At 42.7% G+C, this 126,228-nt stretch overlaps 2 protein-coding genes and 1 long non-coding RNA gene across 4 annotated transcripts in view; 1 reads left to right on the forward strand and 2 right to left on the reverse strand.

The window, feature by feature from the left end:
• Positions 1-54,721: 54,721 nt before the first annotated feature.
• Positions 54,722-106,535, reverse strand: ZDHHC21 (zinc finger DHHC-type palmitoyltransferase 21). 2 transcript variants are annotated; one of them, XM_035141168.2, is made up of 9 exons: positions 106,463-106,535; positions 99,645-99,745; positions 98,780-98,984; positions 96,921-97,019; positions 92,221-92,332; positions 88,393-88,531; positions 79,555-79,671; positions 62,711-62,754; positions 54,722-62,053 (listed from the first exon to the last, which is right to left on the reverse strand). In XM_035141168.2, exons 3-9 carry the CDS (start codon positions 98,931-98,933, stop codon positions 61,921-61,923), a joined length of 798 nt encoding a protein of 265 aa, XP_034997059.2. In that variant the 5' UTR covers positions 98,934-98,984; positions 99,645-99,745; positions 106,463-106,535; the 3' UTR covers positions 54,722-61,920. The 2 variants fall into 2 exon arrangements, with proteins under 2 accessions (XP_034997059.2, XP_060125237.1); XM_060269254.1 differs by lacking the exons at positions 99,645-99,745; positions 106,463-106,535 and adding an exon at positions 97,980-98,108 and having other exon boundaries at positions 98,780-98,916.
• A 9,981-nt stretch (positions 106,536-116,516) lies between these two features.
• Positions 116,517-126,228, reverse strand: part of CER1 (cerberus 1, DAN family BMP antagonist) — a 14,332-nt gene continuing 4,620 nt past the window's right edge. The window contains exon 2 of the mRNA XM_035097150.2: positions 116,517-116,817. Coding sequence (XP_034953041.2) covers positions 116,524-116,817 — 294 coding nt within the window. The 3' untranslated portion in view covers positions 116,517-116,523. The remainder of the gene's footprint in view (positions 116,818-126,228) is intronic.
• LOC132591232 (uncharacterized) lies at positions 117,881-118,417 on the forward strand. The gene is made up of 2 exons (XR_009556845.1): positions 117,881-118,088; positions 118,273-118,417. It is a non-coding gene; the product is annotated as an uncharacterized LOC132591232 (long non-coding RNA).

Below are 126,228 nucleotides of genomic sequence, written 5' to 3' on the forward strand. Positions count from 1 at the left end.
AGTCTGGAGAAGAGCCCGCCCGTCGGTTGGAGCGCCATGATGGGCTCTTCTGCTGTGGGCGGCTCTGCACCGCAGGTTCAGGGGCAACCGAGCCAGCGAGATGCCAGCCAGCTCCACCCTCCTGCGTGCCTGGGACTGGACAACCTGGGGGGGGGACCGGTGCCGGGCGGATCTTTGCACCCCGCCGCCACATATGGTTAAGACAGCCCTGCACTACACTGACAATGGTTTTCCATTCTTGATTCAGTTTTGAGACAATAACCCTTGATTATCCATGTATGCTTACCATAGGAACCAAATTTTAGGGCCTGAGGTCCCTTTGGCTCCCCCAATAAAATATTTGAGAGGGCCACCCCCAAGGTGATCGGCATTGCCATTCAAGTACCCCGTTTTCCCCGGGAAACCCCCGTATTTTCTTACCGTTTCCCGCAGGTGTCCCGAATGGCAAAATACCCCATATTCCCCCGGATTACAGAGCTCCTGCCAGCGGCCATGTTCTTCTGGTGCCGCGCCGGCACCAGAAGTTGCTTCTACGCACTTCTGGACATGCATAGAAGTGACCTCCGATGCTGCTGTGCCCATTTCCAAAATGTCTGCAACGCCAGAAGTCACTTCTACATACTTCCGGACATGCGTAGAAGCGACTTTTGGCGCTGCGGACATTTTGGAAATGGGCACAGCGGCACTGGAAGTTGCTTCTATGCATGTCCGGAAGTGCATAGAAGTGACTTCTGGTGCCGCTTTGGGCACCGGAAATCGGGCAGCCCGGCACCAGAAGTCATTTCTACGCATGTCCGGAAGTGCGTAGAAGCGACTTCTGGTGCCGCGGCACTTCTGATCCCGGATTTTTCAATCCAGAACTTGGCACCTATGCCTGAGATACCACTGTAAATAGTGAGAAAAGAATAAGTGTAAATCTACCAGGATGTTCACAATGGTATTGTTACAGATTTGGGGAGGGCATCTCTCAGCCTAACTTGCCTCACAAGGTTGTTGTGAGAATAATATGGATCTGGGAAGAGCCTTGTATGCCACATTGAGTTCCTTGGAGGAGAGCTGGGTACAAAAAAGCATACATAAACCAAGAAATGTTAAATAACGGTGCTTGGTGTAATCATATCCTGAACCTGAACAGGAGTCAGCAAACTTTTTCCACTGTCCTTCAGACTATATTTTGAAAAAAATAAACATAAAAATGAACAAATTCCTATGCCCCACAAATAACTCAGAGATGTATTTTAAATAAAAACACACATTCTACTCATGTAAAAACATGCTGATTCTCGGACCGTCCATGGGCCGGATTTAGAAAGTGATTGTGCCGGATCCAGCCCCTGGGCCTTAGTTTGCCTACCGATGGTGTAGGGGCTGCACATTTCCAAGAACTGAACAAAAGAAAAGATCCAAAGGGCATATCTATTATACGTCAGGAAAAGTGAAAGCAAAGTAGAAACAAAGCAGTATCAGTCTAAAACTATTATTATTCCTATTTCACACATGGAGGTCGAATCCGAGTCCTATGACTAGTTTAGAATAATCACATCCTCACTAATGTCTGGTTACATTTTTTTTTAGTTCACCTCCCAAATCCCAAACTATATATTAGAGGAGGAGGAGGAGGAGGAGGAGGAGGAGGAGGAGGAGGAGGAGGAGGAGGAGGAGGAGGAGAAGAAGAAGAAGAAGAAGAAGAAGAAGAAGAAGAAGAAGAAGAAGAAGAAGAAGAAGAAGAAGAAGAAGAAGAAGAAGAAAAGTAGTAGGAGGAGTATGGATTTGATATCCTGCTTTATCACTTCCCTTAAGGAGTCTCAAAGCGGCTAACATTCTCCTTTCCCTTCCTCCCCCACAACAAACACTCTGTGAGGTGAGGCTGAGGGACTTCAGAGAAGTGTGACTAGCCCAAGGTCACCCAGCAGCTGCATGTGGAGGAGCGGGGAAGTGAACCCAGTTCACCAGATTATGAGTCTACCGTTCTTAACCACCACACCACGTTGGCTCCACAAGTCCATGTCCCCTCCCATCTCCCTTGTAATGTGTAGCTGGAAGACTGCATTGTCTTCTGGTCCATTTTTAAAGCTGGATTTTAAAGCTTACCAGTGAAGCCCTGCACCATTTGAGATCCGACGCCCAATTGCACATCAACCGGCCTGAGCCTATCAGGGACTCTTCCCACCATCCTGAGGTGAGGCAGGTGAAAGGTCTTCTTAGTGATGGCACCCCCTGCCTAAGGTGTCTCCCCTGGTGCCTACTCTGCTATTTATTTTAGCACCAGGGAAATGGTTTTTTTTTTTTCCCCTGGGCTTCCTTCTGTGTTTTAACAAGTTTGGGGTGTTGCTTTCATTTAGTTATTAGAATTGCTCTCATTTTGCTTCACTGTGCTGATTTTACTATTTGCATTTTGTTTCAAACCACATATAAATGTACCAGATAACTAACTAAATCATAGCATAATGTGACGCCCTTGTATTAGTGATTCCCTCTGTCCTGCTTGGCTTCATGGGCTGCAAATCTGCATGGGGGAAATGCTACTGTGATGATGTCACGCGTCACATGGTTTTCCACACCTCTCCTTCAGAAGCACACGTTGGAGAATCCCATGCGCATAGAGTTTGGCTGCATTACATTCAATTACGTGCATAATTTCTTCGAATGTGGTCAACTCTGAACGAACCTTTATGTTGGTTTTTAATATTGTATGACGAGCAAACCTCACTTAACTAACCAGTACTAGATACAACGGATTTATCTTCCACTGCATGATGATGTCCCTTTAATAACTTGCAGCAACATAAGTGCTTACCTCCTAATAGGTTTTCAGCTTAAGATCTAATCGCTCTTGAATTAAGATGCTTGAATGAAGCCAACTCATTTGGAACTAAGCATGTTAATGTCAGAGACATATGGTATCGAGACTGAATTACAAAGGATCTCTTCTGAGCCACCTATTATTGAAGCAGGACTTAAGACCCAGCATTATTATTAGTTTAGTCATTTATTCGCTAGCAAATAATTGAGAGTAAGACCTCCTTAAGAAAGTGGAAATAGTCTAATAATTGCAAGCTGGGATACTAATGTACTTCCCCATTCGTTCATTCAGTTTCACCCTCAATGTAATTTATGCCTCAAATTCATCTGTAAATACCTCTTTTTTTTAAAGCAGGAATGCTTTTTTAAAAATAGTTCAGAATTAGTTATCCAAAGCCCAATGTTAACAGAAACCACCAGGTTAATGTTCCTTAACTTATGTGAACAGCTTTGGGGAAAAAAAGAAAACATTGACTAAGGCAACATTTCTGGTGCTCTCAATGGCCTTCAGCTAATCAGCGACATAAAACACTCAGACAGAATCAGTAACAAAATCAGTGACTTCAACTGACAGCAGTTGTAGCCAGTGAGCCGTTCTCCTTCCAGACAGAAGTCAGCCTTAGCCAGCATACTGGTACCCAGGTCCTAAGCGCATTAATTACATGTAATGTGTTTAGATGTTAATGTTGTAAGGACAACAAGTGTGTGTTTAACAAAACCTAACTAGCAGAAAGCAAAACAGGGATTCAGAGGGCTTGGCTGAAATTAATCTTGGAAGTTTGTAAAATACAAAAAAACAGTTTTAAGCCAGGATCCTGCTAATTCCATTTCCCCCAAAATATGGATTCAAGAAAAGAGAAGCATGTATGAATTTAAGTCTGCTATCAAACTATTACTCATTGTATATTAATAAGCTAGGATTCTAAAATATTTTTCCCCCAAACTGTATGCAATTGTGTCCCTCAGCTGATGACTGTTCATTCCAACAGTCCTCTGAGTAAAAAGGGAGGTACAATTTTTTTTGCTGAATCTCCCCTTCCCTCTGCACAGCGGCGGAGCAAGCCAATCAGGCGCCTGGGGCGGCGTGAGTGCCCTGCGCCCAGGGGCGGGGCCATCAGCCCATGGGGTGGGGCCAGCCACATCTGGGGCGTGGCTAGCCGGGGCCTCTGAGGAGTCTGTCTGCCTCCTCCCACTCAGCCACCCTACAGCCGAGGGGGAGGTGGCTGGTGGACCATTTTGGGCAGTGCGGAGCCTGCAGGGGTGCTGAAGTCCCTGCGGTGAATGCCGCCTGGCATTTTGTCACCCCCCTCAGTGGTGACACCCGGGGTGGCCCACCACACCCCCATTCCCCCGCCTCTGCCTCTGCTGCTCCCTGTGCCTCTCCAAATCTACTGCAGAGGTTTGAGGAACACTTTGAAGCAGCATGAGACGTAGCACAGGGGACTGCAGGAAAAATGAGGAAACCGCAGAAAGAGAGCGGTAGACTCATAATCTGGGGAACCGGGTTCGTGTCTCCGCTCCTCCACATGCAGCTGCTGGGTGACCTTGGGCTAGTCACACTTCTCTGAAGTCTCCCAGCCTCACTCACCTCACAGAGTGTCTGTTGTGGGGGAGGAAGGGAAAGGAGAATGTTAGCCGCTTTGAGACTCCTTAGGGTAGTGATAAAGCAGGATATCAAATCCAAACTCCTCCTCCTCCTCCTCCTCTTCCTCCTCCTCCTCCTCCTTCTTCTTCTTCCACTCATGGAACCCTCCACTGGATCCAAGAGACAAAAAAAGTTCTTCTACATTTTTAAAAACAAGCATTGAAGAACATCAAATTACAACTTACAGCACAATTTGAACTGTTGTATTCTGTTTCATCAAGGCAATGTGGTTCAGTAGTTTCAAAAAGGGAAAGAAAGAAAAATGTCAAGTATATCCACCTGTGAAATCCATCCACAACTTACTTTTCTAGACCAGACAATGAACAACTTTTGCATTCTCTGGGACTGCTCTGTTTTCCCAGAGAGTGATCTGGAGCCCAACAATATTTGGCTGCACAGTGAGGATGACAACATCTGCAAAGGCTTCACAGATACAGTATTCTCATGTTCAAGTCTTTTATGAGGGTTTGTTGTTGTTGTTTCGGCTCGGCTCAACCATGCATCATCTGGCTTTACAAGCTCCAACCGTGTTTCATACTTATCAATAGCTATGATTTGGGGTTTTTCATTTTTATATGGTTTTATACGCAAATAACGGTAATTGTTTTCATAGTGTTTTATTTGCGCACCGTTTAAAATGTCCGGAAGAAGAGTGCATAAATGTTTTGAAATAAATAAAAATATAATTGCGCAGAGGTACCGCAGACAAAATCCACGTGGGAGACATACCATTATTCTAGGGCCACGAAGGGTGAAATCACTTCTGGCCCATGGCCTGCCAGCCATCCTCTTCACTGCTCAGAATGTAGATTAAGAGGCCACAAAACAAGGTCTTGTCCATTTATATAGACAATATTAAAAGCACCACCCAAAACATCGTAAAATAGCGAGCGAGCCCTCAAATTCTTCATAGTATATGAATAACCATTTTGTGACAATTGGGTTGATCCTAAGAAAGATCCAACTGCGGACTCCCCCCCCCCCCAATGGACCAACACAGCATCCTACACTTTCTGTTTCAGAATGAAAACATTACAGAGGACAGTAAAAAGGTAATGCTTCTGGTTAGCAAAGTTAATTCTCTGTCATGAAGGCCTCGGCTGTAAACATGCACTATTCAGTCCACTTGAATTTAGTTGGTGTTCCTTCCAGGCAGTGTTAGAAACTGAGATATGAAAGCTAGGAGCTAAATGGCACCTTAAACCTAGGTTACAGAATGCCTAGGTGTGCTTTTTAATAACAAAAATGATAATATATTATTTTAATTTTTCACATGGTCTAGTTCTTCCCCTGCCCACCTCCCTGATATTCTTAAGGGGGTCTCTTCTCCAGTCTTCAGAGAGTGGCTGGAAGTTGGGAGGCAGAAAAAGGTCCTCCTTTCCTTCCACTCTGCAGTTTTAATTTGAAATCTTAGGTGCAGTGTTGCACCCAGAGCTCAGAACCTGCTCGTCTTAATGAAATTCCCTGTCACAAAATGAGCCTAGAACAATGGGAGTTTCAAACACTACTTCCAAGTAAAAATGTTTAGGGTTAAATTGGAATGAGGCGACCTCCTCACACCCAGTTACTGACAAGATTGCTGGGCAATAAACTGCATACAAAATGAGTCAGAAATAAATTATTTGCATGAATACGTTTAGGTTTAAAATATTATACCGTTCTTAAAATTACCATGTTGTTCTGTTATGTTGATTAAATACCACTATTTATCAAAAGAAGGATGAATTTTAAAGCCTTTCAGAAGTGCATAATTTGCAAAAAAATATACTACAAATTATGAGCATTGCTTTCTTCAATAATCTTTCTTCAATAATCTGAAAAATGATCTCAAATTCACTTCAATTACTGTATTCTGGTGCATTTTTTAAAATTACTGTATTCTGGTGCATTTTTTTAAATTTTCCGCCTGCATTTCTCTTCTGCAGTGGTAAAAAACCACCACTTGAGGGCACCTAAGCTTCTTTTGTCTTCTGCTTCTCACACAAAACAGGAAACGAAATGCGTGAGATAAGATGAAGTTGCTTTCCTGTTAGCAAGGGGAAACAGGCACTTGAAACTCCACGGAAGAAGAAGAAGAAAAAGAGACTAGAAGGGGTGATTTGGAACCAGTGGGGAAATGATTCTTACAATAACCCTTCCCACATAAAATCACAAGAAAGTATTGCTTGCAGGCTTCCCCATAGGCATCTAGTTGGCCACTGTGATGCTGGACTCGAGGGGCTTTTGGTCTGATCCAAGAGGATTGCTCTTAGAATCAGTATAAATAGTGCACAGGATATAGCTCAGGAAAAAAGGAATGGATTAAAAAAAACATTACTATTATTAGGCACTATTATAAGCATTTTCCTTACAAAAACTAGTAAAAGAATTATTGGATTTCAGAATAGTCTATAGATTTTGCAAGCAGTTCAATAATTTCACCCATACACATTTGTTTATCATTTTGAATCTTGAGTCATTTCATTCTTCACTTAAAAACAAGCTCATTCAATGCTCAGATCAGGTATAACTATATTAATTAAAACACCTTTAAAACATTCAGAGTGTCATGGCAAGGCTTCTGTCAGTGGAACAGGGAGAGCATCATTTATTTATTTTTAAATGATTCTCCCTCCACCCTCCAAGGCCTCCCCCATGCCCCCAATTGGACTGACTCCCAGATAAATGCATCTGACCTTGCACTTTCCATCAAGGCACACTGGCCTGGATGGGGAGGGGTGTGAAAGAGAGAGGGAGAGAGGGAGAGAGAGAGAGAGAGAGAGAGAGAGAGAGAGAGAGAGAGAGAGAGAGAGAGAGAGAGACGGTTGGAGAGCAGCATGTTGTTGTTTAGTTGTTTAGTTGTGTCCGACTTCATGACCCCATGGACCAGAGCATGTCAGGCACTGCCTCCTGCAGTTTGGTCAAATTCATGTTAGTATCTTCGAAAACACTGTCCAACCATCTCGTCCTCTGTCATCCCCTTCTCCTTGTGCCCTCAATCTTTCCCATCATCAGGGTTTTTTCCAGGAAGTCTTCTCTTCTCATGAGGTGGCCAAGGTATTGGAGCCTCAGCTTCAGGATCCGTCCTTCCAGTGAGCAGTCAGGGCTGATTTCCTTCAGAATGGATAGGTTTGATCTTCTTGCAGTCCATGGGACTCTCAAGAGTCTCCTCCAGCACCATAATTCAAAAGCATCAATTCTTCGGCAATCAGCCTTCTTTATGGTCCAGCTCTCACTTCCATACATCACTACTGGGAAAACCATAGCTTTAACTATACGGACCTTTGTTGGCAAGGTGATGTCTCTGCTTTTTAATATGCTGTCTAGGTTTGTCATTGCTTTTCTCCCAAGAGAGCAGCATAGTTAAACCAACTCTCTGCCTGCAGATGCTCCAGTTTGTTGGTTAGGGATCCTAATAGCAGCAACAACAAAAAGTGGGGGGAAGATGCATGATTTTGCTCCAGTCCATTCCAGTCCAGAATTGGATCTGGATTACCTGGAATACACATCTGCATGCACCGATGCCAATGAAATATGCATTGGGACGAATGTGAAAATACAGATTCCACTGAAGCCAATGCAGTCAAGATAAACCACAAGGACTCAGAGATGTTCCTTTTGCACCACAACACAATTTGGAAGCATGGGAGGGGGCTACACCTGTTTTGTCTGAATGGTGACAACAGAGAGCCTTCATTATTATCAAGTCCAAAGACAACAGGAGCAAGGCATTTTAAGGCAGTGGTTTATGACCTGAAAATAAAAGATAGCTTTACATAATTTCAACCTCGCTGCCCTCTGTACTTTTTTTGTTACATATCCTGTCACACAAGGTCTCAAAACAAGTTGGATAAATGTGGAATGAAAGCTTTCAATTAACTATTTGCTCCAAGCTGTTTCATAATAATATCTGTTCGTGGTATGAAATAAAGCTGCCTGAAGTCTTTTAATCAAACGTGGTAAAGTAATTTAATCCAGACAGTTGCGCATGCGAAGATATTTGCTTGTTAACCTTTCACTGAGTAAACAAAGCTTTAACAGCTAGAGTGACGGGGATCAGACATCTCCATTTCATGGCATGACATATTCTCCAAAGAGTCTGCCACGCAAGCCGGATAAACAACATCCATTTGCTCAAATGCTTTAACCTATTTATCAATGTACACATGCTCTACAAGCTATATGGACTTCTTTTATTTCATATGAAGTTATTTGTGGCCACGGGTGACAGATACTGTACATTTGCAAAGCTTCAATTTATTCAAAAAATGCAAACTCATCATCATGTTTGAATTTTTATTTCCTTAACACAGTTTTCTAAGAAGGTGAAGATTGCACAGCCGTAGCTGAATCAGACATTCAGAACATAGTCCAAAATACAGGTAGTCTCAATTATCTGACCTTTGGGTCATAAAACTTCTTTTTCAGGCTCGAGTAGGTTTTCCTAGCGCTAAGACTTTAAAGATGCAGGCCTTTATATCTACTCAGCACTAAAAGAAAGGATAAATATGTGAAGCAGTGTAATTTTTTCTTTACAGACCAAGGGATAACACCCTAATAGTGAAAGACATTAATAATAAAACCGAGTTTTACTATTTTATTGTATGATTTTATATTGTTGTAAACCACTATGATATGCTTTTATGATACAGCAGTATATGTTGGTGCTTTTTGATTAGCTCTTAGATGATATTCCAGATTGTCAATATGGCAAAACCTTAATTAAGAAAAAACAAAAATGTCTCAAAGAAATGAGCAAGGTCTGCAAGATATAACGATATTAGATCAGAAGTGGCCTGAGGCTAAGGACAAAATTATGTCCCATCATTCCATAGACTAAAAGTTAAGTTTTAAATTCAACTCCAGATACAGTCATACCTCAGTTTAAGTATGCCTCGGTTTGAATATTTTCAGTTTAAGTACTCCGCGGACCTGTCTGGAACGGATTAATCCACTTTCCATTACTTTCAATGGGAAAGTTCGCTTCAGGCTAAGTACGCTTCAGGTTAAGTACGGACTTCTGAAACCAATTGTGTTTGTACACCAAGGTACCACTGTACATAATGCTTTTTAATGGCCTTTGGAAAAGTCTGGCTGTGTGCTAGATTCACGTTTTTAAAAATATATAGCTACATGAGCCTTCTTCCCCTGGGGGTTTCCCTGGGGGTTCCCTGCCTGGTGGCTTCCATCCCTCCTCTGTATCCAGTCAGTCCATGCCACACAGGCAGATGAGCAAGCGAAGGTGGCGCTGCAGCTTGCACACAACTCTGCCCCCTTGACCACACTGCCCCTGTCTCCTTCCAAGCCAACTTGGAAAGGGAAAAGGAAGAGGCTGATCGGCACAGTGCCCATTCACCATCCTTCCTCCCCAACTCTCCCATGGTGGTAAATGGTGACACAGAGATTGGGCAACTGGCCTGGAGGCCTGAAGAGTTGGGTCTCAAGCCAAGCAGGGATCTACCTGGAATGCTGGCAACCATAGCCGAATATTTGTTTAAAAGCCACTTCCATGTACAGTACTTACTTGCTTCTGGCTTTTAGCTATAGGTTAGAGAATCTACAGAGACCATGCAAAATTTCATTCACTTGAAATATTCCTCCATGCCATGAAATCTATGTTATTCTATTTTTTTTAATCAATTCTCTTTGGCGATCACTCGTAGCCAAGTAAGATTGTCATCCATAAATACGGTTTTAACAATGGGTCCGTAAGTGACTGTGGAGGCCAATTATGGATCCACACGTCCTTCTACAGTGGGGACATTGGTTTCCATGTGGGAGTTGATCACGGTGTGGATTTGCCAAGCATGCCTTCCTCTTAGCACGTTTCTCCCTTGCACCCTGAGATCGAGTTTCTTCAAAGCCCACGACACCTTTGGTAAAGGCTGTTCTCCAACTGAAGCGCTCACAGGCCAGTGTTTCCCAGTTGTCAGTGTTTATACTACATTTTTTAAGATTTGCCTTGATACAGTATTTAAACCTCTTTTGTTGACCACCAGCGTTACGCTTTCCATTTTTAAGTTCGGAATAGAGTAGTTGCTTTGGAAGATGATCATCAGGCATCCGCACAACATGACCAGTCCAACGAAGTTGATGTTGAAGAATCATTGCTTCAACAATAGCATAACATGCATTGCAAAAATGGTCTGTTATGATTTTAGCCCTTCCCTTTTCCAACCCAGCCATTTCTCAAACAACTGCAAGTCCCCATCAAATGGTCTTCTACACCCTCAGTACGCCAACCCCATGCTGCCCGAACAAAGGAAAAAAGTGGAGTTGAAAAGAAATGGAAAGAGAAAGAGAGAATTGTGGCAGGGGTTGGGATTTCTGCAATTCGTCATCAGCTGGGACAGTTTTTTGTTGAAAGACATAGTTCTGGCACCTGATGACAAATGAGACTCACAGGGTAGAAAGCTAGGAAGCCAATGGGAGGTGGAGGCTGAGCCATTTGCAAGCAGAGCCACCTAATTCTAGCTTTGCCTCCATTACCCTCCCTGCTGAGATGTATCAGAGCAACACTGAGACGAAGGAGGAAGAAGCTAATAAGCTATCCTCTGGACGAAATGTACTCAAGGGGTCAAGGTTTGAGCTGGCTGAGGGCAGAATGAGGTTGGTAGGCACTACCCCATATGTCCCGGTGGATGAGTCTCCACTGGGGGGGGGGGAGAACCTGAAATAAATATTGGGGGGATGAGACAAGTAAACCCCACCGCACATAATCATTCACATGATATGGTATACTCACACCATTTGAATGGCAATGCCCATCAACTAGGGGCAGGGCTGCCGTAGGTCTGGAATTTCCTGGACATATCCAAGACCCGTCTCCCAAAATACCAAATTTTTCTGCGTATAACACCCCCCTATTTGGGGGGACTCAAATTTATGAAAATGGGGGAAGATGACTCCCGTGTATAAGACTACCCCCATTTTTAAACATTATTTTGGAGTAAAAAAAAATCTAGTCTTATACATGGAACAGTACATGCAGAATTTTCAGAAATCGGGTAAAATGTCCTGGTAAGCCCATATCGGAAGTGTTGATATTTTAGTGCATCTCCCCCCGCCGCCCCCCAAAATAGCGCTCTCTCTCTCTCTCTCTCTCTCTCTCTCTCTTGCAAGAAAAAAAGCTCAACAAGAACAAAACAAAGCAACTTTTGTCTCCAGATTTTCACTTTCCGAAATATAGCAACCCTAATGGGAGGGGGGGAGGATAAAGTATTTTATTGGGGGCACCGAAGGGACCTCAGCCCCTAGAAGTTAGCTCTGATGGCCTCTACCATCTTCAATTACTGTTTGGGCCAAAGCTTTCCCCAGCTCCCCCCCCCCCCGTGCTGTTGGGACAGGCAGGCCCCCTACCAAATTCAAGTCTGGCACTGTAGATAACTGCCAACTGCTCCCTCACTGTCAAGATCAGAAAAAAATATATTTTCATCTTGGCTCCAGCTAGAAATAAAGAAGCCCCTCACCACTGGAAAAGTTATGTGCAAAGCTATGTGGGAGCATCCAGTGGTCTTTGCCGCTGCTACACTTTTGGGAAAGAGCACTGAATTTCCTCAGAAAAGACACCATAGCCACACAGGGATTCCCTCATACAGAAGTAAGGGGAGCGAGGGAAAAAATATTTTTTAAATGCATCCCTAAAACAAAAAATGTTTGGACAGTGTTCGTGAAGCTACCAACATGAGTTTGACCAAACTGCGGGAAGCAGTGGAAGACAGGAGTGCCTGGCGTGCTATGGTCCATGGGGTCACAAAGAGTCGGACACGACTAAACGACTAAACAACAACAACAAAACATAAAACAGTGTCAAACACTGATTTCCAGAAGAACAGCCCTTACTTCAACAAGTTTAACGCGTCAGGGCCATCTATCCATAAACATTAGGCTTATCTCTTTGCCTTCTATATAGAGGAGCCACAAGGCCCGTCCACACCAGCGTTTCAGAAGGGGAAATGTGGTTCGTGCACACAATGGCTACACACTTGCGCTGTTGTTCTGTGAACAAAGGATCAGATAATTACATCCTGTCTAGCATGTTGATAAGAAAGCACTAGTGCAAATAATGATGAGAAACCCTCCTGATTTTATCACAGAATAGCTTGCTCATAAAATCAACCGATACCTGAACTCAGGGCATGCGATACAGCAGCAACAGTGAATAATACCTTTGTTTCTCACTGTTGAACCTTTTGTGCTATATGCATGAATAGCATTTTCTCTAGGGAGGTGGTGGTAGTGGTGGTTGCAGGCTCTGAAATTCCTTCCAACCCTCCCCAACTTAACAATGATAGGTTTCCTTGATTTTTTTACACAGGGCGATGAGTTGTAAGTTTGTCAAACTGAAGCAACCTTTCTCTGCTTAACATCCTCGGTGAAGTTCATTAATAACTTATAAAGTGCTAAAAAAAAATTTTTTTTTAAAGAGACGTAGAGAGATTAAAAGAAAAGCTGATCTTCACCCTCAGGCTCACAATCTGACGGACATGATACAAAAGGGAACGGGGGAGGGAACAGGAATGCAAGCAAATTCAGGTACCGATCTTCCCGGTTATATAATCTCAGCAGTTATCCCCTGAAGTGGACAGGTGTACTTAAGCACATGTGCAAACACAACTCAGTAGCTTGTAGCACACTCTGGCCAATGGTGGAAAGCATGTTCTTCCAGTTCTGCAGGCCATGTTCTTCCTGGCACAGAAGCTCCTTCTACAACCAGTATGTGTGGCCAGGCTGATCTTCCCCTTGCCATGATCTTCCCTGGAATCAGGAAGCACCATTTTCCTGGAATCAGGAAGCACTGGCACTGTGAGAGCCAGTGTGGTGTAGTGGTTAAGAGCGGTAGACTCATAATCTTGTGAACCAGGTTCGCGTCTCCGCTCCTCCACATGCAGCTGCTGGGTGACCTTGGGCTAGTCCAGGCATCCCCAAACTTCGGCCCTCCAGATGTTTTGGACTACAATTCCCATCTTCCCCGACCACTGGTCCTGTTAGCTAGGGATCATGGGAGTTGTAGGCCAAAACATCTGGAGGGCCGCAGTTTGGGGATGACTGGGCTAGTCACACTTCTCTGAAGTCTCTCAGCCCCACTCACCTCACAGACAGAGTGTTTGTTGTGGGAGAGGAAGGGAAAGGAGAATGTTAGCTGCTTTGAGACTCCTTAGGGTAGTGATAAAACGGGATATCAAATCCAAACTCTTCTTCTTCTTCCCCTGGCCACGGGCAGAGGCCAGAGTAAAGTGGTACCTTTGTTCTCGAGCTTAATCTATTCCGGGAATCCTTTCAACTCCCAAAACAGTTTGAAAACCAAGGCGTGGCTTCTGATTGGCTGCAGGAGCTTCCTGCACTCAATCGGAAACCGCGGAAGCCGCGTCGGATGTTCGGCTTCCGAAAAACGTTCGCAAACTGTAACACTCACTTCTGGGTTTGTGCTGTTCCGGAGCCAATTTGTTCAGGAACCAAGCCATTTGGAAACCAAGGTACCACTGTATGCTACCCTTCACTTCAGCAATCCCGGGGCGATCTTCATTTAAGCTTACTTTTGCTGAAGTATGGAGATCCCTGGGGCAGTATGGGCCACAAAAGAGAATGGCTCACCTATGCCTATGTGGAGTGGTGAAAAGTAAGGCACTAGGCCAGGTTGGTCCAACTTTTCATACCAAGAGGGGCACAATAGTACTTTGACACAGAACCCTCAGCTTTGTCAAGTGGAGGGTGGGGAGCAGGTAAAGTTAACCATGCTAGAATCAAACTTAAATGGATGCTCCTTGATAAGTTTTTCCCTTATGATCAGGCATCCCCAAACTGTGGCCCTCCAGATGTTTTGGCCTACAACTCCTATGATCCCTAGCTAAAAGGACCAGTGGTCGGGGAAGATGGGAATTGTAGTCCAAAACATCTGTAGGGCCAAAGTTTGGGGATGCCTGCCTTATGATGAACAAACAGGGAGCCAACACTTGCATTAGGACTCAAATATATACTAGAGCATCTGAACAACACTTTCATGTTAAGAAGCCTTGCAATGCTTGAATGTTTCAGAGGTTTGTTTATAAAGTCAAGATTCACACATAATTTTCTTAGCTAGTTATCCAACATCATTGTCTGAGATATGAAGCCCTATCTGAAACACCAAGGAATTCTGTGTTTGTCTACAAGCTATAATTATTGAGGTAATTCACAGGTCACTGTGCTTCTCTATGAAACCATGAATATCATTCCCGTTGGTTAAGAATCTTGCTATTGTATAAAGAGGTCAAAAGTCAAGATCTCATTGCATGGCTAGGTGCCATTGACTCTTTCAACTCTTACTCACCTTTTGATCATGCATTCACAAACCTGAGGTCTGAACACACTCTTTATCTACGAAATCTGGATACTGCAGAAATCTGAAGAGGAACTTTGAGCCTCCTGCTGTTGTGTGTTCAGACCCAGAGGCCTCCCCCCTAAATAAATTCACACTTGACTCAAATTTTGGTTTGGTTTTTGGCAGAATTTAGGCCACAACTTTATTGATTACATCAGGTGAGTAGTTGCATAGGCTCTGGTTCGACTAGCTCCCTGCACCTTTGCAGGTAGTGCTGACCCAGGGCACCTGGATAGGCGGAAAGCTGGGAACAGGCTATGTCCACCACCCAGATGTCCCCCTGGACTCAGGCACGGGCACAACCCCCTCACAGGGTTAACCAAACCATTTCATCCCTGGATTCCTTTAACGGAATACCCTTCACATAGGGATGTCGAGAGCGTTCTCCCATCCCTATCACCTGAACCAGAGCCTATCCGCAACCTTACAAGTGGTGTGGCGATTTGCTACGCGGCAGGCAAAACCCAAATGGCAACAGCCAATCAGCCAAGTGGGGAAAATTCCTGCTGTGCCCCTGTCCCAACGACAGACAACACACAATGGCATAGCAAAGTCAAGCGCAACAAAGGCCTAAAAGTAGGGAGAGGTGGGTGGGTGTTCTGAGTGCATACACCGAAAGAGGAAGCTCTGGGTCACACGCATGGGTATATATAGGTCCCTTGATCCGTTTGGACTGCGCCCCATTGGTCAGATTGAACCCAACATCAAGGGACCAACCAATTGGGTGTTGTGGCTGACCAATCTTACTCACCCTCAACACAGGAGGTTGGTCTCCAGGTCTCACCGCAACACGTGCACTCTTTGAGGGAGGATCCAATTAATTGCAAGACTTAGGCTGCAGTCTAATACACTCTTACCCATGGAAGTCAATGGGGCTTAGTTCTGAGTAGACACCCCACCACCCAAGCATTGCAATCCTGTGTATGTTTATTAAGAAACAAGTCTCAGTATGGTTAATGTGTTTAGGATTGTGCAGCTTCACACACTTTAAAAGTGCAGAGTTTGAGTATTAGAAATACATTAGGTATTAGAAAGAAGCCTGCATTCAATAGGAAAACTGAGCTTGCTTACACTGTTAAGCAGAAATATATGCCAATACAAGTCTGAAGGTCTCAGAATGATACAAAATTAAGCTGGAGATCGTACTTTGCTATATTATACAGCTGGCAACAGGACTGACCCTGGTTTTTGACACTTGAGAAGTATACTTTTAGGACACATCCATAGCTGCCAAGTTTTCCCTTTTCTCGTGAGGAAGCCTATTCAGCATAAGGGAAAATCCCTTAAAAAAAGGGATAACTTGGCAGCTATGGACACATCTATGACTGTAGGTTTTTAAAAACTGTTTTTAATGTTGTGTTTTAATTGTTTTAATTTGCCCTGGAACTTGGTGTGAAGGAAGGGGGGAAATAATAATAATAATAATAATAATAATAATAATAATAATAATAATAGTGTTTGCTTTAGTGAATAAGAAGAGAAGGCAAGTGAACCTACAATAACAGATTTTATCAGATGAATTTCAGGAAAGAGGGGGCAAAAACCAGGGGTCTTAACGCTAGCAAGAAAGGTGACAAACAAAAAACTGGGTCATCATTGTGAAGCCACAGGTTAAACTGGAAAGTAAGATTTAGAATGTAAGAATTATCATTGCGGATCAGACCAGTGATAGGATCAGGATAATGTCTTGAATAGAACTTTATCCTGTCTCTGACACTTCCTGGTACTTTGCGGTCATAATTCCACTGCATAATCACACACCTAAGCTGTACAACATTATAACAAAGGGAACAGTGAGCCCTGAAAGCTGAAGGACTCATGGTTTTGGGGAAATGATTAATGTCGGGTGAAGCATTTATAGCATACCCTCCAACATTTTGGCAATGAAAATAAGGACGTCCTATACCACACTAATAATAATAATAATAATAATAATAATAATAATAATAATAATATTTATACCCTGCCCATCTGACTGGGTTGTCCCAGGCACTCTGGGCAGCTTCCAACATATATAAAAACATAATAAAGCATTAAAGATTTTTAAAAGTCCCTATACAGGGCTGCATTCAGGTGTCTTCTAAAGGTAGTATACTTAGCTATCTCCTTGGCTCCGGGGGGTGGGTTGTCACATAACTCCATACCCTCCATCATTTATCCGATGAAACTAGGGACATCCTCAGGATCAAATTAGAATCTAGAACAGCTTCTGTAAATCCGGGACTGTCCCTGGAAAATAGGGACACTTGGAGGGTCTATGAAAGTCCCATCGTTAAGCATGTGTCAATACTGTTACATACCACCCCAAACTGCATGAGTGGTGCAAGATTCCAGGGGTTCAAGGCGCTTCCATTGGGCTTCCATTGGGAAGATTGAGGCACAGCAAAGTCCTGGCGGGCCTTGTGAGACCTCCAATGTGACTTCTGGAGGCCAGCATTTGACTGGAAGTTGATCCCAAGGCTTCACAGAGCTTCATATGTTGTCTGGAAGGTTGTGTCAGGGCTCCAACATAATTTCCAGTAGAAACTGCATTGTGGGTGCTAAGCACAAAAATAATTTTTGTGGGTGCCCTGGCACCCAGGACTCCCTAGAGATGGTGCCTATTATACTCTCACTGGTATCAGTGAAATTTAAAAGTGCTTAACTTAGGTAGAGTCTCGCCTCATGTCCCTCAAAATCTAACACTCAAATTTACGGGAAATTGTTATGCTTTGCATCATAACACACACTGATTTTATACGCGGAGCTCGTGGCAGGTACATGCTGGGAAGCAGTGATTGGCTGTGGCTTCCCAATCAATCTGTCATGGATGCTTGAGTTGAGATTCCTGCATTGCAGGGGGTTGGACTAGATGACCCTCAGGTTCCCTTCCAACCCTACAATTCTTTTTTTTAAAAAATTAAAACACATTTATTCAAAAGTTACAATACAGTTTTGTCCACTGCCTTAATATCCAACCCTACAATTTTATGTACTTGCAGTAAAAAAATCCACGTGTAAGATAATCACGATCACAAAACAAGAAATAATTATGAACAGTGACGGGCCATGCCTTGGTGCCAGTAAAAGCCAGACATGTGAACTGAGCTTTAGGAAGATGGGAACTGTAGTCCAAAACATCTGAAGGGCCGAAGTTTGGGGATGCCTGCTGTAAGCCATAGAAGAATCCTTGAATACAGCACAGCCCATGATGTGTCTGGAGTGAAATAAACCACGAGCTTGAATTCAGACCGCATGGCAGCAGCAAGACCAAAGGACAGGCAAAGCACCATTATTATTTTCTCTCTGAGGATAACTCTCCTATTTTGTACTAAGTCATGATTTGGCTTAATGTTACGTGTGAATTGGGTCTAAGAGTAGGCAGTGACTCTCTCTCTCTCTCTCTCTCTCTCTCTCTCTCTCTCTCTCTCTCTCTCTCTCTCTCTCTCTCTCTCTCTCCCCCCCCCCCCCGGTAGCGTTGACAGGTTAGTTAATCACAGCAAAATCAAGAAATAGGCTTACGGCACATTAAAAGACTAACAAATGGCATAACGCCAAACTAACAGCATAATGAATTTAGATAGCTATGCCACAACATAGGCTTTTGCCTAAAACAGGGAATAAGTGAGGACAAAATAAAAATTACTGATATTTTAATGCAAAATAATGACTTTGAGAAAATTATACATACTGTTCGTCATTAGTTCTTATCCTGATCCCTTAGAAATAATCAAATGATTGAGAGCTTCGCTGTAGGTTAAACCACAGAGCCTAGGGCTTGCCGATCAGAAGGTCAGCAGTTCGAATCCCCACGACGGGGTGAGCTCCGGTTGCTTGGTCCCAGCTCCTGCCCACCTAGCAGTTCGAAAGCCCATCAAAGTGCAAGTAGATAAATAGGTACTGCTCCGGCGGGAAGGTAAATGGCGCTTCCGTGTGCTGCTCTGGTTTGCCAGAAGCGGCTTAGTCATGCTGGCCACATGACCTGGAAGCTGTATCAATAGAGCGAGATGAGCGCCGCAACCCCAGAGTCGGTCAGGACTGGACCTATTTGTGAGGGGTCCCTTTACCTACACCTTTATCCTCTTCAAAGGTGCAGAGAAGTAAACAGGCCTTATAACCTCTATCTTGAATTTGGGATATGACTGAGTTAGTAGTCAATATCTTGGAGAATTGATAAAGAAAACTACACAAATTAAGCCCATGAGTGAATTTTATACGTATTCTTAATCCAAGCCTATTCAAGTGAAAGACTCCTTGCCAAACTTCTTGCTCAAAATCTAGAAAAAGTATTGGACGAGATATCAATTTGTTTCCATGGCTGAACAAGCTTCAAATTTTAGAAATAGTTCTGGACTATGTTTTAAATACAGCAACAGGACAGTGTACTATAACATTACATTTCAGAATTCTTCTTCTTCTTCTTTGGCGATCACTCGTAGCCGAGTAAGATTGGTTTTAACAATGGGTCCATAAGTGACTGTGGAGGCCAATTCTGGATGCACCTGTCCTTCCACAGTGGGGACATTGGTTTCCAGGCGAGTATCACGGTGTGGATGTGCCAAGCATGCCTTCCTCCAGGGCAGACTCGAGCAGGTCGGCCACCCTGGCGCTGAGGGGTGGAGATCGCTCCGGCGCCCCCGCCCTCACAGGGCGCAGCATGGTTTCCACACGGCTTTGCCGCGTGGCGCCCCGCCTACCGGCCCGGCGCCCTGACACACCGCACCACCGGGGGTCTACCTAGAGCCGGCCCTGCCTTCCTCTTAGCACGTTTCTCCCTTGCGTCCTGAGATCGAGTTTCTTCAAAGCCCATGACACCTTTGGTAAAGGCTGTTCTCCAACTGGAGTGCTCGCAGGCCAGTGTTTCCCAGTTGTCAGTGTTTATACTACATTTTTTAGATCTGCCTTGAGACAGTCTTTAAATCTCTTTTGTTGACCACCAGCATTACAGAATATAATGCAGTCACTAGGTCAACGGCAAGTAAGTTAAAAAGAAAAGAAACAACTGCTTCATGAACTTTGAACAATTACTGCTTGTCCTATCTGGAGTAAATAAGACTCTAGCCAAACTCAGTCTTAAGTATCCAGTAAACAAGAAGGGTTGTCCAAAGGCTTCAAAGGAACACAGAAGATTTAACCTTCTGTCAAAATCTGTCTTCATTTGGTACTGCTGTAGGGGCCCACACATTTTAAAGATGAAATTAATTCTTAGTATTTTAGAAGTATGAAGAGGCATTTCAGAGTATTGGGGAAATGTTCCAGAGTAAAACAAGCTGTTCCATTACATTAATACTACTGACCTGTGCATGAGTTGCAATTGGAGAGGAAGTACCATTGTCTCTGCAAGTTATCCCTCCGCTCGCCTGATGCTAGTTCATGTTTCATATTAATTAGAGAAGTAACTTCTCTGGGCCCATTTTAAAAAGTGCTTTCTCTGCAGAAAGATCAGTATTTGAGGAAGAAAAGTTTCTGCATAGTATGATGTAACATGCCATTGGGATTTTTGAATTACTGCCAGCTGAGAATGTCTAAAATAGCTGTCATATTGAATATTATGATATTGATCTCTGTGAAGGGCCCAGCGATTTCTTTTCTTTCATGTATGTACATTTCTAGAAATCCAACATATGTGCTGTGCTTATATTCGCCAACATTCCTAAAGTATTACTGTACTTGTTTAACAGAGATGACAATTCATCTCCCTATACCAGGGGTAGGGAACTGGATCTGGCCCACACTCTGCAAGCCATGACAGGCAGGTGGGCCAACCTGGCTACCTGTCAATCATCTGGTACCATATGGCATCAAGTGCCTCAAATGTCAAAGGACAAACCAGGAATATGCTCTAGGTGTGCTCCTGCTTTTTCTCATCTACTCTGACTTGAATTTGAACTAGGGCTACAGAGATTCATGCTACAAAGAATTATAGAATTGTATAGCTGGAAGGGACCCTGGGGCTCATCGAGCAACTCTCTGCAGCGCAGGAAATCAAATATAGCATCCATGACAGATGGCCGTTCAACCTCTGCTTTAAAACCTCCAAGGAAGGAGAGTCCACAAACTCCCGAGGGCATCCCTCCCCAGCCTCCCACTATATATAAGGGTCTGGTGACTTCTGTTTCAGTGTATCTAAAGAAGTGTGCATGCACACGAAATCTCATACCAATAACAATCTTAGTTGGTCCCTAAGGTGCTACTGGAAGGATTTTTTATTTTTATTTTGTTCCACTGTCAAACAGCTCTCACTGTCAGAAAGTTCTTTCTGATGTTTAGTCGGAATCTCCTTCCTTGTAACTTGAAGCCATTGGTTCTTAAAATAGAGGAGAAGAGCAGAGCCAGTCTTACAGCTGGGGTGTCATTCTGCGACTTGCCACAAAGGGCTCATCCATGCTTCTGCTTGACCCATGTTTTCTAGGCATGGGCTTGAATGGTTTTTCCCCTTGCCCAGTTTCTTTCCAAGGAAAAACCCGCTCTCTAGTGATGGATCAGAAGAAATGGCAATCCAGGGGAAGCAGGGCCGGATTTAGGTCTGATGAGGCCCTAAGCTACTGAAGGTAATGGGGCCCTTTATATGTCCTGCTGTCCTTTCTCAACAACCAATTGTCACTGTTTTTTGGTGTTGAATATATGCTATATGGTAACTTATGGACCTAATGGACCATTTGCACATTTTGCCATGCAACCAGTCCATGCAGAATGTAGGCACCCTATATCTAGAAATGAGCAAACCAGCGATATTTTAGGGAGCAGGCTAGCAGGCAGGGCCCATTACTTACACCACAGGAGTTTACACAACACAAAACACTGTTGTTGTTTGCAGGTTTTATTTTATTTGTTTTTTATCTTATATTTTGGAAATGTACATCCATTTTTTTTCTTTAATTTTTTTGGGGCCCCCAAGAGAGTGGGGCCCTAAGCTATAGCTTATTTAGCTTATATGTAAATCCGGCACTAGGGGGAAGCCAGAATTGCTGTTTGCTCTGATTGAGCGCTAAGGAGTGGTTTTCCTCGGGGTGGGGGGGTGGGGGGAGCAGTGAAACAAGAGGAAACATGGATAAGCCTTCCAGGAAACTCTCTACCTGTATCATTTGTTATGTGAGTGTCATGAGAATTTGCTCCGCACTCCCCCTTTTCCAGTCCTTTCAGATTCAGATTGTATGCTTAATAAAATAAGTGCAGGCCATATCCTTATTTTATTCAGCTCTTTGGATCGTTTTCCTCATCTCTCCTTTCCCATGTCCTCTTGCCTCTGACCCGAGTTTTTGTTTGTTTCAGGACTAGTTTTTACTCTTTAGCAGAAAGAAAAGCCAGTGCTTTTCTAAATAAGAAAATGTTTTCTGTTTTAAACTACATTTCGTATGTTCGCAAAAAACCTCGGAACCTCTGGTGGGGTAAGGAAGGTTCAATGAGTGACCCCCTCCCCAGTTAAAACTGTAACCCTACCACCAACTGACCTGTGGAAGCTGTTTCTTGGTTCTGCCAGATCTCTCAGGGACTTTTGATACCATCAACCGTGGTATCCTTCTGAACCATCTAGAGGAGTTGGGGGCATTGTTACGCAGTGGTTCCGCTCCTTCCTCCCGGGCTGTGTCCAGAAACTGGTGATGGTGTCCAGACCCCTGGCTGCTCACTTGTGGGGTGCCTCAGGGCTCTGTCCTCTCCCCCATCCTTTCAAACATCTATATGAAGCCACTGGGAGAGAACATCAGGGCGCTTGGGCTGGGTGTTCATCAGTATGCAGATGATACACAGCTCTACCTCTCTTTCAAATCAGAACCAGTGAAGGCAATGAAGGTCCTGTGTGTCTGGAAGTAGTTGGAGGATGGATAGCAGTTAATGGATTGAGGTCAAATCCTCACAAGACAGAAGCACTTTTTCTGGGAAAGGTGGGCAGGTGTGGGTGACTCCCCGGTCCTGAATGGGGTAACTATACCACAAAGGAACAGCTGTACAGCCTTGGGGTCATTTGGGACTCACTGCTGTCCATTGAGGCGCAACCTAATTCTGTGTCAGGGCAGCTGTTTACCAGCTTCATCTGGTACACCGGCTGAGACCCTGCCTGCCTGCACACTGTCTCTCCAGCAGGTTACCTCCTGCTTGGACTAATGCAATGCAAAGTGGGGCTACCTTTAAAGGCTACTCGGAAACTACAACTAATCCAGAATGCAGCAGCAAAACTGTGAGCGGCCGCTGGAACCATGTAACATCAGTTCTGAAAGACCTACATTGGCTCCCAGTACGTTTCCGAGCACAATTCAAAGTGTTGGTGCTGACCTTTAAAGCCCTAAACAACCTTGGCCCTGTATACATGAAGAAGCCTCTCCATCCCCATTGTCCAGCCTGGACACTGAGGTCCAGCTCTGATTCCCTCACTGCAAGAAGTGAAGTTACAGGGAACCAGACAGAGAGCATTCTGGGTTGTTCAGCAAGGCACCTGTGAAAACTACAAAGGCTTTGCAATAGAAGTCCATGGCTCTTTGACACTGGAAGTACTTGATGAATTTTTTGTGCTAGTCTGTTCCTCTGACCTACTTAATCCACTCCTTCCCCTGGGTTGGTACGTGGTTTTGAGACCACTCTGCCAGCCAATGCATACAAGAACTCCAGTTCATGCAGTTTGCTCTGGATTTTTTCCCCCCCGCAACAAGGTCTGGTGCATTGTAATAAGAAGCAGAAAGTATTTCTCACCAGAAACAATTACACACTCTTCAAGCAGATGGTGCTAGATGAGATATTGCCAAGGAAAATTTGGCCTCTTCCTCTAGGAACATCTTCTTTCAACTGGGTGTCTCGACTGGGTCACAATTGCTAGCACATTGCTACCACCTTCTGATAACTCTGCTATAAGAGTTCTATGTCTCTTATAAAAAATATATGCATATTTTTCCAAGATTTTGGCTACTTATACTGAAAAATCTGATATTGCCTCCACTGCCAAGAACAGAGGGTCATCAGTGTTAAGCTATGTATCGTTCCTTGTTTCACTTTAGTTGTTCCAGGCAACAGTTAACCATGAGAAGACTGAATCAGACATTTGGGACTACAGTTAAGCACTAGTTTGCTAATGGATGCTAAATGTGTGAACTGCCAGAATGGGAAAAATATTACATCTGAGATTATATGAAACTTCAGCCAATGGTATATTTGATCTGATAGCTATTTCAACTCACGCAAGCCATTACTTTACCCCTCAAGTGTTTGCTATGTTGGCGCAAACATTAGGGGACCAGCAAATGAGTTTGCGTTAGCTAACATGTAGTGTAATTTTGCCTTTTATGCTGTTTTTTATATTGTTAATTTTACAAGCTTAATGATTTATAATGTTTTCATTCAGTTTTTATGAGGGATGAGTTTTACCTAGTAAACACCTTGGGGGGGGGGGGAGATTGATTCAAGTTAACTTTGTGGCTATTTCCTTTAGCATAGAAAATTGTATGTTAAGAAAAATGTAAACTTAAGAAAACCTTTACATTGTCTAAACTCCTTAGTGTATTAGTCACCCTATCTTTTACACATTTTAAGCTCTTTGTCATTATAGGAGAAATCATCTGCTGCACACTTGCTTTAAGCAAAAGCAGTTCGTAATCTTTGCCCTTAATCTCTCTTTCAGTTTCCTTCCAATTAGAAACAATCTTTCCCCAATACTTTAATTAATACTTAAACATTAAAATATTAGGCATTATGGAATAAATCATCTGTTGGATGCTTGCATCCAGAAAAACTGGGCTCATAAGCTCTTGTCCTTAATCTTTCTTTCAATTTTCTTCCATTAAAAAAAAATCTTGTCTCAATACTCTAATTAATGCAAATGATATTCGTGATTAGTTAGTATTATGCTAATCTGGGCCCAGAATTTACCTAAATCTGCATGGTGTTGTCTGAGTACCAGATTGCTTTGGGTTTCTTAGTAAAATTACATTAGCCTGCCAGCTGTACAAAACAACATGATAGAGTAGAAATCCAAGCAAATAATCAAGATTACATTAGTTTTGTTTCTTAATGAACAACTGTTTGCATTAGGGATTACATACAAATTATGGTTTTCCTCTCTGTGCCGAGGCAGCCAGGCATCTGTTAATAGGCTTCTTTTTTTCCCTTGACTTCTCTAAATAGATTGAAGAGTGCTAAGGCAGCGAGAGAAGAGTCTAATATTTCATGTAATTGAATTTGTTCCATTACAAAGCAATCATCACTCTGAGGGCCACTGCTAAATCTTGAATTTCTCCCTTCAACTGCTCTGTGAAACACAGAGAATATAGTAGTGAATATTTTAGGGAAGGAACCAATCACTCTTCTCCTCTTATTACACAGGAACAGATTACATACCTACCTGTTGGCCGTTACACCTGTGCACTTGCGAATTCCTGCCATTTGTCAGAGAAGGAATGTCGCTAATAAACATTATACATGGGGATGTCTAACTGACACCTAAAAGCCCTTTTAGGAAGGAGCTTGCGGTACGGCTGCACTGGATAAAATGCAAACACTCCCTCCGTTCTACATAAATTATGTACATATGCAGAACCCTTGGTCATCTCAGTAAGTATTGAATAAACAGTAAACACTTTTTAGAATTTAACACAAATTCTTCTAAACACATATGTGGCCTTTTTCTTTCTTTTTTTGTGCACTATCCATTTACTGTTCAACAGCCTGATTCAATCCTGCCCTGGTTTCATATTGAACACCAGTAACATGCCTGTTGTTATTTTCTGCTTGATTTAATTATTTTTCCTGTGTACAGGTCTACTCATTCTTCCATGCGCTAATCTCATCTGGAGAACTCACACTGTGAGAGCTCATTACTGCTGGTAAAATGTAGGACGCTGATAGGGAAAGAAAGCCCCCCCCCCTCACCAGTATTTTTGTCATTGTACATCTAGACACTCTGTTTGTGAGCCATAAGTAAAAAAAGTTAAATGCGAATCAATCCGCAGACTACAGAATAGTTAAAGGCTGATAAATCTCACAGCACATGTTGAACAAGGGCAGCAAAACGAAGAAGCGAAACTTTAGAACACTTATTTAAAAAAAGTGGCAGCTCCTATTCAGAAATGTATCACATTTTTCTTTTTTAAAAGTGTCCAATGTTTGAGGTGCTGCAAAGGAACAGAAGTCCCACCTGTTGAGGAATTTAATAAACCACGGGGCAGATTTTAGCACAGGGAAGCAAACTAGAGATCAAGCTAAATAGTTTGTGACTTTTCAAAAGGCAACTTCAGCGATAGCAACCTCAGGAATATAACAAATCAGTCTGATTTAATTTGAGGACTTAGTAGGCTATCAGAAATCATAATTTATATATTCTGCTTCTTGTAATTTTAATTTTTTTGTGACCAGGCATTCTCTGCTTTCTCGCAATTCAAGCTATCTTCTACTTTTCACATGTTGGTTCTCTTTTAGTAACATTCTAATAGCATGTTATGCCTCCTCCCCCCCCCCAGATACTGTTAGTTACACTTCCAGTTTTGTGCCATAGCATCAAATGAGGACCATAACATGCTCCCATGCTGATATGCCTTAAAGTTAGTGAAAATATTCATATGGAATTCAGCAGCATTAGGCATCAAACTCAACCACCCCAAATGCAACATTCTGAAAGCTTTATTACTCTGAAAAGAATGCTAAAAATAAAATTAAAAATGTCAAATTCTTCCCTTCATTTATGGAATTTTGATATCTGCTAAAAATTCCTCTGTGAACCTGCTCATTAAAAAGCGATTGCATAAAACACTTTTCACTAGTTCTAAGTGTGTTGTGTGAGGTGCCTAACTTGACCAGATCTCTCAGAAGCTGCAAAGCGCTTCTGATAAGACGTTTCAACTATGCTCAGTTGAATGTTATCTGTTAACTCTGCTCTAAGCCTTTCCCCTTTGCTATCGTTATTGTTTTTATTTAAACCACTCCATGAACCAAGAACTTGTATGTTGACCACTAATAATGAACCATATGTTGTAGATTATTACTGCAAATTTATTGTGCTATTTTTGTGACGTACAAATAACATGAGAAGACCTGCTCTATTTATTTGTATAATTTTATTACCATTATGATCCCTATTTTTTTTATAAAAAAAACCAATATGCAAAGCATGAAACAACAGATGAAAAGAATGAAAAATCAAAGAGAGTATCTTTTCTGTTAAGGCAAGCACATTAAAAAGAATTCCTGCCCTACTCATTGTATGTAGCATATAAGACTGTACAAACCTAAAAGTCTTGCTAGCCTAGCTTACTTATGAAAGCACAGTAATAATAATATATTACTGTACTGTACTGCTTTGTTCATATGCCAGTCAGCAAAAGGCCTATCTCACATCTGTATTTTGGACTCCAAAGATCAATGGAATAAATGAATTCCAATTTGGCTTTTAGTCACTAAAAACTAACACATGCCATCATTATTCACATATGCACCCTTTAACATGTATAATTCACTTCACTGGATAAAGTTAATATGTAAACCTGTGGCTTTTAAAAACATGCTTTATATACCCAAAGATCATTACACTGTGCTTTTCTTTGATTTAAGCCACCACTGCAACAATAAATAATTCCACCATGGCTGTTAGCAATGTGTCCCAAAAGAGCTAGATGTAAATTTTCTAATGGCTAATTTCTGAACTACTTATTATACTATGTAAGCTAGATGGTAAAGCCTTAGCCCGATAGTTTCTTCTTCCATGGTATAGTTATGGGACTTGAAATGTGAGAGTCTTCATTCCGCTGTGCTACATTCCCTAAGATTTCCTGCAAATGAAACACCATGAAGGGGAGCGACAGCCATGTTCACACAAGAAAAAAATGTTGGTAGCCTGATCAGAGGACCAAAGAGGACCTCCCTGAAAGTTTCAGGAGTACAGTAGAATTGGTGTGGTGGGGGGGGGGGAGAGACCCAAGAACTTTCATTACTGGCCCTGGAAATCAATGCTAGCTGAGAAGGGAAAAAAAAGTATGGAGAAAGTAACATAAAAGGCCCAGAGCATTTAACCCAGCCGTAACTGAAATTGATATAGAACATTAAAACAAGACTGAAGCCATGGCTGCCAAGTACCCCGTATTTCCCGGGAAACCCCCTGTTTTTCCTTACCATTTCCTGGAGGTCTCCCGTTTCAGCTCCTCTCCCGTTAATCTCCCTTATTTTGGTTCCTGTCAGCGGCCATTTTTCTGGTGCTGCTTTGCCCATCTATGGGCACCAGAAAATGGCCAGCGCCGGAAGTCGCATCTACGCATGTCCGGAAGTGTGTAGATGCAACTTCCGGTGTCGCTTTGCTCATCAATGGGCACCTAAAATGGCCGGCGCCGACACCGGAAGTTGCGCCTATGCACTTCCGGACATGCGTAGATGCGACTTCCGGTGCCAGCGCCGGCCATTTTCGCAACTTCCAGTGTCGCACGGCTGCCGATCCCGGATTTCTCCGTGATATGACTGAAGCAGAAGTTTCCATGGATCAGTGTATGTCAATACACTATTTCAACAAAGGGTGGGGCTATGGGCTATGCACCTAGAAATATGATTTCAGATCCTGGGATACATGCAGTCAGAATCATAAAAACAGATGCCAGTTCCACAGTTCTACAATCCCACTCACAGCGGCCTTTCTCCATGCACCATGTGAATCGGTACTACTTCTGCCAAGCCCAAATGGCTTTCACACACCCCACTTAAATAGCAAGTCCCTCATGCCATATTGCAAGCTCCTTTTGAAAACCCCTCGCATTTCAAAAGACATTTGCTGTGCAGCATAGAGAGTAGATGCTACATAAACAGAAGTTCAATTAAGTTTCCATGGGCATGTGAAAGTAGCTACGCCATTATTTCGATCCTGGTCCATATCTTGAAAATTTGCCTACTTTGATGTTGGGAAATTGCAAAAACAAGGCCAGACTAGTTATTAAATCCTTGCACACAGATCTTGCGTCATCTTCAAACTGTACCTATCTGAGGAAGGTCTTCATAGACGTTGACTATGTTTATGTATCAGCAGAGATTAGTTGCAGTCAAATTAAATCAACCCCCCCCCCGACTGTTTAGAAATTTTAAAACACAAAACAAGCAAAGTGACTCCCTGTCGTTGGTTGAATGCTAAAGAAGGTTGAGCAGCATGGAGAGAGGTGAAGGCAGACTAGGCTTAGACACAAAGGCACCATTGATCAGAGAATTTCATACATTGGTAACTTCAGGCATACCTGGCCAGGTCATGAAGCTGTACTAAATGTAAGAGAATAAGGGAGAGAGAGAGGGGGGGAGAGAGAGAGAGAAATACAATCTGGTTGTTTACCTAGCAAGAGTCCACCAAAATGAATGAGAAAAACATAGCTTTCGTCCTGTTATTGTGGCTGTCTCTGTTCTGTTGGACTACGAATCTCAACATCCCTGAGTGTTGGCAATGTTGGAAGGGGCTGATGGAAGTTGGAGTCCACCAATATCAGGGGTGGGGGTTAGCTTCCAAATTGCTCCATTATTGCACTTCAGCCAAACGTAGTGAAAAAATTAAGGCAGTTCTGCGATGTCAGGTTCAATTGTCCTTAATACGTGTTTATTGATCATATTACATCATTACATCCTCAAACTCTGTAGATTGGTGTTGTGATTGCTGAGGCTTCTGGCCGTGTCAAGAAATAATGTGGTTTCCACAAAAATGGGGGATGAGCCCCAATTTTCCCCCAGCTGCACCCCCCCCATTCAGATGTGGCTCCAGGGGGGTATCTGCCCAAAGCTTCAAGAGCAAATTTTCAGGCATCATTGAGCTATCAAAAGAAAGGGGAGCAAAAATGTTCCAGTGTGGTAGCCCTTTGGATTGCGGTCATTCTGGAGAAGGGAAAACTTTAAGAAACAGATCCTATTAAAATTAATGCAATCAAGACTTTGCCTAGTGTCTGAAAGCAAAAAAAGGACAGGGAAGGCAATTTCTCTGCACTGCACTTCAGCCCTTTGATAACAATAGGATGTTAAAAACACACAAGAGCACACTGGACTGTTGCCAGACTATGTAATACAGTCATACCTCTTGTTGCATTTGCTTCACGTTGCGGCTTTTCGGGTTGTGAATGTGGCAAACTCGGAAGTGTATACTTCCAGGTTTCGGTGCGCGGGCATGCGCAGAAATGTTCTGCATGCTTCGCGCATGCGCAGAAGCGTTCTGCGCATTTTGCACATGCGCATAAGTGCTCTATTGTACTCCGCGCTTGCGCAGAAGCGCCACTCTAGTTGTGGGCTTTTTGGGATACGAACGGCACCTCGAAACGGCTCGTGTCCGCAACTAGAGGTATCACTGTACAACTGAAGTGAATGGCAAGATACCATTGTCTAAAAAAATGCCACCAAGGTAAACTTACTTCCAAACGTTTTTTGGCACAGACAGGTTGCAACTCCTAACTTTACTGGCTTAAGTGACAATGCATTATTTCTCTGTCACTTTTTTCCTAGCATAACCTCTGGGTATGCAAGCTGTACAGGATGCATCTGCAGCCAAACCCTATGCTCTTTTGAAGGAGAAGTGGCATGGTTCAGGATCAGGCCCATCGGCCCAAATCTGTGCCGGTACATCCTTCCATCCCTACACTGGGATATGTTCAGCATATCCATCAACGCCATTGAATCAGCACACTGGGAAATTGCCATTATTATTATTATTATTATTATTATTATTATTATTATTATTATTTCTTGCATTTGTTAGTTGCTTTTCTTACCAAGTAACTCAACGTGACTTACAACCCCTTCCATGGCAAAATGACACAACATCTTCTGAGGCTATGGCCACCATTACACTTGCTCCACACTCAAGGGGCTCCAGAATATTGCTCCAGAGCCTTTGTCATATGTAAAGGTGTAACAGGATCTAACAGTTTAAAGGTAAGGAGGGCAAGGTGTGAACTTGGAGCAGGATCCTGTTTTAGCTGCTATGGTACAAGCTTTGGTTGCAATTAAAGCAGGAGAGGGTATCGGGTTGCCCAAGGAAACATTCTAAAGGAGCTGTTAGGATATTTCCAAATGCAGAGCTCAATTGTACATTAAATTATGATTTGATTGTTTGCATAAGTCATATTACTGAATGGAGGACTCCTTCAGTGCTGTGAACAAACGCAATGCTGTATTATTAACTGCGAACTATATGTGAAGTTTTTATCTGGGAAATCAACTCAAAAGGTGTGAAATCAAGACCATAGTGATTGAATGACTGAAACAGTGTGAATAGTCCTTCATTTGTATATATAATGCTAGTTAAAGAAAAATATGGCAATAATGACATTATTTTAAAAATCTGCACCAACTTTCTTCTGGGTTTTCAAGACTTTTAAGTAAGTATCTCACATTCAGAAGGTGTTATGAGATGGGCATTATATGGCATTATACCGATAGGTTTTCACCATAGCACTTGCCATTCGTTTTTCATTTTTCATCAGCATATTGAAAACATATTGATTGTGTTAAACTTTCACTTAGCATGTATTATGCAAAATTAAGAACTATATTCAGACTTTTAAAAGACAGTGTGTGTAAACTTGAAACAGACAGTATTGTCCAATAGATACTATATGCTAACTGAAGAGATTAGTAAACTGGAAAAAGTCTAATTTTTACATTTGTAGCAAGCAGTATCATCAATGTTGGTAGAATAAGGGCAGACTGAAACAAACCCAATTATGAAGTTAACCTTTTTCTCCTTCCGAGCACTATCAAACATGATCAAGCACAAAAACGCTTTTAACTGTGGCAGGATTGTTCCCATACATTTTAAAAACCATAACGGACACGGAAGCCGCCATGTCCATGTTTTTATGTTGGAATTGGACAAATGTAGCAACATAAAGTTTCTACATTCCATTTCCTTAACGAAGCAAGAAATGCAAAGGAGACATAGGACTGCAATTCCTGAATTGCCTTAAAAATAAGAAGTAGCTCTGCATCAGAAAGTATGGAAGTTGATTTATCATATTCCACCTGACTATGAGAACCAATTATAAAGTCTAAAGAACATCTGTGAATGCCACAGGTACATACAGACATATACTTTCCTATGTAAGGAGACCCCCCCTTTGGTTGATGTTGTATTACGGCCTAACACAGGTTTACTTGGAGGTAAGTTGCACTGAGTTCAAAGTACTTCCTCTCTTGTTGGTGTGTACAGGATTGCTGCCCTAATCTGATTACAAAGCAACCAAGGACAGTTGTTAATGAAGAAGAATCATAAACCTCAATAAACAAAAACATTCACTGCATCTGAAATGCCAAATCTAATTCATTTACTTAACCGTGCGTTATAACAGGAACAAGTGTTCTGATCAAGACAGATACACAAAAGTAGAAATAGTTCTATTATACAGAAAAAAACGCCTCTTTTGAAAATCATATGATATGTTGGGGATGCTAACAAGCAGCTTTCAAATACTGCTGTAGTTTAGCCCTTCTAACCTGCCCTGAGTGCTCCCTGGAAGGACAGATCGTGAAGCTGAGGCTCCAATACTTTGGCCACCTCATGAGAAGAGAAGAATCCTTGGAAAAGACCCTGATGTTGGGAAAGATTGAGGGCACTAGGAGAAGGGGACGACAGAGGACGAGATGGTTGGACAGTATTCTCGAAGCTACCAACATGAGTTTGACCAAACTGCGGGAGGCAGTGGAAGACAGGAGTGCCTGGCGTGCTATGGTCCATGGGGTCACGAAGAGTCGGACACGACTAAACGACTAAACAACAACAACCTCTACATTTACAGAAGATCCTCCTTGACAGTATCTTCAACATTATATATCCATTTGCTTTTAAATCAATTACGTCGCAAGTCTACTGAAAACAAATGTTTCGTTAGCACAGTAACGGCTGGACTTGTGGTGCTCTGAAAATAAAGCAAGCAAACAGTTGAAATCTGCGGAGATGTACTGCAAGACAAGAGTGACCTGCTTGCTGGAACTCCTGGAAAGTGTTATTAGTATTTCCATGAAAGCAAAAATCAAAGTTAATCTGGGCAAAATATTTAGGCACTCTCCTTTATTTCATTAAGTCGAATGTAGCATATGACAAGTTTCATTAACACAAACAGCCCACAGCACAGCGTTTGATTACATTATGTTTTTGATAACTAAAGCCTGAAAGACCAAAATGGGCACAATTTCTTTCAAAGCATTTGCTTACTAAATGAAAAAAAAATGAAAACTAGGCAGTACAGCATCTCAGAGATAACTGACCATACTTTACTACAGCTTCAGAACCTTCGCTTTGATTATAACCTAGTTTTTAATATTAATACGGCATACTTTTTACACATGCCAAATTGCAAATATTGAGCTTGAAACCCCAAATGTGCCTAAGCTTCCCTCCTTATATAAACTAGATTACCATAAGTACAAAAAAATTCTGTTCATAATAAACGCCATTCAAATATTTTCTTCAATTTAAGGCCAAACTGAATAAAAACATCACAGTAGATCAATGCAGATCATAAATATAATATTTTCGCAACAGGATTAGAAATCTACCTGATCATTAAGTAGTGCCCAGGGTTTAATAAATTATTTCCTTCAATATCTACTTAAACATACAGGCACTTTTAAAGATTATTTAAAGTTCCTTTTCTTTGTGCTCACTTTTTTAGACGTTTCCATGAGTCTTATAATTTGCATTATTCAAAAACGAACAATATTTTAATAGAAGAAAACATACATATGAAAACATCCATATTTTTCTAAACGCTCCATCTTAGAAATGTTAACAAGGAGGGGAAAAAACAATTGTAAACACTGTAATGATGTTGTAAACATTGTAAACGTTATATTTAAAGGAATAACAATTCTTATCTACCTTATCTACTCGGAAATAAAGCCCAGCTAAATATGTATAGGAAGGGAGCCTGAAATGATCAGAGCGTGGCTAAAAATTTAAGCATACAAAATATCAAGAGATATGCAAACAAGTATGTGGCTGTGATACGCTTTATCATCAGAGTCCATATACACTGATGGAGTCTTCAAAAATGTGAGTAACTTCTGAAAAGACATTTAAATCATGGTGCCACTGAATTCAATGGGATTACATCAGTGTAAACAAATAGCAAATCTCCTTCTGGAAGCCTGTTTGAAACACATTAACTTGGAAGTGAATGTTTCCAATCGAACATATAAATTTGCCTACAATCACAGCTTTAAACCGAACCCTAATAATATAAGTCAAAAACATTTCAATGAGACTTCCTTCCAAGCAGCCAACACAGAATTGTTCATTTCCCACAAGATAATAATCTAAGCCACACAGGAAAACACTACGTTTCAAGCGTTCTCTGAAAATACAGTGCCGTTTATTTATATCCCTGATAAGTCATTGCATAAACATTACATACCTAAACTTTTCAACGTGAGCAATTGCTACTTACGGAAGACGGTGCATTTACAAAAGTTTCATCACTGATTCAGTGGTTAACACATAAACCTTATACATGAAGAGAAGCAACTCATTTAAAGTTTATTACTTAAATGTACATATCTGATAAGAAGAGAAGCATACTTGAGCCTACAATACCACTTTTTTTACAACATCCTTGCATAACAAACTAAAGGAAGCACAGTTATATTAATTATCTGTATTTTAAAGATTATACTAATAAAATACTCATGAGTGAAAGTATTGATTTTCTTTTAACAATGCCAGCTTACTGGAAAGCTGTCCTTAAAGAAACCTTTCTTAAAACATAGGCATATTACTTTTTCAATAAAATCTGTGAACATGCAGTAATTTAATTAAACCTGTCACAACATACATTTTATAATGCCATGCTCTGCACACTGTTGCGCTACTTTAATGGCTCATTTAAATAACGAGCGAACACACACACCGTGCACCAAATTCTGATTAAAGCGTTCAACAGCAATCTGTTATCACCAAGTACTAATGCCAAATTAAAAAGCATAGACTCACAAAACCACTTTTTAATCACAGACTCCCTTTCTTTTGTGTAACCAAATTAACGTGATCACTCAGCGTACAAGGGCTCAACAAGTCGAAATAGTTCCCTCTGTGAAAAATTCACAGCAAAAAAACCACACAAAACAAAACCACAACAACGGCAGCAAAGATCCTTGAGATGAAAATAGTCCCTGAGTATGTAACCTCCTCAGAAGGCACATAGCAAGAACCACCTTTTTGGGAGAGGAAAAATAAATAAAACAAGCATAAAGTCCTTGGAAAGTGGTTTGGTGCAGGGAAGCACTAGGAATCAGGGAGCTGCCTTCTGTCCAGACTTTGGGACGTGCTGTCCATTGGCGCTCCTCATACCCACCGGCCATGAATAAAGTGTCTATTGTCTCTGCACTGTACTAATTGTGAAAAAACAGCCCATGCAGTAAGCATAATAATTATCCAGACAAACAAGCAAAGGCAATCAAGGAAGGAATGAAAGGAGTAAAAAAAAATACATGAACAGACAAAGCAACCCAGGAATGAAATTAATATTCATAATGAAAGGTTTCGCCAGCAGAAGGTCTTCATTCATAGCATGGCTATTTCATACAAGGGGCTATTGTCTAGACAACAAAATGAGCATATGAATAAAAATTTCATGAAAACGCTGGTGAAGAGAAAAGCTTTTCTTTCCCAAAGCGCTCCGTTGCTGGTCCCCAGTATTTTGTTCAGAGAAACTTTCAAACGGCTCCCCTCAGTAACATTTTAAAAGTTGCCTCTCTCTGGTTTCTCCCCTATCTTTTTGTTGTTTCCTTCCTTCGATTGCAGCTGTACAAATATGATTTTTTAAAAAAAGCCATGCTCGCCCAAACAAAGAAGAATTGGACTTAATATGCATAGCTTCATTAACTAAATTTAATTATGCCAAGCAGCATATTAATCAGTAGTTGCTCTAGTTACTGTATTCATTGAAAGGGAGGAGGAAATTAAGGGAAGTGTGTGGGGGGGACAATTGCATACTGATTAGGAAGCAGCTCGCAACGTGATACAATGCACTTTCCAAAGAATTATTCAGAAAGAAACAGAATAAATAGGCAGATTGCTCTGTTTTAGGACCAACTCAAGAACAATTAGTCAAGAACATGTCATTGCTTCTAGGTCTACATTCTCACACCCAGCCAGCCTAGGCACAAAGTAAAACTGACATTTTGTGGGGATTTTGTTGTTGTTGTTTAGTTTCTTTAAAGAAAAGAAGCGGGTGTTAAACCCTTCCTACTGCCCTCGCTGAATTTCTGCCTGTGACCCCAACTACAAAAGAAGAGAAACCTTATCTAACATGCTAGGATGCTTCAGGGCTCCGCAGAGGCTCTGCAACTTGCAGTTGGAAGTTTCTGCGCCTGGATGTGAACTTTATAAACACGTGCATTGCAACAATGAAGGAGGAGTTCAAAAAGAGAAAGGAGGAAGAAGGAAAAATCTCTCGGGAAGGGGAAAAAATTGTTATCACGCCAACTTACCATCCACCAAGTCCTGGCTGACATGTCATAACATAGCTGCCATTTTATGGAGCTGTCCGACGCCTTGCCTGCCATTACGCTGTCAGCAACCTTCATCTGATGCAACTCAATGGAAGATAAGATACCTAATCAAGAAAACATCAGCAGTGGCTTGCAGGGCTACATGTAGGCCAATCCTTATCACACTGCATCATGGGAAAAGCTCCTTTATTCGCAAGAACTCCAACCTCACAGATATAAAGACAAGGATCAGGTTTTGTTGCTTGCGTGTTAGGGTGTGTGTGTGTGTGTGTGTGTGTCTGAAGGGATCGGTGAAACAAGCGAACATTCCTCGTGTATCATGTGTACAAGACTTAAGTATTTTTCAAGTGGGCGTCTAAATGCTTTGCTGGGCAATGTAGGCTAAAGTTTATTTGCATTCTTTTTCTGTGGTATATTGTTTGACATGCTCCATGGTTAGCTTTGAGACCAAAAGAAATTGAGGGGGGGGGGGGGAGAGAGCTATAACTGCTGAGAATTAATATCTCCCCAACAAAGACATAATGGTTTCATTTACACAATCAGAGCACAGTTCAAATGTGTATGTAAACCCTCTCTCTCTCTCTCTCTCTCTCTCTCTCTCTCTCTCACACACACACACACACACGCACACGGGGCCGGGGGGGGGGACACACACACACAGGTAGCTGCAGATGAAGTTGCCAAAGGCTACAAACCCTATTAACATGCTAGACATATGGAAACAGTTTTAACTCTTTGCAATCCCCATTTAAACAAGAAACCAGCAGGCTGGAATGAAATAAATCTCCATAAAGATAGGAGGTGGGGTCAACACTTCAAGTTAGGGAAGGGGCAGGCCATTGGCAGGCTGTGAAGAGTTCTTGCACATCCCCTTCGCAAGAGCTCCTGAACTGCTCATAACGAAGCTGCATTGTCTTTATTCCAAACAGGTCCTGTCCGATGAAAGATACGCCCAGGAAAAGGTTTGTTTGCTTTGTTTGGCCCTTTAGACATTTATATCATCTCCCAGCCCCGGGCAATTTCCAGGGCTTAATCTGAGCTCAGAAGCGCTTCCCTGTTTTCAATAGCAGCAAATGAAGTCAAGCACAGGGCTTCTGAACATGTGTTGATTACCACTGATTAACCCATAATCCCATGATATTAGAAGGCACAAAATGTCATTTCCAAGACAGACATGAGCATCAGCACTCTTTCTATAAAAAAAAACCAAAACCCCACTTACTTTTCATCATCTGCACATCGCTCTTTGCATTCATGGAAAAAGTTATCTTTATTTCTGTTGAAGAGCGCGTGCCACTTTTCTTCCAATTGTAAACTACAAAGATATTAATAGTAATTTAAACTGTAAACTTTCAACAAAGGCAATCCGCTGATCCACATTTCGTGTGACAGGGCTTCACTGCCTTGCCTATTCCCATAACTAACTGAAACAGGACAGAGTAAGAAAAATATGCAAATATATACAAATTTACTGGCCCAGAATATTGGTATATATTTTTGCAGCCTTGATTTATTTTTGCAGCCTTGATTTATATCTTCTTTCCATTAAAGAATTTGTTCGTTGCATTACAGGAAACAGCACATTGTGCTGGAAACATCCAGGAGAAAGAAAGGTTCAATGAAATGAGAGAGAGAGACTCCAAAAGTGAATTCTTGGAGGAAAAGACGAAAGATAGAATAAATATTTGTGTTGTACTGTACTTCAGACTTACTGGTCACAAGAAAAATATGAAGAGTTTTATGCCACAGATCATGTTTGTTTCAGCATGGGCCATATAAAATCCAAAGATCCCAAATCTCTTAATGCCATGTTGAAAGCTATGTTAACAAACAAACAAACAAACAAACAAACAAACAAACAAACCCTCTTTCCTAGATTAAGTGTTGGAAATTCACATGTACGATATTTTATATTAAAGAATCTCAGGAATGTAGAGTATCATTTTATGTGTGAAGTATATCACTGTAAACTATTGTTGCAATTTGCACAAACTTTTGACACTACTGATGCCTGCATGGATACTTTTTGCAAGCTGCTGTTTGTTACAATCCATTTAAGGATTTTAGCATGTCAGGTTGACAAATAATTTTTTTATATTATTTTCTGGCCTTCAAGGAGAATGGGTTTTTTCAATTTCCCTCTTTAAAATTAATATCGTATTTGTAGTGCCATCCTTTTGACATTTTGAGCTACTATTCCATTTAAAGGTCCCAACTGGTGCTTTTAAATAATAATAATAATAATAATAATAATAATAATAATAATAATAATAATAATGCAACAGTTATACTTGATCACGGGTTTTGTCATCTTTAAAATATGTCATTTCTTAAATTCTTGTAAATCCACTCTTACACTGCATCAGGACTTAATCGGTGTAAACATTTTAGCATTATTCAGGGTAGGGAGGAAATGTTTATTAAAAGGAGTACACATTTCAGGGAATGTCCCAATAGAAATTCCTAATATGCAAAATTAGCAATAAAGATGATAAATGCCACAAGATACAGAAGTCTGACTGACTTTGTTTTAAATCTGTTGAAAACATCATTTCTAAACAGATGCCACTCATTTTGCCTATTTTAGAACACACTGACAAAATCCAATATGTTAACCTGAATGTTATCTGAAGCAACCTGACAGTTTACCTGAAGTCACAAGAGGAAGCACTGAATAAAGAAAAATGAAATTCCCCTTGACAGCTATTTGCCAGGAAACAGCTGACTATCAATTGGTAAAGATCACAGCGAGTCTCTCCCTATCAAGAATTCCCCATGCAAGTAATGTGGTAGTAAAAGTAATCTGGTGGCTAAAAAGCAATACTTGATTCCTGCCTTTATTATGCCGGACAATATTTCTTTAACCCAGGCTTCCTCAAACTCGGCCCTCCAGATGTTTTTGGCCTGCAACTCCCATGATCCCTAGCTAGCAGGACCAGTGGTCAGGGAGGATGGGAATTGTAGTCTCAAAACATCTGGAGGGCCGAGGTTGAGGAAGCCTGCTTTAACCAGTGAAGAACTATAGTGGGGAGTTCTCCAAATTGGTCCGTCTAATAGGAACAAAGGTGCAGCCAAAGCTGAACTAATAAGCAGGCCTCTCCACTCACCTGATTCTCACATCATGGAAACCTTAGTTGCACAATTTTCAGAAAAGAGGTTTTCAAAAGCTGGTAAGTCTCACTTGTGGGGTTTTTGTGTGTGTGTAAATCAAAGCAATTGAGTAGAGGCGGCTAGATCAGTGGTCCTCAACCTTGGGCCTCCAGATGTTTTTGGCCTACAACTCCCATGATCCCTAGCTAGCAGGACCAGTGGTCAGGGATGATGGGAATTGTAGTCTCAAAACATCTGGAGGCCCAAGGTTGAGGACCACTGGGCTAGATGACCAAGGTTTTTAATCGGCGCTCTCGCAATGCTATCCAAAAAGCATATGCATCCTATACAGTGGTAAACATACACAAATAACCTAGTTACGAACACAATTGTCAATTATATAAACAGGTGTAACCGGCTGATGTAACAAGTCATTCAAGAATTTATAAAGACAATGTGAAATAACATAAATAGCACAACCATGTCCTATACAGTGGTACCTTGGTTTAAGAACAGCTCAGTTTATGAACAACTTGGATTAAGAACGCCGCAAACCCAAAAATAAGTGTTTTGGTTTGGTTTGTGAACTTTGCCTTGGAAGCTGAACATGTTCCGCTTCCTGTTGAGTGTGTTCCATTTGTAAATTGAGTCCCCCGCTGCTATGGGAAAGCACGCCTTGGTTTAAGAACGCTTTGGTTTAAGAATGGACAGTTTAAGTTCGTAAACCAAGGTACCACTGTACTTTGTTGTAAGTTGCCACTGTTCGATCTTCCAACTCTACTTTTCCATGAGTCTCAAACCAGCATTCTGTGCAAGAATATTCAAAAATATTGCTAACTTGGCTTTCTTGGCCAGCTGGTGAGCGACTAGGGATTTAACAAATATAATTTCAGGTGGAATCCTATGCAGACCTGAAGTTTTCTGGAAAAAAGCCCCACCAGACACAGTAGGGCAAACATCCAAAATAAACCTGCATAGGATTGCACTTGGACAATATTTTCATGAGAGCAAGGAATCTCTTCCCAGCCTTTGGAAGGTGAGAGCCTCCAGCAAGACCCATTTTTCACTTTGAATTTAGAGAATGAGAGACAGTTGGGCGCTTTAAAGCTGGAATTTATCCGAACTGGAATGTCTTGCATTGCCACTGATGCTCCAAATAGTTACGTTGAGGTTGGAGGCAAAACCAGCAATTTGCTGTCTTTTAGTTGCCCATTTTCTCCCAATTGGCTACCAATGGACTCTGCAAAAGGCCTTTAAAAATAATATTTATAAATTAGTAAATGTTTGTATTTGCTGTTACAAAGATACCTTTGAGTCTTCAGTGCTCTGACATCCAACATCCAAAGAAAACAAAACTCAAGGAAGCAAGGAGTGTGTCACAATATAATTGAAACCAACTTACATTTTCTTTCCTACATTTTCAGTTCCCCTTTGAAGCAGAGAGTGAAGATAATAAGTTTTCTAGCGTACTAAGCTTAAAGACTGAAGTTGCAAGGTCCAAACATTTTCCTTGGGAAGTTTGCTCTTTTTTGAAAGTAATTAAAGAACAAGTAACTTGCTTCATCGTAAGGCGAAGGAGCAAACTACCTTCCTGGTAAATTGCTGCTTGTATCCTCTCCCGCTTTCCCCTTCCTCTGGACCCCTTGGGAATCTCAACAAACCTGCTGCACCTGGAACTAGGTAGGGAAAGTACAACTGAATAGGACCCAGCTGTGGTCAGCCTGAGGAAGCACCATCCACCTTGGGCCTGGACAGAAAAAGCAAGTCTAGAGTGAGAGACAAGGGTGATGTTCACTGTTCCCAGGAACTCTTCTCATTGTGAAACTTTTGCGGGTGAGCTGAATTTGGACCCTGGGTGAGAAGAAGGGTGTGTCAGAAGGAAAATGAACTGATGTATATATCATACATATCATATCACACACACACACACACACACACGAGTAACTTTGTATTAATGGTACATTTTTATATGTAATTGTCCAATTTTGTAATCTTTTGTTTGTTGACTTTTGCTGTTTTGGTTTTTTGTACCCTACTTTGAAATATTTTTAATATATTAAGCGGTATAGAAATCAAACCAATCAATTGCTTTGAAGCTCTAAAGTACTGAAGCTAATTTTCTAATTAATGAAGATAGAATGTGGCAGCTAGACTGGTGACTGGGAGTGGCCACTGAGACCATATAACACCGGTCCTGAAAGGCCTACATTGGCTCCCAGTACGTTTCTGAACACAATTCAGTGTTGGTGCTGACCTTGAAAGTCCTAAACAGCCTCGGCCTAGTATACCTGAAGGAGCGACTTCACCCCCATCGTCCAGCCGGACACTGAGGTCCAGCTCCGAGGGCCTTCTGGCGGTTCCCTCACTGCGAGAAGTGAGGTTACAGGGAACCAGGCAGAGGGCCTTCTCGGTAGTGGCATCCGCCCTGTGGAATGCCCTCCCCTCAGATGTCAAGGAAAGAAACAACTATCTGACTTTTAGAAGACATCTGAAGGCAGCCCTGTTTAGGGAAGTTTTTAATGTTTGATGTTTTATCGCTATTATTATTATTACGCTAGGAGTTGCCCAGAGTGGCTGGGGAAACCAAGCCAGATGGGTGGGGTATACATAATAAATTTTTATTATTATTAGTCATCTTGCAGCAATATTCTAATAGATAACTTGTCCCCTATTTACCAGAAATTTATATTAATCTGGTGGATGAGGATGACACACACAATTACATATGGATTTTCCAAGTGGAATGCTGATTCAGTTGTTTTATAGAGAGTATTGTCAAACTAACACACCCAATTTCTGATTCTGTTTGTGCATATAACTAAAGCCAGACATATGCTAAAAATTGTGGGGCTTATTCTCTACATGGACACTCTGGCCCATAATGGAAATAGTCTTAAATAATAATAATAATTTAATAAAAAATAAATAAAGCTTGGTCATAATGGCAGCATGTAAACACACTGAGGTGCAATTCTAAGCATGTTTACTTAAGGAGTAAGTCCCACTGCAGACAACAAGCACAGGATTACAGCAGCCAAAATACTACATGTTATATTAAAGCTGATCCACTGCAGGTTCAAGACATATAGGATCATAGTTCTTCAGAGCTCTCTCAAGCTCTACAAGTTCTAAGCAAAAGAATATGTCTTACCAACATATCCAGCATCCTACATCTGCAGAAGCATTGTTTCCAAATATATGCAAAATCAAAAATGGACCTGGTAGAACTAAAACATTCACACTGATAATTAAATTCTTCTGAATACACACAACATTCCAAATCATGTGGCTCCTCCCACCTGCTGAGATTCAATTAGTTACTTTGTGGTTCAGCAAACCAGAGTTTGCCATTGCAGCCCAACTGGCAAACTGTGGTTTGCACAATCAGGACTGGCAACCAAGGTTTGAAGCCACTTGCTTTCAGGGACTGGGCAAACATTCCAGGGAGGAGGAAGAGGAAGTCATATGCTTATGAAAAGTCACATTTTGAGGTTGGTTTTTTTAAAAGGATTTCCATTTATTTCAGAAAATATTTCAGGTTGTATTCATTTCTGCTCACACAGAATTTCACTCATGCAATCTCCTTCCTCTCCTTTTCCTGTGTGCCCTCAGAATACACAGGGCAGAGGAGAAAGTTCTATGTCACAATCCATATTATACATATTATACATATGATATGTAGTAAAATCATCCTTCCGGCTTCACAACTCAACTGCAAGAAATATCATCACACTGAAACCTACCACTTGCAGTGGTTATATGATGTTCAAAAAATATTTCTTTTAATTGATTAGCACAATTACTTAACAGTTATTACAGTTCTATGGGTGGCAGTGAGGCATCAACAAAATTGGCCCATTACTCTTCCGGAGAAACTTACCAAGCATGTATGGCCTTTAAATAGACAACTAGAACGTAATGATTTTATTGATATTTGGTGTGCACTGATCGTTTATGAGAATAAGAATAAGCCTAGTTTACAACCGCTGGCAATCTCTGGCAAAATGTTATGCATTAACCTTTGCATTTTAGATTAGGGAGTGGGATGTTTGTACTGTATTACAGTGGTACCTTGGGTTAAGAACTTAATTTGTTCTGGAGGTCCGTTCTTACCCTGAAACTGTTCTTAACCTGAGGTACCACTTTAGCTAATGGGGCCTCCCACTGCTGCCGTGCTGCCGGAGCATGATTTCTGTTCTCATCCTGAAGCAAAGTTCTTAACCTGAAGTACTATTTCTGGGTTAGCGGAGTCTGTAACCTGAAGCGTCTGTAACCCGAGGTACCACTGTACAGTCATACCTCGGTTTACGTATGCTTAATGTTTGAGTACTTTCAGTTTAAGTACTCTGTGGACCTGGAAGTGTTTACTTTTGGGTTCCACCGCGCGTGCATGCGCAGAAGCGATCCGCATGCTTTGCGCATGCGCAGAAGCGCTCTATTGGCTCTTCGTGCACGTACGTTATCGCCACTCAGATTAAGTACTTTTTGGGGTGCAAATGGCACCCCAGAACCAATTAAGTACTTAACCCGAGGTACCACTGTACAGTACATTGATTATTGCCTTCATTTTATGGATCAATGGTCTCGTTAGACAGTAAAATTCGTGTTAAATTGCTGTTTTAGGGGGTGTTTCTCATCGTCTGGAACGGATTAATCCACTTTCCATTACTTTCAATGGGAAAGTTCGCTTCAGGTTAAGTACACTTCAGGTTAAGTACAGACTTCCGGAACCAATTCAGTACTTAACCTGAAGTACCACTGTACTTTTGTTTTTCAATGATTGGTATTGATTGGCTTGTTTTTTTGTTTGCTTTTTTACAGTCTGATTTCATTGCCTTTTTGCTGCCAAGGACTAATGTTTATTGCTGAGCACGATTCGCCCCTCCCCATCCTATACGGACTCATTTCCCACTGAACATAGTAAGGAAGTGTGGAGGGAACCTAATCAATGGTGCTTTGTTGTACTTTTTGTTTTTAGTGTTCTGAATACAAGATGACAATTATGTAGTTTTTTTCAAAGTTACCGTCAAGTAATACAGAAAGGCCTTTTCTCTAGCCCAGCAAAAGTTCAGCATTCTAACGATCTTCCTCCGCCAACACAGCAGCATAGGCCATCATAACACGGAGAGGAAATGCCAGACCAACCTACTTACTGAAATGTCATTTCTGTAAATACATTGGATATGGAAATTAATGTATTATTTCTAGTAGGATTTGCAAGTAGCCTTGACCACGGAGCTCATACAAAACCCCCCGACATGGTCAACTGTCTTGTCAAATAACAACCATGCATTAAAAATATTTATTTAGTTGAACATAACAAAGGCAGAAATTTACGCTAATTAAAAATCCTCCCAACTGTCATAAAACAATAAAATAATGACCACCTCAGGTCTTTGACAAAACCAGTTGTCAGTCATGCCAACATCAATAAGACTTTGATCTTGGCGAAGAAGAATGCCCAAGGGCAAGATGTTTGGAGGGTGGTTGCATTACAGTTACTAAATTAGGCTGCCATAAAAACCCAGAATACTGTACAGGTTTTTTTTGGAGAGCAAGCCTGTGTTCTTTAGTTCCAATAGGAGGTATTTCAGAGGATTTAGGGAAAGCTGAATAAAGGAAAGAGGAAATTATTCATAATGCGGAAAAGATGGGGAAAAGATGTTACAAGTTTTATGTTCAGATTAAAAAACACAATCAAACTCAGAACATGACTTCCCAAGACACACACACACACACAAACATTTGAATAAAAGTTCTGTATCTAAAGGAAATATTTACTTGTGATGCAAGTTTCATTGTTCAAGACTCAATGATAATAATAAGAATGGTAAATGAATTGTAGGGTACATTTCTCACCAACTTTTATCCTGGATTTTTTTTTTTTTAAATGTACCGTTTTGTTGTGAGCATAAAACCAAAACAAGCAGTCCTCTTAAATATCTTTTAAATACACCCTTAAAACATTACTTTAAAATTATTTCTGATTCTATGTTTCCCACCAGCCTGGCTATGAGTGGGTGAGGAATTATGAAAAGTAGAGGGCGACTATTAAGGTTGGAAACAAAAAGCTGATTATGTCAGGTGCTTTGGCTGAAGTCAGGGGCAGACTTTGGTAATATGGTGCACTGTCGAGCTAGCAACTTGGAACTTGGCATAAACTACCTGATGAGGTCCACGACTTGTGTCAAATTTCAAGCTGAGCCAAATCCAACTGCAGCAAGTGAAAAAAGTGATGGGAATTGATGCTGACATTTTTTAACAGGCATAGCATAGATTTCTTTCCAAGTTTGGTGAAAACTACTGATTTCCTTTACTTGGGCTTGTCAAGGAAGGCTATTTATTCTCCAGTGCTCTGCTGACGTTCTGAGCAGTGGTTTCGAAACTTACTGAGGTTTTCCTGCCCTGTGGCAGCAGCTACTGGCATAATAAGGCAGTGCGACTTTTGACTGGTGCTCATTAAGACTGATGGGGCCTGGCAGGAGGTGCTGCCAGAGTCAATGAGAGGCAAAGCCACCCCCTAACTGGTTGTTAAGTACGAAGGCAGACTCAGGTTGGTAGGGCAGTGCGGCATTCTCCCGAACGGAACAGCAGTCACAACTTCAGAAGGGAACGTTTTGCCATTCCTGGTGTGGGGAGGGGGATAGACTGATCCTGAAAGCGTTTGGAGGCCGGTGATCCTGTGAGGGTTGGTGTATATGTGTATGTGAACACACATATGTTTGGGTGTTGCTTCTAGGAGAGGAAATTGGAAATTGGAAAGGCAAGCGGCTCACAGCTGCCACACTTATTGCAGAATAAGAATGGCAGCAATCCCTGCAGGGCTATCTTAAGCATATGCGGCACCAGGGTGCAAAGATCTGCCTGGCATCCCCTTCCTCAAGTTGCCCAGTCCCAGGCGCGCAGGAGGGTGGAGCCCATACCTGCCAAGTCCTGGACAGAAAAATCTGGGCTTGGCAGCCCGCGACACCGGAAGTTGCATAGACGCAACTTCCGGTGGCGCTTTGCCCTTCTATGGGCACCAGAAAATGGCGGCGCCAGTGCCGGAAGTCGCTTCTATGCATGACCGGAAATGCGTAAAAGCGGCTTCTGATGCCAGCGCTGCCATTTTCTGGTGCCCATAGAAGGGCAAAGCGCCACCAGAAAAATGGCCGCCGGCAGAAGCAGATTTAAGGGAGAATAACAGGATAATAACCTATACGGGAGACCGCTGGGAAACGGTAGGAAAAAAGGGGGTTTCCCAGCAAAAGCGGGATACTTGGCAGCTATGGTGGAGCCACCTGGCTCCCTTGGTGTCATGCTGGCTCGGTCGCCCCTGAACTTGCGGCGCAGAGCCGTCCAGAGCAGAAGAGCCCACTGTGGCGCTCCAACCACCAGATGGGCTCTTCCCCAGACTCAACTCTCGGGCCCTGGAAGGCCCTGGAGCCTATGGGTAAGATGGCCCTGAATCCCTGGGTTGTCCAGGTAGGAAAGGCAAAGACTCCTGCCTTAAACCTTGAGAGCCACACTTGAGTGAATATCAGAATATCAGAAGAGGTTTTTACTTGGTCACAAAAGTGTATTAATGATGGTGCCTGCTGGACCTCACTAGGGAGCAGGGCTTGGCCCCCACCAATGGTGCAGGCCTAGGAGGGTGCAAAATTTCCCCCTCTCCGCTCTGGCTTGAAGTGGGTAGGAGCCCGTCCACCCTAGGCTCCTCCTCCGCTGCTCTGGACGCAAGGGCAAGGCTTGCAGGCTCCCTTTGGGTGCCTCAGCAGAGGAATCTGGTTGCTGGCATGGGCAATCACAGAGGAATCTGGTTGCTGGCATGGGCAATCACAGCAGTCCTGCGGGGTCACCTCCAGTTGGATGGTGGTGCGAGAGTTGCAAGAGGAGAAAGAAGGGGAGGAGGAGGCAGAAGGGGAAGCAGCAACTGGAGGGAAGAAAGCAGGTGGATGGGCGGTAGCAGAAAGGTGGAGCAGAGCAAAGGAAGCAGAACTTTTTGAGTTTTTGCTCCATGGTCTCTCCTGGCTTTGGAGGCAGCAATTTATCTCATTGCTAAGGGTGCAAGGAGGCCTAGGTACGCCTCTGCCGCAGAGAGCATTCCACAAATGGGGAGCCACAACTGAAAAGGCCCTCTTCTTTGTCACCACCCTCCAAAACTCCTTTGGGGTGGATGGGTAGGACCTAGCCGAGGGCTGCAGGTGAAGATCTAAAGGACTAGGTGGATTCCCAATTGCAGCTGCATTCCTAAAGATATAAGGGTTCTTTTTAGATCAAAACCAGCCAATGGAAAGGAGCTCAGAGATCCACGGGCATGGGGAGCCAGTGCAGCTGTGTCAAGACATGAAGCAATATTCTGACTTGAGGCATGTTCCTATCACTAAGCAATGATTAGTATGGGAAGCCAAGGTTATCAGTGTGCTACAGGAAGTACACTTTCAGTCTCAAAACCCCCCGAAGCATTTCAACTATTTCTTTTCCAGCGACTTTTGTATTATTCATTTCTCAAAAAGCTTGCTTGTTAAGCTATGGAATACAGTATGTTGAACAGGGTGATGACTTTTTCATTTCCCCCCCTCAATTTTTTTCCCTGTAGCACAAATGGATGAACTTTTGCCTATTAATGACTAAAATGAGGTATAAAAAGGTAAAGGGACCCCTGACCATTAGGTCTAGTCATGACCGACTCTGGGGTTGCGCGCTCATCTCGCATTATTGGCCGAGGGAGCCGGCGTACAGCTTCCAAGTCATGTGGCCAGCATGACAAAGCCGCTTCTGGCAAACCAGAGCAGCACATGGAAACGCCGTTTACCTTCCCGCCATAGCGGTTCCTATTTATCTACTTGCATTTTGACGTGCTTTCGAACTGCTGGGTTGGGAGGAGCTGGGACCAAGCAACGGGAGCTCACCCCGGCACAGGGATTCGAACCGCCGACCTTCTGATCGGCAAGCCCTAGGCTCTGTGGTTTATTGAAATATTTAAAAAGGTCACACACAAACCGTTTTTAATTTTTTAGTATGCCGTTTTACCATTTCATAAAATTGTATTAACAATTCTATATTTGTTGTTGTTGTTGTTTAGTCGTTTAGTCATGTCCGACTCTTCGTGACCCCATGGATCATAGCACGCCAGGCACTCCTGTCTTGCACTGCCTCCTGCAGTTTGGTCAATTCTATATATATTTCATATCAGATCTGGACACAACACCACATTCCACAATGGGGAGTGTTCTTAGCAACATAGGGTATACAAATGTCACACCTGTGCAAGGTAAAAGCCCCTTTTTGGGACCTCAAAACTCAGCCAGCAGACCCTGCTGGGCATGCTGGGAAAAGAACCTACAGGAGAGGTAGCAAAACATCGTCCTCTAGCGGCGTCTATACTGTTACTGCAGCTAAAAAAAGCTTCCTTGTGTGTTTGATGACCCTATATAATGTGGTGGTATATATGTGACTCTAAAGGTTGGGTTCAATTTTATATCTGCTTACAGTGACTTCAAAAATGGTCAAAAAACCTGATAAATAAATTTTTTTAAATCATTTTGTGCGTGAGATTTTTTTAGCAAATCTCTTTGAAAGTAAGATTTTATCTAATCTTTAATGGAAGCTCATCAAATTGTGATACAGGGAAATGAGGTTGTAAAAAAGTCATCACCCTATGACACACACACAGGCAACATTTCCTGGTGTGATGAATATTGGGCAGACACCTGTGCCTGGTGCTTTCAGGTTATATGCACACAGTTCTCTACGATATCCCTGGGTACTCCACATCAAATGTAAACCTTAATCTCCCTGAGGTCCTCCTTTCCAACAGGTTGCCTTTCCTTTAATGAAATGCAAATACCTGTCAGCCAGCAAACCTTCCCACTCCCTGTACTTATGAATTGTTCTTTATTTTCTCTTGTACAAAGGCTTTCCCCTCTACTCCTTTTACTGAAGCTTTAGTATTAGAGCTGCTGATGGGGTGAATTGCATAAGGCTTCCATTGTTTTCATGTTTGCAGGAGCACAATGCCCCTTCTTTAGATAAAAAAATCTTGCCTTTCTCCTCATCAAAGCAACATTTATATCCCCCCCACCCGGTCACTTCCCCCCTCCTTTCCTTTGCAATCAATATAGCCATCAGTCAGAATATACTATGCACACATGTTTACTTCTGAATATCATGTCTTTTTTATTTTTTAAAAAAGCTTAGGATCTAGTGACAGAGCTACTGTGCTAAGCATGTATGTCTTTTCTTTTAAAAAACAACCACCACCTTATATTCATGGCTTCTAAGGGTTCTAAAAATAGTTTACATTGCTTATGTGTGTGAATATATTAGGACAGAATAACAGAGCAGGACAGTGGGGGAAAGGCTATGGTTTGAATTAAGTTAGACGCGTTTTGAGAGAGTAAATTGCCATGGATTTTGCAGTGTCATGCATTCCTCAGTAAAGGAAATCAGCCCTAAAACATTTAAGCTAGAGATTCTCTTCAAACATTTACATGGCATCTAAGGGTAATGTACAAACGTCGAACATTGACTGAAAAATCTTAATGGCAATGGATTGCATTATAATAGGTAAGCAGGAAGGAAACAGAGTATGTCGGCATATACCAGGCATCCCCAAACTGCGGCCCTCCAGATGTTTTGGCCTACAACTCCCATAATCCCTAGCTAACAGGACCAGTGGTCAGGGAAGATGGGAATTGTAGTCCAAAACATCTGGAGGGCCGAAGTTTGGGGATGCCTGGCATATACCATGCACTCCAGTAGCAATGCTAGAGATTGGGTTTGGCCCCAAGGCAGTGCTTTACTTTTCATCATACAAATGAATGGCAACCGTTCACCTGCTACATCATGACATGCCCAGGGATAGTATTGAGTGGAGAAGAACTTGATCCCTACCAGCTACTGAGTCCAGCCAAAATCAAGGCTGCTCTTATCTACAGCTGAAACTCGGAAAATTAGAATATCATCGAAAAGTGCATTTATTTCAGCAATGCAACTTAAAAGGTGAAACCAATATATGAGATAGATGCATGACATGCAAAGCAAGATATGTCAAGCCTTTGTTTGTTGCAATTGTAATTATTTGTCGTTAGGCGGGTCAATTATAAATGGAATGTAATTAATGAAATGTAATAGCGGTGTTTATTTTTGTATTATTGTAACTATTTGTTTCATTACTGTGGAATTTCCAAAAGAAAGCATTTGTAAAAATTAAAAGAAAAAGAAAAAATAGTAAGTTGCATTACTGAAATAAATGCACTTTTCGATGATATTCTAATTTTCCGAGTTTCACCTGTATGTTTTTGGTTCTGCTGCTGCAATAGAATGTCACAGAGATTATCCCGATATAGTTGGGGCTGGGGCTTAATTGGAGCCTGCACTTCATAAGCACACCAGTGACTAATGGGTTAAGTTAGCAGAAATGAGGGTGAACTATATTAATGTGTCTATAAAGTTTAGTATGACTGACAAGTTTGGTTATCATGTTTCATGCTAGGCATAGGTTTGAGAAGGGGAGCTTTGCCAAAAGTTTATTACAAAGGGGCACATGCTATATTCAATTCTGGGTACCACAATTTAGGAAGGATGTTGACAAGCTGGAACGTGTGTAGAGGAGGGCAACCCAGATGATCAAGGGTCTGGAAACCAAGTCATATGAGGAGCAGTTGAAGGAGCTGTGCTTAGCCTGAAGAAGAGGAGACTGAGAAGAGATATGATAGCCATCTTCCAACATCTCAAGGGCTGTCCCATGGATAGAACAAGCTTGTTTTCTCCTGCTCTGGAGGGTAGGACTCGAACCAGTGGCTTCAAATTACAAGAAAGGAGATTCTGACCCAACACCAGGAAGAACTTTCTGACAGCAAGAGGTGTTTGACAGTGGAACGGTCTCCCTCGGGCGGTTGTGGACTCTTCTTCCTTGGACATTTTAAAGCAGAGGTTGGATGGCCATCCGCCATGGATGCTTTAGCTGAGATTCCTGCATTGCAGGGGGTTGGACTAGATGACTCTTGGGGTCCTTTCCAACTCTACAATTCTACGATTCCATGATATCCCAAAAGCCAATAGAATGTGTGTGAGGGTATTGAATGGTGGTAAAAAAAAAACAGAGGGTGTGCATATGTGTGAAAGAGAGATGGAAGGCCTGTGGGCACATGTGTGTGTGGTCCTCAATTTATTACCCCACCACACACGTCCTCGGAGCAAGAAAAGTTACCCACCCTGCAAACTCACAGATCGATAATCCAAGTAGAGTGAAGAATGCTGGAATGATCAGTAGTGTTAAGCTATGCAGTGGCTCCCTTTAAAGGGAGTTGGCCTGATGAAATTTGCTGGAGGGGGTCTTGGAAATTACAGAATATTTTCTACATCGCAGTGTCATCCTATTATGCACATTAACCTAGAAGTTAAGTTTCGCTATGTTTGACGGGGTGCACAGGAGTTTTGCCTTGGATCTATAACTGTGTCATGCATCACACAGTCTTTGTTTTGCCACCTCAGACCATACACAGGGAAGGGCAAATATATGAATCCTCCCTCTTCCTTTCTTTTAAAAGAAAAATGTGAACATAGAAAACTAGCAGACCACTATTTTCTTTGCATTTAAACTTTGGAGAAGCAAAGCTGAAGTGATACCGGTAATATCTGGCAAGAGCTACAACAATGTGATTCTCCTGCTATGTAGCTTCTCTGTGATATTATAACATTTTGTCTTCTTCTTCTTCTTCTTCTTCTTCTTCTTCTTCTTCTTCTTCTTCTTCTTCTTCTTCTTCTTCTTCTTCTTCTTCTTCTTCTTCTTCTTCTTCTTCTTCAAAAGCCAGCTGTTCCATATCTTATGAGGCAAGTCCTGGACAGCAATAAATGGTTGGATATTCTACAGGGGTGACATTCTGTTCACCCTAGCACATCACTGTTAGTATCAAAACAACTATCCCACATCAAGGGGCAAGTTGTTATTTCTTTTTCTTGGAGAGCTCATTTTCCTGCAGCGGCTGCACATTTACCGGTTGTATACAGTATGTTCTGGTCAAATCACTGAAGCTACACAAACCACCATTGTTCTCCATGCTCAGGGAACTGCACACACAGTTCGGTAAAGACAGTGTTTCTTTAACTTTAAGGGGGGGGATTGTGAAATTGTGAAGTAGGAAGGTACATGTCAGGCTCACAATGGGAACTAGTACCAGGGTCACAAAACGCTGCACAATTGCTGGCCACTGGGGTACAAATGTATACAAGGAGATCTGCATTTGTGACTTTGGGGTTGAGACCATGACTGATCACAAACCAAAGCTTTAGCAAAGGGGATGCTTTGAGGGGGAAAAACGGCTAAACAAAGATGAGTTTTCAGAGAACTCACTGTCTTTTATATGTTGAAGTCTTTCCGTTTAAAAATTTGCTTAGCTGTGTTTTATTCCAAACGAACACATCCTCCATCCGTCCTCAAGTCTGTTTACTCAGCTGGATGTCCAGAGGGTCCAATTTTCCTTCCAATTGCCCTTGCACGCTAATATAATTGCTGCTCATATGGGTAATTGGTCAGCCTTACAGCAGCGGTAGCGTGCATTTGTTCATCTGTATTACCTGGCAGCTTCTCAAAATGAATTCCCAACCTCCACATACTGTTGGAATACATGAAAAAAAAAGAGCACACTCACAAACGATTGTCATCGAAGCCATGTAGTAGACAGACAAGTGGGAATAGGGAACATATTCCTAGCAAAGTATACTTTGGATTCCAAAATACCAAAAGCAAATATGTGCACTCTATAGTCCAGCTCTATAGCTTGTTCGCATGAAAGAGGTTTCCTAAACAGAATCCCCATAACTTCTGTACATCATCACATATTTCACTTATGCCATGGGAACTGCTGTGTACATTGTCATTGTGATGGCAGAGTACATTGGAATAAAAAGGTAAAGGGACCCCTGACCATTAGGTCCAGTCGTGACCGACTCTGGGGTTGTGGCGCTCATCTCGCATTATTGGCCGAGGGAGCCGGCATACAGCTTCCAGGTCATGTGGCCAGCATGACAAAGCTGCTTTTGGCGAACCAGAGCAGCACACGGAAACGTCGTTTACCTTCCGTTTACTGTAGCGGTACCTATTTGTCTACTTGCACTTTGATGTGCTTTCGAACTGCTAGGTTGGCAGGAGCTGGGACCGAGCAACGGGAGCTCACCCCGTCGCAGGGATTCGAACCGCCGACCTTCTGATCAGCAAGCCCTAGGCTCTGTGGTTTAACCACAGCAATATAGGAACATAAAAAGTGCCTTGCTAAAGCGATCTAATCTAGTCTTTAGTCCCCAGCAGTAGCCAGCCCTATGTGCTTTGGAAGCAATTTTTATGTACAACACCCCTCTTTTACTCTGGTTCTGACAAAGAAACACTTGAGTACTACATTGTGTTTATTTCACCATTATATTTTGCAAATGAAACCACAAATATGTTATTTTGTGTATATAAGAATGAAACAAAATTATAGCAAATCATTAGCAATGTGTGCATTGTAGATGTGACTCTTCAAGGAATCTGGGATGCTTGCTTAACTGGTCTTTCTTCAAGGGATTCATAAATCTGAACATATCAAAGTACTGCAAAAAAAGCTCAATAGTGTCGTTTTTCCACAAGCAGCATACCGATTTTAAAACAGAAATTTTAACATACCGTTGTTTAGATTTATTAAAAAAATAAGATTTTCCAAAATACAGTACATAAGACCTCTTAAATAAAAGTAAATAATAGTAATTGCTAACATAGTCTGTAAGGAAAAACAAGGATGTTGCATGAAGGAAAACAAATACAAAAATGTTGTTTATAAAGAAGACACATACATTACTTTGAGATATCACTATACAGTAATAGCACAATATGATTCTCCAGTAATCTTTTATTAGTCAAATTCAAGTACTAGACATCTCCACAAGGCCAAATGTAAAGAATTTTAGAGCGTTGTTTTGTAGCAGTCTTGGTACAACAGATAAAACAACAACCAAGATGACACTCAGATAAGCTCTAAAATGCTGAATTCCTTGTTACAAAACATTATATGCGCCACGACAGAATATACTTTATTATGGCACTTTGGTTGAAAGTTGGTCAGAAGAGATATACCATATGACTTTTAGTATAACAGAATACTGAAGAAGTGTGCATGCACACGAAAGCTCATACCAAAATAAAAACTTAGTTGGTCTTTAAGGTGCTACTGAAGGAATTTTTTTATTTTACTTCGATCCAGACCAACACGGCTACCTACCTGTAACCAGTATAACAGAATGAAAAGCTGCTTCAAGTATATTCAGAAAGTACTAAGTTTGTGTTCCCCTTTTACCCCCCCCCCAAAAAAAACAAGCAAGCAGCTATCACAATAGGTTATCTGATTTACTATAGCAAAACATCCCATTTTGCATTAGAATTGTAGCATATATTTTTGTATATTATAGAATAAACATAAAGCATTTGATTAGCTTTGGGCCGTGTTAGGAATTTGCACTGTCAATACCATTATCAATGGGACCATCAAATGCAGTTTGCATTATTTTGGGCATGCCTTTTCCACAATCAAGTCTTCTCTGCCATTTCAACTTATCTTGCCATTAACCTGTTTGCTGAGATACTGTGTGATGATTAAACAAAAAAATGGACACAGCACTCTTATTGGGTAAATTATTTTCCAATCTTTAACTTGTATTGTGCGAGGTAGAGAGGTATATATACCGCATATGAAAAATGAATCACACTTGCTGGGGGCCCAACCCCCAAATGGGCTGGTCTCAGGTTTGTGATAGGCCTGGATCAAAGTGCCCTCTGGTGAGTCTTCTCGCCCATCAGTGGGTCCTAATAGGCTGATCTAGCCATGGGGAGGGTGAAAGAGGAGAGCGCAAAATATGGCCTGAAGCTCAACATCAAAAAAACTAAGATCATGGGCACTGGTCCCATCATTTCCTGGAAAATAGAAGGGGAAGAAATGGAGGCAGTGAGAGATTTTACTTTCCTGGGCTCCTTGATCACTGCAGATGGTGACAGCAGTCACGAAATTAAAAGACGCCTGCTTCTTGGGAGAAAAGCAATGACAAACCTAGACAACATCTTAAAAAGCAGAGACATCACCTTGCCAACAAAGGTCCGTATAGTTAAAGTTATGGTTTTCCCAGTAGTGATGTATGGAAGTGAGAGCTGGACCATAAAGAAGGCTGCTCGCCGAAGAATTGATGCTTTTGAATTATGGTGCTGGAGGAGACTCTTGAGAGTCCCATGGACTGCAAGAAGATTAAACCTATCCATTCTGAAGGAAATCAGCCCTGAGTGCTCACTGGAAGGACAGATCGTGAAGCTGAGGCTCCAATACTTTGGCCACCTCATGAGAAGAGAAGACTCCCTGGAAAAGACCCTGATGTTGGGAAAGATGGAGGGCACAAGGAGAAGGGGACGACAGAGGACAAGATGGCTGGACAGTGTTCTTGAAGCTACAAACATGAGTCTGACCAAACTGGTGGAGGCAGTGGAAGACAGGAGTGCCTGGCGTGCTATGGTCCATGGGGTCACGAAGAGTCGGACATGACTAAACGACTAAACACAAGCCACGGGGAGTGGCGATGGTAGGAAAGGCATTCTAAGCAGTGCCGAGTGATTGGCTCGAGCTACCCTTTCCATTTTTCACAATGCCCTGAAGCACTGGGATGGAGTCCCCGGGAGATGGTGTCAGGTGTGGGAATTGCTGGGTCCCTTAAACAGTTGCTCAGGGATGGTGTGTGCCAATGCTGACATCAACAGGGTTTACTTCCACCTAAACCTGCATAGCATTAGGCTAAGTGCCCCATAAGTTCTTGACCCATGTTTGAAATGGAATTACCTTTCAAATCCAGGGGTCTACAGTAGCTCCCAATAACACCAAGCTCTTGCTGTCTAACAACCCAACCCAACCCAAGCTGCACAGTATTTTAAAAAGGGGCCGTAGGGAGAAGATTCATTTTGTCCAAGAAACAGAACGTCCCCCTAGTCTATGGAGTCTACGCAAAGCTGCACCAGGCCTATCTCCTGAGCAAGAGAATTTACAGGGAGTTCTGGGCTCTGCCTGCCTTTCCTAGTCACTGCATTATGAATCTGCAGTGGGGCTAGTAGGGCCTGAGTGCTTGGATTATCTGAAGAAGGTTTCTGAAAAATAAGCTCTGAAACCTAACTTGCATGTTATAGAACTGTAAATATATTTATCCTCATACACTAGCATGACAAGTCCAGTTCTAAGGCTGTGCTTGCTGCAGTATAAAGCTCCCAAGTTGATGAAAACAAATGGAGGAAGTGCCATTGTGAATTCTTCACTTTACATACCATTCACATCCCTTTAATGAAATGGATGTACAGTATATGGCAGGGGTGGCCAACTCTGAAGAGACTGCGATCTACTCACAGAGTTAAAAACTGGCAGTGATCTACCCCCTTTTGGGGGGCTCAGGTCAAAGTTGTTAAGCTTTTTTTAGGGAGGAAGAAAGCCCCATTTTTAGGGGTTCAGGTCAAAGTTGTTGAGCTTTCCTGAGGCAGGAGAAAATCCCTGTTTTTTTGGGGGGGGGTGAAGGGCTAAAATGTTGAGCATTTTTTAGTGGAGCCAAAGTTGTTGAGGTTCTTTGGGGGGGGGGAAGCCAGTGTTCTACCAGTGATCTACCACAGACATCCAGTGATCTACCGGTAGATCATGATCTACCTGTTGGACGTGCCTGGTATATGGGAACATGGCCATGCAGCTAGACTTACACCAGAGCACCGTTAGCTCTTATAGCATACATCTCTCAGCACTAACATTAAATCTTTTTCAAGACTGGGGTGCTATTTCTAGTTGCAAATATGTCCCATGGCACCGACTATACATATAAGAAATAATAGAAGGGTGGTTTTCATTCTACTGACACAGAAAGTTAAGAAAGCCAGAGCCATTTTTTGTATGAATTTTAAACTGTCCTCCATTTTGTGATTATGGTAATAACACTTTTAATTTTATAGCTTAGATTAGGAGAAGGGAGGGGGGGGAATATTATCATTCAGTCAATGCACATGATAGGGCATTTCCAGATCAGATCTCTTAAAAATTCAGGGAGGCTCCTCTCGTAATTTATCACACTGATACGGTGAGGTAAACACGGAGTACAATAGGATTGTCCCGCCATGATAAATGTGTGCAGAAAGCATGTTGTGCAGGGTGCATGTGTACCAAATCACACGTGTAGGAGCCGCTATATGCATCCCTGATTCAACAGGCATGTGCAGTACACATTTGAACCCTACTCCAAAGCGTTGCCTAACTTGCAGGCTGCCCAGAGGGGGAACAGAGGCTCCTGCAGATCTCTAGGCTTGACTGTGAGCTGTGGCCCAGATGGGAAGACTGCCGTGCCCAGTCTCCATCGGCAGGTGAGGTTTGTAGATTTTGTTCTCTTACTTGGTCCTAATGAATACGGTATGCTGATCAGGAAACTCACCAATCATTGCAGTCGAACATTGTCATTACATCCACCCTGTGAGGCTTCCCATCCACCTTTATTCAGCTGACAGTAACTGTGAACCAGCCCCCACCCCCACCCCGAGTCTCCTCACTCATTGATTAAGCTAGGGAATAGCTCACTCAGTAAAGCCTGAGAATCTTACTCTCAGGGTTGTGGGTTCAAGCCCCTTACTGGGCAAAAGATTCCTGCATTGCAGGGGGTTGATCTAGATGACCCTTGTGCCCCCTTCCAACTCTACAATTCTGTGATTCGATGGCATCCTAGGATCACCCTCTGCAAGCAAAAGTGTGCTTCAGTCAGGGAACAAGGAGTTAAAATTACAGGACACATCACCACAAAATCAAGTTGGTAACTACCTTAATGATATTGGAATGGAATGATAAATTAAAGGTGTTAAAATATATTTTTTCTAATCAAATAAATAAATTCCGCCTAAAGTCTGGTTCTTATATTACATACATTTACACGTCCATTAATTATTTTAGGTGCCAGATCGCAGGCATTTCCCACCCCCCACCCCAACTGCCTCGTTTGCAATTACTAATGCTTAGCATCGCATGAACATGATGCCCTTTTCAACTACTTCAATTCAGACATCCAAAAATTAAGAGATTATAAACAAACGGCACAGATGCAAAATAAGAGTAGAAAGCTAAGCAGCTGCCCTTGCCACATTAAAACACATTTATTTCCAACTAATCTCTCAATTTATTATCCTAATGTTATGTTTCAGATCCACCAGGAAAAACATTTTCTAGGATTTAAATCTGGGGTTTAGTGGTTTTGAGGAGACTCCACAGAACTATCTATCATTATGAAATGGGAGGTAATATTACAGAGCAGATATCCAGTCCAGTTCCTTTAAACTGATAATTTCATAGCATTTTACGAGAGAGAGAGAGAGAGAGAGAGAGAGAGAGAGAGAGAGAGAGAGAGAGAGAGAGAGAGAGAGCTTACAACATTTCATTGAACTTTTACCATTTCAATGGTCTGTTTGGATTTCATAGCAGTATATACAGAGCTGGCAGGAGTTAACCACCTGAGAATTGACAAAGGCTCAATCCCTAACACGTCAGATGATGTTGCAGGGACAGATATTGACTACTCCAGGCAGGTTTATAACTAGATATGTCAGCGAAAAACTGCAAATATAGTGCCAGAATAAGCTCTTTGTTTTTTCCTTTCATTTTCTGGATACACAGGGACTGTTTTCCCAAGTCAAGTGATAGAAGACATTTATTGCACCATCCTGCATCAGAATCTAAGCATATTTTCTGGCAAAAAATCTCAATACTCAAGTATGAAAAAGTGACACATAAAAATACCCTGAATCTTGTTTTCTGAAGTTAGAACATTATTTTTATTCGAGGGTGGAATACCATTGTCATTACATAATTCAACCAAGAGAGGGCACTTTGAGAACAAGAGAAATAAGGATATCTCAACCTCGAATAGTATGTATGGAAACTTTTAGAATGACTAGGACTGTTTTTCTGATGCATTCAAAATTATCTTAGATTTAGACTTTGCACAAAAGACATGCATTCATAACAGTTGTTCACCCCACCTTAGGCAGTGGAACGCAACAGGCATTTAACAGACGTCATTACTGCTTCTGTCCCAAATCTGATTTTCAAAATAAATAATAGCAATAACATAACTGCATAGAGCAACTGTTCCAATTGATTTTAAAAGGTGCTAAAATGGAGTTACGGAAGCCACTGCACAAACAATATTAGGAAAAAGGAAATTAAGAACTGTGCTCCTTAAAAGGAAAATGTATACCCTGCTTCTGTCAAAAATCTGAATGGCTTTTGTGACTTTTGGAAGACTGGTAGCTCATCTCTTTTCTTAATCAATTTGCATGGAACATTTATATTAAGTTACTTATTTGAACTTTCCTAAAAGCCTAACAGCAGGCTTTCTCGAAATGAAAAGACCTGAGGGGCATTTCAAAACATGAAATAATTGCTGTCATTTTTATGGCGATGCATGCAGAATTACCAGAATATCCCATTCTTAGAAGAGCGTGGAAGCTGGGGGACAGGGGCTGAGGAAAGGACTGGCCATTTCTTCGTTTGCACAATGTAATCAAGTCTATAATAAAGTTACATCTCTGTGAGATACAGTTCAGGATGCCTAGTTCTGTTTTTGTAGGACAGATCCCCTCTCCGACATGGGCACTGTCTCTGTGGGTCACTTTAACCACATGCAGTATTTGCCTGCCCAGTACCACGAAGGCTGAAGATTGCTAGGGTGCAAAATCTGCTTGTACAGGTGAGCACAGGTGAGCACAGGTGACGGCGTGGAGCACAGATCGTGCTCCCATGGGCAAAGCGCTTATGCTGAAATCTGGGCACGCGGCAACTTTGGAAGAACCAGAAGAGGTTTGCTTCCTTTGCCAATGCCACCTGTCTGTTGTGCAATCAGCAGCACAAAGGCTCAAAAGCGGGCTGTGGAGGGAGAGCTGCACACACCAGTTACGACACAACGTTTGAACTGGTTGAAAACAGCACTGGAAAGGAAATAGATACGATAAGGCCAGGTTGGAGGAAAAGCACCAGGACAGCAATGCTTCTTTACCAGCAGTAAAACTGGGGTTAAGCCAGGGTTCTTGCAGCAAACTGTGATGCTATCCTTGATTTAGTGCACTACACAACATTTCTCTGGATCAGCCTTCTGAATAGGAAGCATCCTTTTAAGGGGGAGCTATCTTGCTAATTTTTATTTTTATTTTAAAGAATTCACCCATACTGCTGATTAGTACTAGACATCAATCTGAGATCAACACCAACATAGATCTTTGACTCGGATTACCGTTTGATCAGGTCTAATATTGCCGTATAGGTATGCCCGCTTCATCTCCTTTTCAATAACCAACTGCAATTTAATAAATTGCTACGATCTCATACGCACTCAACTACTGTTTATCTTTTAACATCCATATTTGCTATATAGAAATACTATTTTAAAAATATCTCCCACATATATTACCCAGCCTATGCACACCTGCGATTTAAATTCTATATATTTCTAGCAGTGACTATACAAAACAAGTATTATTTTAGTGACAACACAGTATTTTATAAGTTTATATTAGCTATATTTTATATACCAATCAGTAAAACCTATAGGGATGATCCAGCCAAAATTAAGCAGTGCAGTCTTTCTGCAAGTCTGCTTAGAAGTAAGTCCCATTGAGTTCAATGGGACTCCCCCCCCCGGTAAATGTGTTGAGGATTGCAGCCAAAACCACAGAAACACATGTCACAATAAATTCATTAGTCATTAAGGTGCTAAAAGACCTTTGGATATTTTTTTTCTGCAACAGACTAGCACAGCTACTGTCCTGGAAACTGATGGGCAGTTGGCTCACATGCCCTCTCCCATTAGATGCATAACTTTGACTCGATCGTGCCTAATTTTTAAAAATACACATCTACCACAAAGGGCTAATTATTGCATTTACAAAAAACAGGAAAAGAATCTTTTTCTTCCTTTTAGACTTAACAGTGGGCTGAATTCTTCTGTTTTGCTTTTACACAGGAACAATAAACACTTTTTAAATATATAAAACTGAGGACATAAGACACAAAATTGCCCTTGCTTAAAAAAAACCAAAAACCCAGTGTTAAAACGCCACCCTTTTCATCAGAGATGAACTGTTCAACTGATATCATGCATCATAAATAAAAGACAACTTTGTGGATTTTTGCCAGGTAAGCAGGAAAAGGGTCTCGCCACATAATCTAGTACGGTAAGTATTATTGATTTTTAAAAAATAAATGAAAAAATTCAAGGCAGACAAGACACTTTTGAAACCTATTCATCTATGTAAAACATATCATACTGTCCAATATAAAAACAATTTTGGTCATAACTTTGTACATCAGCTGTGGTTGATATTAACCTCAAATATTAAAGCAATTCCTCTAAAAAGCTAATTTGAAAGTAAGTACACTTTAAAAGTAAACAGAGAAATGTGCATTTAATCCCAATACGGAATCAAGATCATTATTATTAAAATAAAGCCTGGGGCACATTGTGACGTCTAAGATTGGTGGGTAGATTTTAATTGGCTTGAGGACTGTCATGGTTCTATTATCACAAAACCTGCAACACACTTCCAGCATGGAGGACCCATCTGTGCCCACCATCCATCTGTTTAGACGTGATTGGCAAAGTGGTGGGGAACTCTCAGTGGTCGCCTTTGCCTGAAAGGAATAAACCACAGGATCTTCCAGCGAGTGCCAAAAACTTCTGAGAAGGTCTGCTGCCATGGCTTTCGCGGTCTCGATCTACAGACGACAGCATTATTAGTGAAAGACAGCATTCCCATGGTGCACTTCAGTCAACGAGAACAATGCAGGTTGGCTGGGGAGCCATTACTTGACTCTGATGAATTGCAACCCAGCCACCACAAGAGCAGCTTTCCTTTCACTGCAGCATGCAGATGAGATTTAACTATGAGAAGCACGCACTGCATTTGTATCAACCAAAGGCAGCCTTAAAGCTACGCCGGCCCTCGTGATCCACGCAGTGTTTGCCAACAAAACAGAAACTTTCTCTAGAGCCTCTGCTTTGAAAAGGGAGTTTTGACAGCTTTAGATAGGAAAGAATAGTCTGAAACTGTTTTCCGCTAAAGGGTCATACGAATCACTCCCAAAACAAGGCATGCAAGGCTTTCATTGGTGCCTTTAGAGTTTCCTAAATAGTCAACCTTTAACTGTATAGCCGCCCCCTAATAATAATAATAATAATAATAATAATAATAATAATTTATTATTTATACCCCGCCCATCTGGCTGGGTTTCCCCAGCCACTCTGGGCGGCTTCCAACAGAAGAATAAAATAATTGATTAAAGATTAAAAGCCTCCCTAAACAGGGCTGCCTTCAGATGTCTTCTAAAAATCTAAAAATTAAGCCTTTAGAGCATCAAAACAGAGGTACTTACATGTCTTCACAACAGTTTGCCAGTTTTTCTATGCTTGTAGTGTCCTGTTATAGAGAAGACATTCTTAAGTATTCCCTCGCACAATGAAGATTGCAAAAATAATTATTCCTGCAAATGCATATATGAAAGAACATACATACAATGTTCTAATTGCAATAGATATACTTAACACGTCTTATAGAATGAATATGGGTATTATTTATTTCTGTAGCCAAAGCCAGTGCAAAAAAACATGAAATGAATGTCACGTGAGTTCACCTCAGCAATATCTCTCTCAAAATTACAAATACCTAAATACAGACAGGTGTTTACCCTCACTAGATTCAATGTGCAGTTAAAATAATTATTAAAACCAGGCATTCCTTCAGAGAAAAGCTTGCTCCCCTGAAGAATGTAACTTAGCATCCCCCATAGAACAGATATATGAATAGCACCATTTAAAACAAGTGGTAAGACAAGTTTCACATAGCAAAGGTCACAATCTTAAAGTGGTTTTGAATGTCAACCACCCAGTAGAAATCAGCATTTATTGCTTGCCTGCTCATCAGGTGGGTAAAGATTAAACACCTTATAAACATAAGCAAAAACTTCCGCCTGCATTTGTGCTTCCCCGGTCTATTTTTAAGGCTGTCTAGGATTACGGCCCAAGTGAATTTTATCACTTATTTGGTAAAGTGGTGTGAAGAAGTTTAGAAATGTACATGAGAACAGAGGTGTTGCATAAGTTAAATTGAAATCTACCTGTAGATCTCTGGATGATTTGTAGTAAAGCAGCAAGGATTTCTGACTCCCAATTGAGCATTTTTCTTTTTAATCAACAAAAGTAACAAAATAACTTCCCCACCATGGAGCGGATGTTTTTTTGCAGATTGCCAGGTCAGTTCAGCTCTGGTACTGGAAACAAATTCCCAAGCTCAAGAAGTCTTCAAATACACCTTGTTCTCCCATCCTATGTATTGTTTGCACCTGGCTCTCACTGGTAGATCTTGGGGTTTTAGTAAAAAAAAAAAAAGATTATCTCTGACAGGCCCAAAGTCTGCCCACCCCTGCATTAGAGAGCTAACTGGTGTGCAATTGTTCACATGCTCTTTCTATCTGATATTCTACTGTGAAGGTTTTGGTCTTCAATGAGCCCCAAGGAGAGAACAGGGTAGATATCCAAATGGATAAATAAAACAATACATGATAATATAATTTCAATAATATAACTGCAATAATCCTATTGTGTTCCTGCTGTAAATAAATAGGTATGCGTACAAAAGAGAAGAAGAAGAAAAAGCTTGACCACATTGCTAGGGTGGGGAGAATTAAACCAAATTGCAATAAAACATGCTCATATTTTCAAAGCCAAACTGATATGCTGCTCTATTTTGCTAATTCAGAACTTCTTCTATTTTAAAATACCTCCCTATTCCGGTAATATCTTCTTCTTTTGGCGGAATCCGAACTGGACTATCAATAGCCTATTTAATATTCAAAAGGGCTGCTCGGCAACCTCAGCTGAACACTGTGAATAGAGGAATGGAGAAAAGAAACTACTGCCCTTTGAAAGTTAAATATGGAGACAGCTGAACACATGAAAGCAAGTTTGTCTCTCGCCCACCTGCAAAGTTCTCCTACCAAGCAGATGGGTGAAATCTACTTTCAATGCGGAGCGAACTACTTTACTTTATGCGATTCTTTTGGGACTGCAACTGAAAGTCAAGCCAGTAATTTGGAAGTGAAATGATTGAAATATCATTCCTAAAACAGCCCCCTCCATGTGGAATGTCTCCCCCTTCCCCATTTGTGTCTCATCACAAAGGATGGATAACTTAAAAGGGTGTCCCCTTTTAAAGTTGCTTTTACCCATATGAAGGCCACGGTCATTTGGGACCTTCCTCTACTGAAAGTCCAGGGTCACTGGGGGGAGGAGGCTGCAATGACAATACAGGGGCTGTTTAAAGTTAGATTTGTAAAACAGTCTACAGTAAATCAGTATGACCATGTGTAAGTATTCGAGAAAAATTCAGCAGCAACTGCAGAATATGGTATCCGTTTAGTTTTAATTTTTGTAGTCTTTCTTTATATAAAGTGTAAAACTTGTAACTGTGCTAATATTTCTCCTGCCCTATATTTTCATAACGGATACCATTAACAGTAAAGGGGGTTCTCTAGTGCATTCTGTATGCAGTCTTCATCTGTCACACTAAACCATGGTTTAGCACAAGCCACAGCAAACCTTGGCAACATATGCTTCCCCTTCCTCTTCCTCTGCGGATAGAAACAGGACCTTTTGTTTTCTCTTAAAAGTAGCTTGTTCTTTGGTCCAAACTGTAGGTCATAGTTTACTAGCCATAGCTAACCATGGTTAGATTTTAAAAATCAGCTACTGGAAACACCGCTTAACGTCCAACCACAATTCCTTTCAAGGGAAAAAGAAATACCGCGTTTTTCCATGTATAACACCCTCCTATTTTTTGGGACTTCAAATTAAGAAAATGATGGGAGATTTCCGAGAGTTCTTAAGCTTTTTTTGGGGGGGGGGGGAAATGCCCAGACTTGTTGAGCTTTTTTGGGAGGGGGGAGATTGCAGGCAATTGGTCACCCGCCTGAATGCAGCTGCAAATTACATGCCTCACAGAAGACAATTGTCTGCCTGATCGCTGACAGCAGCCACAAATCACCCAACCAATCGCTTGACCGATTGCCACAACAATAGCCAATACCAAACAGCGCATACACCAATCACCCACCCAGTCACCGCTGTATATCTCCTACTTGCGGCTGCCAACAATCGCCTGCCCCCCATGCACTACCCCTGTGTATAAAGGTAAAGGTAAAGGGGCAAAGGGACCCCTGACCACTAGGTCCAGTTATGACCGACTCTGGGGTTGCAGCGCTCATCTCGCTTTATTGGCCGAGGGAGCCGGCGTACAGCTTCCAGGTCATGTGGCCAGCATGACAAAGCCGCTTCTGGTGAACCAAAGCAGCACACGGAAACGCCTTTACCTTCCCGCTGTAGCGGTACCTATTTATCTACTTGCACTTTGACGTGCTTTCGAACTGCTAGGTTGGCAGGAGCTGGGACCGAGCAACAGGAGCTTACCCCATCGTGAGGATTCGAACCGCTGACCCACAGTGCCACCCGCGTCCCTAACCATGTATAAGACGGCCCCAAATTTTAAACAATATTTTAAAATAAAAAAACCTTGCCTTATACACAGAAAAATACAGTAAGTTTGAATCCTCAGTCATCCTAAGGCGTGGAAATCAGATATTGGAAGATTTAATTTTGTCTGCATATTAGGGGGGGGGGCGGTTGGAATATTTATTTACACACATTGGGGACAAAGTGACTTTTGCAGCTGTTGTTAAAGTTGAAAAACAATGAAGAACGGAGCAATGGAAAAATTTCAGGAACAACAATGGGATATCAACTCTGCCCAAGGCATGGTGGATAACAGCAACAACCATGGGAAAGAAAGCCACAACATCTTACAAGGACAGGAAGAATCACCATGGACAGAATAGTTGCCACACACAGGAAGACAAGGATATAGTTTGAGTTCCTCATTTGTAGCTTTATAAATCGTTTAATGTGTCAACACGAATAGAAGTTATTAATACTGCAGTTGTTGTAGAAGGGATTATTATTACGACTGGAAATTAATAAGATTTTGGAACGCATAAATAAAGCAAATAATCAAGTCATCAAATCTAGCACGCGGGAAGCCACTTTACCTAAACTATATAATTTGGTATTTGAACAATTGATGTTAATAATTGTATTATAAATTGGTTTTGTTATAATGAGGTTATTATTGGTTTGTGATTGAAAACTAATAAAAATATTATTTAAAAAAAACTTATGTATGTGGGAAAAAAGGAAATATATGTATGTGAAAAAGGAAATATATATTTACACACAGACTGAGTCTAAGGGAATATATAGGTTAAAATGTCCAGTATTTTAAAAAACAACAACCCAAAATATCTAAGGCTGGGATCCTAACAGTTGCATATAGAATGCCGGATTCCACCCAGTTTTTACCCTTTAGCTCCTCACTCTTCCTTCCACAAGCTGTTCTTGATGACTGAGAGACATTCCAGAGGAAACATTTAATAAATAACAACAAGTTATTTATTAAATAACTTTAATAAATAACAACAGCAACAAGTATAGGATTAGGAGAAACAATGGCCACTAACACATGCACATAAGTGGCTTCTGCTAATGCCCAAGATGTTTAGATCCCTGCCAAAAGAAAATTTTTCTTCCAGCATTTGCCATTTAACATTTTAGAAGCAATATGACAGGAAGTGAAGTTAATTCGGACAACGTGGGAAAAATAAATGGGAAATGTAGGTAAGAATTCAACAATGATTCAGAACAAGAGGAAAGTTTGATGTCTAGATGCTTAGCTCTACTTGTAAGAAGGTACAGATGGGCAAAGGCTATGCTACATTTATATCTTCCATCCCAGCTATACAGCAGCCCTTAACAATATTGATTGGTTCAATACCAGCTCAGAAGGTATGTTTCACTTTCTGAATTGCCAATATTTCCCGTGGCGTTTTAGCTTTCTCCTGCAGTCTTGTATCTAAATAGTGACCCAGAATGACCCTGCTTAGCTCAGTACATCTCAGGAGATCACAGCTCATGGGAATCCTTGTTGTTTCACTTAATAAGGGCACTTCCTGGTAGGCGAGTTGCTTTTCATCTTAATGTCAGTAGTTAAATACTTAAACATTCTTGATTAATCCTAGATCTTCAAGGCTTGTTAAATGAACCTCTTATACAAATGAAACTGGAATATTTGAAAGTAGGAATCGTTAAGACTAAAACATGACCACCTGATTTTCCCAGATGAAGCATCTGATAGGGTAGCATGCAATTATCAAAAAGTGCTTTGAAAAAAAAGTTCAAGTGATTGACTCATCAGCTTGCTTGAGAATTCCGAACCAGAAGAGATTTCATGGGATGGATCCAAGTTGGTTCAATAGCTCCAGGTGGCAATGAATGAACTGTCAGAGAGGAAGGAGCCAGCCACCAGGTCTCCTCAAGGACCAGTGCTGGGCCCAATGCTGTTTAATGTATTCTATAAATGAGTCAAGAAGAAACTCAGATCTACCACTGACGAAAATGGACAGCCCAGATAACAGGGTACTAGAATACTTTGCAAACAAAATACACTATTTTTTTTTAAGAACTCATAAATGCATAAGTGAAAGATGAGGAATAACTGGGTGCCAGCAAGAAGGATGTAAAGGCCATGCTGGATAATGAGCAGAGACTGGTGCTCTAAAGTTCCATGTACTTTATAGAGTTATATGGATAAATATTCAATAGATCAAATATGTTTTGTTAACAACTCTGCTTTCAGTACTCTAGACTGAGTACAGTCGAAGCTCGGAAGTCAAACGGAATCCGTTCCGGAAGTCCGTTCAACTTCCAAAATGTTCGGGAACCAATGCACAGCTTCCGATTGGCTGCAGGAAGCTCCTGCAGCCAATAGGAAGCCGTGGAAGCTGCGATGGATGTTCGGGTTCCAAAGAACGTTCACGGACTAGAACACTCACTTCTGGGTTTGTGGCATTCAGGAGCCAAAATGTTCAACTTGCAAGGTGCTCACCTTCTGAGCTACGACTGTACTGCTAGACTGAGGCCACCAAGCAGATCTGGGTCTGATCAGTGCCTGCATGAATTACTACCCAAGAAACCCCATGGACATGATTTGGGTTCCAGGATGAATATTCCTATAAGAAAAAAAATCCCTGAATAAATAAAAGCCTAGCACTTTTAAGCCCCATCCAGCATATTTCTGGGCAACAGAAAAATATTCACAAGGTGGGGGGGTGGGTTGGAGAAGAGCTAGAACCTAAAATAGCTTTGCAGGCACATTCTAGGAGGAATAAACTTTGATATAAGCTCATGCAAGTAACTGCATTGGATTTTAGCTTTATATTCCAGCCTTATATTACAACTCCCATCAACCACACTAAGCACGGCCAATGGCCATGCTGCAAATCTGGAGGGCCAAAGGTAGAAGTACAATGTTAGCTTTGCTTCATACACTGCTATAATTATTCAGGAGCAAATAGCAACAACATTGTAGCTTTGTTTAGCAGTGCACATTTTAAAGTTCAAAATATGTCCAAACCAATAGAGGTGTTTCGCGTTCTGTTTTTTTACTTTCTGAACTTTTGAAAAAAAATATGCACATTGAACAAAATGTATTCCTAGAATAAATTTCTAGAATTTCTAGCCAAGTTTACAAGTCCCAATTACCACTGCATGGCAAGGAGAGTAAGGACGAGTCCTTTGTCTCCTCCCTCCATCGCAACGTCAGTTTAAGGGGGGGGGGAGGAAGGGAGCCCAAACCCCAATATGTATCTGAATCTGTAGCTTCTATTGGATTGAAAAGCTAAAACAAAACAAAAACCTGCCACCCCATAAGATTCATTCTAACAAAGAACTGTGAAGAGGATCACCTCTCTCCATATGAATCTAAGCAGATCCAGAGATCAGCCTTTCTTCATGTGCCTCCTCCTAGAGAGGTCCGGAGGGTGGCAACACGATAACGGGGCCTTCTCTGCAGTGGCTCCCCATCTGTGAAATGCTCTCCCCAGGGTGGTCCACCTGGCACCTTCGTTATACAGTGGACCCTCTGGATATGAACTTAATTCATTCCGGGGGTCCTTACGTACCCCGAAAAGTCTGCAACATGAGGTGTCGCTTCTGCGCACGTGCGCAGCGAAACCCAAACTTCCGGGTTTGCCGTGTTAACAACCCGAAAGTTACATTACCCAAAGGTAATGTAACCCGAGGGTCTACTGTACACCTTTAGGTGCCAGGCGAAAATGTTCCTCTTTAACCAGGCCTTTAGTTGATCCGATTTTCATCCTATGCCCTTTTATATGTGCTGTGGAAGCGGGGGGGATTGTTGAGTTGTCTTTGTTTTTATTATATATTTTGTGTTTTCTTCATATTGTGATTTTACGTTGCGAACCGCCCTGAGATCTGCACGTTCGGATGGTATACAAATTTAATAAATAATAACAACAGGAGCCAAAGTTATTATTATTATTCTTTTTAAAAGAGCTACAGCTTCTTCAGAGCTATAGCCATTTTCCTAGGTGTAGGTCCCACTGAACTTCAGTGAAGCTTACTTCTGAGTAGACATGCATGTTTAATCTCATATCAAGAATGGGAGTATTGCGTCTGAAAATTGTTTGCTTTGCACACCGATAGATGCAAATGCATGTTCCCCATTGAAGCTTGGGCCCTTCTCATGAGAAAAGCTGCAGCTAACATTAAAAGCAACATGGAATCCCTCATTCATAAAAGAGTTCCACAACACTGTAACACAGACTGGACAGACAACATAGGGCATTGAGATTTTAGTAATAAATGTACAGTATGTACATTTTCAGAACTGCCTTTCATGAGGTCTGAAATCACTGTAAGATTTCTTAGATATTCAGCTATTTGAAGCCAAGCGATATTTTCATGCAAAGCAAAAACTTAGTAGGTTTACATTAGTTTCCCACTTTGGAACAAATATGCCTCAATTCCATTTCAAGGCTACCGTGTGATTCCAGTTGACAATTTAATTTATAAAATCATTTAGCCCTCACAATGCCCATTCAGTTTCAATGAGAAATTTAAACAGCTGCAAGTCACAGAGTACCTCTGAGATGGTAGAACACCCAAGTCAAATAAATAAATGGTTAAAATTTGTGGTTTTTTTAATCTTACCCACTTTCCTGGAAAAGTGGTGTAAAAGAATGCTAATACATAAATGATTAAATTAAATTATCAAATGATAAATTATTGCTTATTGGGTAGTATATATGCCTGTAAATAAATAATCAACTAATTCAAAAGAGCCAAACAAGAGTAGGCTGAGAAAGCTATTAGGGTAAAAAAAAAAAAAGAGGCCTTATAATTCCACGATGAAGAAAAATATAGGGCAAATCTGACACAAACCATACATGACTTAATTATTTTATATTTCAGTATATGCAGGCATAGACCATTATTGTCTTAGAAGAATGCTGAGATCCTACCCTGATCCTGATTGTTGCTCTACTAAAACTTAATTATAAGGATTAATACTGCCTTTGATTACATTTCTAGCATGTTTGAAAAAACAAGTAAAGCCCTAATTATTAAACTAATCAAAACAGTATTTAATAGATTATCAGATTGAACATATGATTAAAATATTTTGCTTAATTATAATAAGATGCTTTTCATCTCCATAAATAAGTATTTTACAATATGGCTGTTCCAGGCTCTGGTCTGATGTTGTTATATGAAAATGTTTGGTATCTACTACAGACCAAGAAATCCACAATGTATGTAACCGGGATCAGAATATTATTTCCAGTTACAGATAAGTCACTTGTTTTATGTTAAACAGTTGTTCTTCATAATCTTTCCTTTAAAGAAATTTTGCTGAGCCAAACATGATACAATTTTTTAATATTCTAAGGGTAATTTTTGTACTGTATTCATAATTTATCTTTTGCCTGGTGCCTTTGTTTCATATCTTCAGGTGCTGGGCAAAAACATTCCTCTTTTCCCAGGTCTTTGACTAATTAAACAAACAGTGGGAGAGTTATTGCTTTTGTTTGTAACTGCGGTACGTATTTTTGAGTTTTTATATTGCAGACGGCCCTGTGATTTAATAAACAATGATGATAATAATCAATTAGGCATCTAGCAAGAGAGACTTTTAGGATAAGGCTACTTTAGCAGAAGTTTTGAAACCACACCTTCCAGTAACACTATATGTGTAACTTGTTTTATGATTGTAGCTGGAGTAGAATTTCCCAGTTGCCCTAAAAGTAAACACTACAATCCACACCAAGCTCCTCTGTGCGGAGGTAGTCCCACCGATTACAATGAAAGCACCAAGTCATCGTTCACCGCCATCATTCACTGAAATGGGAGTGGGCAATGAGAGAAATACTGCAAAGAACAAAAATGTAAATGGTTCGCCATTTGGTACACAGGACAGAATCCTTTTCAAATTTGAAGGGAATGCAACTTGTGTGACAGCAGCTTAGTAAATGTTCCATGTGTATTAGTATATTGTACATTCATATACGGTGTGTGTGTGTGTGTGTGTGTGTGTGTGTGTGTATACATACATACAGTATAGACACAGGTGACACTGTGGCTTAAACCACAGAGCCTAGGGCTTGCCGATCAGAAGGTCGGCGGTTCGAATCTCCACGACGGGGTGAGCTCCCGTTGCTCGGTCCCTGCTCCTGCCAACCTAGCAGTTCGAAAGCACGTCAAAGTGCAAGTAGATAAATAGGTACTGCTCCGGTGGGAAGGTAAAAACTGTTGCCATGCGCTGCTCTGGTTCGCCAAAAGCAGCTTTGTCATGCTGGCCACATGACCCGGAAGCTGTACGCTGGCTCCCTCGGCCAGTAAAGCGAGATGAGTGCCGCAACCCCAGAGTCATCCACAATTGGACCCTATGCTCAGGGGTCCCTTTACCTATACTTACACACACACACACACATACACACACACACACATACACACAGTGGTACCTTGCTTCTCAAATGCCTTTGTTCTCAAACAACTTGGGACCCAAACACTGCAAACCCGGAAATAAGTGCTCCATTGTGAGTGTTATGCTTCTGATTTGAGCGCCACACTTCTGTTTTGAGCGCCACACTTCTGTTTGGAGTGTCACATTTCTATTTGGAGTGTTAGGCTGAGGTCTGTCTGTTTTTGCTTTTTATTTTGCGTTTTTGTGGCTCGTGTGTGTGTGTGTGTGTGTGTGTGTGTGTGTGTGTGTCTGTGTGGAACCCAGTTCAGCTACTGATTGATTGTGTGACTGCAGTACATTGTTTATTCCTTTCATTTTATGGATCAATTGTCTCGTTAGATAGTAAAATTCATGTTAAATTGCTGTTTTGGGGATTTGCTGTCAAATTTGCTGTTTTCTGCTCAAAGGTAACTTTTAGTTTTTCTGTTAGCCTTTCGCTATCTGTCATACCCTTTGGTATCACTGATCTACATTCATTCCTTGATCTCTCTCCCCCGCCCCATTGCACACTATCACAGACCTTGCAGTTGCGGTTAGTGGACTCAGTGTCTCTTTTTTATTCAAGTCTGAATCAAGGCGTGTGTTTGTATGTGCATGCGCGTTAGTTGTGGAGAGGGGTTTATCTACTGACCTGTAACAAATATGCATCCCAGTCTATTACCACCCCTGCCAACATGCAGGAGATATTCCATGACACATTAGGGACATTCTCCTTGGGGCAAGATCAGAGGTGTAGGAAGGGGGTTGCCCGGGGGGGGGGGTTGTTGCAGATTACCCAAGGTTTCATCACTGAGGGGGGTGACATTCGGTGTGCCACCCACCCGCAACTCCCAAGCCTACCCTGAGCCGTCGAGGGAAGGGGGGGAGCTGCGCTGCTTTGCCTTCATTTTGACAGCTTGGGGGAGGCTTGGGAGTCGCGCCACCCATGCCCGGGGGGGGGGTTGACATCCAGTGTGCCGCCCGCCCACGACTCCCAAGCCTACCCCGAGTCATCAATGTGTGTGTGACAACAAATTTTCTGCACCAGGTACCACCTGACCTTGCTACGCCTCTGGGAAAGATTCCAATTGTGTATCAGATTTACAGGCTGTTCTTTCACTTTGGCATATATATTTTTACAAGTGTGGTTGTACCACATCCAGTTCCGTTTATTTCAAGTGTAATATCCCATTCCTTTCTTCATATATCTCTTGCAAAATCTTCAGGGCCTGTCACTGATTTCTAGACCTAGCTATAAATGCTGAAATCCAGACCCCTAGTTATCCCAGCGTAATCCAGGATTTCTTTTTCAACCTGTGTTAATTGTCTGGTAGCAGCCTACTATTTATTGCTGGCTTTGATATAAATTAACCCACTTGAGCCCAGAACAACAAAGTAGTAGAAGAAGCTACGTCCTATATTCTTTTCAATGCATCAAGAGTCAGCAATCTACTACGCTCGCAGAAATCCCAAAGTCTATAAAGACCTTTGGAGCACCAAGCTGAAGCCTATAAATATATTTGGAGCACAGGAGTAAACTCTCCAGATTTAGCAGAGTGATATGCTATAGAAATTAAAGGTGACAGAGTGAACGTAGGTATTCCAGTTCATATTTTCCAACCTTTGAAAATGGCCACTAATCTATGTTTTGCTATCCAATCCAAGGACTTGAATCTGTGTTTCCAAAAGGGACACACATTTGACCTGCATTGGTAGCTAAGTTGGTTATGGGTTTGAGCCCCATTGCAGGGGTTGGACTAGAAGACCCTTGTTGTCCCTTCCTGCTTTGCAATTCTATGATTCTATATGTGGAGCCTCCTTAGAAAGATAGACTCCAGTTGAACCCAAAACCTAGAGTCACCCTTCTCCATGAAAGTGACAATGTGTTTCATTTCATTAACCATATGGTAGCTTTCCAAACAATGTTCTTCACATACCCCTTCAGAAGAAGGAATACATAACAAAGAATGTCAAATTCTGGAGGGGTTGGTACAACGTATAAATATTTATTTTCTTTTGCTAATGTTGCAGTTGCTGTTTGGGCACCCAAATTGCATCACATGGTTTTGATGGTTACTAACCTATCTAATATATAGTGGCTTTGCTTCTTCCACACAGCCACATCCCAACTTATGGTTTTCCAAAAATTTAAATAAGTTATATACAGTATATTATTTAAATGTATGGCAGTCTGTATCTGTAGGTAACAGCACTGGAGCCACAAATTGGAATATGCAACGTGCGGGAGAGTTACGTTCACTTCTGATAGTGTATTGTGTTTTATTTTGAGCCTGAGCATTTGATAAAGAACCCTACAACTTTTTTTGCTTTAAGGCAAGTGTAAATTAACAATGCAAAATTTAAAAAAGGAGATCATATATAGCACTGTGTCAAATGCAAGCAAGAATGTACTAAAGTAACCATTGCACAATATAAACACGAGCCCTCTACATCCACTAACTGTTTTTATTTTCCTTCTCAAGCCATTATAAACAAAGTGAACTTTTCTATCTTCCCACCCAACTGTTCGGTATTTATGTTCCAACAGTGCCATCATATTATCATATACAGTTAAAACAATTAATTAACAAGGAGCCCCGGTAGCATTAATCAAATTACTAGTGTCAGTGCACAATCAGTGGAGGGTATAGCAAAATACCTATTAAACAAAACTATGAGAATGTATTCTTTTTTTCCCTTTTTTTTAGCAGATGGAGAAATGCAAATTACATTGTAAACAGTACAAAAAGCAAAATACGTCACCTGCATAATGGCATATTTATGTTTGTGTCTTTCACTGAATAGTATGCCGGGGTATGAGCTAAATTTATTTATAAAAATCCTTTAACTCTATTAATCATTTGCAAGAGCATATGGAAAAATGAAACTGCATCCTGTTTAGAATTTTAAACAAAAAACAATCAAAGGTAATCCTTAAAATTAGGCTTCAGATTAGTCTCTTCAAAGGATGCAGTTCAACTGAAACATCTGGTCGTGTTATGTTGAGAGACAGACCTTTTTTAACTTTGGAAATGAGATTAGTAGATCAGTTATTTGTAAGTGTCCAAGTAATTTCTAATTATTTTATCTGGGTCACAGATAATCCGCTTTTACTGGCCTCCCACAATGACATCAGAGGATCACTGCTTAAGTGATTATCCTGTTACCTTCCAGCAGCCACTGGGAAGCTGGATTTTTCCATTTGTACACACGGAGAAATGGCAAAATGCTCCAGACAAGTGGTGTGTCCAAATCAAGACCCAGAGTTTGGTAAGAAAACATTCCGTTCAAAGAATTTCAGTTTGCAAACCACTGGCAAATCAAACAGTAAGGGCATTACCCTAAATTCCAGCCACCTGAAAGAAAAAGGTTATCTTGCGCAGCTCACATTCTGTGATTACATAATATAGTACATGTTTATCATTCTAAATTATCACTCACTTCATTCAAGTTGCTAGAAGGTGTGTCAGTAATTAATGGCATGTCGGACACATTTACATATTCATACGAAACAATAATTCAACACGGATGAATGATGGGAACATTTACTGATGAGCTCAGAACAAGAAATGAAAGTTAGCATACTAGGAAATTATTTCACCAGCCGTAAATGCCTAAAATCAGAAGCAAATGCACTCCATTTTAAAGTTTCTCACTGACTCACCTGCATGAGGTTTGCCACAGACAGATCAAGGGATCTAGCCATACCAACAAAACAAGCATGAAAAAATAAAAGGAAGGGAAAGATAAGGCAGTCTTGGGAATGCACCAAAATTCCCATATAGCAACCCATGCACTTTAGTTGATACTAGTTTCCAAAATCTTTTCAGGACATGGATAATAGGAGTATGGATTTGGAGTTTTCATAAGACATCTTCCTATTATGTTTAAATATCATTTTTTTAAATATGTTAAATCAAGTATTTCATTTTTTTCAACGAAATACTGAGTCTTAGTGTCACCTTCGACACCTATGTGTAATTCTTTCAGCACCATTCTATTCCAAAATCTCTGTGTGTGAAATCTAAGATAAATAAGTCTATTTCCTGTTGTCCTGCTAGGGCACTGGTCCAGCTCCTCAAAATAGGAGGCTTGTCAAGCTAAGCCAAACCATGGCTTCGTGCAAAACAAACAAGTCTGCTAGTCGTTCTAAGGCAAACCATGGCTTACTGCAAAGCCTACTTGGGAGGAGATTGCAGTCACTTTTGCTCCTCCCAAATCTTTCTGCTGCTGCACTGTGCTAAGCTGTGGCTTCACTTGGCACGTTGTCCAAACACAAGCTTGTGATTTATCTCTCTATCCAGGCTTACCACAAGATGTATACAAGTTTGTCCTCTGGTTTACACGGCTCATGCCAAGTCTCAAGAGAGCCAAAACCATGAGCCTGTTGTTCAGAAGACACACTAAGCCAGGCACAGGCAAACTCGGCCCTCCAGATGTTTTGAGACTACAACTCCCACCATCCCTAGCTAACAGGACCAGTGGTCAGGGATGATGGGACTTGTAGTCCCAAAACATCTGGAGGGCCAAGTTTGCCTATGCCTGCACTAAGCTAAGTCGCTGGCTGAGCTTAGCAGCAGAAAGACCAGGATGGAGGAAAGTGGTTAAGATCTCCTCTCCTGGAACACATGTTGGCTTAGTGTGACATGTGGATCAGGCCATTTCCCCACTTGGATAATTGCAATATATATTACTACTTTCCCCAGCTTTAATTTTTGTTTGAAACGTAACGTTGGTTTAAATCCTGTGTCACAACAGTTATGACATCTCCTCACAATAAGGTTTTCCAGTACGTTTCCGAGCACAATTCAAAGTGTTGGTGTTGACCTTTAAAGCCCTAAATGACCTCAGTCAAGTATACCTGAAGGAGCGTCTCCACCCCCATCATTCAGCCCGTACACTGAGGTCCAGCTCCGAGGGCCTTCTGGCTGTTCCCTCATTGCGAGAAGCCAAGTTGCAGGGAAACAGACAGAGGGCACCCGCCCTGTGGAACGCCCTTTCCACAGATGTCAAGGAAATAAGCAGCTATCCTACTTTTAAAAGACATCTGAAGGCAGCCCTGTTTAGGGACGTTTTTAATATTTAATGCTGTATTGTTTTAATATTCGATTGGGAGCCGCCCAGAGTGGTTGGGGAGACTCAGCCAGATGGGCGGGGTACAAATATATTATTATTATTATTATTATTATTATTATTTATTATTATTATTATTATTATTATTATTATTATTATTTCTGCCACTGATTCTAGACTTTGCTACTCTTTATCTCCATGTTCTCACCTTAAACTATTCCTTGCAGTAATGCTCCTTTCTAGTTCCATTCCTCGATACTTTCCATCAGTCTTCCGTTTCCCAGGATGTTCTCCCACCTACCCCACTGTTCTCTGCAGTGGCTCCCTGTCTGCAGAATGCTCCCCCCAGGGATGTTTGCCTGGCACCTTCATTATACACCTTTAGGCGCCGGGCAAAAGCGTTCCTTTTAAACCAGACCTTTGGTTGGTCTGATTTACATCCTATGCCCTTTCAAAAAATTTTTTTTTGGGGGGGGGGTTATTGGGTTGTTGTTTTTATTTTTATTATGTCTTTTGTGGTTTTATATCTTGATTTTATTCCGTAAACTGCCCTGAAACTCCCGGGTATAAAGCGGTATATAAATTTGATAACTAATAATATTTTAAAAATCTGGCCCCAGTTATTTTTTCTTCTACATTTTTTTTAAATAGCAGCTTTCCCATTTCTTTTACAAACATAAAAAATCACACAATTACCATTTTTATTTTACTTTCACGACTATTTGAGTGAGAACTGAAAGGACAATTAAATGAGATGAAGGGAGATCCCGGCTTAAATTTACTGAGTTCCATTTTAGCGGCAGGTGCACATGCATCTGTTTACTATTGGATTCTAATGCATTATTGCATATTGCTTTATTTGGTATCAGTTGTTTATTTTAAAGTTATTGTGACTTTTTATATAGGATCTGATTGTTACTATTAATGTTTGATGTTTAATTATTATTTGTGTGTGTGTTGGAAGCCGCTCAGAGTGGCTGGGGCAACCCAGCCAGATGGGCAGGGTAATAATAATAATAATAATAATAATAATAATAATAATAATAATGCCAATTTTATATACCAGGCTTTGGTCAAACTCGCTTGCTCAAAAAAACTCAGGGGCTTGAAAGAAGACGGAAGGAATTTAATAGACTATTGAATAAGATCTGGATTTGATTGATTAGAAAGCACTGAATATAAGAGAACTAGGCTTTCTGAGTCTGAAGTATGGGAAGTCAAATTTAAATATGTATAATTCAGCAGAAGATTTGGATTAATTGTTTAATTGATATTTGTGAAATCTCTATAATTTGAAAATGGATTAGATCAGGCATCCCCAAACTGCGGCCCTCCAGATGTTTTGGCCTACAACTCCCATGATCCCTAGCTAACAGGACCAGTGGTCAGGGATGATTGGAATTGTAGTCCAAAACATCTGGAGGGCCAAAGTTTGGGGATGCCTGGATTAGATGTTTAAATTGGAAAATCTAATAAAAATGTTTATTAAAAAAACTTTTTTATATACAGTGGTACCTCGGTTTACAAACACAATTGGTTCCGGAAGTCTGTACTTAACCTGAAGCGTACTTAACCTGAAGCGAACTTTCCCATTGAAAGTAATGGAAAGTGGATTAATCCATTCCAGACGGGTCCGCAGAGTACTCAACCTGAAGCGTACTTAACTCGAGGTATGAGTGTAATTGGTTCCGGAAGTCCGTGCTTAAACTGAAGCGTACTTAACCTGAAGCGAACTTTCCCATTGAAAGTAATGGAGAGTGGATTAATCCGTTCCAGACGGGTCTGCGGAGTACTTAAACTGAAAATACTCAAACCGAGGCGTACTTAAACCGAGGTATGACTGTACCAGGCTTGTGTCACTGCAGAAGGGCATAAGCCATTTCTCTTCATACCACTTTCCTAGCGGAAACTGCCCTCTTCCCACACTATAATTTCCCTCAACTCCCCATTGCTAAAATTCTGATCCAAATCATCACCACTATCCCACTCTGTGGCTCCATTTGCCATATGTAAAAAGAAAACGAGAAACCCAATTGCAAATCTCTGATGATCTTGTCTGGTTGTGTTTTGAGTGTACCCCAAGTTCTCATATTTGTTGGTATTTTGCGTTATAGATTGTGCCCGGTAAAAAATTGCGTGTTTTTATTCAATATACAGCTTAGCATACTTTTAAGCACTTACACAACAACATGCACAGGGGAGAAAATGTTATTCTGAAGGAAAGAGTAAAATACTTACATTGAATATACCAGTCAACTGAGTATAAAAGAGTCCAGTAATTCCAATCAGCATTATTAACCCCATGAAGGTAGATATTCTTATCAGGGCAAGTTCATGTCTAAATACAAATATATCCTGTAAATAAAGAAAAATAGAAACAATCTTTAGCTGTATTTTGCATATAAGAAAGGCTCTCCAAAACATGAAAAGGAAAGGAAAAAGACAATTAGATCTAGGAAATACAATTAAAGCGAAATTTATTTTTTTTTGTTGGGTACTGTTTCGCTCAGCATCAAACTTTCTAAATATATACAAACCGATGAAGGATAACAATGTTTGGCCTCTTAATGCAAGAGTAAGTCTTTGAATTGGCACCCAATCTCAAATCTGAAACAACAGATCTCATATGCGTTCTACAAAATTTACAGCATATCAAATGATTAGCAAGTTAGAAATGGATGGGTTAAAAAAATGGGTTCTGTCCTCTTCGGGTTCAAATTGTTCTTCTATTTCAATTTTCTCCTTCCAACACAGCCCTTATAGAGCCACATTTGCCAGCCAGGTACTACTGGTGTGGAAAGGAAATGGTAGCTTTGTAAAGCCCAATATACACAGCTGTGCAAGCAAAGGTCATGTCAATATGTGGGCATGATCACCTGGGAGTATTTCTCACTCTTTGCATGAGCTAGGTATACTAAACTATATGTACTAAACATGCACTTTTGAAAGAGTCCATGCAGATAGACTCATTTTTTTTTTACTTATGGAATAATGGAGGGCTGTGCTTATAAGAATGCAGAGAACAGACTGCCCCTCACATCAATAGCATAAATCTCCACTAGCTTGTGGACTGGTGATGGAAAACAAATTTCCTAAGAAAACTACCACAGCTAAAAGCTGCAGTTAAAATCAGGCACCGGAAGAGGCACTTATAGAATCATAGGCTTGTAGAGTTGGAAGGTAAAGGTAAAGGTAAAGGCAATTATGGGGTTGCAGCACTCATCTCGCTTTGAGGCTGAGGGAGCCGGTGCTTGTCCACAGACAGCTTTCCGAGTCATGTGGCCAGCATGACTAAACCACTTCAATGAAACACCGTGATGGAAGCCAGAATGCACAGAAATGCCATTTACCTCCCCCCACCACATTGGTACCTATTTATCTACTTTCACTGGCATGCTTTCAAACTGCTTGGTTGGCAGGAGCTGGGACAGAGCAACGGGAGCTGACCCCATTGCAGGGATTTGAACTGCCAACCTTCTGATTGGCAAGCCCAAGAGGCTCAGTGGTTTAGACCACAGAGCCACCCCAAGGTCCAACCCCCTGCAATGCAAGAATCTCAGCTACAGCATCCATGGCAGATGGCCATCCAACTTCTGCTTACAAACCTCCAAGGAGTCCACCACCTCCCGAGGGAGACCGTTCCACTGTCAAACAGCTCTTCTCGAGCTACGGAATGCCAGTTAAGTACAACCTGCTCTACACTTCCAGATTCTATATTCCCAATTCATTCTCAGTGAAAGACTCAGCCCCCTGACGCCTACAGAGAATGAGCAAAAATGTATGCACACCATACAGCTGTGTGTTTAAAGGGAAACTAGGTAGGAAATAGCAGAAGAAAAGGTTTGGATAAACAGTATTCCACAAAGAGAAATTGGAGCAAGCCAAAAGTGGCATATCACTGAGAGCTTAAGGGCAAGATCAGTCATATGTACCAGCCCACCCTGACTGCTTTTCATCTGCCACAGACAAGTACAAGTCAATGAGAATACAGTTGCCCGGGCTGAATACAGGGGGTGACCGTTTTACGCTGGTCCGACTGACAAGTGATCGCATGCATGCTTGGCACTGCAGACTCAGAAGTGGCCCAAAAATGAGGCCGGATGGAATGGGGCAGAGTTATGCATGTTCCACTGATGCAACATGGGGGTCAGGAATGGAACCCCTGCCCCAAATGGTTGCTGTCTATACTGCAAAGCTAAGACCAGAACCTTAACACCCTGTCACATTGACACACTGTCACAAGTACTAATGAAGGCACACCTCTTGGCCTTTGACATCTGAGGTGTGTGTTTTCAGGACTCAGCCTATTCCTGTGACTTTACTATTTCCAAATTTTAAATTGTTGCAGCTAAACCTGGGACCTACTGGTGAAGGTAGGCTGGTAATGCTGCTGCTGCTGCTGCTACTGCTGCTACTATTCTGTGAACCGCCCTGAGACCCTGAGGTATAGGGCAGTGTATGAATTCAATAAATAATAAATACCACCACCACTACTATTAAGAGTAAGAATAATGCACTCCTACTCAACCACTTGCAAATTCCAGCAGTGCCGTTTCCAAGGCCAAAATTCTGTACTCCCCTGCCTCTTGCTTTCTGCTCAATCTACTACATCATAGTTGTGACATCATAGAACTGGTGGCCCTGCCCTAAATCTACCTCTGCTCCTGCTCTCTTGCAAACCAAGATTCATAAACCGCCAAGCCACATCTTAGCTCCCATGCATTGTCAAAACAGGAGGCACACTCTTCATCCTGTTTAGATTTTTAAGCATTGGCTATATCACATTTTCTTATTGCTTTTATAAATCATTGCACTTGCATTTCTATTAGTGCTATATAGCTCCATGATGATGCCACGCATCCCAGTCTGAGTACTATTAAGCAGACAAGTGGATTATAAATACCGGTAAATATTATCCAGATTCCTCAGTATTGGAATGTGAACCATTAATTCATTAGATCTTTAACAAGAAGAAACATGCCCCAGTTCCTAGATACAATCACAAGGGAGTGTAAGCACTCATGTATCTTTCCTAAAATATGGCTGTACATATTCCAATATATGTTTGCTCATGTGAACATGCGAAAAAGGGTGGTGGTGGAATCAACTACATTCAACCCGAGGAATACGGTAATTCAAAAATATGAAACATGTCTTTAAAATACAGTACAAGGAGCTGATCATAGTCATGGGCTCTCAAATGTTACCACTTGACTTCCCAGAATGGACACTTCCCTTTGACAACAACACTCATGTGTACACCCATGATGTTTTCACATGATCTAGTTGATTGGTCTAAATGGATTTGGAAAAGGAGTAGACCTGGTGTGGACTATGGCTTCCACCAGCCCTGACAAGTAGCATATGGGGGTCCATGAAATGTTCTGAAGTTAAGAAGGGGTCCTTATATTTGTGAAGGTTAGGAACCACTGGATTAGAGCTTTCCTTCCTCAAACCAAATCAACGTACTTTCCTCCCATATAGTCAGAAATGGCAGAAAGGGAGGAGGAATTAAAGAACCTTTTAATGAGGGTGAAAGAGGAGAGCGCAAAATATGGTCTGAAGCTCAACATAAAAAAAAAAAAACCTAAGATCATGGCCACTGGTCCCATCACCTCCTGGCAAATAGAAGGGGAAGAAATGGAGGCAGTGAAAGATTTTACTTTCTTGGGCTCCTTGATCACTGCAGATGGTGACAGCAGTCACGAAATTAAAAGACACCTGCTTCTTGGGAGAAAAGCAATGACAAACCTAGACAGCATCTTAAAAAGCAGAGACATCACCTTGCCGACAAAGGTCCGTATAGTTAAAGCTATGGTTTTCCCAGTAGTGATGTATGGAAGTGAGAGCTGGACCATAAAGAAGGCTGATCACCGAAGAATTGATGCTTTTGAATTATGGTGCTGGAGGAGACTCTTGAGAGTCCCATGGACTGCTAGAAGATCAAACCTATCCATTCTGAAGGAAATCAGCCCTGAGTGCTCACTGGAAGGACAGATCGTGAAGCTGAGGCTCCAATACTTTGGCCACCTCACGAGAAAAGAAGACTTGCTGGAAAAGACCCTGATGTTGGGAAAGATGGAGGGCACTAGGAGAAGGGGACGACAGAGGATGAGATGGTTGGACAGTGTTCTCGAAGCTATGAACATGAGTTTGACCAAACTGTGGGAGGCAGTGGAAGACAGGAGTGCCTGGGGTCACGAAGAGTCGGACACGACTAAACGACTAAACAACACAGGATGACCACACTGCTTGTCTTAACCTAAAAACCAGATGCTGTGGTTTACAACCAGCTCTGGTCAGTTTCTCAGCAAGTCAGATTGAAACCTGGGGTCATGAAGCTGCCTTGTTTGAGTAACCAGTGTTAGCATGGATCCCTGATCTGCACTAAACTCTCCTGAAGCTCTCCTCCTGGCTGCGTGAGCCCAAGGGTTTCAGAGGTTCTTTCCTGCTCGTCCATGCAGTGCTGTTGTTGCCAAGTCAAAGCCGTCTCCCGCCAAACTGATGGACCTACGCCAAAAAATATTTGGGAAAGAGCGCAGGCACAACTTGCTTTTTTGCACAGTTTAAAGTTGCTTCAGCTGGCCAGCGTCAGGGCACAACCCAAGTTACAATGTAGAGGATCCAAAGTAGCAGGGTCCTGCTTTGCACAAGACCTTGGAAATCTTCTGCCAGAGCTAAATGACACAGTGGTCTTTCTCCACTTGGCATATGATCATTCCAGCAGATTTAACAAGACACAAAATATAGAGAGACGGAGACCCATGCTAGCCACTCTTGCTGTAAGCTGGTCAGGTACATCATACAGATGTTGTTTTCATACTTTCTGGAAAGCACAGCACTCCCTGGGAAAAGTTATACCTGTCAGATATGAAATAAGCAATCCTTTCTGACAGTGGCCAGGATACAAAAACCAACAGTCCCTTAATAGCTTTATACAGTTTCTTTTTAGCTCTTGTAGTAATACTGCTCCTCCTACTGGAGAAAAAGGACATTATCCGCAGCCTACCAAACGAATGAGAAAATACATATTATACTTTTAAGAAGTTCAATTTTTAAATACTTACGTTTTTATCCGGAAAAAGAAAAGAAAAGAAAAAAAGGTTCCTGTGGATCATACAAATAACAATCTCTTTCCTTAAATTAAATCTTATTCAGTAGCTAAAAAAAATAACAAAAGTCTACGGAACTGAAATGCCCTATGAGTATCAGTCAGAAAACATGGGGTGGATAAAAATAAATGCTTAATCTTAGATTTAATTTAACTGTGGTTTTACAAATTGCATTACAGGTAAATTCTAGTTTCATTCAGGTTGTTTAAAACGAGCAGAAGGCAGATAAGTCATTAACAGTGTGATCCTACAACCTGCAGTAAGTATGTGGATCTGTGACAACCTTTGTACATGTACGTCGACACAACAACAACAAAAATCCTTCCAGTAGCACCTTAAAGGTAAAGGTAAAGGGACCCCTGACCATTAGGTCCAGTCGCGGACGACTCTGGGGTTGCGGCACTCATCTCACTCTATAGGTTGAGGGACAGCTTCCAGGTCATGTGGCCAGCATGAATAAGCCGCTTCTGACAAACCACAGCACCACATGGAAACGCCGTTTACCTTCCCATCGGAGCAGTAGCTATTTATCTACTTGCACTTTGACGTGCTTTCGAACTCCTAGGTTGGCAGGAGCTGGGACCGAGCAACAGGAGTTCACCCCATCGCGGGGATTTGAACCGCCGACCTTCTGATCGGCAAGCCCTAGGCTCTGTGGTTTAACCCACAGCGAATTTGTCAATGGTATGAGCTTTCGTGTGCATGCACACTTCTTCAGATACACTGAAACAGAAGTCACCAGACCCTTATGTATAGTCAGAGGGTGGTGGGAATGGGTGGTTGGCTGATAGGTGTGGTAAACCTGTTGATGACTGTTAACGACTGCAATTGGTCTTACAGGAAAAAGCAAGGGGTGAGATGGCCAAAAATAGCTTTATCATGTATAATGAGATAAGAATCCAATGTCTCTATTCAGACCAGGTCTCTCCATGGTTTTAAGTTTGGTAATAAGTTGCAATTCAGCAACTTCTCTTTCCAGTCTATTTCTGAAATTCTTTTGTTATAACACAGCTACTTTGAGATCTTGTACAGAGTTCGTCTTCCTTTGTACATCTTCCTTTGTACATCTTGGTTGTTTGTTCATCTTTGTACGTGTTCATCTTCCTGTCATCATTAGCATTACAGAGAAGCTAAACATTCACAAGAAGCATTTGTGCCAATGAAGTTGCTTTGGATCAAATAGAAAACATACAAGACACAAAAAACATCTATTCAATGCAGTGGACAAATTCTGCTGCAAAACATTGACTGTACTAAGCTACTGTCTTAAACTGTACGTAATTTTTATAGGGCAATTAAATGGATATTGCTTGCTGTTTGTGTCCCTTAGCGTCAAACAGCAGAATGAGCGATTGGGTGGCAAGACATTTATGGGGGATATCAACTCCTCAGCTACACAGTCAGAAATGAGCCAAATAGTACACTGGTGTCATTTCTGAAGCTGGCTGAATTCCCATACATTTTTCAATCAGCTACCAATTCTGCAGAATTTTTTTTTTAATTGCGGCTATCAAATCATCTGAACCAAATCATTTGCCATATGCAAACAATACTGAATGCCAAAGGCGTGATTTTTTTTTAAAAAAAGCAAGAGGCTCTCAAAACATCAAAATCTATAATTTGGGCCCTATAATCAGTTTAATAAAAGTTGAGATATAAACAAGAGTTTTGCCCACACATGCAGCCCCTCTTCTGTTTCTTCCTTGGTGCGATCAATGATTAAACCAATAAGTATCTAATAAGCCATAGTTTCCCAACATTCCGAACTGCAAAAGTTTGCCCGCCAGCTTTAAAAACAGTCAGGATCTGAAACCGTGATTTTACGTTGGTTACAACTGATAGCTATGATAATACACCACATTAATCACCTGAGGCCCTTATCTGTGTTCCCATCTGTAAAAGATGACATTTCTCCCTTGACCATTTCCCTTATATATAAAAAATTGTTTTCAAAAGCTGATATATTCCATTCTTTAATGTTGCATCTCTCTTTCCATTTTGTACGCAATGCCTACACTGTGCTCCATATCTGTGAGGTCCTTTATGATAGAGGCCAAGGTCCTGTAAAAATACATGTCTGCAGGGCCAGATTTACCGGTAGGTTTGATGAGGCCCTAAGCTACTGAAGGCAATGGGGCCCTTTATATGTCCAGCTGTCCTTTGTCAACAACAAATTGTCACTGTTTTTTGTGTTGAACATATGCTATATGGCAATTTATGGACCTAATAGGTATCTAAAGCCATTTGTACACTAAAATATGTATTTTATCAAAGTAATTGTTGAACTGAAATACAATTGAGAAGAAGGATATTAAAACACTGTTGCTATATGTAGGTTTTATTTTATTTGTTTTTTTTTCCTTTTCTTTTTATCTTATATTTTGGAAATGTACATCCAGTTTTTTCCCCCTTTAATTTTTTTTGTGACCTACAAGAGAGCGGGCCCTAAGCTATAGCTTGTTTAGCTTATACGTAAAGCTTATACGCTAAGCAGACTGCGTGTCTGGCTTCTAGACCACTTTTTATCTGGGGAATATGACAACCCCAAAGATTGTACATTCCTGGGAGAATATACGTTCATGGCTCTTCGTGTATATGACATCCTATAATCAGGGTGGTTCAACATTTGGCTCTTAATACCTACTTGATATGCCTCAGAGCAAGTACCCATCCATGTCTCCTGAAGAGGTCCTAATTCAGTAAGACACTATGAACTTTGCACATGTGAAGGAAAGTGTTAACACTCAGATTCTGCCAACTCCCACCAGCAAACAGACTTGCTTACATCTGTGTAAAACACCCAGGTTGTCACAACTGGAAAGCTTGGCCACTGGTATGCCCTGATGTTTAAAGGTGCCCTAGGCATTTAAAGGTGCTCACATATGTCCCCAAGCTGGTATTAAAAAGAATAATGTGTAACATTTGTGTGCATGGAACCATTGTATTTCCTGCATAACATGTGTTAGTTGAAACAAAAAAAATAAATAAAAAATCCTTCCAGTAGCACCTTAGAGACCAACTAAGTTTGTCATAGGTATGACCCTACCTGACCGCGGACTGTCTCGCCAGAGTGGTGCATGCTCTAGTTATCTCTTGCTTGGATTACTGCAATGCGCTCTATGTGGGGCTACCTTTGAAGGTGACTCGGAAACTACAACTAATCCAGAATATGGCAGCTAGACTGGTGACTGGGAGCGGCCGCCAGGACCAAATAACACCCGTCCTGAGAGATCTACATTGGCTCCCAGTATGTTTCCGAGCACAATTCAAAGTGTTGGTGCTGACCTCTAAAGCCCTAAATGGCCTTTGGTCCTGTATACCTGAAGGAGCGTCTCCACCCCCATCGCTCAACCCGGACACTGAGATCCAGCACCGATGGCCTTCTGGCGGTTCCCTCACTGCGAGAAGCAAAGCTACAGGGAACCAGGCAGAGGGCCTTCTCGGTAGTGGCACCCACCCTGTGGAATGCCCTCCCATCAGAGGTCAGAGAGATAAACTACCTGACATTTAGAAAATACCTAAAGGCAGCCCTGTTTAGGGAAGTTTTTAATCTGTGATATTTTAATGTATTTTAATGTGTGTTGGAAGCCGCCCAGAGTGGCGGGGGAGACCCGGCCAGATGGGCGGGGTATTATTATTATTATTATTATTATTATTATTATTATTATTATTATTACCTTTCATTTTGCAGCAATTTTGCAGCTATTGCCGGGTGTTTGGCCCCCTCCTTATTTCCCTATTTGCTAGATGAATGGAAACAAATTCATACATTCACATATGTTAAACCAAATTCACATCTCTAATGTACCTGTAAGAACAGGTAAAATACACACACACACACACACACACACACACACACACACACACACACCTTAAAATAATTCACCATGCAGTTAACTATGCATAATAAACTGTGATGATGTTAACATTTATCCACGTCATGCAAGCATAATTTTTTTCTTACCCAATTAACTTTTTTAAGTGGCTCAAAGTAATAACAGTGGCAGAAATCAAGTAGCAGTGTATAAGAACTGAGAAGTTCTGTGTAGAAGCACAGCTGCAAAAACAGCCAGTGATTATCTTCACCAACGCAATTATTAATCCTGCAGAAAACAAGTGTAAACACACACAATGGAGCATTAGTGGCTTTCTAAATTTTAACAATGAAATAAGCCTTTCAAGCCAAACCAATGACCTACAAGTAGGGACAGGGCAGAAGGGGAAATGTCCACCACTTATCTCTTTGTACTTTCATTCCTCATCTACCTCATCTGTCCACAGTCTTCAGCTGTATGATTTGACTAGTAATCATGGCTTTTTACACACGAAGGCAATGTGGCTTTTGGTACACAGGGGAATTTGAGGGAGACACATTCTTCCACTCTTGATCTAGCATTCCTAGTATAAAAGTAGGGGGTGAAGATTCTGTACTAAATTCTGCTTCCCTTTTGTAACTAGAATCACCACATAGGACAGGCTGAATGAATTAATGAATCTTTATTTGCGCCAGTCATCGGCCATAGCAATAAAACAACAATACAATATACAAAGAATAGAAATAAAAAGTCATTTACATAAAATACATTTTAGGGTTTTGATTCAATAGTCAAGTAGAATCATAGAATCATAGAATCATAGAATCATAGAGTTGGAAGAGACCACAAGGGCCATCCAGTCCAACCCCCTGCCAAGCAGGAAACACCATCAAAGCATTCCTGACAGATGGCTGTCAAGCCTCTGCTTAAAGACCTCCAAAGAAGGAGAAGTAGTGGGTCTTATTCTGATTGCCCCAGCTAAAAACCTTGCAACCTTTGCTGTCACCTGCCAAGAGAAAGGGCACTGTGGCAGTGGTTGGGCGACCCGGAATGGACAATAAAAGAGGGGTGATAATCTCATTCCTCAAGTCTTTATAAAGAGTGCAAGCCAGAAGGGCATCTGACATTGATTCGGTACTGCCACCTCCACAGGGACATAAGCGTTTTTTTGTGTGGAATCTGTTGGAACCGTCCCTCAAGTACAGCCGGGGGCAATACATTCAATCTTGGGAGAGTAAAAGAGTGTCTATATTTTAGAATTGCTAGGTTAAGTAGATAGGGTGCCAGAGAGTTGAAATAGGAAGGTGGAAAATAGTCATACCATGGTCTTAGATGGGTTTAGATCAGGCATCCCCAAACTTCAGCCCTCCAGATGTTTTAGACTACTGTTCCCATCATCCCTTACCACTGGTCCTGTTAGCTAGGGATCATGGGAGTTGTAGGCCAAAACATCTGGAGGGCCGCAGTTTGGGGATGCCTGGTTTAGATGATCATATATTGATTCAGAAAGATATGAACAAGTCCTTTGGCTGCTCATGCAGCCTCTTCTCTCCTCCTTTTCATAGCATGCAGTGATTAAACACAGAAGTCTCCAATTAATCACAGTTACCCTACCAGTAATCGTGGCATCTTAACTCAACCTCAAACCATGTTTCAAAATCCTGGCTCGTAAGCATAGTTTTCCTGTTTAGATTATAGCTCGGTCAGTAGAGCATCTCAGGGTTGTGGGTTCAAGCACCACGTTGGGCGAAAAGATTCCTGCATTGCAGGGGGTTGGACTAGATGACCCTTGTGGTTCTTTCCAACTCTACAATTCTTTTTTATATATAATAATTTTATTGGTTTTTACAAATATTTTCCATCATAACATCTCATGGACATCAAATCAAATCTTTGGCTATCACAGCCGAAGACTTCCTTCAACCCCGTCTAATGGTTTTCTAAAATCATTTCTAATTCTGCATTTTATTACTATAATTATTGCTACCGTGTTTCTCCTAAAATAAGACACGTCTTATATTAATTTTTCCTCCAAAAAAACACACCACGGCTTATTTTCAGGGGATGTCTTATTTTTTAATTAAGTAGGGTACAGCAATCCACATTTATTCCATTATAATTAAGTTGCCCTTGCCGTTTGCTGGCTCTTGCTGGGCTGGGGCTCACCGCAGCGTGCGCTGCTGGCTTAGCCGGCTCCCGTTCAGTCGGAGCGCGGCGCGGCGCTGGGCTGGGGATCGGCGCGGGGATCTGGGGCTCCCGCTGGGCGGAGGATCGGCGCGGCGCGCGCTGCTGCGTTCGCCAGCTCCCGCTGGGTCGGGGCTCGGCAAAGCGCGCGCTGCTTGCCCTTGCCGTTTGTTGGCTCTTGCTGGGCTGGGGCTGCAGGCTTAGCCGGCTCCCGTTCAGTCGGAGTGCGGCGCGGCGCTGGGCTGGGGATCGGCGCGGGGATCTGGGGCTCCCGCTGGGCGGAGGATCGGCGCGGCGCGCGCTGCTGCGTTCGCCAGCTCCCGCTGGGTCGGGGCTCGGCAAAGCGCGCGCTGCTTGCCCTTGCCGTTTGTTGGCTCTTGCTGGGCTGGGGCTGCTGGCTTAGCCGGCTCCCGTTCAGTCGGAGCGCGGCGCGGCGCTGGGCTGGGGATCGGCGCGGGGATCTGGGGCTCCCGCTGGGCGGAGGATCGGCGCGGCGCGCGCTGCTGCGTTCGCCGGCTCCCGCTGGGTTGGGGCTCGGCAAAGCGCGCGCTGCTTGCCCTTGCCGTTTGTTGGCTCTTGCTGGGCTGGGGCTGCTGGCTTAGCCGGCTCCCGTTCAGTCGGAGCGCGGCGCGGCGCTGGGCTGTGGTTCCTGCTGGGCTGGGGATCGGCGCGGGGATCTGGGGCTCCCGCTGGGCTGGGGATTGGCGCGGCGCGCGTTGCTGCGTTCGCCGGCTCCCGCTGGGTCGGGGCTCGGCAAAGCGCGCGCTGCTTGCCCTTGCCGTTTGCTGGCTCGGCGCGGGGATCTGGGGCTCCCGCTGGGTCAGGGCTCTGCGTGGTGCGAGCTGCAGGTCGCGCAGGGTCCTGCTACTGTAGTCCGAGGCTCTGCGCAGCACGTGCTGCAGCTTCTCCCGGCTCCCAGTCCTTCTGCACTCCACGTGGGCATCCGCTTCCGGCAAGGACAGGAATCTTCCTTTTCCTGTTCCTTACGGAAGCGCCATTCAGCACGGTACGGTAGGTACCGGTACCCCTAAGACGTCTTATTTTCGGGGGATGTCTTATATTTTTTTGCCTGTAAAAGATCGTGCCATGGCTTATTTTAGAGGCACGTCTTATTTTAGGAGAAACACGGTATAGATCCAAATCCTAAATAAACTCATACTTAATCCCTTTGCAGTAATTTATATCATTCTCCTCACAAAACTTCTTGTAATCCTATAAGCGATGTCAATTCCAACTCTACAATTCTATGACTCTATGAAATGGGAAGCCATGGTTAACTGGAAACATCTGGGTTTCATTGCCGGTTAAAAATAAAGGAAGAGAAAAGGTTGAGCGGATGAGCGAATGCTTATATGGATCTCGGCATGGTATTTTAAAACAAAGTTATATTCTAGTACTAATAACCCATTTCCAAAACTTAATTGTGAAAACCAACATTTACATCTTGAATCCTAAAGTCACGTTTGGGGGGGGGGGGACCTGATGTTTATGGTGATATCATTATAGTGGTATCTTGGTTTAAGTACACAATTGGTTCCGGAAGTCTGTACTTAACCTGAAGCGGACTTAACCTGAAGCGAATTTTCGCATTGAAAGAAACGGAAAGTGGATTAATCCATTCCAGACGGTCCTCAGGGTAATTGTACTTAAACTGAAAGTTCTCAATCCGAAGCGTACTTAAACTGAGGTATGACTGTACTATGAAATACACAACTATTGGGAAACAATGTCAAACAATGATTAAATTAGCCGCCAGTGTGCCTAATTAGGATGTGGTGAGGCAATAAACTTACCACGGGCAATGATGATCCATTTTCCTAACACAGTGTCCACATCGACTGCAGTGGTGGGAACGCTTTGGTCTCATCATATTACATTTATTACATAATTCCCAAACGTCTCTTTCTAAGAAAGAAAGAAAATGCAGAGTAGGTTATTACAAACTCTCCACTCCTCCAGAATTGCCATTATGTTTTTGCTACTTTAAGACCCATAAATTGGGTGTTTTTATTGATGATTTTACAGGGAAAGAACGGAACGTACAAAAATGTCCCATGTTTGCATCCCGATAAGCCAAAATGCACCAGATGTTTTAGAAGGCCACTGTGATGGCTACAAAAGAGAAAAAGTAAATCTTCCCCCTTTAATTTAATCAAAGTGTAACCTATACAAGCTTTCAGTTTTACAGAACTCTTCATCATGCAAAATGAAATGCTCCCAGAATTTCAGGTAATGCGGTCTATAGATTTTACAAACATCAGAAGATGTCTTATACTGAGTCAGACTAATGGTCCATCAAGCAATCTATTGTGTCCAATACAATATGTTGTGGTGGGTGCTTGTTTGAGAGGTGCCTATGACAGTTTCTCTGGTTTGTGAAAAGGTTTGTGACACCTGCCATGATCAAACTACCTGCCTTCATCAAACTAATGCAGTGACTACAATGAAAATAACCTCTAGACCAGGCACCCCCAAACTTTGGCCCTCCAGATGTTTTGGGCTACAATTCCCATCTTCCCTGACCACTGGTCCTGTTAGCTAGGGATCATGGGAGTTGTAGGCCAAAACATCTGGAGGGCCGCAGTTTGGGGGTGCCTGCTCTAGACAGTAGTCTTAGTGTACATTAGGTCAATAGGACATAACAGAATTGCAAACTGTAAGTCCCATTTACAGTATTTCAAATTAACTTAGGTGCACCTAACACTCTCTGAATAGCACCTTTATGTACAGCTATTTTAAAATTAATTTGGTTTCTGATAATGCATTTGGTTTTGGAAAGGTGCATTTGTGGTGAAAGGGATTTGCATCCAAAGGCTTCCCCCTCTGGCAGGATACAATCCACAAGCTTGATTATTTGCTTTAAGTGAAGTGGAGACATAATTAGATTTTCATATTTGAGGATGGCAAAAGGAAAGCTGACCTGCCCTGAAACGGAAATGGAATCAGGCAAGGTGACATTTGCATGGTCATATCCTTCTCACTAATACACAAGTCATATACAGAATTGTTTTATAGGGTCTTTCAACCATTTCTTATTGAATTTGCTTATATAGACTCATTTATATATATATTTATGTAGGCTCAATTTTAAGTAGGAGAGCTGCCATGTTTCTCATCTTGCTGAAAAATGACATCATTTGCACATTGGCAGTATGGAAACCAAATATTCAAGATCATTAAACTAGTAATAATGCCAGATGGGAAACTGATTTTCAATCTGTTCCCATAAAGCCAATGTCACAAAGGTGTTACTCCTTAATAAGAGAGTAACCATTAACAGAAGGCAAGTTTTCCAATGTGATTTAAAACAGGCAACAAATGAATCTGACCATACCAGTTTGTGCAATAATACAGAAGCAAAGATAAAATTATCTCTGAAATGGTACAAAACCGTCTAAAATAACAGATACAAAATAACATCCATAATCAAAGCTCCTTTAGATTTATTTTGCAACAAAGTTTGTGGAGTTAGCTGGGTTTTGTTGGAGGGGTTTGTTGCTCTTGCTGTTTGTTTGTTTTTGTATCTTTATTATAGATCCCATGATTTATGTAACAATTGTTCAGTTTGGTTGTGTATTTTTAACGTCTTATATACTGTTTATGACCACTTTTGTTAGGTTGTAGTTATGCTTTCCCCCCCCCAAGTTGTAAGCCGCCTTGAGCATGGTTCGAACTGTGAAAAGGTAGCAAACAAGTAAAATGATAAAAAAATTCCTTCAGTAGCACCTTAAAGACCAACTAAGTTTTTATTTTGGTATGAGCTTTCGTGTGCATGCACACTTCTTCAGATACAGTGAAAAATCTGAAGAAGTGTGCATGCACACGAAAGCTCATACCAAAATAAAAAACTTAGTTGGTCTTTAAGGTGCTACTGAAGGAATTTTTTTATTTTACTTCGATCCAGACCAACACGGCTACCTACCTGTAACCAGTAAGTAAAATGATGTGCCGGTATTATGTATATATGTATGTACCTAAAGCTTTTAATTCAACAAAATCTAAAGGAATGTGCATACCAGAAAGCAGAAGTCATGAAGTACATTATGTTTTATCACAAATCAAATCTGATAGATTTAAATATGTTGGTGCAAAGTTTCTTGGAACCATTTCTAGTGGTACTGGTGCAAGACCGGTGACTTCAAAAACATTTCTTTGCTTCTGCTAAACCCCTAAAAGAAATATATAGTAGCTTACTGACTAATACACTTTGCTCCTGCAAAGTGGTTGCTCCTGCAAAGTGCTCCTGCAGAGTGGTTCCCCCAGCCACTCTGGGCGGCTTCCAACAAAATATTGAAATACAGAAATCCATCAAACATTAAAAGCTTCCCTAAAAGAATTGTTTCCATGTGGCTGCTCTGGTTCGCCAAAAGCGGCTTAGTCATGCTGGCCATATGATCCGGAAGTTGTCTGTGGACAAACGCCGGCTCCCTCGGCCTATAGAGCGAGATGAGCGCTGCAACCCCAAAGTTGTTTGCGACTGGACCTAACGGTCAGGGGTACCTTTACCTTTATCCCAATTTTAAAATCTGTTTCCTTCAGATAGGGCCTACACTGAACACCCACGTATCTCGCCTTTTCTGTCTGTCTAGCACAGGGGTCCCCAAACTAAGGCCCGGGCGCCGGATGCGGCCCAATCACCTTCTAAATCCAGCCCACGGACGGTCCGGGAATCAGCATGTTTTTATATGAGTAGACTGTGTCCTTTTATTTAAAATGCATCTCTGGGTTATTTGTGGGGCCTGCCTGGTGATTTTACATGAGTAGAATATGTCATTTTATTTAAAATGCATCTCTGGGTTATTTCTGGGGCATAGGAATTTGTTCATTTTTTTCCTTCAAAATATAGTCCGGCCCCCCACAAGGTCTGAGGGACCTGCCGAAAACGTTTGCTGACCCCTGGTCTAGCATTATTGTTGCTTTCAGCCTGTGACTCTTCCCCCACTCCAGCCTTTGCCCTTCCTATCCTCCCCCCCCCAATGAACAGACACACAATTTGCTGCTTAATTAGTCACCTTTCCATCAGCTCAAGCCACCCATTTTAACTCTAAACATGGGCAATGCATGGCCCCTACTGCTAGGTAGGAACAGGGCTTTTTTCAGCTGGAACAATGGGTGCCATCGCCATTCTAAGAGACTAAGAGAAGTGTTCATGGTGAGTTATGCACCTCTTTTCCTAGAAAGATAGCACAGGGTAGGAGTACAATATGACTACAATATGACTACAATAACACTTCCTGGTGTTGTCGCTGTAATTGAGTAGTTTAAAAACACACAGGACAATTCTATTTTTGAATGTTCATTAAATTAAGACCAACCCCCCCCCCAAAATGACAGTTCTAATACCCTTAATTCCATTAAATATCTTATCAAAGCACATGCTTCTATCTGCCTGATAAAGATCCAGGACACTGGTTGTTTAGTGTGCTGCAATTTTTAAAATTTATCTTTTGATGTATGAACCCCTTTTTTGCTCCAAGTAGTTTAAGTAGCATATAAGATACAAAAACTATGACCAATATTTCATTTAAAAACTAGCAGGGCACAAAGTATTTTATATTATTGCAGCTAAATAAATGTCACCATCACACCTGATACAGACAGAAAGTAGCAATAGAACTTGATGCCATTAGCGTGATGATAGCGCTGTGACCGAAATTCCTTGACAAACCACATCAAGTGGTTTCATGTAGATAGTAAAGACAGACTCAAACCACCACGGGTGTAAGTTCTACTCAAAGTAGACCCACTGAAAATAACATGATTAACTTAGGGCCATTAATTTCAACGGGTCTGCTATGAGTTGCATACAAGCTCACACCCGCTGGGTAACATTTAATCAGGGCAGTCTCAAGCACGTCGCGCGCCCTGGCGCTAAGGGGCGGAGATCGCTCCAGCGCCCCCGCCCTCGCAGGGTGCAGCATGGCTTCTGCGCGGCTTTGCCCTGCCTACCGGCCCGGCGCCCTAGCACCCTGCGCCACCGGGACTCTACCTAGAGCCGGCCCTGCATTTAATTCTCCTTTCACCGCATTCTGGAACTTCACTGTAAGATCTCAGTCCATGAAGGCAGCTTGAAAACTGGATGGGTATTGTGGTGAACACATTGAAAGCTGCTGAGAAATCTACGAGAGTCAACCAAAGCACATGCCTTGCGAACGGTAACCAAGGCAATATCTACCACAAACCCTGGCGAAAACTCAGATTGAAATCACAGAATCATAGAACTGGAAGGGATCCCAAGGGTCATTCTAGTCCAGCCTCCTGCAACGAGGAATCTCAGCTAAAGCATCCATGACAGATGGCCATCCAACCTCTGTTTAAAAACCTCCAAGGAAAGGGAGCCCACAACCTCCCAAGGGAGACCATTCTGACAGTTCTTACTGTCAGAAAGTTTTTCTCTGATGTTTAGGCAGAATCTCCTTTAGTCGGAATACATTTGAAATTGCACCTTTAAAAACAAAACAGCAGCATAAAGAAAGGCGATCCAAAACTGTACCTGTAACTGGTATCTTTGGGCTTTCAGGTAGTCTTCCTGGATCAGCTACTGAGGCTCTCAGTAATGAGACAACACAGAAAAATGCAACTAGGTAGTAACCTGTAAAATATAATGGCAGTCTTCTTAATGAAAATTTCACCAGGCTTTTCTCAAATTACTGAAGAAAATGAATTATATGCACATATCTGAAGGTTCAAATGCAGACTGCTCCACTTTTTGGAAGCAAAAGAAAATATGGGGAGAATAGAGAATATGTCTTGGTGCAACACACACAGCAATGATATAACCTACAGGTGGACTGACCTGCCACACAAATGGCAGAAGCAGTGAGGATTTGTGGCACTTCTGGTATGAATAAGTAGACTGATGGGCATGGCAGGTGGCAGAGAGTCTAGTCTATGCTACCAACTTCCTCTCTTATACCCCCATATTGCTCCCCAGCTCAGTGGACTAAGGGTATTACCACTCCAAGATATTAAAGGGTTGCAGGTGTACTGCAGCCCATAATAAGAGTGGTAGTACCTCAACCTCTGGACTTTTACTTGTGAAATATTTGTTAAAATATAATCTTACAGATACAAATGGGATTGACGGGAAATGGCAAATCGATTACTCAGACAGTCCGTCAGTATTTCCTGAAGGTATCATGCTAGGATCAGTAATCTCAAAACACCCCAGTCAAGCCTAATCTTCCTTCCAGTAGCACCTTAGAGACCAACTAAGTTTGTTATTGGTATGAGCTTTCATGTGCATGCACACAAAAGCTCATACCGATAACAAACTTAGTTGGTCTCTAAGGTGCTACTGGAAGGAATTTTTTTATCTTGTTTGTGAAATCATACATCCCTGGTACCTCTCGGTACATCTTTAGAGGGTTAATACCAACACATATTTTTAAAAGTTACTTCTTCTGGGAGGAAAGCAGAAAGGATAAACACTGCCCATGTGTGGATGGAACAAGAGGGAGCCACACACTAAAAAAAAAACAAAAACACTATGTTGCTGTGAAGAGGCAAGGGGAAATGTGCAAAAGAGTACAATGTATAAGTTTTGGACAACCTTTTGATATTCTTGAAAGCACTCCTGAACTTGTTTGCAGGCAGAATTACCAGGACAGCACTCTCAATCACCCCTTTCCTTTAGTTAGGGTTGACATACGTCTGGAAATTCCCGGACATATCCGGAATACTGCAGTCGGGCAGAAATATGCAAAATGTCTGTCAATCTAGATGTATGAAAAAAGCTCAACAACTTTTCTGTCCAGATTTATTGCAACTTTAGCTTCTGATCTTTACTTTTAAAGCTATTTATCTCTCCATCCAGATTATTCTTCTCTTTTGTCTCTTGGCTCCATCTGTTCTGCACAAGCTCACCTGCCAGCTCCCTTCTCACTCTCTTCTCCCATTTGTATCGCCATACAATCTGTTAAACCGGTTTTTATGCCTCCTGTCTTGAGAATATAGTCAGTGCACAAAGCCGATGCAGAACATATTGGGGAAAAGCTATGCAAATATCAAATTAGCTTACCTGAACAGAGTTACAATAACTGTGGATTTGCTTACGAAAGCCAATGAAAATATTGCAATGCTCACCATTCCCCCCCTCTGCAGTTATTGGGAACTCTTTTTTTTATTCCTTTATACATGATATTAAAAGAAATTGACTCTTTCCTTCAGAAGCCTCAAAAAAAGCAAAAAAACCTGCATATGATATATTTAACTGCTGTAATATGTCCGTTTGATTGGCTTTTAACTAATTACCCAATTAGTCAAACAGATAATAATTAAAAGTTTTTAACTGCCTGCAGTCGCACACTCAGTCCGAGTGGAATAAAAGAAATGGTGAGAAACGTTACTTACACAGTATCGTAACCAGTGATATATGCTCCTCTTCATAGTGTGGAAAGAGGATAATTTTTGGAATGAAGAACGTGTTGAAAAGCCAAACAAAGATAATCAGGCCCATACAGAACCAGCCCTGAGGATCAACAACAAAGTGAATCCGTAGACCCATTGTACATAATCTGAAGGCAGCTTGCTCCACGCAGAAAGGGGGGGACTAAGCCTAAGGAGGAAAATAACATTAATTAGTTTAGCAATTTTATGAAAGTTCCCAAGCTGCGTCAGTAACGCACAAATGAATGACACCACGCATAAAGGAAGCAACCTTCAGCTGTAGGTTAGAGACCACCTTAGAGACCAACTAAGTTTGTCATAGGAATGAGCTTTCTTCAGAAGTGTGCATGCACATGAAAGCTCATACCTATGACAAACTTAGTTGGTCTCTAAGGTGCTACTAGAAGGAACCCTCCCCCGCCCCCCAACTACGTCAGACCAACACGGCTACCTACCTGTAACTAGTACTTTTGAACAAACATTGCTTATCATTATTTTTACTTACAGTATTTATTTTTAGGGGCTTTACATTCAACACATAGTTCCTAGAGTGGTTTACAAAACAGATGACAATAAAACACACTAGGAAAAGCATTGTCATTAAAATAAATGATAAAACAGTATCTTAAAAAAAAGAGAGGGCAACAACCAAAAGCTTCAAAAGTTGGGGGAAAATAATAATAAGAAGAAGAAGAAGAAGAAGAAGAAGAAGAAGAGGAAGAAGGAGGTTTTGTGTTTTTTTGTTTTTGTTTTTTTTTGCTTGGTGCTGATAAGAGAGGAGCATAGGTGCCAGGCAATTCTACCTGGGAAGAGTAGCTACATTACGTACCTACAAAACCTTAGCCTTATCAGGATTAAGCTTCAGTTTGTTGGCTCTCATGAAGCCCATTACTGATTCCAGTCATTGACTCAGCACTTCTGCAACTTCACCTGAAATCAGACATAAAAAAGAAACAGAGTTGGGTGATTTATTATCCTGTTTCTACTGCAAACTAGCAATGGGGGCTTTGTGACAAAGTATTTTCTACAAATATTTCCCTAATAAAAATAAGGGAGAAACATTCCTATAGAACAGACCTTTTCTTCTTTTTCTTTTAAAGGTGAAAGTTGCACAGCCACCATCCTCTTGAGCACCTTGCTTAAGAACAAGATATTTGCAACTGACCAGGGCTTGTGAAATATTTGTTAAAATAATATGCGGGTGGCACTGTGGTCTAAACCACAGAGCCTAGGGCTTGCTGATCAGAAGGTTGGCGGTTTGAATCTCCACGACAGGGTGAGCTCCTGTTGCTCCTGCCAACCTAGCAGTTCGAAAGCACGTCAAAGTGCAAGTAGATAAATAGGTACCACTCCGATGGGAAGGTAAACGGCGTTTCCGTGCGCTGCTCTGGTTCGCCAGAAGCAGCTTTGTCATGCTGGCCACATGACCTGGAAGCAGTACGCTGGCTCCTTCAGCCAGTAAAGCGAGATGAGCACCGCAACCCCAGAGTCGTTCATGACTGGACCTAATGGTCAGGGGTGCCTTTACCTTTACCTTAGGACTTGTGATAGCCATGGGGGGGTCTGGTATAGGTTTCCTTAGGAACCATATCACAAACAGCTTTTCCAAGCTGGCCAGAATCACCCCATTTGCAAAAGGGCATTAACCACATCCTGGACTCAGATGGTATCAGCCATGCCAGGAAAGGGCCTGGAGGATATGTTATTGCTGCACCTCTCTAAGCAACTCATCCACATCCTCTGGTCATAGAATCATAGAACTGTAGAGTTGGAAAGAACCACAAGGGTCATCTAGTCCAATGCAGGAATCTTTTTTTGCTCAACATGGGGCTCAAACCCATGACACTAAGATTAAGAGTCTCATGTTCTACCGTACTAAACTAGACTAACCAGTGTTCTCAACATCTCCCTTGACTGAGCTATAGAAACGGAGGCATTTAAGTCAAGGAAAACATGAACGTTCCTGGACTAGGTTTTCAACAGAAGTACCCGTATATTCCGGCGTATAAGACGACTGGGCCTATAAGACGACCCTCAACTTTTCCAGTTAAAACATAGCGTTTGGGATATACTCGCCGTATAAGAAATACAACCTGGCGTATAAGACAATCTCTGACTTTTGAGAAGATTTTCCTGGGTTAAAAAGTAGTCTTATACGCAGGAATATACAGTGCTTGCTCTGCCAAACAGAGAACTTGACAAGGAAACTAAAAAAAAAGTCCCTCAGATTCCATCCGCCAAACATACTCATAGATCCATCATCCCTGTGGAGACTACCGCCAGTGTAAACTTCATTGGGAAATGATTTGATCGTGACATAGAATCAAACTCCCACAGGTTCAAATCAACTTGTTTAGGAGCAGGCTGTACATGATCATAAACTTTAAAGAAATCAGACATGTCTCTAAGTGGCGACTTTACTCTACTCCCAATTTCACACTTTGCCTCCAAACCATAAGTATAGATCAACCAAATGTGTTTCAAATCTCTCTCGAGCAACCCCCAAACTTCTCCTATATAAATTATGCACCTGCATCCAATTAAGAATTCAAGTAGTCATATTTAAAGTCCTACACCAGCTGGGCGGGGTAATAAATTAATATTATTATTACTATTATTATTACTACTACAAGTCAAACTGCATTTCTTCTTCTACACCTACACACACTGCCACTGAACTCCACCTAAATTCCTCTCTTACTTGAATATCACAGATTGCATGAACAGCCTTTCTAATCTTCTCACCACGTCACAACTAACTTTAAATAGCCGTTGCAACTCCTTTTACTTCTGTGAGCTCCATCAAGCACAGGAAACCAAACACAGAGCAGGTTGCCCGGCACATTTTCCTGTATTGTGCCATAAGTGCTGAGAATTTCATCAACATGTGCAACTTTAGGTGCTGTCTTAGCATATTGTGTTTTTGTTCAGATTAACAGATTTTGCATCTCTTATGATATCTGCCATATCAGGAAATTGGCACGGGCATTTTCTTTTTGCCGTAGTTAAAAAAAGTTTTCTTTACAAAGGTGCTACACATGTTAAATGCAGTTGCTTACATTTGGGTAAGATGGCAATGATGTTGCTAGGGGGTCTGTGGGAAAGGCCAGCATCACTGCTTCATCGGTTCTCATTTTTACAACCACAGAATCACAGAACTGTAGAGTTGGAAGGGACCCTGAGGGTCATCTAGTCCAACCCCCCGTGTTGCAGGAATCCTGCCCATAGCTGTCCTTGGGTGCATTATTGCAGTTTTGCCATTAATCATTGGAAGGCACAGCATAACAGCTAGGCATACCAGGGATGGGAAACCTGCAGCTGTCCAAATATTGCTGGACTCTTAACTCCCATCGACCCCAACCAGCCTGGCCAATGGCCAAGGATGATGGGAGTTGTAGTACAACAGAATCTGGACACCCACAGGTGTTCCACCCCAAGGCAGGCTCCTGTATGGCTGTGACAATCCTAAACAGGAAAGTAAATACCACTGAATTCAAAGTAAGCATGGTTGGGAACACGCTACAAGTTGTCTATCAGCAGAACTCTGCCAATTAGCCTCCTAGTGACAGCAAGAGTGATTAAACCGACAAATAATTATCGTAAAAAAAAAAAGAGGACGAGTTGTGAAACCAAGCGCTACAGAATCAAGAAAAATGCAAGCATAACAGAGGAAAGACTGCTACTGCTATTAAACTTTGCATAGCTGTCAAAGTGTTATACAGGAGGAAAACTTGGTTATCTGTAGTTTCTGGCAACAGTTGGAGACATTTTTGTTTCAACAAGCTTCTCCAGCTGCTTTAAGTGTTAATTTAGTAGTGTTTTTAAACCTGTCTTTAGTTATTTGCTTTTAGCATTTATTTAGTTTTTTTTTAAAAAAACTGTTTTTGAAATTATTCTTAGCCATTTTTGTGGTACATCTGTAAAATGCCTTTGAGACACACGTAAAAGGCAATTAACACATTAATTTAAAATTACTGTAAATGAATTCAACAAGTTTATGTGCAATCAAACCAAGGGACCTCCAGGGTGCTGGTAAACTTTTTCTTTGGTGTATGCATGTTTCCAAAGTGACACTGTTGTAAACCAGCCCTCTTAGAACACGCACCTATTAAGCAAATAATCTATTTCAAAAAGCTAATCCCAGTGTGCCACAAAAACGTTTAGCAGGCATTTCGCACCTTCAGTTGTACTACCTATATCATATATTGCTAATCTCAGCCAACTGCAAAACTAAAGAGCATGCTTTCACACAGCCAATAACAATTATTCCCAACAGACCTACTACATAAGTTGGTACATGCTTACACACAGAGCACAACTGTGGTTAAGGTAGAAATAACTATTAAAACTATCTTTTCTAATAATTTTCTGCCAGGTAATATAACAATCACTTAACATTTATATTGGCATCCAGGCACTTCACAGCCACAAACCAGTAATTCATAGCCATTAGTTCAATGGGTAGCTTGAACTTTATGATCTAATTATGGGCAAAATATATGAGCTGAAACAGGTCTGTGTGTGGTGACTTCATGGAGATCATTAACCCACTGCTAAGAGCGGGAAATGGCTCTTTGACTCAAACTGAGGATATTTTCTTACTGTTATCTGAAGGAAAGGAGTTTAGTAAACCAGGTGTGGCACAGGTTTATCTCCAAATGGAAGAGGAGGAGGAGGAGGAGGAGGAGGAGGAAGAAGAAGAAGAAGAAGAAGAAGAAGAAGGGGCGTCAAGTTTCTGACCACCATCAACAGTGAAAAGGGTTTGTTCCAGTGTAATAAATTGGTATTTGGAGTGGCACCTTCACTCGCAATTTGGTATACAGATACTATGACCAGTTACAGATACAATCTGGATGACATCATCTAGTGATGAGGATCAAATGAAGAACCTGGAACGTGTTCTCAAGAGGCTGAAGGAATGTGGATTATGAATCAACTGTGATAAATGTGAGCTCTTCAAGGAATGAGTTACGTACATGGGACAGACCGCAGGCACCAAATGACTACACAATTCACATGAAGAACTTGAACTTGGAGGCACTTTTGTTTCAGCAAGCTTTCCCAGGCACGTAATTTTAGCATGCAATTTTCAACCTGCGATTTTGGTAAAGATCTTTATTTTTTAAAATAACTTATTACAACACACTATATATAACCTGTGTTTTCTTTTTCAGTATCTTAAATTAATATTTCAAATCAAGTCACTTAAGAGTTATAGAGGTGTAGAGTTGGAAGGGATCCCAAGGGTCATCGAGTCCAATGTAGGAATCCTGCCCACAGCTGTCCCTGGGTGGGCTCGAACCACCAACCTTCCAGATGCATTGACCCACTGTGCCACAAGAGGGCCAGAAGCCTTTCGTTTGAGTAATCGGTATATAAATTTGGTTACTTAAAATAATCATCATCTAACAATTAAATAATTGCTGCCTTTGAACTGCCCCAGGTGATTGCTTCATTCCCTCAGCATTGCAACCTCTGACCCTGCCAGGCACTGGGGCTGCCAATCACTGGGATGTCTGCCCTGGCATTGGTGCTGCCAGTTATTCCCTCCCCATGAACATGCTTACTAGGCATTGGCAGCGCCTTTGTAGTCAAGTCGGGCAGCCACCACCATTCATCTCTCAAACTGTAATGCCCAACACAGGCAATGCATTTTTGGAAGTATGAGATGCATGGGCGTAGCCAGGATTTTTGTTAGGGGGGAGCAGCCAAAGGGGGAGGCAGAACCTCAGGTAATTGAGCACTTGCAAAGCTTTTCAATAATATGTGTGGATCTAGGCCCCACCCCTTTGGCTACGCCCATTATGAGATGACAGCTTCGTAGCACCAGCCCTACACATCACAGAAGCAATAGAAAGGTATTGGCCAAACTGGTTGGCCAACCACAACCTTTTTCTGCTCCAAAGCAATATAGAGAGCCAGGAAGTCTCAGGCCTGCCTCCCAGGAGAGCAAACATTGGGCTTTCTTAAACATGTGATATCGAGAAGCCAGGAACACAACAGCATTATTACTATTACTATTATTAATTTAATTTGTATACCGCCCCTTCAGGGTGGTTTAAAACATAGAAACACAAAAATATATCACATAGCAACAAACAAAAATAATAAAAAACCTCCCACCAGTTTAAATGGACACAGATTGTTTAATTAGCCAAACGCCTGGGAGAAGAGGAAGTTTTTGCTTGGCACCAACCGAACCTACCTGGGGAGACCATTTCACAAGCAGGGAGCTACCCAAAAAAGGCCTGTTCTCGTGTAGGCACCCTCTGGACCTTTCGCAGAGGAGGCACACAAAGAAGGGCCTCAGGTCGTGATCGCAAGGTCCAGGTTGGCTCATATGGGGAGAGGCGGTCCCCCCGAGATATTGCAGTCCTGAGCCATCTAAGGCTTTATAGGTCAAAACCAGCCCTTTGAATTGGCCCTGGAAACTAGCTGGTAGCCAGTGCAGTCGAGCCAAGATTGGCGTTATATGCTCAAACCATCCTGCCCCAGTGAGCAACCACAAATTCTGCACCAGCTTAAGTTTCCGAGCCGTCTTCACAAACAGCCCCACAAATAATGTGTTGCAGTGATCCAACCTGGTGGTTAGGCTGACTCGATAGGAGTGCAGCTGAACCACCAGCCGAAGCTGATGGAAGGCACTCTGCGCCACTACCGAGGCCACCTGAGCGTCAAGGGACAGCGATGACCCAGAAGCATCCTCAAGTTACATGTCCACACCTTCAGAGGCAGCGTAATCCCTTCAGGCGGGCTTTATTGGTCCTTGCCTAGCCGAGACACCTGGATCTCCTCAACTGCAAGCCAACAAGCTCCATGGAAGTGTCAAAAAGATGTGTGTGTGTGTTCCTCAACCCCTTCCCAGCTCCAAGCTTGGGCAGAAGGGTTCATGTTTGATGGTTCTTTGGACCATGAGGTGGTGGTGAGGGACACTGGGCTTGCAGATGGCCCTGGTGGTGGTGAAAAGCGAGGCTTCTCCTTGCCCAGATGTGAAGGTGAGGAAGAGGAAGGAGGAGAGGGAGAGGGAGAAGGAGAGGATGAGGGAGAAGGGGAGAAAGAGGGAGATGGAGAGGAAGAGGGAGGAGAGGGAGGAGAAGAGGGAGAGGGAGAAGGAGAAGGAGAGGAAGAGGTTGAGGGAGAGGGAGAGGAAAAGGAAGAGGGAGAGGGAGAGGGAGAGGGAGAAGGAGAGGGAGAAGGAGAGGGAGAAGGAGAGGGAGAGGGAGAGGAAGAGGGAGGAGAGGGAGAGAAGGAGAGGGAGAGGAAGAGGGAGAGGTTGAGGGAGATGAAAAGGAAGAGGGAGAAGGAGAGGGAGATGGAGAGGGAGAGGAAGAGGAAGGAGAGGGAGGGGGAGAGAGAGAAGAAAAGGGGGGGAGAGGGAGAAGGAGAGGAAGAGGGAGAGGGAGAGGAAGGAGGAGGAGAGGGAGAGGGAGAAGAAGAGGGAGAGGGAGAGGGAGAGGGAGAAGGAGAAGGAGAAGGAGAAGGAGAGGGAAACCTCGTCCCCACACCACCCTCCCCTCCCCTTCCCTTCCCCACTTCCCTCCCTCCCCCCCCACCCCGTTCTCCCTCCCCTTGCCCACAAGTGCAGGAGGGCCAGGAGCATCCCGGCCCACAGCGCCCCCTCGCGGCACTCCCCTTCCATCCACTCACCGGTGGGAGGCTCCGCCGACCCTCATGTGCCCCATGCACTCGGCCGTACTCCGGCTTCCGGCTGCTGTTCTGCGCACGCGCACCGAGGGGGAAGCAAAAAAAAAAAAGGCTCTCTCAGTCGGAGGAAGGACGCTGCGCGCTTCCCGCCCTTCGCCTCCTTTGCTGTCAAAACGACTTCCTGGCGCTTTTGCAGGCATCCTAGCAACGGGAGCGCGGGCGGAGGGGTCGCTTCTCCCTGGCCCAGAGAGCTGGGAAGTCTCTGGACAAGCGTGGAGCTACGGAAGTTGGGGAATTGCCGTGTCCCCGGCGGGCAGAGCAGAAGAAGCTATCCTCATAATAATAACCCAGCGCAAACTTTCTTGGGAGCATTAAGCCCCCGGTGGGACTTGCTTGTGAGCAAACATGAGAGGCGCCGCCTGCAAACAGCCTCGGCGCGCCTCAGGGAAGGCGGCGGCGGCGCGCTTCGGTTGCGGATCCAAACTGCTCCAAAATAGTTGGGTGTTTTTTAAGTGCCATGCCTGGGAACATTTGCTTAAAGCGCCTTATTCGTCGTTGCATGCCTCTTACTGCTTCGTGGTGTTACATTTGCAGGCTGAATGTTACTGTTACCATGAATCCGGAGTTACAATGTCGGATGGCTCCGTGCTTGCAGCCACCAGTGTGGGTTTCTGGGTGCAATCCTAAACGCGCTTTTTAGGAAATAAGCAGTGCTTTTTTTCTGGGGTGACGCAGGCGTTACGTATACCCCTAAACATTTTGTGAATCTTTGTACTTTTGTCCAGTGCTGGATTTACGTATAAGCTAAACAAGCTATAGCTTGGGGCAGACATCCCCAAACTTCAGCCCTCCAAACGTTTTGGACTACAATTCCCATCATCCCTGACCACTGGTCCTGTTAGCTAGGGATCATGGGAGTTGTAGGCCAGAATATCTGGAGGGCCGCAGTTTGGGGATGCCTGGATTAGGGTCCCACTCTCTTGCCCCCCCAAATCTACTTCTTAATTGTATTTCAGTTCAACATTTGATAAAATACTTACAGTATTTTGTTATGTGCAAATGGCTTTAGATACCTATTAGGTCCGTAAATTACCATATCGCATATATTCAACACAAAAAACAGTGACGATATGTTGTTGACAAAGGACAGCTGGACATATAAAGGGCCCCATTACCTTCAGTAGCTTAGGGCCTCGTCAAACCTAAATCCGGCCCTGATTTTCTCTATTTACTGTGTTTATTTTTCCCAATTTGAACTATAAAATGGCAATTTTCTTGAATGAAAATGAGAGTACCCCTAAACATTTTTTTAAAAGAAAAAAAAGCACTGGAAATAAGTACCGCTGAACTCTGTGGGACATAGGTGCCGGTTGCCAGAGTGCCTGAGCACCCACAAAATTACTCATGAAGGGGCCGGGCACCCACAAATTTCAGCACCAGTTTCATGCACGCTGCATGGCATGCACTACTCGGGCACCCACGGTCGTAGGGCCAAGCTGGCACTCCTGCAGCGGGACCTCTGAGTAAATATGTTTAGGAGGAATAAATATGTATTTTGAGGAGGAGGGAAATATTTGGACCACACTAATCAGGAGTGCAACAGGGTGGATACTGGAAGTTCATTCTTGTTGTAGGTCATATTACACTGGAGTAAATGTCCTCCCTAGTGGAAATTACAGCCCCACTTCTTTCATATAAATGGACACTGGAAGAATGGCAGGGGTGCGGAGTACAGAATGTTATTTTAAGGGGCACTTGTAATTGCTGGAAGTAATCCGGAATATACCTCCCACTAGAGACTCAGAAATGATAAGAATACCCCATTGGAATCAAAGTTCCTGAGAGCTGTGAATGCCAAATGCATATGGCTGAAATAAAAGAATAACCTACGAACAAAACAAAGAATATTTAGAAGGGATGGAGTGGGCCACAGGAATGGAACATATCATTAACCACATTGATAATGAGCAATTATTGCTACTAGCAAGGACAGACCTTGAGGAACTGGAGTGGGATTAGGACCACCCTAGATCCAGGGACCATCATTCCAATTCTAGAGGGTGTATTGATGTGTTTGTTCCAAGAATCCATCCCTTGCTTAATTTGTAGCTTTAATTTATTTCATTGAAACCCAGTTGTGCCAATTAGAATTTGCAGCTCCCATTATTTCCTACGAGCATCCAGCTGGCTCTCGTTATTTCCAGCGGGCATCCTTGCCATCCATTTTGCAGATCACAAAATATTTGGGGGAGCCCTAACAGAAATAAGCAAATAAGTTGGGTATCCCGTGTTTCACATCTGCAAAGTTATTTTCTGACAAAAAAGATAAGGTCAACCACAATTTACCAACACATTATTCAAGTCCAGCAAATTCCCCTTATGGGGCTATGAAACAGAAATGTTTTAAGAGAATTCTGGCCTGAGACAAATCAGCGATGGCTGGTCGCCATAAGCAGCTCAGAATGGACAGCAGTTTTGCAGCTCCCAGCTGGGAATAATGCCTTGAGCACCCATAACTGATGCACATACACAATCTCTTGGCTATGGAAAGCCACCCCCCATCTGTCTTGAGTGGCATGGTGCCCACTCTAAATTAGTCTGACTTCTGCCCTCCAGCAAAAGTCCTAAGCAGATCCTAAATTGTAATAGATGAAATGGGTAGTTTAAAGATTATCACCATGCACTGTGATATGTATTTAGTAAAAAATAATAATGTACTTATTGGATAAGTGGTGAGTGCTATAATATACATGCTTTTAGTAGGATTAGACTCAAGTTCAGAAATAAACTAGAACAATTTCAAATCTCACATTCACTACACATGCAACACATGACGAAACACAAAATAAACAATGGTTGGGGCTTGTTAACGTATAGTGGTAGGTCCTGGTGATATCTGCTTCACCATTTACTGGAGTCGCACATTCTGTGTATCCTGAACGGCAATACAGCTCTGAAAAGGTAGAACCTGGGAGGCTGTAATGGGAAGGCAGCTAAGCAGTGCAATTTAAACTGTGTCTACTCAAAAGTAAGTCCTAGTGAATTCAATGGGACTTACACCCAGGCAAGCGTAGCTCAGAATGTTGCTTTAACTATTTTTATTATGAAACGTAAAGGGTGCAAGGAGGCTTGTAAGATAAGACTGGCCAATAATTTGGAAACCATAGAATCGGAGAGTTGCAAGGGCACCCAAGGGTCATCTAGTCCAACCCCCTGCAATGCAGGAATTTCAGCTAAAGCATCCATGACAGGTGGCCATCCGACCTCTGCCTAAAAAACGATCTCGTTGCTCTGTGTAAACTTCCAGAGGGAGGGAGAGCATTGTGCAGGAAAACAACAACGATGAAGAGTCTTGTATTATCTTAGTAACAATCCTAGGATAGCCCAGTTGGAAGAGCATGAGACTCTTAATCATAGGTTTGAGCCCTATGTTGGGTGAAAGTTGCCTGCATTGCAGGGGGGTTGGACTAGATGACCCTCGGGTTCCCTTCCAGTTCAGCAATTCTATGGGGGCATGGGCGTAGCCAGGAATTTTTTTTGGGGGGGGAGGTCACCGGTAAAAATCCCCCCCCCAAATTACGGGCAGGGGGGCAGGCTTCTGCTGGAGGGAGGGCAGAACCTCAGTTAACTGAATCTTTTTAATGCGTTTCAATAATTTCTGAGGATTTAGGAGGGGCAGCTGCCCCCCCCTGGCTACGCCCGTGGGAGCAACCAGGGTCCACTCCCAGCCCCTAGACCGCCTCTTCTTCATGGGTAACCCAGTTCCCTCGAAACCCACAGTGGCAAACTACGCATGCGCTCCTGACTTGCAGGACACAGGCTCTGTAGCAAGAGGATCGCGGCGACCCTGTCTCCATGGCGACGGTTGGTTGCACAGCGCCCTCTTGCGGCTTGGGACGGATGTCGAACTCGCCCTCTTCGCCAGCTAGGCTAACGCGCGGAAGCAAAGGGAACCGGGTTTGGGGTTTTGTTCGTGCTGTTTGGAGCATCGGGATGGCCTGATCCTACAGGACTCAATAATAATAATAATAATAATAATAATAATAATAATAATAATAATAATATAAGTAGTAGTAGTAGTAGTATTCAATTACAATACCGTAATAGCCTCATTATAACAATGCGAGATTGTAATACAATTACTAATACCAATCATTCATATGCCAAATTATATAATTTAGGTGGCCCCCCACATGCTAGAATAGATGGTTCGATGATTTTACTTTATATCTGTGTTCCATTTTATAATTTGGCATAATATTTGGTTTAATAGATATATATTTGTATAATTTGGAATAATTGGTTTGATATGATTGATTTGTAAGTGAAAATCTAATAAAAATTACATATATATATATATATATATATGTTCCAAAATATTATTAATTTCAATTACACTCCAGTCTAAATAACAATCCCTTATACCTGTACAACAATTGCAATATTAACGACCTCCATTCATATTGACACATTAAATGATTTATAAACCTACAGGTAAAGCAGTGATCATAATAATGGTTGAACCCCGCCCATCTGATTGGGTGTTACTCCACTTATGGTGCAACTCTTCTATGCTCATAGAGAATAGTGTGCATGTTACATTTGTCACATGCTGCTCCTGAAAACAACCTCTCTGTGGCTACCTGCCTGTCTTGCCAGAGTGGTATGTGCTCTGGTTATCTCCCTCTTGGACTACTGCACTGTGTTCTACGTGGGGCTACCTTTGAAGGTGACTCAGAAACTACAACCAATCCAGAATGCGGCAGCTAGACTGGTGAGTGGGAGTGGCCACTGAGACCATACAACACCAGTCCTAAAGGATCTACACTGGCTCCCAGAACATCTCCGAGTACAATTCCGAGTGTACAGCAGCAGGTGTTGGTGCTGACCTTTAAAGCCCTTGGTGGCTTTGGTCCTGTATACCTGAAGGAGCGTCTCTATCCCCATTGTTCAGCTTGGACACTGAGGTCCAGCTCCATCTATCTCAGTATTGTCACCATTCAATGGAAGTGGTCTTCCAGGGGTTCAGGAATAGGACATTCATAGCCCTACCTAGAGATGCCAGGGATTGAACTTAGAGATGCCCTGCTCGCTCCCATTGCTCGTTCCCTGCTCCTGCCAACCTAGCAGTTCGAAAGCACGTCAAAGTGCAAGTAGATAAATAGGTACCGTTCCAGCGGGAAGGTAAACGGTGTTTCCGGGCGCTGCTCTGGTTCACCAGAAGCGGCTTAGTCATGCTGGCCACATGACCTGGAAGCCATCTGCGGACAAACACTGGCTCCCTCAGCCAGTAAAGCGAGATGAGCACCGCAACCCCAGAGTCGTCCGCGACTGGACCTAATGGTCAGTGGTCCCTTTACCTTTACCTTTACCAAGTGATGCCATGGAAAGAACCTCTATGGCTCTTCTCCATGCACACAGCTTTTACGACATGTTAAAATTCATTCGTTGACAGTTTTCAAGCACTGAACTGGTTTGAACATGGCATTGAAATCACACTAAGTATTGTACACTTCAATCAACTCTCCTTCCGAATCAAATATTTCAGTCCAACGACTTCTGCCTAATGCAATAACTTTTCAGATATTTACGCTTCATATAAAATTAGCATCTTTAAATTTCTTCTTTACTAAATTTAAGAAGCAAACTTAATCAGATCTCTATTGATTTAGGGCAGCAGATAATTTCGCTTTTCTCTATCTGGAAAAGCTACAGCTTCGGAAGGAGCTCTGTATTGCGATGGCTATGGAGATAAAAGTTTCTCTCGCAAAATGGGAAATACTGAAAGCTAGCTTTTAAAAATAGTGGAATAGCGCTTTTAAACGATATGGCAGTCTTAGCTGTTTAAAGCAAAATAATAATGATGATGGCATGCTTCATGTCAAGGCTGTTCGCAATCTTGTTGAGCCCGGTTGTCCTCAGTACAAAGTAGGAACCAGAAAGGTTAGACAGACTGTGAGCCTCTCTTTGTGAATGAGAGGATTTAATCTTGTTTTCCAAGACACTTCCCTGGCACTAGTTACATGAAGTGATAACTTTGCCCCCTCTAATAACCATGCTGCTTGGGGGGTGGCAGTGGGGGGTGATGTGGTGTTAATTGTTGGAGCCATGCACCCCAGCGTCACAAATGGGGCCTCCAAAGGGGGGGGGAAGCTGAAATACAACAGAATAAAACTGTTTATTCTGCTGAGTTTTAAAAGGGCTTGGGAAGGGAAAGGACTTGTGACATTGACCCTTGCTGGAGCAAGACTCAGTCCCAACTGGGTTTACCAGTTGGAGCGCTGAGAAATTGTGAAAGGAATTAAGTTGTCTGGAAGGTTTGATGAGGCCCTAAGCTACTGAAGGTAATGGGGCCCTTTATATGTGATATTTTAGGGAGCAGGCTAGCAGGCAGGGACCATTATATACATCATAGGAGCCTACACAACACAAAACACTGTTGCTGTTTGTAAGTTTTATTTTATTTGTTTTTTATCTTGTATTTTGGAAATTTACATCCAGTTTTTTTCCTTTAAATTTTTTGGGGCCCCCCAAGAGAGTGGGGCCCTAAGGTATACCTTGTTTAGCTTACACGTAAATCCAGCACTGTTCAACCGCAATGAAATTGCAGGCTTATCGGGTCCACAGAAACAGGCTTGTGAAAATCTGGTATAGGAAGAATATTGACTCCTTTCTGTAATTCTTGTAAAGTCAACCGACAGGTTGTTTCTTAAAAACACACCTGCTGTTTGAGCGAGAGAGAGAGAGAGAGAGAGAGAGAGAGAGAGAGAGAGAGAGAGGCATCCAGGTATTATGGCTTTGAGTGCTACAAACTTAAGTTGGAACTGTGTAGTTCAGCTGCAGCAATGCATTCTGCATTGATCCTTAAAAACCTGCAAAGCAAAGGGGAAAATACGAACAAACCAAACCCCTTTCCGTGTTTGGAAAAACAACCTTGTGTCTGATATTCCTAAATATTGTACAGCCATGCAGAACCTTCCTCTGGAGTTCCCTGATGTCTGTGTTATGTTGTTGTTTATAAATTACCACAGGAACCACCAGCTGTCGTCATAAAAAATTTATTGGCACTCTGTAAATATTAAATCAGCATGCTAAAATCATGCCATGTGTAGCGGCAGCTGATGCTCTCTTATGGAGGCAGCCTGCAAGAGAAGAGATGGCACTTTTGTTCTATAAGCCTCCTACACCAGAGGGATGTTTTGCAATGCTAATGCAGGTTTTGGTCATTCCGATGCATTTAAGGCATGGATCTCTAAACCAGAATCTCCGCTTTCTCTTGCCATGCGTTAATATGCACACCACCACATGAGCTTCTCACTCCAAACATATGCATTTAGCAAACTTTTCTGGTGCTGGTGGGCCAGAGACGTTTTTTCCCACTTCCAAATGATATGCATGAAACAGAGCTAACATGATGTTGATTTGCCACATCTAGGCAGAGGTGTGCACACCCATCTATTCTCCCCAAAATTACACTGGACGCATGCTTTGGGTTACAATCCTAACCATGTGTATTTGGAATACAGCAGCCTTGAAATAAGTAGGATTTGTTTAGGCAGTTGAATCGGAACATTCTGTGGGTAACTATTCTTGTGTTGGGATAAATCCATACATTGAGAGGATGGTTAAATTTTAGTTTCAAGCAGGTTTGTTTTGTTACCTATATATTCGTGACAAAATACTGGGTTTTGTTCAGAAGACGCAGTAATAGTATTACTACCAACATAGTGCAAACAATATATGCTTTTAAATTTTTAGCTTCACAGCAATCCTGTAAGGTGGAAATGATGGGAAGGGATACTGGCTTTTCAAAGAATATCACGGAAAGCAAGCTCAAACAACTATGTTCTTCCTTGAATATCTGTAACAACAACTGGAACCACCTCATGCTATCTTAACCAGTATTTTTCAGTTAAGGTGTTCCACATATTGAAGAACCCTTGCACACAGAAAATTAGATGTTAAGGATAAGGGTTGAAGTTTGTCTTTTCTCCTGACATACTATTTTTCTTCTGCATGGCAGTGTATTCAGTCATATGGGACACTCACCTGTAACCTGAAATGGTTCGGACGAGACACAAGTTTGCCATTTTACAGAGAACTACAACTAGATGTGGGTGGCGCTGTGGGTTAAACCACAGAACCTAGGGTCGGCAGTTCAAATCCCCATGACGGGGTGAGCTCCCGTTGCTCGGTCCCTGCTTCTGCCAACCTAGCAGTTCAAAAGCATGTCAAAGTGCAAGTAGATAAATAGGTACCGCTCCGGCGGGAAGGTAAACAGCGTTTCTGTGTGCTGCTCTGGTTCGCCAGAAGCGGCTTAGTCATGCTGGCCACATGACCTGGAAGCTGTACACCAGCTCCCTCGGCCAATAAAGCGAGATGAGCGCCGCAACCCCAGAGTAGTCCGCGACTGGACCTAATGGTCAGGGGTCCCTTTACCTTTAGAACTATCAAGTGATGAGACACACAGTGATACATCTGTACATGTGAATATATCCTAAGGTTTATTAGAGGTTTATTAGAACACTATCCATGGTGCCAACTAGTCCCTCATGTTAGTAGAGTCACATGAATTTACATGAATAGATCCCGGGACTGCAGCCTAAATTACTTACATATATTCATTAAAAGAAGCAATACCATATAGTTACCAACTTTTTCCACAAAGCAAGATCGCATATGCTTTGAAACAGATTAATCGAATAATGGACAAAATGGTCAATTTTAATACGTTGCTGATAACAAAAAAGAAAAGGCCTGAGTATTTATATTATTAGTATTCTACTTTTATTAACTTGCAAGCAGTGGATCTTTCAGAATAAACAACCATGCAGCACAGTGTTGATTAAACTTTACTGGCATTGTGAAACTGTGCAGGCATTTGCGGTGATTAATCTGATATTCTAAAGCAGAGAAAAAGTGAACTCTAGGGGCTGACAATTAACTTCATTTAAAAAGTCTTAAAGTTAACAGTCTCTGTATAAGATGCACCATTGCAATAATTGGAAACTGCCCCCCCCTGCAATTAGGAATAGCTCTCTAAATCCTGTAAAATAAAATTGAACACTATGACAAATTAAAAGCAAAGGGAACTTTGCAGAAACAGTTACCCTGTCTACATTTCAAATGTGACTACAGTTAACAGTCCCTGGGGTGTATACAAGACCACTGTCCTTTGGCTCTAATTTGTTTTTTCTTCCTTCCTTTTTTTGGAGCAATATTCCGTTAGCACCTGGGCTCAACTTGCTCTGAATATGGAAGTTGACTCTGAAAATCAGATCCAATTAACACATCCTTGATATAACAGAATACAGTGTTAATTACATGCAGCTGATCATTGCTGGGTTAATTAAACACTCACCCCCCAAAAGCTAAGGCACTAATCTAATTAACAATTACTACAGCTGCTGTTTTCTCTTTATACCTCCTTTCTAAACGGTGCATATTCACAGTTAGGGCCCAATCCGTCAAGTTCTCCCTATTGAAAATTCCCTTTGATCCGGATGGAATTTTTTTGGTAATAAAAGGTTAGAAAAACTGAGTTCTGCTTGCTTTATTCAGAGAACTAAGGACATAGGGATGAATGGCTTGACAAGGTATTATTGCCCGTGAGTGCTCAGAAAGATTTGCATAGAAGGAATCCCCCCCCTTTTTCAGTTTGATAATTAAAACTGTTTTAGGTGGCTCCATCAGTTAAGAGGCAATCCTAAACACATCCCTGCATTGTTGTGCCCAGAGTACAGCTGAACTAACTGGGTGGGTATATGTGCACCTAACAAATAAACAGGGACATAATTTTGGTCAGAAATCACAATTACACACATGAAAAACTGTGGTGTGCACCTAAAGACAGGTAAAGGGCACCTATAGTAGTAGCTGATAATAGATCATGTGTGGAGAATCTCTCTCTCTCTCTCTCTCTCTCTCTCTCTCACACACACACACACACACTTTCACAAACTGTATCACAGCCTTTTCAAAGATGTTGTGTTGGCATTAAACTGAAGTCCTGGCTATTCTTGCCAGTGATAAAATCTACTAAAAAAAAGTTCGTTTTGAAAGGCTCAGTTGTGTTCATACACATTGGCATGCAGATCTGAGTGCAGAAATCCCATTTCGGGTTCTCTTGTTTTCTGAACCTCACACTTGCATTCTTCGACAATCATGACGACCTTGATCACAGGAGCAGCGATTGTGCAATTCATCTCCAAACGTTCCATGGAAAACCTGGTGGGCAAGCAGTGTGAGCAGAAGGTGTAGAGGCGGTCTTCAAGACCAGGGACGTGAAAAGAGCTGCACCTCCCGAAGCACAAGTTGTTTTGCACCACCAGATCCTCGCAGTTCTCATGTGCAATGCTCTGAAAGAAAGCGCATCGCTGTTAAAGCACGTTCTATGGCACTTCATTAGATAGCATATAAGTGCAAGAAATGGAATCATGGAATACTTTTGAAATATGAAGCCATTATTCAAAACGTATCTCAGTAATCTTTAGATCAACACTGTGCAGTGGGCCAGTAATATTATTTCCAGTGAGTTCACAGCTAAACAGAGATTTGAGCCAGGGCTTCTAAGCACATGTCTCATGGCTCAACTACAGTAGTGTGCTACATCAGCTCCATATAAAACCATTATCTAGTATACAGAATTACATTTTTTTTAAAAAAAACAAGTCACTTTTAATATTTCCTGCTACAATTACTGAGGGTGGGGGGTGGGAATGGGGCCTTTTTCTATTTCAACAGGCATTTTAGGAGAGTTTCTGTGTGATATATATAAGTTTATCCACTGTACTTCTTTTATCATCTTTGTGTATACCGATTAGAAATGTCAAGGATCAAGTGGTATAGAAATAGCTCAGATAAATAAAATGAAAATAAATTCAAGGCAGAATGATACATTCCTGTGCTCTAAAATCTAGCACTGTATATTGTTTTCTGAAACTTCCATCAGTATAAAATGGGAATCATGCACTGAAGTATTGACATGCTTCCAAGTGTTTGTAAACTTTTATGAGAACAAACAAACAAATCTGAAGAAGAGCACACAAAAGCTCACACCTGCTGGAAAGAATTTTTTTGTTTTGTTTCGACTGGCTACCTAACTGTAACTACTAGAACAAACAAACAAACAAATAAACAGGCTATTGCAATGAAACTTTTTAACAGCCCAAAGCTACAGGCTGTCTCTGGCAGAGACACTTGTAATGTTTTTTGCTTCTCTATTAGCAATTTTTGCACTGATAAGACCATGGGCAAATCACCCCTCACACTTCTGTAAATCTGGAAAACAATTGCCCTCCTCACAGGATTACTATTTGGGGGGGGCAGCGGCGAAGCGAATCATTTTGCAAACTAAAATCGCAATGCAAACAGTAGCTTCACTGGGTGTTCCTAAGTAAATAGAAGGAGCGTGTCGTGGAAATTTGTCCCCAAAATGCGCTTCCCTGTTAGAGGGACAGGCGCGGCTTGGAAGCTCCGGGATTGCGCTTGGTTCGCCTCCGCCGGGAAAATGACAGAGACCACGCGTTGCTGTCAGTGAAAACAAACAGATCCCTTTATTGAAAAAAATGCAGAAAACTACAGCTGTAGGGTCCCTGCCTCTGGAAAAAAGGAAGGACCCCGGGAAATGGTGAAGTCCCCCTATATACCCTTCTGTTCATGCATGGAATTCTCTGGACTGGGAGGGAGGGGGAGACAAGGGCGACGGGTGGGAGATCGGATTAGCTAGGTGCGGAGATGACTTTTCTTTTCAGATGGAGAGATGTCAATCTCTCTTCTCCTGTCGTTGATGGCACTCCCCTTTGTTTCGACAGGTGGGCAATCTTTCGAGATGGGCGCAGGAGTGGAGCGATTTCCTGACGATTTCCATGAGGTGATTTTCATCCGGCAGGTGTTTTCCTCGAGGCCGCGGGAAGATGGACTATGGCATGTTTAATTTGAATAAAGTTGTCAAGCTAATCCTTCTATTGTCCGTGTCTTCCTTCGTTGGGTATGGGACGGTGATGGGGAGATTTCAGGGGGGCTTGGGGTCAGAGAAGGGTTGCACAGAAAATAAGTATGGAAACATTTCTAATACATCCTGACGTATACAGTTCTAAAATATGAAACAGTGATTTTTTCTAATACAGAGAGATACTAACAACCCTATTTTCTAATACAGAGGAACACTAGTTTAATTAATCAAGAGTAATATGGAGGTTGTGGTTAGGTTCTTAGGCATGTAGGGAGGGACGCCTTTCAAGGGATATAAGGGGTTTCTCACATTTAAGGCACATTAGGCCAGCAGGCATGTAATCACAAGAAGCAAGCATATAATCACGAGAAGGTAAAAGTTCATAGCAAGTTTGTATAAGGTTTGTATAAAATGGTAAGGTTGTATAAAGATGGGCTGCGTTACTTGGTGGAGTTTAGAAAGTGTCACTTTGAATTTGGGTTTCTCTCCCCCCCCTTCTTCTCTGGAGACGCTGTATCGGGGCTTGTAGCAATTGTCTCTTGGTTTCGGGCTGTCAGTGTTACAATGTTTACTTATGCCTCATTGAGTTCCGTGACAGGATTATTGTTAGCTTGGGCTGTGACTCATCGGGCTGTTTGTCTTGAACAGGAGGGAAGACGGAGCAAGGGAATGTGGAGTTTATGATAATGGTCTATGATAATTGTCTAGGCGAGGGTTGCATATGCTTGTCCTTAGGCGAAGGGAAATGCAGAGTTTATGGTTGCATATGCTTGTCCTTAGGCGAAGGGGAAATGCAGAGTTTATGGTGGATTTTAGGAGGTGTTTGAGAGGTGTTTGAATATGTTAATCCTTGCGGAGGGGGTGCGGGTCTCTGGAGGGAAGGAGAGCCAAGCTGTGGCGGCGAAATGGTGGTGCGAAGGACTCTGGGTAGCCGTAGCTGTCAAGCTGTGGTTACCCCTCTCTGTTCATTCGTAGCGGTGTGTAGGAAACCCCAAATGTGAATTCATAACAATATCCCCTCTCTGAGGCAATGTTGTTGTATAACAACCAATCATTGCCTCACATAATTGGCAATAGCGTACTCTCCATTTCCAAGGTGGTACATAGGGACAACTTCAGGGTATGTGGTGGCCGGATGAAGGGGGGCTTGGATTCGCGGGGTTGGCGGCATGCGGAGCGCTGTCATCATGGTGGGAAAGCATTGCGTGCAGCAGCAGAAGAAAGCAATGATCAGCGTGATGGACAGGAGAATCAGTAGGAGTCCTTTTGCGAGTTCGCGGATCCATGTGGTTGATGGCAGCCAAAACCATGGGTCCCAGTCCGAGAGTCCTTCATGTGGGATCTCTTGTAGGGTCTCGGTGAGGGAGTTGAGGGTCTGTAGATGACCTGTGATGTTAAGGGTCTGATCTGATACGTAAGAGCAGCATTCGGTGCCTATTAGCTTGCAGGCACCTCCAATCGACGACAATAGGTAGTCTGCGCAAAGTCTGTTCTGGGTTGATAGAAGGCGGACCTGGTTAAGTTCGGTGAGGAGTGCTAGGGTGGTAGCCTCTGATTCCTTGATGAACTGCAGAAGGACATCCGCGAGGCGGAGGATGTCGAGGTGGTTTGCAAAGGTGCCATATGAGGGAAGGAATCCACGGAGCCACGTCTCACCGTTAGGCTGGATTCGGGCACGGGTCGTGAGAGACGGTGTCCTCCTGTTTCTCAAGCGGCCAGTCGGTTGCGTCAGGGACACGCGAAAGCCGGGGTGGACGTGGCCCAGGTAGCATGATCCCTGCATGTGTATGGAAGCCCAGGTGTAGCCCCTAGACCCACAGGTCCAAAATAATCCGGCAAGGGGCCTTTCGATGCGCCCCGTCTTGAAGACGTTCACGATTTCGGGTGGCGGGGCTTCCCCCGTAAATGGTGTAAGGATGGCAGTCAAGGCGTCCGCTAGCGTGGGGTAGGTGCGGGAGTGGGAATGGTTGCGGACCAATGTGGAGAGTCCGTCGGGGTTTGTGCGGATCGTGATGTTGCAGATGCTTGTACCGATGTGATCTCCTGTCCCTGCAAACTCTCGGCACAGGGGTCCCACAGTGCGGCCGCTGAGGTAGATATATTGTGAGTTGGGGGGCAGGAACGTGAGGTTTCGCTGAAGGAGGTAGGTAGATTTGAATTGGTCCAAGGTAAGGGGGGTGCTTATCAGAGGAATCCCTTCGTCGATGTGGGAGGGGGCGTGTGCGCAGATCCAGCATTCTGACAGGTTAGTTGTCTGAACGACTCTCTGAAGAAGTTGTATGTAGCTGTTGCCATGCCATGATGACAGCCTGCGGGATTGGGGTGGTGGGGTTGAGTCAAAAATCCTGACATACCGTGGCGCTGTGCCCATAGGGTGGATGGGGTCTGCAGATCTAAGGTAGGCCGGGTCGGTCGTGATGCCGCCACAACGTTGGGGGCCCTGTGGATCCCATTCGGAGCGCTTTCCCCCTCCGACCGGGTGCAGCCAGCCCTCGATGTATGAGCTGCCTGTCCAAGTTGGCGGGGTGTGTAAGTCCCATACACAGCAAAATTGGTGCACGCAGATGCCTTGTAGAGTGGAGGTTGTAGATGGTGCAGAGCAATAAAATCCATAAGTCCAGTGTTCGGAGTACATAGAGTCTGTATACGTCTCCCAGAGTTCTTTCCCAAGTTCGGAGGCATTAAACTGACGGGTCATTTTTCCCCATTTCGCGCGGATGTAGGTTCCGTTGTGGCAGGTCAAGCGGCTCCACGAGTCATCTAGAGAGTAAACGGCGCGTCCGATGGCGGTAAAGGAGGAATCGCGGATGATCAATTCCCAAGCTTGAGTATCCTGCAGTTGGGGTCGAAAGGCGTGACGAATGAAGGTCCTGGTGCCGGCTAGGCAGAAGCTGAATTCCCCGAGGGCACTAAGCTCGCTTGGGTCGTTGAGATCGCGGTCGACGTAGGAGTGTTCCAGGGCACTGTTTCCACATTGCAGTCCAAGGGGGTTGCCAGTGGCCAATAGGAGGATGTGGAGGAGGCAGGAACAGGCGCCGCTCCAGAAATGCATGGTTGCCCTGGCCGGAAAATCCTAAGGAAAAAGAACAGACACACAAACGTACAACACGAACACGCACAAGACAACAAAGAGCACATAGGAAGGGAAGAGGGGGTGGCAGGGAGAGATAATTGGGTTTCTAGTACTACGTTGTTTCAGGTGATGGATTCTCCACCCTTCGGAATTGGAGTTTTATCGGAGGGCGGTCGGGGTCATCTGGGCAAGGGTCCACCACTATTTTTGAGAGCCATCTTGCCTCTGAGCAATCATCTGGTTCTTCCCCAGCAGTTGGGGTGTTGCGAGTGTCCCGGCCGTTGCCAGGACCGTCATCGGTGGTTGCGGGGCTCTCCGCGTCTGCGGTGTTGTCTTCGGGGTCAGCGGGGGGTGCAGATGCCTTGCAGAAAGTATAGTGAATCCACGCACCCCTCTCTGGTACCTTTACCGAAGTAGGAGTTGTGAGGAGAACCTGGAACGGGCCCTCCCACGATGGTTCAAGAGTGTCTTTCCTAAGCGATTTTATGAGAACCCAGTCCCCGGGTTGGAATAGGTGGGCATCTACATCCAAAGGAACGTTCTGAGCAGTGGCAGCGTACTCATGTAGCCTCTTGAGTTGGCGCTGCAGTTGGGTAACGTATGTAACAAGTTCGTTCTCCCCCGCTTCGAGTTCAGATACAGGCAATTGAGTTGTGTGGGTGGGAGAGGGGCGGCCAAATAGGAGTTCATAAGGAGAAAGTTTTAGAAGTCCCCTTGGTTGGCTCCTAATATTGTGTAGCACGATGGGAAGCGCATTAATCCATTTCAGTCCCGTGGCGGAGCAAATTTTCCCTAGCTGGGTCTTTATGAGTCCATTCATCCTCTCCGTCTGGCCGGAGGAAGGGGGGTGGTAAGGGGTGTGAAGGTGCCATTTGATGCCAAAGGCTCGGGCTACAGACTGCACGATTTCAGCTGTGAAGTGTGTCCCACGGTCGCTGTCAAGGCGTCTTGGCACTCCGAACCGGGGGATGATTTCCTGCACCAGGATGCGGGCAACGGCATTGGCGGTGGCGCGTTTGCACGGGAAGGCTTCTGGCCAAAAGGTCAGTTGGTCCGTGATGACAAGGAGGAATTTGTACCCCAGGCACTTTGGAAGTTCGGCGAAGTCAAGTTGGAGGCTTTCAAAAGGAAGATAAGCCCACGGTCGAGATCCTGGGGGTTTCTTGGGTTCCCTCTTGGGGTTGAAGCCGGCGCAGATCACACAGTTCTTCAAGATGGCCTTGGCGTGTTGGTAGGCTCCCGGGGCGTACCAGTGTCTGAGCATACTTTCTGCCAGCCTTGAAGAACCCCAATGTGTGCACTGGTGTAGGACGCGCAAATGTTTGGGAACCCACGTTTTGGGCATCAGGAGGCGGCCGTCCGGAAGGGTCCAGATGTCATTAGTTTTTGTTCCTCCCAGTTCTTGCCACAATTTAAGTTCCCCAGCATCAGCGGACTGGTACATGCGGGCAAAGTCTACGTCGGAGGGGGCTACAAGTGCCTGGAATTCATTTCTCGGCTGTTCCGAGATGGCGGCTCTCTGCGCTGTCGCGTCAGCTTTTCGGTTTCCGACCGAGACAAAGTCCGTTCCCTTCGTGTGAGCCTTGCAGTGGATGACAGAGATTGCCTTTGGGAGGTGAATGGAGTCCATTAACCTCTTGACGAGGGCCGCATGGGAGATTTGTGTACCAGCTGCTGTCAAAAATCCCCTCTGTTTCCAGAGCGTCCCAGTGGCGTGGAGTAATCCAAAACAGTACTTGGAATCCGTGTAGATATTGATGCGTTTGCCCTCTCCTATTTCACATGCTCTTATGAGCGCTATTAGTTCAGCAGCTTGGGCGCTGTACTTTGAGCAGATGGGGGCAGCTTCTAGGATCTGTTCGTGCGTAACGACAGCGTACCCCGTTCTTCTTACCCCGGCAATAGTTTTGGAGCTGCCGTCAGTAAATATGGTCATGTCAGGGTCGCTGAGGGGGAGATAGTCCAAGTCATCTCTGGGTTTTTCAGCTAGGCGGACAGCTTGGGTGCAGTCGTGGTGGGGAGTTCCATCGTCGGGAAGGGGAAGGAGGGTGGCAGGGTTGAGGGTGTTCACCCGTTTGATCCGTACGTTGGATGGGGTAAGCAGAGCAGCCTCATATTGGTTGAGTCTTTCGTTGCTGAAGTGTTGGCAGCCACGCAGGTTCAATAAGGTGGCTACGGAGTGGGGCACGTTGAGGACAAGTTCCTGGTTCCGAACTATTTCAAGTGCCCTGTCAACAAGTTCTGCGGCGGCGGCTATGGCCCTGAGGCATCCCACCGTCCCTCTTGCCACGCTGTCTAGTTGGACGCTGTAGTATGCTACTGGCCTCTCCTGTCCCCTGAAAGATTGAGTGAGCACCCCGGACGCTACTCCCTTACGTTCATGCACAAAGAGGGAGAAGGGGAGGCGGTAATCGGGGAGACCCAAGGCTGGGGCCATTTTTAGTTCTCTTTTTATGGTTTCGAAGTTATTCAGGCACTCCTTGCTCCATACCAAGGGTTCTGGTTCATCTTTGCCAGTCATGTGGACGAGAGGTTTGGTTAGTTCTCCATAGCCGGCGATCCATGCTCTGCAGAAGCCGCTCATGCCAAGAAATCCACGTAGCTGTTTCTTGGTTTTGGGGATAGGAACTCTTTCGATGGCTTCTATCCTTTCTGGTGTGAGGGCACGGACTCCCTGCCCGATGTAATGTCCGAGGTACTTTACTTTAGTTAGGCAGAACTGGAGCTTCTTTGGCGACACTTTATGTCCCTTCTCTGCTAAAGCGCTGAGGAGGTAAATGGTGTCCTGTTTACAGCTGTCTTCAGACGGACTTGATATCAGAAGGTCATCAACATACATCAAGAGAGACGACCCTGCAGGGAAGGACAGGTCTTGCAGATCCTTGTGCAGTGCCTGTGCAAAAATCGTGGGGCTCTCAAGGTAGCCTTGTGGAAGCCTGGTCCACGTTAACTGACTGTGTCCCCAGGTGAAAGCAAACAGGAACTGGCTGTCCTCATGCACCCTTATTGAGAAGAAAGCGGAACAGAGGTCTACTACTGTGAAATGGGTACATTGAGGCGGAATTCCCGTCAGGATGGTGTTGGGGTTTGCAGTGATGGCGTGCCTGGGAATGACGAAATTGTTAATAATCCTGAGGTCTTGGACCAAACGATATTTAACGGGAGTACCTGGGGGCCCGATTTTCTTGACGGGCAGGAGCGGCGAATTGCAGGGGCTTGAGCAGGGGACGAGTATTCCCTGTCCCATGAAGTCTTCTATCATCGGTTTTAACCCTTCGATGGCTTCCCGTGGCAGCGGGTATTGATTCACGCGGGGGAAGGGAACTCCAGTGGGGTAGTTTATTCGGACGGGTTCAGCAGATTTCAGGAGTCCAACAGAGGTAGAGGTGGTTCCCCAGAGCCACACTGGGACAGAGTTCGCTAACTCGGGGGGAATATCTAAGTCAGGTAGTTTCTCCTCCTGTAGGATGCCCTGGAAGGTAATTACAGATTCCTCTGGCATGTGTAGATAGATGCCTTCTGAACTACACATGATGGTTGCTTTGAGTTTACACAGGAGGTCCCGTCCCAATAAGTTGATGGGGCTGGAGGTCAGGAGGAAGGAATGCTCGGCTGTCAGGGGTCCCAGTGTCACAGTGGTGGGTTCGGAGAGGTTGCAGGTTCGGGGGATTCCGTCTATGCCCATGATACGTTGTTTCTGAGAGCTGGGTCGTAGGTGGCTATCACTGAGCGTAGAGAAGGTGGCCCCTGTGTCGACGAGGCAGCGGTATTCGTGGCCATCGATGGATATGGTACAGGTGGGTTCGTTAGCGGACAGACGGAAGGTAGGGCAGGCCAGGGCTGTCAATTCGGAATCCCCTTCTGATTGTCAATAACTGGGTGGTTGGCTGGTATTTTGGAGGAAGGGGTTCAGGTGGTCCCCGGCTGGCTGCGGGTTCCAGGGTGGGCTGATTGTTGGCTGTCCCCCAGTGTTGGGCATGGGGTGGGTTCGATTGAAACGTCCCGGGCAATCCCGTCGGAAATGGCCTTCTTTCAGACACCCATAACAGACTATAGGGGAGCCCTGACGGGTATGTTCCCTGGCTTGCCCCCCTGCCGGTGCTTGTTGGTGGTAGGGGTGGCTGGCTTGAGTCCGTTGGTGGGTGCTCACTGGGACCGGGGATGATTTATACGATTGCTGTGGGCTATAGGGCAGAGGTTGGTATGGTGCTCTGAGTGCGAGAGCCAAAATGCGGGCATTTTCCTCTCTTTCGCGTTTCTCCTCCTTCTTTTTCCTCTCGTCTCGACCTTCATACACTGTCTTAGCTATGGACAAGATTTCGCTGATGGGCTTTCCCTCGTATCCCAATTGGAAATCGAGGACCTTCTTGATATCAGGCTGGCATTGGGTTTTGAAGAAGCTTCTAACGATGACTTGATTATCTTCGGTGGTGGGGTCAATTCCTCCCCAGGTTCTAAAAGCGGCCAACAGTCGGGTGTAGAAGGCGGAAGGGCTTTCGTCTGGCCCTTGGGTCACTGATTGTATTTTAGTCCAATTGGTGCCCTTCTTCCCTGCCAGTTTTATGCCTTCTAGGATAGCCTTGCGGAACATTTTTAGGCTCCAGATTCCCTCTTCCTTGTTATAGTCCCAGTCAGGTTCGGTCAGGATGCATGCTGAGGTTAAACCGACTGCCCCTGCAGGTCTCCTTGGAAGGGTTTGGAAGCCTTCCCTCTCGATCGCTTCCCTTGCTTTAGCGAAGATGT

The sequence above is a fragment of the Zootoca vivipara genome, chromosome 16, assembly GCF_963506605.1.
Source record: "Zootoca vivipara chromosome 16, rZooViv1.1, whole genome shotgun sequence".
Classification (NCBI taxonomy): domain Eukaryota; kingdom Metazoa; phylum Chordata; class Lepidosauria; order Squamata; family Lacertidae; genus Zootoca; species Zootoca vivipara.

Coding starts and splice junctions, on each gene's coding strand:
- ZDHHC21 (XM_035141168.2), bottom strand. CDS start 98,933: ATGGGTCTACGGATTCACTTTGTTGTTGATCCTCAGGGCTGGTTCTGT. Junction 92,333..96,920: donor CCCAAAGATACCAGTTACAG/GTACAGTTTTGG, acceptor TTTCTTTCTTAG/AAAGAGACGTTTGGGAATTA. Junction 79,672..88,392: donor CACTTAAAAAAGTTAATTGG/GTAAGAAAAAAA, acceptor CTTTATTTACAG/GATATATTTGTATTTAGACA.